At 40.2% G+C, this 117,565-nt stretch overlaps 2 protein-coding genes and 1 long non-coding RNA gene across 15 annotated transcripts; 1 reads left to right on the forward strand and 2 right to left on the reverse strand.

Annotated features, from left to right (window-relative positions):
• Positions 1-38,829: 38,829 nt before the first annotated feature.
• LOC113020371 (uncharacterized) lies at positions 38,830-85,219 on the reverse strand. The gene is made up of 4 exons (XR_003272190.1): positions 84,914-85,219; positions 80,366-80,472; positions 41,427-41,545; positions 38,830-40,579 (listed from the first exon to the last, which is right to left on the reverse strand). It is a non-coding gene; the product is annotated as an uncharacterized LOC113020371 (long non-coding RNA).
• Positions 85,220-85,287: 68 nt separating this feature from the next.
• Positions 85,288-92,527, forward strand: tmem98 (transmembrane protein 98). Of its 2 annotated transcripts, none has more exons than XM_026164273.1 (8): positions 85,288-85,391; positions 86,307-86,400; positions 87,257-87,472; positions 89,042-89,173; positions 89,285-89,318; positions 89,591-89,706; positions 89,785-89,844; positions 90,078-92,527. In XM_026164273.1, the coding sequence occupies exons 3-8, from the start codon at positions 87,342-87,344 to the stop codon at positions 90,277-90,279; spliced, it is 675 nt and encodes a 224-aa protein (XP_026020058.1). In that variant the 5' UTR covers positions 85,288-85,391; positions 86,307-86,400; positions 87,257-87,341; the 3' UTR covers positions 90,280-92,527. The 2 variants fall into 2 exon arrangements, with proteins under 2 accessions (XP_026020058.1, XP_026020059.1); XM_026164274.1 differs by having other exon boundaries at positions 86,310-86,400.
• svilc (supervillin c) lies at positions 91,777-116,848 on the reverse strand. 12 transcript variants are annotated; one of them, XM_026164261.1, is made up of 34 exons: positions 116,758-116,847; positions 113,948-114,170; positions 113,313-113,800; positions 112,518-112,673; positions 112,203-112,382; positions 111,602-111,636; positions 110,808-110,869; positions 109,810-109,955; positions 108,444-108,672; positions 107,696-108,270; positions 107,314-107,440; positions 105,972-106,031; positions 105,789-105,851; positions 105,241-105,315; positions 105,060-105,153; positions 104,882-104,965; positions 104,513-104,711; positions 104,127-104,293; positions 103,915-104,034; positions 103,699-103,835; positions 102,392-102,539; positions 102,110-102,255; positions 101,778-101,953; positions 101,045-101,189; positions 100,360-100,678; positions 100,099-100,250; positions 95,420-95,522; positions 95,135-95,342; positions 94,893-95,026; positions 94,658-94,813; positions 94,284-94,424; positions 94,090-94,202; positions 92,985-93,140; positions 91,777-92,752 (listed from the first exon to the last, which is right to left on the reverse strand). In XM_026164261.1, the coding sequence occupies exons 3-34, from the start codon at positions 113,579-113,581 to the stop codon at positions 92,663-92,665; spliced, it is 4,965 nt and encodes a 1,654-aa protein (XP_026020046.1). In that variant the 5' UTR covers positions 113,582-113,800; positions 113,948-114,170; positions 116,758-116,847; the 3' UTR covers positions 91,777-92,662. The 12 variants fall into 12 exon arrangements, with proteins under 12 accessions (XP_026020046.1, XP_026020050.1, XP_026020049.1 ...); XM_026164265.1 differs by lacking the exon at positions 113,948-114,170 and having other exon boundaries at positions 112,203-112,379; XM_026164264.1 differs by lacking the exon at positions 113,948-114,170 and having other exon boundaries at positions 110,808-110,866.
• Between the last annotated feature and the right edge of the window lie 717 nt (positions 116,849-117,565).

Raw genomic sequence — 117,565 nt, forward strand, 5'->3', positions numbered from 1 at the left:
CCTTGCCCATTCTTCTTTGCAAAACAGCTCCAGCTCAGTCAGATTAGATGGACAGCGTTTGTGAACAGCAGTTTTCAGATCTTGCCACAGATTCTCGATTGGATTTAGATCTGGACTTTGACTGGGCCATTCTAACACATGGATATGTTTTGTTTTAAACCATTCCATTGTTGCCCTGGCTTTATGTTTAGGGTCGTTGTCCTGCTGGAAGGTGAACCTCCGCCCCAGTCTCAAGTCTTTTGCAGACTCCAAGAGGTTTTCTTCCAAGATTGCCCTGTATTTGGCTCCATCCATCTTCCCATCAACTCTACCAGCTTCCCTGTCCCTGCTGAAGAGAAGCACCCCCAGAGCATGATGCTGCCACCACCACATTTGACAGTGGGGATGGTGTGTTCAGAGTGATGTGCAGTGTTAGTTTTCCGCCACACATAGCGTTTTGCATTTTAGCCAAAAAGTTCCATTTTGGTCTCATCTGACCAGAGCACCTTCTTCCACATATATGCTGTGTCCCCCACATGGCTTGTGGCAAACTGCAAACGGGACTTCTTATGGTTTTCTGTTAACAATGGCTTTCTTCTTGCCACTCTTCCATAAAGGCCAACTTTGTGCAGTGCACGACTGATAGTTGTCCTATGGACAGATTCCCCCACCTGAGCTGTAGATCTCTGCAGCTCGTCCAGAGTCACCATGGGCCTCTTGGCTGCATTTCTGATCAGCGCTCTCCTTGTTCGGCCTGTGAGTTTAGGTGGACAGCCTTGTCTTGGTAGGTTTACAGTTGTGCCACACTCCTTCCATTTCTGAATGATCGCTTGAACAGTGCTCGGTGGGATGTTCAAGGTTTGGGAAATCTTTTTGTAGCCTAAGCCTGCTTTAAATTTCTCAAGAACTTTATCCCTGACCTGTCTGGTGTGTTCTTTGGACTTCATGGTGTTGTTGCTCCCAATATTCTGTTAGACAACCTCTGAGGCCGTCACAGAGCAGCTGTATTTGTACTGACATTAGATCACACACAGGTGCACTCTATTTAGTCATTAGCACTCATCAGGCAATGTCTATGGGCAACTGACTGCACTCAGACCAAAGGGGGCTGAATAATTACGCACACCCCACTTTGCAGTTATTTATTTGTAAAAAATGTTTGGAATCATGTATGATTTTCGTTCCACTTCTCACGTGCACGCCACTTTGTATTGGCCTTTCACGTGGAATTCCAAAAAAAATTTATTCATGTTTGTGGCTGTAATGTGACAAAATGTGGAAAAGTTCAAGGGGGCCGAATACTTTTGCAAGCCACTGTAGCAAGGAGACTGATTTTAGATTTGACTTCTTCAGTTGCTTCAGGAGGGGAAGCAGTTAAAGCTCACTAACCCAAGCAAAAACATTAATATTTTTGATAAAATTTGATTAATAAGTAACTTGAACTGAAATTAAATGTGTGACTTGAGGCATTGTGATAAGTCTGGCTTCATTTCACCATCTCACTGTGTGCACCACTTGATATCTGTCAGAGTTTCAGTAACACGCACATTCTCAGTTTGAATTTGCTTTCATAAATCCAAACTTTTATATGGGAAGTGAAATAAGCCTTATTAAGGCCCCGTGTTATATTTATGTGGTTACAAATGAACCCTCTAGTGCATTAGTTTGAATCAAATCCTTTGTGAGAAGGTGTGTTTTTTCTATCTGTATTTGACTTACCCTTTCTCTACTTTTTGTAACAGCATCCAGACTGAGTGAATTGGTCCTTTTCAAGCACAGCTCACAGATTATTCCCAAAGAAAACAATCTCAAAGGATGCTGGGGCCTCTAGTGAGAGATGGACAACTTTCTAATTCACAGTTCCCAATGATTTGAAGAAAAGTACCTAAGTATGTTGTCCCCAGAGATCCGTCGTGTGTACACCAATGTGCACACAATATGTGTTTGAACACAAAACCTTTGTGAGCACTTTTCCACTAATCTCAGCATTCAAGGACGTGTTGGATCGCTGTTATTGGTGCACTTAAAGTTCCTCCCAGACAGCAGCACATCTAGCACTCAGCAGGGTGTCAGTACTTCACACATTTGTGAAGAAGCAAACACTGTGTGAAGGAGGTGACAGTGAGGCAGATGAACTAATGTAACGTGCAGAACATCAGCCTCTCTTCACAGACACAGCACAGCCTACTTTGCCACATGTGGCCACACGAAACACCCTTTAACTATAACCAAAAGGTCAGCTTCGCACATATTAGCCTGTCAACATTCCCCCAGGTGACTGCTGGACATGATATTACGAGCAGGCCAACTTGCCCTGAGGTGTGCATTTGAGCCAATTTCCCCTCAGGCTCAATGAGTCTAAAAGGGCTTCCTCAGAGGGATGGCATAGCTGACATTCAAAACCAATCCTCTGACCATCTGAACTTGAGACAGAACAGCTGAGTGATGATGAAGTGTAGCTGTAAAGCATATTAAGTGTGAGTGAGGTCTGGAAATGCAATTTCTCTATGGAGCAGTTAAACAAACATAGCAAATATAGAATATCCATTTGGATAGGTATTTAGATCACAGAGGGAAATCCAATTCCAACTTTTCTGAGGCCTCTGGCTCTGATGAAGATTCCTGCCAATTCTTTTCTTTTATTCATTAAACTGCTAAACCTAATATGACAGAAATTTTTGTAATATGGTGCTCAGTGTGATCCAGGAAATAGTAAACTTTTTAACACCTGAAACTTATTTTCATAAAAACACATTCAACTTTGACCAGTCAGAGGCCACAGATTGCTCAAACCACAGCCATAAAACATGGTGAAATGAGATCCGGGAATGGTCTCAATTCAGAGTGCCAAATTTCCTTATCATATCTTTTAACCACACAGTTCAAGAGATAGCGACAGACTTCTGTGACAGACATTAGAGAAAAAAAGGTGTTGGGATGCCAATGAGATGTGGTTTTCTACCCACTATGCTCACTCAAACCCCCTTCCACACAGAGAGATAAAGAAGCGGAGGGAACTATATTGCATCCTGGCTCACCCTGACATGACACAGTGCCGTGCCATCCACACGCAAGCCAGGAGCTGTGGGAAAGGATGTAGGGCACAAAATCAATTTCCTTTGTATCCTCACCAGGACCGGCTGCTCCCCTGGACCAAATAAAATTTAATCCTGCCACGACTCTTCAATTAAAGAAGTCTCTAAAATAGTATATTAACTCTCTGTGACTTCTCCCTGTCCCTTTCAAAAAGAGATTTACCACGGAAATGACTTCTTGACAATAAAAGAAATCATTTGGGGGGAAAAAGAGCCCATTTCAGTCTTTCTTCTACTTTCTTCTGCTGCCAGTAGGTGAGCTTTTTGACAGAGACAGGCAGACTTTGTAAGAAGAAATTCATTACTCATTATTATTGTTATTATTATTATCAATTTGTGTGTTGTTACAGACTTAATCTGATTTTAAAAAATGTCTTTAAGGATGTTTTTTGCCGGTCAGGTGGATTTTAAAACACTAGTCTGCAACTGAACAAGCGCAGAAAAAGGCATAATTAAATAGCCACAGGCAAAGTGTGTAAAATAAGAGAGTCTGGCACTTCAATAAACTGTATGAGGGGGAAATGAGACCAATTTATCTTCTAAACTGTCTCCTTCTGAGAAGCAAAACATATATTGTCGAGGGGAAGCAAATGCATGCTGTTAGCCTGGGAATGACAGCAGTGATGGAAAATGAAGCTGAGTGAGGAGAGGGGGAAGAGGTGGAAATGAAAACTTGTCAGCTGTGCATAAGCCCCTTTCGAAACCTCCTGAAGCTATAGATGACTTCTCCCAACCCCTGACCTATCTACAGAGACCCAACATGTGGCTGAGCTCTACGGGATGATGAGAGGAGGATGGCAGCTCGCGGGTGCCTTTTGCTGTCACACAACTTTTTGACAAGCTGGGATGGCAAATGTCCAGAAATGAGAAAAGATTATGAGAGGTTGATGACTTGCAATATACCTGAAACACATAAGGAGAAAAGGCAGGGATATTTTATGCACTAAAATAAGATGGGTGTATGCAATCAGAAAAGAAAATAGCCAATATGTAACATGATGACTGGTGTGATTCCATATTCATAGAAAAAGTGCCGCTTTAAATAAAGGTGATGTCCTCACACCTGACAAACGATATATTTTGTACCTTAGGCTGCTGTGGAGCTTCACTCTCACACTCTTTTCACTTTCTGTTTTTACACCACTACTGTATTTACCGTATTTCCCGGACTACAAAGCGCACCTAAATATTAGCCGCACAAGCTAAAATCAGGGGAAAATCCTGTTTTGTACATACATTAGCCGCACCTGACTAAAAGCCGCAGGTGTTTCAATGTTGACTTATCATATGTAAGAGAATATGCACAAAGGGAATTGTCAGGAAAGAGATGGCTGTTTGGAGACATCACTTTTATTAATATTTTGAAAAACAAGTTATGGGTACATATTTGCACATGTAGTACATAACAGTAACCTACAGCACACCAGAAAAATAGATTCGGACTACCTTTTAGGCTCAGGTGTAGTGACACGGCTTTAACAAGAAGAAAAGTCAGTCATTCACCATCTTTCTCTTCTTCCTGCGCACTAAAACCACCAAAGTCCTCTTCTCCAATGTCGGAAACGAACAGGATCAGGGTGGCTTCGTCATCCACTCTCCGCTTCTCTCCTTCGTTGTCACTTTCAAAACCAAAGAAATCCTCGTTGTCAGTGTCAGAGTCGAACACCCTCAGAAGGGCCGTGGCGGTGTCCTCTCCATCATGCAGCAGTCCAGCCCTTCGAAATCCGTTGGTGATCGTGGATGTTTTCACACTTTTCCACGCTGTCAGAATCCACCGGTGGAGTTGAGCATAACTTGCTTTTCGCAAGTTTATCGCCGCTCATCATCCACGCCTCCCGCTGAATGCGTAGCGCTACTTTGAAGTTTGTTTTTCGCGCTACTTCGTACGGCACTACGTTGCCTGGCAGACGGACATGTGACTAACATACCACTCTTGAACCCCGATCCTTCCGCCAGGCAACGTAGTGCCGTACAACAGCGGAACAAACAAAACAAATCGTCTTACGATATCACAAAAATCATGGACAATCCATAGAAAAGCCGCACCTGACTAAAAGCCGCAGGGTTCAAAGCTTGTGCAAAAAGTAGCGGCTTATAGCCCGACAATTACGGTAATCATTAGCAATAATTAAACTTATGCCTCATCTCTTTTCCTCATCCTTAAGTGGTCATTGGAGCTGGACGCTCCTCTGTTAGTCTGGTTCTTCTGGAGGTTTCTTCATGTTGAAAGGGAGTTTTTCCTTCTCACCAAGTGATTTGTCATATGGGATTGTTGGGGTTTCTTTCTAATACTCCAGGGTATTTACCTTGATGAAATGAATTGAAAGAAACAAGGCAGAAATTTAGAAAAAGGATATCCACTCTTGACTGGAGCTGGATTCACAGTCCCACATTTGCGTATCTATGTAGAAAGACGGGTAAACAGTCAACACAAAGTACAGAGACAGATTTGTATGCAGTCCTCCAAAAAGCCAACAGCCTGAGGCAATGACACTATGCAGTTGAGTACTGATTGCCTTCGAAATTCAGAGGATTCACAACGGCATTCACCACAAAGGAAAAAGCACAAAAACAAAACAAAAACAACCTAGAGAAGATTGAAAATCAATATGTTGATTGTATAGAGAAGTGCATCTTGAATATAGAACGTGTCAGAGAATCGTTACACATGCATTAACTATGTGGTCCAATATGTGTGAAATTAATCTACCTATTGCTGTACATGTACAGCAGGCTCATGTTACATATTAAAAGTGTAAATGTCAGAAGTTCTAACAACCTCAGCATTTCACGCGCTGCCTGCTGCTGTCAGGTATGATATTGTGTATTTTCACTGTTCACACATGTGAACCTCTGAGGCCCAGAGTGAATGCGTAATCTTCTTCTTGACCTTACAAACACCCACAACTGTTTGAACAGCCCCACCTCTCAGCCCCTGGTAAATGTTGGCATTAGCATTTTGGCATTTCAACTGTGTGCGCTTTTTGCATGTGTGATTTGAGCCTTGCTTCAGCTCAAGTGTGCAGCCAAACTCTGCATTACTGTAGAACCATGGGACATTTTTCGCAGTTTTATCTCTTCACACCCACCGTCATGAATTCAGAAGAGCTGTGTCCTTAACAGGAAGAGGGAAGCAAGAGGGCAGAAATCTTAGATGTCAAGAACATCCTTAGTAGGTATTCTCTACATGCTCCCTACCCTTTTCAGGGGGTCAAAAGCTCACTTTTCACTGATCTCATTACAGTCAGTGGCATTTCATTAGCCAGGATCTATCATAAAGCACCATTATCTCGCCATCTGATGGAGTCTGCTCTTCATAGCCTCCCAGGCCTGCTATAAATGATAGTTAATCTAATCCTGGAGCTCAGTGACTCCAAAGTGAGAAGAGGGGAGGTAAAAGGGAAAGATAGAAGAATTGAAAATAAAACGAGAATTTTTAAACTGCAAAAATGAAAGATGAAACCAGGCTTATATGTCATCTTTATTCTAGTCTTAACTGCTATATGGTGCCTGCAGATATCAAACTTCGAATAACTTACAGGCATCTACTGATTCAAAATAGATTTTGTTATGTTGAATCAACATATTAAGCACAAGCTGTGTGTTATTTATTGCACAGTGTACTCTTTATGATAAATGTGAGACTTGCTGGTGTATTCTCACTCCAGCCTCAGCAGCCCTCGCCAGGCATACCTGTGTTTGACCTATGAATCCTGCTCTCTATAGGGGAGGCATGTGAACAGTCAGGTTACCAGCTGTAATTGCCTCAATTCAGCTGAGCCATAGCATGATGCTACATATATGTGGTGACCCAAGGTTCTTCATTTATGGGTCCTTGAAATAATGAAGGCTTGATGTGTCATTATCATCACAGCTGTATGCGGTCAGCATGCTGGCATTGCTTCATGCTTTCAAATTATAGGTTGAAAAAAACTTTAAAGAAAAAAACAAAACAGGAAATACAAGGATCTCTCTCATTTTTTGCAAATACGTACAGGGAGTACAGAATTATTAGGCAAGTTGTATTTTTGAGGAATAATTTTATTATTGAACAACAACCATGTTCTCAATGAACCCAAAAAACTCATTAATATCAAAGCTGAATGTTTTTGGAAGTAGTTTTTAGTTTGTTTTTAGTTTTAGCTATTTTAGGGGGATATCTGTGTGTGCAGGTGACTATTACTGTGCATAATTATTAGGCAACTTAACAAAAAACAAATATATACCCATTTCAATTATTTATTTTTACCAGTGAAACCAATATAACATCTCCACATTCACAAATATACATTTCTGACATTCAAAAACAAAACAAAAACAAATCAGCGACCAATATAGCCACCTTTCTTTGCAAGGACACTCAAAAGCCTGCCATCCATGGATTCTGTCAGTGTTTTGATCTGTTCACCATCAACATTGCGTGCAGCAGCAACCACAGCCTCCCAGACACTGTTCAGAGAGGTGTACTGTTTTCCCTCCTTGTAAATCTCACATTTGATGATGGACCACAGGTTCTCAATGGGGTTCAGATCAGGTGAACAAGGTGGCCATGTCATTAGTTTTTCTTCTTTTATACCCTTTCTTACCAGCCACGCTGTGGAGTACTTGGACGCGTTTGATGGAGCATTGTCCTGCATGAAAATCATGTTTTTCTTGAAGGATGCAGACTTCTTCATGTACCACTGCTTGAAGAAGGTGTCTTCCAGAAACTGGCAGTAGGACTGGGAGTTGAGCTTGATTCCATCCTCAACCCGAAAAGGCCCCACAAGCTCATCTTTGATGATACCAGCCCAAACCAGTACTCCACCTTGCTGGCGTCTGAGTCGGACTGGAGCTCTCTGCCCTTTACCAATCCAGCCACGGGCCCATCCATCTGGCCCATCAAGACTCACTCTCATTTCATCAGTCCATAAAACCTTAGAAAAATCAGTCTTGAGATATTTCTTGGCCCAGTCTTGACGTTTCAGCTTGTGTGTCTTGTTCAGTGGTGGTCGTCTTTCAGCCTTTCTTACGTTGGCCATGTCTCTGAGTATTGCACACCTTGTGCTTTTGGGCACTCCAGTGATGTTGCAGCTCTGAAATATGGCCAAACTGGTGGCAAGTGGCATCTTGGCAGCTGCACGCTTGACTTTTCTCAGTTCATGGGCAGTTATTTTGCAACTTGGTTTTTCCACACGCTTCTTGCGACCCTGTTGACTATTTTGAATGAAACGCTTGATTATTCGATGATCACGCTTCAGAAGCTTTGCAATTTTGAGACTGCTGCATCCCTCTGCAAGATACAGTGGGGCAAAAAAGTATTTAGTCAGCCACCGATTGTGCAAGTTCCCCCACCTAAAATGATGACAGAGGTCAGTAATTTGCACCAGAGGTACACTTCAACTGTGAGAGACAGAATGTGAAAGAAAAATCCATGAATCCACATGGTAGGATTTGTAAAGAATTTATTCGTAAATCAGGGTGGAAAATAAGTATTTGGTCAATAACAAAAATACAACTCAATACTTTGTAACATAACCTTTGTTGGCAATAACAGAGGTCAAACGTTTACTATAGGTCTTTACCAGGTTTGCACACACAGTAGCTGGTATTTTGGCCCATTCCTCCATGCAGATCTTCTCGAGAGCAGTGATGTTTTGGGGCTGTCGCCAAGCAACATGGACTTTCAACTCCCGCCACAGATTTTCTATGGGGTTGAGGTCTGGAGACTGGCTAGGCCACTCCAGGACTTTCAAATGCTTCTTACGGAGCCACTCCTTTGTTGCCCGGGCGGTGTGTTTTGGATCATTGTCATGTTGGAAGACCCAGCCTCGTTTCATCTTCAAAGTTCTCACTGATGGAAGGAGGTTTTGGCTCAAAATCTCACGATACATGGCCCCATTCATTCTGTCCTTAACACGGATCAGTCGTCCTGTCCCCTTGGCAGAAAAACAGCCCCATAGCATGATGTTTCCACCCCCATGCTTCACAGTAGGTATGGTGTTCTTGGGATGCAACTCGGTATTCTTCTTCCTCCAAACACGACGAGTTGAGTTTATACCAAAAAGTTCTACTTTGGTTTCATCTGACCACATGACATTCTCCCAATCCTCTGCTGTATCATCCATGTGCTCTCTGGCAAACTTCAGACGGGCCTGGACATGCACTGGCTTCAGCAGCGGAACACGTCTGGCACTGCGGGATTTGATTCCCTGCCGTTGTAGTGTGTTACTGATGGTGACCTTTGTTACTTTGGTCCCAGCTCTCTGCAGGTCATTCACCAGGTCCCCCCGTGTGGTTCTGGGATCTTTGCTCACCGTTCTCATGATCATTTTGACCCCACGGGATGAGATCTTGCGTGGAGCCCCAGATCGAGGGAGATTATCAGTGGTCTTGTATGTCTTCCATTTTCTGATGATTGCTCCCACAGCTGATTTTTTTCACACCAAGCTGCTTGCCTATTGTAGATTCACTCTTCCCAGTCTGGTGCAGGTCTACAATACTTTTCCTGGTGTCCTTCGAAAGCTCTTTGGTCTTGGCCATGGCGGAGTTTGGAGTCTGACTGTTTGAGGCTGTGGACAGGTGTCTTTTATACAGATGATGAGTTCAAACAGGTGCCATTCATACAGGTAACAAGTGGGGGACAGAAAAGCTTCTTACAGAAGACGTTACAGGTCTGTGAGAACCAGAGATTTTCCTCGTTTGAGGTGACCAAATACTTATTTTCCACCCTAATTTACGAATAAATTCTTTACAAATCCTACCATGTGGATTCATGGATTTTTTTTTCACATTCTGTCTCTCACAGTTGAAGTGTACCTCTGGTGCAAATTACTGACCTCTGTCATCATTTTAAGTGGGGGAACTTGCACAATCGGTGGCTGACTAAATACTTTTTTGCCCCACTGTATCTCACTATTTTTGACTTTTCTGAGCCTGTCAAGTCCTTCTTTTGACCCATTTTGCCAAAGGAAAGGACGTTGCCTAATAATTATGCACACATGATATAGGGTGTTGATGTCATTAGACCACACCCCTTCTCATTACAGAGATGCACATCACCTAATATGCTTAATTGGTAGTAGGCTTTCGAGCCTATACAGCTTGGAGTAAGACAACATGCATGAAGAGGATGATGTGGACAAAATACTCATTTGCCTAATAATTCTGCACTCCCTGTATTCATGAGCCACTCATATAAAATCCTGTCAAACATGGCATTGCTGGTTGTCGTATATTCTCTCACAGGCGGGCAAAAGTGGCTCTCAGCTGCTGGCTGTCAGACCAGTGACAGCCAATCTGTGGAAGCTTTTGAAGTGCAAAGCACCAGAGCTCCATTATGTGAAATCCTGTCGAAAATTTGCTGTTGATATGAGCACCGCCTCGCATTAACAGTTAAACACTGGCTAAATTAGAGCAGGAAAAAAAATCATGAGGACTTTACAGTAAATGAATTGATAAACAAGGAGTTCTTTAATGAAAACTATACAGAGCCTCCAATAAAATCCAATTATAAACCCACAATCGCTGTCTTAAAATTTGAACCTGAAAACCTTTGCTTCAATTCAGTCAATTCAAAGCAAAAAGGCCAGTTTATTCCATGGCATCATATAACTTTAACATCAGCTTTACTATGTATATTTTTTCCCCCATATTTGGACATCATCGGCTAACTTGGTTGTCATTTTGACAGTATTTTCATTCGACAAATCAGTTAGTAAGACAACCAAAGCACAGTGCTGATCAGGCCCAGGTCACACAGCCGTGGGACAAGTGAGAAACCCCCTGGCAAACATCAGTAGCTAGGGATGATTGATTGAAATCAGCTGTCAAAAGGATGCTTTAAAAAACAAAAAAAACAACCTGTGATTGCTTTGGTCGCTAGCACCTGCCACAGTTGGCTGTATAAACTATGTCAACGTGTCTGCAAACACTAACTAGCCTCTGAGCTTTAATGAAACTTTTAAAAAGTGAAATTCACTTTTGCTCCAAATTTAAGCTTAAATTTCAAAACTTACATTTAACTACTGATTTTATCTACTGTTCTGATTTTATCTGTTTTGATTTTATATACTGTTGTTTGTTTGTTTGTTAATTAGTTAGTTAGTTTATTTGCTTGTTTTATTCAATTTTAAATCATGCTTTTTATTTGTTCTTGTTTCTAATGTCTCTGTAAAGCACTTTGAATCACCTTGTTGTTGAATTGTGCTATACAAATAAACTTGCCTTGCCTTGCCTTGCCTTTTCCAGTGAGACACACAAAGTTGCAAAACTTCCGGTGGCAAAAAAGTTAATAGCTAAAAAGATTAGCTTTTAAAATGACATAAAACCACACAGAGATAATCAAACATGGGTGGGATTGAATGAGAATCTCTGTGTTCATATTAGAGTAACAGGAGAAGCAGAAGGGAAAAGCTCTTTGCGCATCTCTGTGTTTAATACAATAGATAATGAGCACTTAATAGGATTTTACAAGCAGTACGTGGATACCCATAATTCCCAAGATCCTTCTGCCCAATCAGAGTAAATACAGTTAACCATCAGCAAGTCAGTTGTTTCACGATCTCCTTCCACCCACTCACCAGCACAATTTCTGGTTTAATAGGAGACCCTGATATTAATCCCTCAGCAAAATTAGCTTCATCTAGAGTATCAAGAAAAGAACACAATGTGATTTACAGAGCCAACTTGGCTTGTATGAAAAAGCCCTGTTGAATTCCTTTTTACTTATTTTTCTAATCTCATTTGCCTCCATGAAAATATCTTTTGATTTTTTTTATTAATTGTTTCCTAGTTGTGTACGTACACATTGCTTTTTGTATCGTAATACCAACCTGTGACAAGAACATTTTTAGGAAACTGATTGGTTAAACTGGCAATGAGAGGAATCAGAAACACACACAATGTACTCTTGGTTTTCCAGTTTGCTTTTATTTTAACAAAACGATTTAAGAGAGCATTAATTAAATAGATGTGACTTTCTCTAGACAGAGTCCTGATTAGTTTGTTTATTTAATCTCCAACTTCCTATTGGCTGATACCAATCAGAAACTGTATAATGTTTTTCTTTGAATAATTATCATTATTTCTCTACTTTTCTTATATAGATCTGATTTCAGTATTTGCAACAAATCCCAACTACAGGGTAAGAAGCACTTTGTTTTGACCCAAAGTTTGATATGTCTATTCCTCTGTGCCACAGAGCTCCACTGCTGTTTAAACACATCAGTGAGCTGCACCGTTGCACTCTCGGCCGATGTGTTCCTTCATTATAACGAACAAACGCACCGTACATTATTGTGCTGGACTAAGAAAGTATTAGTCAGGAGTAGTCAGGAGTATTAGTCAGAAAACAGTCCCAAGCTAAACACTTCCAATTTTATTTAAAGAATAGATCCTATAGCTGAACCTACAGCTTTAGCAAAATAGTAAAACAAGCATCACTACGCACTTTACTATAGAATGCCATTTAATTATCTGTGAATGAAAGAATTAATCAATGTAATTATTAAACTAAAGAAGTATGCTATGGAAAGCATGCTAGATAAATAAATAAATTAATAAATGTAATTATGAACAGCTATTCTAATGGCCCAAAATCTTTTATTTGTTTCCATACATATATTTGTCTGGTTACAAATTTCCCTTGGGAGCATTTTTTTAAGGAAATGCTGGGTGCCACTCTTATTTTACAAAACATATAAAAAAAAATATTATCAAGTACACCAACTGAAATTATCCACTCAGCACTTTTTGCTCTTGACTGAACCAACAAGTCAAAAAAGAAATGAAATAAAGCACAGATTTAACAGATGACAGCCACCCGACTCAGAGGGAGCAGTCTTCATGTTACAATGCTGCTGTGTTCCTAGATTTTATATATACATTTAATAGGAATACTAAAAAAAAACAAAAAACAAAACAAAAAAAACAAACACCTAGACTGTCAAACTCAAACACACACACACACACATTCAAAGCTTCTTTCTTTGGGAACTGTCACTATAACTCAATGATGCAACTCCCACACACATATATACAGAGAATATTTTATGTTTGCAAAAACTGCATCCTACTTCAAGTAGTCCAGAGTCTGCCACACCATTTAAAAACAAAAAAAATCAAATTTAGCGTGATGGCTCAAGGAGAGGAAACCTAACTGCTCAGAGTCTCAGTCAACAGTGTTCTTCAAAGGGACACAACCCGGTCTGACATAGAGAATAAAAACTCCTCTCTGAGACCTCATTCTCCTCAGCTACCTCTTGATTCCTGCACTTGTGAGTCAGCTTCCACTCTGTTTTGTACCTTCTCTCTGGTCTTGCATTCAGCAAACCCACACCACAGCGCTCTAGTTATCCCTGATTGGCAATTAGGGACTCCCGATACCTTCTCGCCTCAAGCAAGACCAGAGAGAAGATGACAGACTTGATTTGGTGATTAGGTCTCATCCTTCAACCTGCACTTACAGATACAGCCAGGGCTGTTGTGTAACTAACCTCATCACTTCCATATTAGCATTCGCAGATGAGGAGAACCACAGGTGAACCTAATGATGGAAAAGACTCTTCCCTAGAAGAACATGATTAGTTGAGGACTTGGGCGGAACTGTTACTTATCAGGAACATGATGAATAAAACATAAACCGTCAACCAATCGTAATGAGACACTGGAATATAGTTAACAAAAAACACATACATACACACAAACAAGAAGTGGAGCAAAAATTGGGAGAAAACCAGCAGGAGAGGCTCAGATTTTAATAAATGCGTGAGCAACAGACATGCTTGCTTGCTCGGTAAATATGCTTAAGCACCTATTGAGATGTAATTAAGCAAACAAAACCTATTTAAACAGAAATTTTGATGTTGCAATTACATAAATATAAGACAACTTGATTTTTTTCAGTGAAGTATTTTCACTGAAATGTCTCCGGCTGTAATGTAGAGTACTTGAGGGCATGGGATCAATCAAATAAATTAGTCAATTCTAATTCAAGGCGTCACTGAGACAATGTTGTATTTTTCCAAATAAAGGGAATTGAAATACTTAACAGAAAAGTAAAAAGTTAACATTCTGGTGGCTTTTCTAATAAAATATCTGACAATTTCCTACATCACAGAAGTTCACGTGATGCAGTAAATCGTTTTTTAGTTCCCTGCACGAGATGAAATGCAAGTCGTTCAACAAAAGTCTGCAAATGAATGATCAGGACCCTACAATGTCTTGATAACATCAGTATTAGACAACAGAGAACACTGCAGAGCGCTTGCTATCTTGTGGTTCCTAGAAGTTTGAAGAGTGCATCATGACTTTTCAATTAAGCTGCTGCTGGATCAAGCTGCAGGGGGACCTCCCATGATGGTGTGTACATCACCGTCATCTCCTCCACTCCCTGTGAATTTATATACCACTACTGCAGGTCATTAACTTTATGTATTTATGCTCTTCTACTTTGTGCTTTGTCCTCTCAATCTGTACCTTTCTGCAGGTATGTCTAGGTCATGGTGCTGCATATTCCTGATCTGCAGCTATTGATGTCACCTGCCAAGTGTTGTTATATTTTTGCTGTTTTGTCTATCTTTACTATAGAATGCCACTCCTCAAGCAGTAGCAGCAGACAGCGACCCTCCCTCAACCTGATTTAACTCTAGATTTCTTTGCATTAAATGTCTGTTATTTCTCCCACACTGTCACCAAGCGCTTTTTCATATGGGACCATTGGATTCTTTGGGTTTTTTCTTATTATACAGAACTGTCATAAATCATTAGTGCTAAATCTATATGCAGCATTGCCAAGATATAATGAAGGAACAGCTATAATTTCTATAAGAGGAAAAATCTTTGACATGTGACCAAAGAAAAACAGTTTGTTTCTAGATTTTCAACTACAACATGTATTCTCCTTCTGCTATATACCTATAATAGCAGATTTCATACACTTCTTTCACCGCTAGCACAAACTCTATTGAGTGCCATACTAGCGTACAGCAGCAGTTATTCGTGGGCAGTGTAATTTATCACCGGATGTGTTGGTGGGCAGAATGGAAGAGACCCCGCTGATAAATAAAGGTGAAAGGAAACAACACAATGAAGATAAAAAGGGAACGCCACTGTGTCCTTGACCAGGAGGGAAGACTAATCTGTACTGCACCCAACTCATCTTCTCGGAAATTCATGGGAAATGTGGCCTGACGCTACATTGTGTGTTTTGTTTTTTCGTGAAATGCACAGTTTTGATCTCTGTAGTTTTGCCAGTCAAATTGTTTGGTTTCTTTTGTATTGTGTGTCTGGCCACTCAATAACACACACAATTCAAATATGTAATAAAGCTCATTCTGTTTTGCTACAGTGCCACATGGAGCTTGGCACTGCATATATAGCAGAATAGTGAAGATCCCTGAGGACAGAACAGCACAACTATCAAGCCAATGAGCCTAAAGTGCAATGTTTTCCAACCACTTCACTAAGTCTCACCATTGTTATCATGTCCAATTGTCCATAGACTTTGGTTTTATTTTTCTTCCAAGCTCAGCATCCGTAGCAATTCATTGCAAGGGTTTCATAGTATCCATCCACTAGCTCATATAAACGTATGCAGTTTTGCACAAAACATACAGATACAAACATACATAGAGACTCAGTTGGATTGTACAGTTAAACCATTTAAACAAGAAAGTATCAAAACCAATAATTACAATAATTTATTTCAAAGAAAAAACATTTCCCATTTACTCAGCTGGGATTTCTAAGGTGCAGTTTAGCAATTACAAATATAAAGCCTGAATAAAATGAGGCTGTTTTTGACTCAATCTCATCAGTCCTATAGGATTTACACTAACTGGTGGTCACCAAAATCTGACTGGCGGAGAACAGATATTCCAAAAAAATTTTAAAAAAAAGAACAAGGATTTATACAACTTAAAGTCACATTCACCGATCTCTATATATTCTATTCTATGAAATCAGCACTTGTTTTAGGGATGGGTATTGATAAGATTTTCACGATTCAGATTCCATTTTCGATTCTGTTTTACGATTCGATTCTTTATCGATTCTCTTATCGATTCTTTTTAAAAAAGGAGAACACTAAGGTCGATTAGCTTAGAACTTTGTTTTATATCTTCTCTTTGAACAAGATATAAATTTAGGAGTAGCATGGCCTTACAAACCCAACAGTGAGATCTTAAGAGATCCAGCCTATGGCTCTCCACAGGGTCCCCGGGGAAAAAAATTGTAAATGTAAAATAATAAAATAAATATTCTTCTGTAGCAATAACAAAGTTTAACATAAATTATTCCGTAGCAATTACACAAGAATATCCAGTAATGACCCTGCCTACGATTAAACACATTCACTTACCGAAAATCGGGGGCATCTACTGTGGCAAATGGGTGCAAGCCTTTTACCACAAACTTAGTCACTGCTTGGTGACATTCGTCTATCCTGGCCTGAAAGGAGACGCTACTGGTAGACTGCAGCAAGAACTGCCAGCATCTGAGCCAGACGCTGTCTCTCTCATCATGGTCACCTAAATGCACAGTAATGGCAGGTTTTGTAATAAGGCAGATCGCGCTAACATAATATGCACTGTTAGTTGATTATTTACCTGCCGCATTAACGGGAGAGGACGTACAAACGTTACCGCTGCTGCTGGGTTGAGATTCACGAGTCCGGAGCGGAATTAAAAACACGACATTCATTTAAGGCCATCGTGTGTTTTGTGAGCAAATGCTTTTGCATATTCGTAGTGTTTCCTCCCTTAAATGAAATATCTACTTTGCAAGTATTGCAAGTTGCCCTGTTGTCATCCGTTCTCGTAAAGTATAACCAAACTTTTTAGCGTTTGAGTCGCCATGTTTCCTGCCAGGTAAATGACGCTCCGCAACGTGGTGATGTCATTTGGGGCGACTGGAATCGATAAGGGAATCGTTTGCAAAAATGGTAAACAATTCCAAGGAATTGAAACAGTGGGAACCGGTTCTCAATAAGAACCGGTTTTCGATACCCATCCCTAACTTATTTTTGTTAAAAGTGCTCAGATTCCAGTTGACAAATTGTGAGCAATTTAGGATTCAGTATCTTACCCAAGAACACTTAAGGAAATGCACACTAGGAAAGCTGGAGATACAACTACTGACCTTCTAATTAGTAGATCATCCACTGTGCCTCCTGAGCCACAGCTACGTAATATTCTGGATGAGCAACAGAGCTGCAGAGCTTGACATTGTAAAAACAATTAATTAATAAAATGCCTAATATTGATGAGAACAGGCATGAACACGAACTGATCATTTGGCGTGTCAAGCAATTCTGAAAGCTGTCCTGCAGGCAGCACTGTTTATATTTATCCTACCATGTCATTACTCTTTCACCTTCAGTCTTGAAATGAACAGCAAAGTCCTGTTATGTATTCCCAAAAAAGATAACAGAGGCCTTGGGCCCTCCACAGATACAAATATGAGATGCCTGTGTGGAGGTTCCAGTGTGAGCTGCATGGGTGGATCATAACAAACCTGAAGAGGCCCCATTGTGTTCTTCAGACCTTAGAAAACAAAAGGATCTACGCTAAACAGAAAAAAAAGAAATGTGTTTTTTGAGGATTTCATGTCATATCACAAGTTGATTCTTATATCTGTAAGTGTGGTTATCAGAGAAGGTCACATGAATGCATCTGGGAGTGGAGTGTCCTCAATAATGTTTTATAGTTGCATATTAATTCTGACAGCTATAAAAACTGTTCATCGCATTTCTTTCTTCGGGATTGAAGAATCAATTTCACCAGTATAACATAATAAAGCCCAATACAAACAAAATGAGAAACTATAAACCAAAATCCAGTTATAATAAACCGGAATTATGCTTGATTGTGAGTCTGTGCAGTCACACTGTCTCGATCACAGCAGCACTGAGTCGAATGATCAGCCTGTCACAGACAGGGAGAGAGAAGACAGAGCAAGAGAGGTGAGTAATAAGAAGTTGCATCGAAACGCAGCCAATGTGTAGCAGAGATGAAAAATGATGTCGAGATTGAAATTGAAATAGGTGGGAGTGTGTGAAAGACATGGATACAGACAGAAGGTGAGAATGAATCGGAGCCAGGCGGAGGGCACCAAGAGATAAGATCCCTCGAATAGACAGGCGGATGTGTGAACAGGCACTGGACAGATGATTAGCAGATGTCACCATGTGGACTCCGCCAGGCGGTGACATCCTATCTGAAAGCATCAATTCAAACACCTGTCAAGAAGGCTATAGGGAGGAGGTCATCTGTGCAGTCCTGCTAAGATTTTTAATTTTTAGAAAACACACATTGGTGGTGTTTTCTAAAAATTTGCAAGGGATTTTTGCAGGGTGTTTCTCACTCAGTAAGCCCCATCTAAACTCTTCATATAGGCCTAGTTTGAAGTAGTTGTTCATTTCCTTGCGAGTTACAACATTCAGACATCCGACATCAACCTATTGGTGGTGCTGTTTGTGTTTTGGTTAATGTTGAATGAGTTATTTTGTTTGTAAGTAAAGACTTGTGTGGACTTCCCCTTTGTCACCTACTTTAAGCCAGTTCCTGACAGGAGGTACTGAATAGAAGCCAGGGATGGCAGAATGTAACTCTTGGCACCATTTGCTATAAATATAATGCACTGTGACTGAAAAGCTCACCTGTTTAGGAAATTCAATGCCAGGTTGACCACTTGTCTGTATTTGGTCAGCCTTTCATCGGCTGCACTGAATGCTTCTTCAACCTGGTTGATGAATTTAGATTCTTGCTCCTATGACAACAGAAACTGAGTGCGCAGCACAAACATCTTCACACAGGTCTTTGTTTGATGCTAAGTTTATTTGCAAATCCTCAAGCTAATCAACTTTTGTTATTACAGGACATCTGGGGGGGGGGGGTTGCAACATCACTTTGCATTTGTCATCAATAATTTGTGTCAATTAGACCTGTGCTTTTCCACTGACTGAAATACTATGACCACACAGCAAAAAGACATAATTAAAAACACAACTTTTTAATTTTTTTTTGTCCTTTTTTGGAACTTCAAATATAATTATGGCACTGAAAGAAACATTACTAGTCAATCACAAAATGTTATATGTTTCCCCAAAGTGAATTATCTGTAATATAATTAGTGTTTTGATGTTTTTTTCTAATTATGGTTTATTTTTTATGCATTTCTGCCTGAAAAAAAACTGCCTGTAGAAAGAGAAGTGTCTTGAGTTGTAGATGGCTGCAGAGAACCAGGAATTCCAATGATTGGCACAGGGCGCCATGGCCAAGCCAATCTGGCTTCTTTTTCACACCACTCCCATGAAAAACACCCGACTAAAATATATAATGAATGCGTTAAGTTCAGTAAAGGATACGTAGAATGCACTCCCAATCGAGTTCATGATGTGCGTCATGCAGGTTATGTGAAATAATTGCATAAACAAGGATGGCAGGTTGTTTTTCCTGATATGTTTTCAGCAGGTAGGATTTGTCTGGATCAAAGAATGACATCTCTGGTAATGTCATACTCTTGAAGTGTTTTGACAACTGACATAAGACTGTGCATAAATTCAAGAAAATGGTGTCAGCAAGATATGCTAGAGTTATTTCATTCTCCTTGAGGTGCAATTAAGATGTTGAATACATACCTGCCCTCAGTGTTTGGTGTCTCGTTAAAGATAAAAGCATCTGATTTACCAAATATCTTTTTCTTTAGTTGTAAGTGTTCTATTAAGTAAAGTATTTTTCTTGAAGCTGGTTAGACTTAGGAAGACAGGAACTATCTGACCACAGGATGGTCAGATATATGAAAGGTGGCTATTGATTGCAGTGCACAAGCAGACCTAGTTTCCACAAGCCTGCAAAGATATTAAGATATACCTTGTGAACCACATGGTCAAGTCAGTGAAAATATCTTCCAACACAGGATTAACGTTACATCAGATCTGCACATGCTGGATCTCCAAACACAAAAACTATATCATTACATGACCACACATATTCCCAAAGATGTTACTGCAGCTTTGAGTTTGCACACCCTGCAGTATGACAGGGTGTGCAAATAAAATGCTGTTTCTCCTCTTTTCCACCATGAATCTGAATTTTATCTGGGAAGATCACACAGTTTTACATGGCCTTCACCATTTCTTCTCATCCGCACACAATACTATATATTGTGATGATGTGGGTGCAAATATCAATAGGAGTTGTAAGGAGAAAAGCCAATAAGGGTCATGAGGAGGGCAATGTAGCCACACACTGAAACCCTATAAAAGATGTCAGCATGAATCAAGAGCGTGACCAGAATGCATAATGTCTGCATAAACTCAAACAGGCCATTTGCTAAATCCACACAAGCTCAAGGATGTTTTAATAACCCTTTATGGATGAAAGCTGCTTCCAAATGTGCAGGACACAGTAATTATTATATCAGCACTGCAAGGCGGGGAAATATAAAGGGACAGAGGTTGGAACATTACCCAGAAGTTATTTACATCTTGACTGAGAGTGCTATTAACGAGCCTCTGCAAGAACACACAAACAAACATAAATAACACTTATGCAAATTTACATGCAAGACGAAACTTCGTGTTTCAAAATTTCCATTTCAGGTGCGTCATTTTTCATTTACCTGGCATAACGAGAATGAAAGATTACTCTTTTTGAAATAGTGATTGACTATTGATATTTAAATCACTATTACTCCGTGGTGCATGGCTGGTCTGCTTTCATGTACAGTTGACTGGTTAGCATGGGAATATGGCTTGACTAATGCAATTATTGTGTTGTGTACTGCAACAGATTGTAATCTAGTAAGTGGTTAAACACAAGGCCAGGCCTGATATGTGATTGCTGGAGAGCAATTACAAACCGATGAACTGGACAGCCTCGCTGACGCAGACAATAGAAAATAGCGTTGATAAAGAATAGCGTTGCTCCTTTACTTGTCTGAGAGCTCCTTGTTCAAATCAGCAATTTAAATGTCCTAATCATACATCAAGGGGTTATTGAAGCCCTTGATAATCAAGCAGAGACGTCTTTAAAATAAAATTTAAAAAAACAAAGTGTTTATATTTTACTTTGAGCCACTTCAGTGGAAGATGCTTTGCATAAACGGTTTTTAAGACATAAAATCTCAATATCCAAGACCCAAGAAGTCCGGCTAAGGGGTAACGCTTAATTTCGTTGTTTTCATTCAAATTCTGTTGTTTTCATTCAAATTCCATTGTTTTCATTCAAATTCCGTTCTGTTTATTCTAATTCCGTTCTTTTCATTGAAATTCCGTTGTTTGTTTTCAAATTCCGTTATTTTCAACCGAATTCCGTTGTTTTCGTTCAAATTCTGTTCTTTTAATTCAAATTCTTTTGTTTTCATTCAAATTCTGTTGTTTTCATTCAAATTCTATTGTTTGTTTTAGAATTCTGTTGCTTTCATTCAAACTCTGTTCTGTCCATTCTAATTCCGTTGTTTTCATTCAAATTCCATTGTTTGTTCTCAAATTCCGTCATTTTCATTTTAATTCCGTCATTTTCATTTTAATTCCGTTGTTTTCATTCAAATTCCGTCGTTTTCATTCTAATTCCATTGTTTTGATTCAAATTCCGGTCTGTTCGTTCTAATTCCGTTGTTTTCATTCAAATTCTATTCATTTCATTCTTATTCCGTTCTTTTTCATTGAAATTCCGTTGTTTTCATTCAAACTCTGTTCTGTACATTCTAATTCCGTTGTTTTCATTCAAATTCCGTTGTTTGTTTTCAAATTCCGTTGTTTTCATTCAAATTCTATTGTTTGTTTTAGAATTCTGTTGCTTTCATTCAAACTCTGTTCTGTACATTCTAATTCCGTTGTTTTCATTCAAATTCCGTTGTTTTCTTTCAAATTCCATTGTTTTGATTCAAATTCTGTTCTGTTCATTCTATTTCCATTGTTTTGATTCGAATTCTGTTCTGTTCATTCTAATTCCTATCTTTTCATTGAAATTCCATTGTTTTCATTCTAATTCCGTTGTTTTCTTTCAAATTCCGTTGTTTGTTTTCAAATTCCGTTGTTTTCATTCTAATTCCCTTGTTTTCATTCTAGTTCTGTTGTTTGTTTTAAACAGGCATTTGCATATTTTAATGTAATCGTGTATTCATAAGTACAGGATGTGTAGATAAACGAATGTGAACTGTGTAAGTGAGATGTATAAATATTCAGATCCTGTACTTGAGCAGCCTTACTGACACCACACAAACAGCCTCACATAGACAGGATTTAAACAGTGTTTTTCATTTTATAGAAGTAGAAATTCTCAGTTGTCTCCTCTTTTTAATATTCTGTTTATGTTTGCTGTATGATACAAACTCACCATGCCTTCTGTGTCCATCTAGTTTTTTTTTTTTAATAAATTCAGAATTAAAGGAACTGTACATAGTATATTTGGGATGTGTTGGAACAGGATATTCCCCATTACAGATGTGCTGCAGAAAAGCCTGCTGAAACTGTGTGATTCCATCATCATACTCCTTTATACATGTAAGGCTATTCATTCTCTCTCCCCACCATACTTTTCTGATTTGGTACAGATCTCCATTCCATCCCGGTGCCTCGGATTCTCCTCTTCTCTTCTTCTTTCTGTTCCTTCCTTTCGTCTTATTACCATGGGGGGCAGGGTTTTAGTCGCTCGGCCCCTCAACTTTGGAATTCCCTACCCCCTGACCTCAGAAACATCACTTGAATCTGTACCATGAAGAATTGAGACATTTCTGAAGGCAAATAGGAGAGAAGGTGTACCTTATGAAGTGGCCATTGAGTGTGTCATCTGTCAATAGGGCAATATTATTATGATAAGTAAACGATTTTGTTATGTGCAATGCCTCTTTTAAAGTCTGCTACTTTTATATTAACATACTAGAATATCAATACAAGTGCACTGAAAAGTGTTTTAATGAGTCTACTGAGGTGGAACTCATTTCACACAGTTGATATTGCTGAATAAGGTTTGTGCTTTCTATAATTAGTTAATAAATTACTTATCTTACAACTACAAGGAGTTATATTTATATGAATAAATAAATGACTACTTATCTTTAATGTACTTATAAAAGGCATAAAAAGGTTTAGTTTCAGCCACCATTGGTTCTTTATTCTGCTGGCTTCACTTTGTCCCCAACTGCAAGATAACAAGTAAGTTAGCACAGCTGGAGTGTCTGCAGCTACCCTTTGTCTCAAAGTCACAATATGTTCAGAAAAAAAGGTTTTTTTTCCCCCCAAAGCTTGCAAGAGCATTCTTGTAAGAAATAAAGGATATTTCATGTGGGAAATTGCTAAAAAACTGAAATGTTAGGGTAAGACAAATTAAAGTCTGAGGAATATGGATCAAAGAGAATAACATGCAGCCCTCGGGAGGAGGAAATGTGATGGTTGGGATTGCTTCTGTGGTGGTAAGGTTGGGGATTTTTGCAGTATAAAAAGAGAACTGACCAACAAATCGACAGCGAGAATACCAAAGTTCTAAAAGGCTGCCATTGCTACAAACAGGTAATTATTTAACAAAAGCAAAGTCTGAGGAACAATATTATATTCAATATTGATTAAGAAAATAAATAAATAATAACTCCACATTATTGCTAACCTTATCACTTTCTCAAGTGTAGGAGTTGCAATAACACATTTTTATGCCTCGGCCTATTTAAATTTATAACTAATAAAATATATAATTAAAAAAAAATCAAAATCATAACTGATTTGAATTCAGGCCTCCACCATGCTCTTCTGTATCTCCTTCAGTGTACTAACACAATGACACAATGTTGTCTTTGTCATTATTAGTAAAAGTTACCCATGAAAATCCTGAACTATTAAATAATTGCCAGAGAATTTCTGTTTGTTAAATTTTCTGAAAAAATGCTAAAACAAAGGAAACTAAATATAAATTTCTATATGAGTTTAATGAGCTTAAACAAATGAAACTAATAACAGGGTTAAAGTTATTTTACAAAAAAATCACAATGCTGATATAGAGGTCTCAAAAACACATGTATTAGGTATGATACACTTGGCATTGCAGGGATAATTTATTTTAAAAGTGCTTTTAATGGACTAGGCACGGGCAAAATGCATGTTTAGGTGTTTTTCCCTCTGATGCCACAGAACGTTACGGTGGAATCTGCCACCAACAGTTTGAGCCAGGGGAATTCACAAATTGATTCATGTCAAAGAAGAGCATGCTTCTAGTCATGTTCCAGACCTGATGCAGTACCTTTGGGCATACACTTTGGATTTTTTCACTTAACACTGCTCTTGCTGGATTTCTTGGTTGTAGTCAGAGGCCAGGCTATCATCAGTAATGATGATCGCAGACACAAAAGTTAGGTAAGTCGTACACAGAAAATTATTTTTGCATCTTGTGTGTAAATCCATGGTAAAAAAAAAAAAAAAGATGAGGCTTCCAGGGAGAAAATATACTGGAATAATCCAGAGGGGCACGAGGATATGACCTTGAAGGGAAGATCGACCAGGTTTTTAATAAGTATGGTTTCAGATGTTTATGGACAAATAGTGCACATTTATGCTTACAGATCAGACAGAGAAAGAAAGAGACAGACAAACCTCTTTTAAAGTGTTTTTATGGGAAGTGGGAAAAATGCTGTAGTTTTCTCTGAATTCTTTTCAATTTTCTCAGGAAAGTGGGAGAATATCCGGCTGCACTAGATGGATTTCATTCAATCTTGGGCTCCCTGCTGCTGATCCGGGAGACACCACAACTGGAACATCATTACTCTGCTTTTATCACCTGTTTTCACTCACTCTCGCCTTAACATTCCCTGAAAACAGCTCCTGCTATCTATCCATCTATCTATGGTTAGATTTAAAATTGCCTGTGCTATCTGCCTTAGGCCAGGGTGTAAATAGCATTCACCGTTCAGCTCCAGTGAGATATAGTAAAATGGGCCTCACCTGCCTATTGCAAAATCTCCGACATTAACAAAACACCGGCTGTGTTCACCACACTGATGAGAGGAATGGGACCATTCAGTGCTGAGCATAAGTGGACGTGCCTCCATGAAACCTGTATTTTTGCTGAGGCCTTTTGAATGCAAACATCAAAACACATCCTTTGTCCTCCTGGATCTGCATATGAAATGTGAGATGCATTTGTTGAGTGGTGGTGTTCCTGGCAATGGAGGGCTCCATATGTTCTGCATTTGTTTACCCAGTCATTACAGACCTATCTACCCCGTGTGAGTACACTGTTGTCTTAGCGGGAGCAGCACTGGCACACAGACACACACACCACAGCAGCCACAGGGGAGAACCGGTCCACAGGAAATTAGGAGTGTGACAAGATAAGAGCCAGCATTCATCTGATACCGTTCCTTGGCAACAACAAAGAGCAGTGCAGAATCATAAAAAAGAGAACAACGTGTAGGAGAAGATACGTGCTGATGTGAACGTAATGGGCTCTGTGCCACATCAGCTTGGTCCCATTACCTTCACCTATAGACTGTGATAGCTCCAAGACAAACCAAGCACCCAGCACTTACTTTCCTATTACTCATATACAAGTAATATTATCTATCTATTTGCCTTCAGAGTAGACTGGTGAGTCAATGTATGACTATAATTCTTGAAACTGCTGCCAGGAAGATGTGCAGCTGAAGTCCAATCTTACTTGCTGCTTTATGGGTTTCTACATCAGTGCTGATAAAGTGTTATTAAAGCAGCTGTCCCAGCTAGGAGTCACAACCAAACTCATAAAAAGTTACACATCCCCTCAACTGTAACCACGTAAGAGATAATGAAAAAGTGTCAAATATGTAACAATGAAGCTAAAAAAAGAATCAAGTTCAGACACAGACTGAGAGCTAAAGTTAAGTTAAAGTTAAGCTAAAGGAGCCCTGATCAGATATGGTCTTTTTTTTTCTTACTGTTTTTTTTTATGGTTATTCTACAGAAACTACCAGAAATGTTTCAGTGTAGTAAGCCACAGCATTAAACACAATAATTACTCTATTATTACATTAGTAATAAATTCAAACAAAGAATAAATTTGTAGGGTAGAAGGTAGGATTCATTCCACCATTATAATATGGGGTATCCTAACATGTAAAAGCATCAAACTATATTGCCTTTTTATTATGAACTCATTACCACATTGGTGACACTATATTAAAAGGTTTGCATTAGAATATATAAAATTGCCATTTCTTTACTAGTAAGTTATATAATTGTTACCAAAATATGGCTATGCATCAGAGACGTTGTTACAATTTCCTTCACGTTATTACCACCAGTTATTAGCACACTACTAAAAATTTTAGTCTAGTATTGCTCAGCTGAAAACCACACCTGATACCAAGTAGGTACAAAAGTATTGTGTTGCTTATTTCCACATTATTATCTTACTATTATCATGTTATTCAACAGCAGAAACACTACATACATATAAAATGCTTCTATAAGTCAATTTTTGGGCTCCCTGCGTCACTTAGCATACAACTGAAAACATAAATTGTGGACGGGCTGTAAATTAACTTTGAAGTATTTTTCTCCCAATACTTTATTTTGTCATGAATGTTTCTCTTTTCAAAGTCAAAGTCTGAGAAATACAATACGTATTTAGTTCAGGGGTTCAAATTATAATCTGAGTGAAAGAGAAAAAAGAATGATAGATAATAAAATGAAACATGTTCTTTTCAATCTTATTATATAAAATATAGTTTTATTATAGTTTTTAGATCACTGTTTAGGAGTGACGCACACACACACAGAAACACAATAAACGCTGTCTGTGGTTCTGAAGCTACAACTAAAGAAAGGAGTGAAAGTATAAACAACATTAGTTTGGCCCCAAATTTTGTTGTTTTTTTGTTTTATTTTTTTCTGCCTCCTAAAATAGTGGGAAGAAATACACAGTACCTACAATCATGTTGGCTGATGGATTTAGAAGCTTCTTCAAAATAAATTCGTGTTTGCACACTGTCAACTGTCATATACAGTTTTCACAAAAATGCTTTGTTCTCTGTGTTGGTGGTGAAATAGTGTAGACTGAGGTTTTATGTGATGTGTTGTTCTTATAAAAATATTTCCTATTGACATATATATTGTAAATATCATTAATTCAGTTACATAACTGGATTATGTGTAATTTAATTCATGATATTTGACAGTTTTTAAAAGCAACCCATCCAAGATTAATGATTCTAATGGCTTTATAGGGGCTCGCATATAATATATTTAATCGCCTGACACAATAATTGGATTACTGTTTTTGTGAAAGTTTATAATAGCTATAATGTAAGCATAAGCTGTATACAAAAAAAATGGACATGGCCTTGATACCACCTAGTGATTTACTTTCTACGTCTGCTGATTTTGGACAAAACAAACAAGGTAGAGAGGTCCAGTTCAGTTACACAAATTAAGGTCCAGCAGCTTTTAGCTTTAGTTGCCTGTATCAGCAAATCTATAGATTAAAAAAAGAAATCCAAACTGGGGAGAGGTACAAGAGGTATATTAAAAAAAATGCACTGCATGTGCAGTTGTTATGGAAGTGTTAGTTAGCATTTGAAACCACACATCCATTTTCTGCAGTTCAAATAGAGATGCCCAGACATCCCTCTCCTTACCCGTCTCTTCCAGCTCTTTTGGAGGGCAGTAAGGTGCTTTCAAAGCCAGTTTAGAAAAATAATCCCTCTGAAGTATCTTCTTTCTACTTGGACATGCTTGAACAGCTCAACTAACACGCATCCAGGAAACATGATGTCCGATGTCACGCTATCTCCAAGAGAGAAGCCAGACACCCTTCGCTTGTATCTGCAAATCTCACCCTTGGTCACTACCCACAGCTTGTGTCCATAGGTGGGAGTGGGAACAAGGACTATCTACAACAACCTCGCTTTCATGCTCAGCTCCTGCTTTGCCACAAAAGACCAGTGCAACAGCAACCTTACAGCAAATGCGGCACTCATCTGTCAGTCTCTGCTCTTATGAAAACAAAAGCTAACAACAGTTCATTTTATCTTTGAAGTTGGACATTTTAATGCAAGTGTGAGCCAAGGTACCCTTTCTGACTGCATGAAGAGCAGCAAAAAAGTGTTTGGCCAGCCAAGAAAATAGCAAAGATTTATCTTACATTACTAAAAAATAGCATTTGCGCACGAGGCGGCCTCTTTGGTTCTGAAACCGATCTCTGGTCTGGTCTAAAACTTGGTATTGGGCTGGAGATGGGCAGAGGTCTGAGGTCTGTCTGCTGCTATTCTCCTCTTGCTATCATCCATTCACCTCTTTGTTCCACCGACAGATGCCAAAATGTTCTCCAAATCTACCCAGACTCTACCAACCATAATGTGTCCCATACATCTACTCCACTCATGTCACTATACTTTAATCATTGTGAATAGCTTCCACAATAGCCTCCCCTGCCTGCACGATCCCTCACAAACCCTACCATGGCCTCTTTGCCATTGCTCCAATTAAAGTTTGTTACTACATGCTGCAGCTTTCTCAGCTGTGACACCCTCTGCCAACGCTCCTGTTCCAGACCCCCTGTACAGGTACAAGTCTTTCTTTAAATTGCCATGTACAGGTACAAGTCTTTCTTTTTCTCTTTTTTTTTTTTTTTTTTTAAATTAGGGTGATGCAGATAGGGAGCTGTAAACTTTCAAAATAAAAGCATGAACACATAACCATACAATATAATAAAAACAAACGAAAGCAACACTATAAAACTATGGCGGAGTATTAGGGCCACATTAAGAAATAAAAAATTCTTGATCTTTTTGAGAATAATGTTGAAATTTCTAAAAAAAATAAAATAAAATAAAAAACTGTGAAAAGTGGATATTACAGTTACAACCTGCCACGGATGCTAAACCCTCTACAAAATGCCTTGTGTACATGAGTTACTGAGATCATACTTCAGAATCAGTTTTAGTTACAAGGAGATTACTTCTCTTTGTTACATATGGTCAGAAGGGAAACGTGGAAGAGTTGGTTGGATTTGTACAAAATGAAATGGCTGATAACGGACAGATGCAAGGATATTGATGATTACAGCCTCGTGCAGTAAAGAGTATGTATATTGTATTACAAGATATGACAAGATGGCTAATCAATTTGTCTCACTATCTCATCGATACAAAGGATTTTGTAGAGGGTACAGTAGTTTTGGCTTGAAACAACTGTAGTATCTCAACATTTCAACTTTTTTCTCAAAATGATCAATAATATTTTTTTTCTTAAAGCGGCCCCAAAGTTTCTGTGTATAGTTGAGAACTTTTTAAACTAGTTTCATTAAATTACAAATTCAATTAGTGTCACAGATTTTTACTTTTATCTTTTTCAATTACTTGGAAATATAATTTAATTCAGTTTTATTTATACGATCAAATCACAACAACAGGTGCCTCAAGGTGCTCTATACTGTAAGGCAAAGACCCAACAACAATACAGAGAAAACTCCACAAAATCAAACATGCTATGAGCAAACACTCGGCGACAGTGGGAAGGAAAAACTCTCTTTTAACAGAAAGACAAGTACAGGAGAACCCAAAGTGGATTGTAGATGGCAGACAGTTGGTGTTGTAAGCCACCGCCTCTGTTCTATATCCACTGTGAACGACCATCTTTGAACAGAGGCGGTGGCTTACAACACCAACTGTCTGCCATCTACAATCCAGTTTTGAGGTCCCTTCCCAGACGCCTTAACACCCACTCACATCCATTTTCCCACCTTGGCTCATGCGATTAGGTAGAGGACCCTCTTGGGGGACACTCCCATAGGACTTAAAATCTGGGACTCTCCACCAGTTGCTCTTAGAACTGAATAAGCTTTTCGGATGAGAGGTGAAACATCTTCAAGAAACTCGAAGAAGTCCAGATGCTTTTCTTTCCAAGCTCCTCAGACTACGATGATTTGAATGACTGAGAACTTTAACAGATATTTGAAATATAATGTTTTGCTCTGTTAGAATGGATGATAAGCAAAAGCTAAACTGTTAAGCACTTCTCATTGATACAGCCTGAGGTTGATCATTTTGACCTTACAGTTTTGTAGCTTTTAGTGAATACATTTCTGCATTTTTCCTCCTACATCAATATTTCAATCAGTAGCCTAGGGTCTAAAGGGTTAAAGGTTGCGTAACCTGGGACCCCTGAGGAGCTCTTTGGTCAAGCAGCAGCTGGACCATCAAGTTTGCTGCTCCTTAATGGTCAAATAGGGCTGCTTGCTTCTAACACACAATGTTTTTCATTCTAAACATGTGAATCACCTTTGATAATACATAATAAGTTAAAATAACTACTTTTTTGACTGAACAATATGTAAAGAATAATTGTTTTATCGTTTTCAGATAACTTGTTCGTCACTGCAAAGGTAATTTGGAAGCAAATTCTGTGTCAGCCAACCTATCTCATTCAATCTAGATTGTTCTGATGTGATGACTGATTCAACCATCTCTACAGAGAAAAGTAAACATAATTTCACCCTGAATGTTCACCAACAATTTGGCTGCTCACGTAACCTTCTGTCTTTGTTCACAGCGCACCACAGCGCGGCTCAGAAAAACATGATCAAAAAGACCATCCAAGCCCATGCAGTGCGCACGCAACCCCCGACTCTCCGGGCACTGTTGACAGCATGAATAGATCCTCAGTTACACACAAGAAAATCTGATGTGTGTTCAAGGACTGCAACAGTCAGTTGATGCTCAGAAAGAAAATAGATCAAATTTTGTTCCATATGACCGGAAAGTAAGTGAATAAAATTAAACGTTAAACGGACTTATTATCGATGTGTAAATATATATAGGTGCATAAAACTTTAAATTTTAGTAAAGCATTTTGTTTACCAGTCAATTTAGATCTATATATGTAAATCCCAGCTACAGCTCTGCATACCAACTGTGATATTATTCTGTTATCATATGTTACCTTATATATGTAATCAAAGTAGTTGAATTAGAATACTGCTGTAGATCATATTATACCCTTTAATATAGAGTGTGTGAGCTGTATGTAGTTTAGTTCTCATTATACTTTTGAGTTAACAGAACATATTCACATATTAGTTCATTAGATAAATGTGCATCACTCTGTATCCTTGATCTGCTGGGAATGTGTTACACTGTTTTCTTGACATGTTCTATTGTTGAATCATGAAGAGAAGGAGACTCTGTGTCTAAGACAGGGGAGATAGACAGACCACATTCCATACCCCCACCTTACAGAAATCAGAGAAACAACTGCCGAGGTCATAACTTAGGCGCTGTAACAGAGAAAGAATGTGATGTTTTGGCTTTTACGACTAGATGGGGGCCACTAGAGACTATAAAAAGCTGAGCAACCGGTCACCATTTTGAGACTTGCTGTGACCCTCTTCAGGCATGTCTCCCCATCATGATGGTCCTTATGCTCTTAAGTGTTGAATTGTATGGAAATAAATGATTGTTGATTGAGCATAAATACACCGAGTATTGTCCTTCCTTCAGCCCAAAGATTCAAAGAATTGGGAGATTTCAACACAACCAAACACGTATGAAGAAAATGTGATTGGTGATGTTAACAGTGTCATATGGCCAAACTTTGGAAACAGACTCCATCACATACTATCAAGTAGGGTTAAACAACATGCTAAAATTTTATAGGCAATGAGGGACTGTGTACTTCAAAATGCAATTAAGAGAAACAGCATTATCTTGTGGCATAATTCAACAATTTGGTACCAGAGTTTGCTCATTAAAATTAATTAAAGTGTATACCTCGTCAGGGAGCACATAAGTATACAGTAGGGGTGGAGCAAGTTCTGATAATGGTGCTGTTTGGCTATGTATCATAATGCTACAACAACACAAGAAAGAGCAACTGCTTCTATTACATCAAAGTACAATACCAAACATCAGATGGAGAGGTGAAAAACATACCACCACTGGACTCTGAAGTCATGGAAATCTGTTCTGTGGTGCGACAAAATGCTGTCTGATAGACAAGTGAGTTTAGCAAATATATGACTGCACTGTGATGACTATAAAATTTGGTGGCATGGGAAATGTTATGGAGTCGGCCTCTTTGTTCCACTTAAGATTCATATTGCAAGATCTTTGTGACAATTAAATACTTTCAAATTTGTGGAAACAGTTTGTGGAAGGCCCTTTTCTATCCCTGCATGACTACGCTCCAGTTTTGTATTTTGTGCTATGAGGTGCCTTTTAGCAAGCAAGTAGAACTATTAAATAAAAGTGGAGTTTAACAACCTGATGTGCAAAATAATTACTTTTGGTTACAATCAATGCATTGGGAACAGAAAATAAGCATAAAAGATGAAGGTTTTTAAACAGTACGCAGCCTTGTTGAGCAGCATGTGAAAACTATGTCCTCCCACACGTCTCCTATGTCTGAATTTGGAAAGGGTTAAAGCCCACAATTACTACAGCTTTTTAAAAAGGCCAGCCAAAATTTACACCCACTTTACACAGCCTCTGGCTGTCTTTTTTCTAGTCTATACATAGCCATTGTTGGGGTTTTGTGTGTGAATGAGTTCCAGGAGAGACCGTCAAAAGCCACACACCGTTAAGACGACGCACCACAGGCAATTTTATTTTCCATGCACTGAGAGTTTGTAATATTTTGCTTCCACAGCAAATCTTCATTAAGCTACCGGAAAGAAATTTTACTTAAATCTGAATTATGCTTATTTGGTAATTCAACTCTACTTCGGCTATTAGATATTTAACAAATTAATGCAAATGTAATCAAACAGTGACATACTGATCTGTTTAAACATAAAATTCCTGAAAACTAGCAAAACACAAAATAATTGGTAATGTCAAGATTCCTTTTACATTGCATATATTTAAAAGATATTTTTAAAGACAAGCTGAATTGGTTTATGTAGGTATGAGGAAGGAATTTTGATGCCGACTTTATGCAGCACTGAAATTTTGTTACACACCCAATGCCTCATTAGCATATTTAATATTTTAAGCAAGACAAGAAGAACAAAAAAGAAACACATGATCTCTTTTCTTCCATCTTACCTTCAAGAGGAGATTTTCAAAGAATTTAGAAAACAGAAAAAGCAAAATGTTTCTCAAAAAAGGAGCTCAAGTAAAACTGCATGATGATGGGTTTAATAAAATGCCCACACTGGAACAATAACCCAGGTTTGCAGTTTTTTGGTATTACACTGGGTTCTTTATGCGTGGACTACACCAGCAATTGTGTCTGGGTCACCAAGCCCCATCACATACCCCTGAACCATGAATCTGCTCTCCAAAACAGCTTCAGAAACAGTGCGAAGTTGATCGCCTAAACTATTACTGTGGAGGTCACATCTCATCTCGCAGCCCTACCAACATCATCAGACATAATGCTCTCTAATACATCATCCATTGATTAACTGCTTCTCCTTTGGAATATGAAGAGCAAACAGAACAGAGGAACATTTTCTGTTATATGAAACAATTTACAGGCAATCCCAGTCATGTGACACATGTCAGAAACAACTAACTCTTCTTATAGAAGCTGCTGTGTGTGGTTTTTTTTTTTTTAATAAAGTTAGTATGGCTTACAGGATTTACACTCAAGCAGGTCCTGTAAGCACTAAAAGCAACCTAGAAGCCAAAGCAAATTACAAATCATCAGGCTGAGCATTTAACATGTGTCTGTATTTCGCAGAAGTAGCTGACAAGCACAAAAACCAGATACCAGCACATGGAAAAATCTGTGACAGCTGTCATTTCTAATTACCACACGATAACAGCGAGCCATCGGCCTGAAAGGCAGCACCATGAATTGCTCTGACAGGTGATTTTTCTAGTCAGTGGCCATGCAGGAGAAACTGAGCATCTGTTGACATACATGGGCTGCCATAAGAGTCTACTGTTAGAAAGCACGACTTTACATGTACAGGTAGGACAAAGTAAAACATAATGATGACAGAAAATGTAAACAACTTAATTTTTGTAGTTAATGTATCTATTCGATTAAATAAAAGAGGATAAGCATATTTGGATTTCAATTTTTCCACATCCTGACCTTTTCATATAAGACTGTTTTGGTAATTAAATTGATCAGCGGTGAACTCACAGCGGGGGACCCTCTTAGTGAAGAAGGAGAGACAGACACTGGATGTGCACTTAGGAAAAAATGGAATTACTGAAAATAGATCACAAAAGCACTCAGACTAAAAAAAAAGCACTGACCTTCGGCGTTCCCCTCAGACGACTGGGCCTCATAGTTAAAACCACGTGACAAACGATCTGCCAGATTTGCCGTTTCAGAGAAAATTTCATTTTAAATAACACTTCCTGCCATCGTCACAGTGACAGCTGGAGCATTTAAAAAAGCGGCTGTCAATTTTTGATGCCATTCCAACTTTTACTGCTTAGATTGAAACTAATGCTAGCTATTATCCTTAATATTCTCAGCCAAACAAAACAAAAATTGATTTCTGTCTTCAAATCAAGAATAAGGTAAATCTACTGTGCAGTGGGGGGCATCAAACATTGAGTGTAATTCAGTACTAATTATTAGCAATTAATTTATTAGTTATTAGCTTCTTGCAATGCACTGTTTTTTCTTCATTCATCCCTTTTCACTTTGTGTTCAGACACCACTTTACATCTAATCATTAGTTAGTATTAAACTCTGGCTCTCTTCTTTTTTTCGTCTCACCCCCCAACCTGTCATGGCAAATGGCTGGTCCTCCCTGAGCCCAGTTCTGTGAGCAGTTTCAATCTGTTTTCCTTCCGACTGTCGCCAAATGCTTCATCATAAAGGGTTGTATCATAGTTGGGGTTTTGGCGTTATAAATAAAACTGAATAGAAAACTACCAATTGTGCATTGCTTAAAAACCACACCCTGCCTGAGCAATGTTGCTGACCTTTATATCCACCGTTTGCTCAGCTTGTGATGGCTGCTTCCATTTCACAAAGCTGAAATCATCTCAAACATGACAGGGAGTGCACTGTAATCAAATAGCCTCCACAGTCACTAGACCTCAAGCCAACGGATCACCTTTGGGATGCGATGGAATCCGAGATTTGCCTCATAGATGTGGAGCCAACAATTCGATAGCAACTGCGTGATGCCATTGTGTCAGTATAATCAAAAATGTCTGAGTAGTGTTTCAGAACCTTGTTAAATTTAACGCACCACATAATTAAAGCAGTTTTGAACTCAGAATTAAAAGTGGCAACTGAGGATATGTTGAATATTTTTAAAAAGCAAGCAGTCATATAAAAAGGTCTAAACTTATAATCTCTACTTAATCTGAGAAGCAAGCCCTTTTGGTATAGATATCCATACTTTCAACATTAAAATTAGATAGTGAATTAAGTTATTACACCATTTTAAACTGTCGATGGGATTATATCAGGGAGTGGTTCTCAGTCCCTTTTTGTTTGTAATGGCGATGGAGTGGTTGACAGGGAAGGTTAGCCAGAGCCGGAAGTGACCGTGGACAATGATGTTTGCAGATGACAGTGTAAGCTGTAGCTAGAGAAGGGAGCAGGTAGAAGAGAACCTGGAGAGGTGGAGGTATGCTCTGGAGAGAAACCTAATGAAAGTCAGTAAATGGGTGTTACAATGAAGGGGCAAGGAGTTGAGGTAGTGAAGGTAGATGGCTTTAAATACCTGGGGTCAACAGCAAACCAGTGGACAGTGTACAAAAGAGGTGAAGGAGAGAGTGAAGGCAGAGTGACGTGGCTCGAGATTGTCAGAGGTAATTTGTGGCAGAAAAAGAAGCAAGTGAGACCTGCTTCAATGTATAGTTTAGAGATGGTAGCATTAACAAAAAGTCTGAAAACTGAGCTGGGGGTGGAAGAACTGAAGATGCTAAGAGCTTCACTGCTAGCAACCAAGATAGACATAATTAGAAATGAGTATTTCAGATAGAGAACTCAAGTCAAGAATTTTTATGGTTGTTTTGACATGTATATAGGATAGTCAATATAAGGACAAAGGATGTTGAATATAAAGCCGCTAGGTCAGAGGGAAAGCAGAAGACTTCAGAAATCATTCATGGATGAGGGCATGAAGAGGACTGGTGGGACAGAAAAGGAGATAAGGATAAGGTGAGAAGGCAGCAGATGATCTGAGAGCCCCAGAGGACAAAAGATCTGCATCACAACCATGACAGGGCTCGACTTTGGCAATGTTTACACATATTTTGAAAAGAATACCTCACCTTATACTGCAAGCAGGATGAAAGTGTACAAAAGCTCAGACAGCTGAATATATTTTTGATGACCATGGTTTAGAAGGGCAAGAAATTCTTCACTGTCAAAGTAAAAGCAAGTGGTGGCATTGAGCCATTGCTGGTCATTTTCAGGATCACTGAGATCAGTGTTCTCGAGCAATAGTGACAAACAGCAATAGTTCTTATAGGTTAGACGTAATAAATCTTACTCAAACTTATATGAAATGTCAATGAGAAGAACAGATTGCTGCGATTAAGGCAAGATTACCAAAACAAAAATAAATAAATAAAAAATAAATGTGTTTGCAGGTGTAAACGGAGTGGCTAAACATTTGTTCAACACAACTATCAGGCATTTTGACTATAGAAATCGGATTTTAAAAAATACATTGGCTGGAAATAATTATTTGATCCGCTGCTAAACTTGCTCAAAAAAAAAAGGAAGGAATAGCCAGATTTTCATTTTAATAGAGAAATATAAAACATCATGGAGTGGCCTAGACTGTCTCTGGACCTCAGTATTACAGAACATCAGCTGAGAGACCTGAAGCTTTAAGTTGCCAAGCAGCAGCCTAGAAACCTAAAGAATTTAGATATTTGGAAACCTTAGAGAAACCCTTGTTGGCAGCACAGCACTAAGTACCAAGTCATGTTTTACTTGGGGATCAAATACTCATTTCACTTAGCGACATGCAAACCAATTGATAAATTTCACGCAATGCGTTTTTGATTTATATTCTGTCTCCCTTCATTAAAGTTCAACTACCATAAAATTAGAGACTGTTCATTTCTTTGTAAGTGAGCCAACATACAATTTCAGCAGGAGTTTAAATAATTATTTTCCCCACTGTAGCTGTCAGGCTGAAGAAAAAAGGTCTTCTTTCGCCTTCCGCATCTGTAAAATAATGTGACATAATGTAAACTATAATAATAAAAAAAACAAAACCCTGCATGCTCTTGAAAAATTCATCCAGGGAAGGAATAGAAAACTCATTCTATATTTGCCCCTCAACAATTTAATATAAAACTACGGAATTTGAATAAACTTAACTACATTTTTTGGTTTGGTTGAATACCATGATGTGCAACACATCTGTAGTATATAAGAAAAAAAGATGGGCAGCATTTGACATGATAGCATTTGATGGCCTTCAAAAAAAAAACAAAAAAAAACATGTTTTAAAACAAGATAACAAAAGAAGATAAGCGTTTAGTACTTTTGGCCCAGATGATGATAATGATGATGATGTTGGTGACAGGCCCTGTTCATCTCCCTCTCTCAGCCCAGTTTCAGTTTCTTAAACCAAACGTCTCATGTTCAGCAGGGTGTCAGGCTCACCGCTGGGTGCTGCCACTACAGCACTGCGACATAAAAGCAACGTGTCACTCCACATCACGTATTAGATTTTCTTCTCCGCATGACGCCTCTCTGCCCGTCTGCACATGCGTTTTCTCTTCTACCATTCCTTCGGTGTTCGAGCATGCACATTCAACTTGTTCATTTAGCAAATCATTTTCTGATACACCTGAGTGCTGAAACTGAAGCTGCTCTTTCAGATTGCACAAGGACGTACGGAAGAAAGGGAAGAAAAAGTGCACAGCATAGGAGCTCTTGATGGCATCCTATAATTGCCTACCATCATTGCTCAAAACATTTTGCTTAAAAAGGTTTTCTATGAATGTGAAGCTTCACCTCATCCATAGAGTTTAATTAAGGGTGAAGGTTTCATATGATGAATAAAGAGATTTGGAGCTCTACAAGGATAAAAACAAAAACAAGGTTTTATTCAAAACAGGAAAAAAAAATCTACAAATTTCAATTTAAAGAACACAAACAGGTCTTTAGAAAAAGTAAAGAACATTATTTTTCTCTTTCTTTAAACATGTCTAAAGAGTCTGGATTCGAACAATCACTTGGTACCGAGGGGCCCAAAGTGTCGTGAGGAAATATCACACACCATTACACCAGCTTGAACCATTGATACAAGGCAGGATATATCCATGCTTTCTTGTTGTTTATACCAGACTCTGACCCATTCGAAGTTTGTGTCAACTGTAGCCTCATCTTCCTGTTAATAGCAGTACTCTGTAATAGTGGCACTCTGTGTGGTCTCCTGCTGTTGTTTAACATTTTGTCCATTTAGAGATGCTCTTCTGCATATCTTAGTTGTAATGAGTGGTTATTCAAGTGTTGCCTTCCTCTTATATTAAGTTGTCAACGGGACCAACAGGATATTTTCTCCCAGAAACCTATCAGGCTAAAGAAATGGTAAATGGTAAATGGTCTGTATTTGTATAGCGCTTTTCTAGTCCCTAAGGACCCCAAAGCGCTTTACACAACCTGTCATCCACCCATTCACACACACATTCACACACTGGTGATGGCAAGCTACAATGTAGCCACAGCCACCCTGGGGCGCACTGACAGAGGCGAGGCTGCCGGACACTGGCGCCACCGGGCCCTCTGACCACCACCAGTAGGCAACGGGTGAAGTGTCTTGCCCAAGGACACAACGACCGAGACTGTCCAAGCCGGGGCTCGAACCGGCAACCTTCCGATTACAAGGCGAACTCCCAACTCTTGAGCCACGATCGCGCTTTTTTTTGCCTTCCAAGTAAAGATGTGACATACTGTAACCTATGAATAACTACATGCTCCTCATCCAGGGAATGAATATAAACATAGAAAGCTGTTGCTCACAGGATATTTTCTCCTTTTCTCTTTAAACCCTAGAGATGGCTGTGTGGGAAAATCCCAGCAGACCAGCAGTTTCTGAAATAATGAGACGAGCTTGTCTGGGACTAACAATGAAGCCACACTTAAAATCACTGACATCACCTCGCTTCTCCATTCTGATGCATGGTTCGAATTTTATCAGGTCTTTGTAATTATGTCTACATGGTTTGCATTGAGTTGCTGACATATGATTGGCTGATGAGACAGTACTTGATGAAGTGGCTAGTGAGGCTTAAACATTGCATGAAGAAGTCAGAGGGCTGTTCAACAATGTTTTGCAAACATATCAGAGACCAAATTAGAAATTTCTGGTTAAAATGAGAAGTGTTCTGTTTGGAAAAAGAAAACGCTGCATTCCAGCATCAGAGCCTTATTCCATCTGTGAAACCTGGCTATGGGAGAGTCGTGGGCCGGCCCCGTTCCACTGCATCTGGCCAAGGAAGATTTGTCACTCTACTGATGGAGCAATGGGGGTTTAAATGAAATTCTGAAGGAAAATGTCATACATACTTCTGTTATCTGCCTCTAAAAAGAACATGGGTCATGCAGAAACACAACTTCCCCCACTAAACCATTAAAAATAGTTACAGAAGAAAAAAATGATGCTTTGAAACAAACCAAACAAACAAAATCCTGGAACTAAAGATGTTCTGAACACTGATATACGTAATAATTTTTCCAAGCCAGTGTGCAGTACTAATCACTATTAAATGAAAATGTTTGACTGCCATTATGACTGCTGCAAGTGGGTTACACAAGATATATAAAGCAAAGGTTTACATACTTTCTGACCTCATAAATAGACAACATTGGACCTTTTCTTCAATAAATGGATAACAGTGTTAAATTATTGTTTAATTGGGTTTTCCTATATTACTTTTTTGAATTTGTGTAAAAATCATATGATGATTTCAGTCATACTGATGCAGAAATAGAGAAAATCGCAAGAGGTAAACAAATTTTCTCCAGAACAGTCTGTATATACTGAATGTAGATTAACGACATACACATGCATGCTAGCACATCCTTTCTCTTTCTAATAGTCACGTGTTGCAGCACTCATGATCCCTGACCTCTGCATTAGTATGTAAAAGTCAGGACATTTAGTACGTCCACATGCAGGCAGTCAGACAGGCTGTCTGCTTCCATCAGCTGATGTTCATCTGTGATTCAGTAGTTAGATGCAGAACCGGAGGGAGGTAAGAAGAGAGGGAGATGGAGGAAAACAAGCCGGATGTTGGATAACATGCTGGGGCTGGCCCACTGTCAGCCCCACTCATCACGAGCCCTGTCTGGGCATCCCACTAGCCTTGGAGTCACACAGAATGGCAGCGAAGGAGACTGGAAGTCACAGCCAAGCGGGTTAATGGGGGCCCAGATTTAGAAGGAGAGCTCTGTCACCTCCCCGTCGGAGTCTGTTGACTTTTACAAATCACAAAGTCACTCATTTGTAGCCTTCTTCTGCATCATAACACCTTTTGAGGCTACAGTGAAGTGTGTATCTGTGTGTAGTGTATATGCTCAAGGCTCTGTGATTAAAGCCTCTATTTGTGTTTCCTCTTTGCATGACAAGATTTTGCCCCAACATCTGAAGTCCTGTGAGTCATACCAGAGTCTGCAAAATTGACAGCAAAATGACATGAATAAATCATGTGACTCAGAGGATCTACTGCAGATTTTATGTTCTAGCAAGCTTTCTGTGTGAGAAATTCACAGAAGGCATTGATGGCAAGCCCATTTCATTTTCAGTTTAGGAAATTTCTGGTTGTCAGCTTTTCACTTATCCTAGCTCTGCTGACCAGGTACAAACAGTCAACAGAGATGGCAGTTTCATAAATCCACCAAAGCTCTGAATTAGAATTTTAGTTTGAGCTAAATAACTGCCGGCTATGGTAAATGTCCTCCTTTATGCTTCTCTGTCTGCAGATGATACTTTGGAAATTTAGGGTTAAATTTATTATCTACAGCTTTCTTTTCCATTTTCAAGTGGATAATGTGTTAATATACATGTGATCTGTACCAAAAAACTTCAAAAGTATTCAGCCTTAGCAGTCAAAGTAGCCCTGTATTGTGCTTCTTTGGATTTATCGTAAGCGACTGAAATCTTAAACTGGGATAGTTTTCTCAACATAAAGCTTTTCTAAATAATATCTGTTGTCTGATTAAAAAGCCCCTTTTTGCCAAGATAAAATGGGATCATATACACACACTCTCAGATGGACTGAATAACAATTTGAAATAAAATGATTAGAAAACACAAACTTTAAGTTATTTTACACAGTTTCTTTCTGCCGAATATCAATTAAAGCAGCATATAAAACAGTAACACAAGCATTACAGTACAGGTAGCAGATTACAACAGTTCATCTCTACACATGACTAAGCACTCTGTTACAACCTGTGACAAATTCCAATTTACGGTTCTTGTACCTGTGCAGTACCACAGGTACAGTCACACTCACGTAAATATGACCATCCATTCATCCATCCTTTTCTGCTTATCCGGGGCCAGGTCGAGGGGGCAGCAACCTAAGCCAAAAAGCCCAGACTTTTCTTTCCCCGGCCAACTCCTCAGCCTTTCCTGGCCAACAAAGAGATAATCTCTTCAGCATGTCTTGGGTCTGCCCCAGGGCTATTATGATGGTCAAAATATGACTAGTCACACACAACTTTGTAAAAATGGCTTTATCAGTCTCTCACAATACTGTGGAGGAATTTCGACTCACTCGTCTGTACGATGTTACTTCAGTTCAATGAGGTTTGCAGGCATTTGTTTATGCTCAGATCTCTCAGCACTTCAATCGGGCTGATTGGGTCATCGCAGCACCTTGATTCTTTTCCCATTACAGAGGAATTTTGACCCCTCTTTTTACAACGTTGCTCTGTTCATTGAGATTTGAGAGTATTTGTTTATGCTTGGCTCTTTGAGGTTCTGCAATAGCATTTTAATTAATGTGAGTTCTGGACTTTGACTGGGCAATTGTAGCACCTTGTGCTGATATGCTTTCTTTGGGTTTTCCATACACGTTACTAAGCATTATAACCAAGCACCTCAACTTTGGTCTCCTCTGGTCCAGAAGTCTTGCGATTTGTTAAAATGCAACACTGCAAGGAGAGCGTGTTCTTGATAGTGGCAGTATATAAAGAGTGTGAGACAACTGATCTGTGGGATACTCTTGTTTGTGTTGTTATTGGTTCATCAGAAAGCTGCGGATGAGAGTGGAGTTATAACATGCAAAGAGCTCCAGTGAAACAGAATGAAGTGTCCACTGAAGCCACTCTGTACTTTTCATGTGGTATTTTTCAAATCCTGGTAAATTCTGCTGCTACTCCCTTCTCTGTTCCCGCTCACTTGTCAAGCATTCAGCTGACACGCGGCATTATCCGCATCCAGCAACGTGCAGTTGGGATTTTCTAGGACTGCACAGGAGCATATTTGTGTTGAATGAAAACCTCTCTCTGCATGAAATCCACCAGGAAATAGACAAGCAAACAGACATAATCACAGAACCATAAATTATGCATGACCCAGGCTACCATATTCCTGGTAAACCTTCCAAACATCTATAAATGTGTTCAATTTTTTCTGTCTTGAACATTTACGACAGTGGCATTGTGTTAACATACCTCAGTGATGCAGACCGGAATAATGCCCAAACATTTGCTTTCATAGCAGTGGTCACACTTGCTGATAATCAATTAATCAAATTAATCTGATTAGCATTACCTGGCTGCATATAAGCCATATTCAAAAACAAAGTTCAGGTGCAGTTTATATTTAAAGGATAGCTTCAACCACATGCTATTTACTCTTTATTCTCTGTGAAGTTAAAGGTCTGGCAAACTTCAGGATAAATGGGAAGAATTTACTTTTACTGACAGCCATGCCAAGTGGGATGAAGAGAAATACAGAGGGAAAACCTTGAAATATATACTATGCCTTTATATAATGCCTCAGAAACCTTGAATCATTCATGCAAAGCCAGACAGACAGACAGATAGAGATATCCATCTATATACATCACCTTTCACTGCTGTAATGTTACCATTTTAGTTCACACCTACAGAGCTTTCATTTACTTGTTTTTGTCTGCAATGGTGGTTTTTAAACCAGAAAAGCTCAGAAATCTGAGTATGTGTCTGCATATGTGTGTGTATTTAGCATTGTGGGCTAATAACCAATTTTTCAAGGTCTGTGGCATAGACAGTGAAAACATCCAGACAAAAAACTTCCTGTTTCCACTGCCAGCAACTGATGCAGGTAAATATTAAAAAACAAAACAAAATCCATCAGACAATAGCTGAATTTTTCAAAATTGGCTTCAGGACTTTTCATGCATGCAACCAAAATCTGCTCAAATCCAATCTCTCAGTGCTACTCGAACTGTAAATGGAAAGCAGACAGAAATCAAGATCCTGACATTTGAGTAGCTGCCAGCTCCAAAAACAAAGCTAAAATAAATAAATAAGTGTGTATATATTGACCACTTGCAAACAAGATGATGCCAGAGGTCAGAGGAGAATAGTCCGACTACTTCGAGCCAATAGCAAGGCAACAGTATCTCAAATCATCACTCGTTAAAGCCAAAACATGCACAACCCATCGAAGCAGAAGCCTGAGGCTAAAACAAAGGCAAAAGAGGGCTCAACCCTTTTAAAGCATGGCGTACCGAGTAAAGTGGTATAGTTGATTGGCTGGACAGAAACTCGAGTGATCTATTATTTTTTTTTACAATTCAAACAAATGCCTCTATTTACTCATTAGTTCACAATAACTACACAGAGTTTTCCTGCAGACAAACAGCAATGCTACATTCACTGATTCGCACCCTGTTTATCCTTAAGGTCTAACAAACATTTTAAGGTATTTTTCTTCTCTCAAAACATTGATGAAGCTATTTTAATATACATATTTTTCCCAGAATTGTGTACCCTTACAGGGTGCCTGTATAAGGTGAAGCTCATCAGTGAGTATTTTCAGCTTGCAGGATACTATCATCTTAGAATCACCTTATTCTACAGTGATGGCAGCAGTAAATGCAGATTCTATATCAGCGTGTACACATACTGATTTATCTTTTTACTGAAATAATATGTTTTCACCATGAATTATTCATGTGATGGCACCATTTCATCAAACTCAAATATTCTACATTGTTATGTTTACAATAATAATGCAGAGATTTCACATTCTCGGTCTGTTTGGAAACACAGAATGATTCTTTAATTCAAATATAACCTCCAATAACCTGATCACAAACAGGTGCACACATTACATGTACTCAACTGAAGTGTTTCTTAGAAATTACACGTAAAACTACACAATAACAAGATGCCTTTTGCACAGCACTAAGTAACGTGAAGCCATAAATGTTGTCAATAAGCTCCTGACTGCTGTGGTCAGCCAGTCTGACAACAGAGGGGATGCTTCTGTTGCCACATAGGAAACACTGATCCTCTTTCACTCCCCCCTGCTGGTTTAATTATTGCAACCCTGGGGATTATTTGTGCAGCAGTAGTGGAAAATTTACACCCAGCATGGAGTTTAAACAACATAAAAGCCTCACAGAGAATTCCCGAAATCTATCTGACGCAGAAGTGTCTGCCTCTCTGTGTCTTCGTTCCTGGTTGAACCTTTTTTTGATCACTTTTCACAGTGTGAGTCACCACCTAAAGCACAAAGGGGATGATTTGTCCCATCTTTTTGTTTAAAAAAAAAAAAAAAAAAAAAAAAAAAGCAGCCACGTGGAAGGGTTTTAATGTAGACTTCAAGATTTAGAAAGTGTCAAGTACAGTTGCAGCTCATCCTGTATTAGCATAAACATTACCAAAGGCAGACATGTTTCATCTGCGGATTTCAATGAAACAATATTCGGCCCATCAAAGAAAACTCGAGCTTTTGTGGATGCTCATAAACTAAGACAGTGCCTACAGTAAAGGTGAAATAGGAAATGTTGGAAATTTCTGTAAGATGCTCACAAAGAGTTTTTACTCTCTGATGATGTAACAAAGTAAAGGAACATTTTGAGACACATTTCAAAGCTATGAAGATGGTATGTGGTAAATGTGAAGCTCAGGCCAGCGGGCCTAAAGTACATTAGCTACCCTAAGCCTCTTCTTAAAATAACAAAATCCAGCTTACAGTACCACTTCAAGTACAGTACCACTTTTTCGCTTCACTTCAAGTTAAGTAAAAGGTCGCTAGTTCGAGTTCATCCAGCTAACCACAGTACAGCTTATTACTAACATCAAAAACTGTTTTGCAGCCTTCATATATTAAGACAATTTCATATAGATTCATCACATTTGGAAATAAATATTTCAAATAAATGTTGCAATGAAGACTGAAGTAAAAGGCTTTCACTTTTCAAGTTCGAGCACACACTTTTCATCCATCCTGTGTCTGTGTGTGGCAGAGGTGCACTTCTACTTTCCAGGTAACAGACAGGAACTAAAAGGCATTTAAACCCTCAGTGTAGCCTTCAAGTAATACACACATTTGTGGTCTCTGAGCTGAGAATATGATACAGTGATTTATGTTTTTACCGCAAAACATAGCATGTGTCCCGTCTGCATCTCAAGTTGATTCATCACTGACATGAGGAGGCGATACACGCACAATATCATCTGGTTACTTCCCTAAAGAAATTATACAAAAGCAGGCTGATATCGGACACCACAAACACATTACCTTTTCACCCTTGCGTCTATAAAAATAATCCTGTCTATATGTGTGTTGACTCAGTAAGGATAATATTAAATGAGAAAAGAAACCAATAAATCTTTAAAACTGATGCAGTCAGTACACCACCTGACTCAGTAGCTTGTCGAACCACATTTAGCAACAATACATTGATCTGTGTGACATTATCAGGCCCTTACTTTATTACAGAGAAATTTTGACCCCCTCTTTACAACGTTGTTCTGCTCATTGAGATTTGAAAGCATTTGTTTATGCTCAGCTCTCGAGGTTCTGCAATAGTGTTTTAATTAGTTTGAGTTAAAACACAACAGTTCTCCAAACCAGTAAAATGACAAAAACTTCTGTTAGAAGTGGTCAGTCTTATTCATTATTAGGTTAAGTTGTATCTGACTTAACCTCTTAAACCCTGTGGAAGCAGTCTGCGAGTTGGTAATTTTTCATATGACTGTATAGGTGTAGTCTCACTGATTTTAGTGGTTTTTACAGATAAAGACTTTTCCTTGAACTAATGAAAAAGAAAAAAGTTGTAGATTCCAGCAATCAAATATATTCTAAACAATTTAACTGTACTATAATGACATGAATGTTATGAAATTGCAATAAGTTTAATTTTTACATCAAACACTGCAAAGAGGAATTTGTATAAGAGCAGACACCTATGAATTCATTCTGTTTAGATGGTTGTAAAGAAGCCTGAGATTTTATTTTTTGTTGTTGTGCCAAGCTTGAAAGAATGTGTAATGATTCCTTGAGGAAGCTGGGTGTCTACTCCACAAGTGATGGCAGAAAAGAAAATATATGGTGTAGTAGAAGAATTGAGCAAATGGGGTGAAAGGGACGAAAGTGAAACCATTTAAATTGCAGCAGGTACAAAAACACCATCAGTACGACATGAGGAGATACAAAGCAGGATGTAAATATAGGTCTGCCAGAGTGAAACACGTTAACATTTCTCAATAAAATGCAGAAACTTGTATCACACTAAAGAAAAAAGACAGGTAAACATATGCAGGAGTCTGCACAAGAAAGTGAAAGATATGGGAAAAGAAAAAATGAAAAAAGAAACGTGAAAAAAATGAAAGTGTTTTAATTTCTATACAAACAAAGCAAAACAAATTGTTATGAAAATGGCAGAATGATGGCTCGATTATGTAAGCTGTAGGCTTTTTTTTTTTTTTAAAGTTCAGATTATATAAAGTTGTGGTAGCAACTTAAAACAGCATGGCATAGTTGCTCAGGAGACAACAATATCATATATTACATCATATTAAATTACATTGTCCACAGAAAATTAGAAACGTTCTTTATCTTTTTGTTTTGGCAAGTTATTTGCTGAAAATATCACAGGAGCAAAGTGGGGAGACACCACAAAAACAAAAATGCTTGAAGAAATTTAAAGAGAATTAGTTTGTACATTAGGTTTGATGTCATTAGCAAACTATACAAACCAGCGAGCATCAACTCATCAATCTACTAAGTCAGCAACACTGTTTCACTTCAAACAGAAGAACATTAAACAGTTTGTAAAGCTCTAGTTTGGTTCCACAAAAAAAGGAGATATTTTGCATTGTGAATGAAAGTTTAGTCTGTAATGAAAAGGACCAGCACAAAGGTAAAACTGCTAATTGTAACCATTTGTATTCTTTTCCATTTTTCCCCCTTTTAGAGCCAATGTTTGTTTGGTCCATTCTGGACTTCACTGGAAACCGTCAACTGTATATACAGGATTTAGCTACTGTGACATAACTAATAGTCTGTTACTCAAAAACACAAAGTAACAGACTAATAAATTGCTGCAATACCAAAAACTGGAACACATATCTCCCACGACTGTTATCATAGATAACTGCAGTAAAACTTCTACAAAAGGCACCAACTGCACGTAGGTCAGTAACTTTAAGCCAAATCCAAAGGGAAGAATTAAACATTGGTGTAATGAGAGGGTAAGCAAGCTACAGACTATAACCATTTTTTGAACCGGGATGCAAACATGTTACTGTAGTTTCATCGTTTAAGTTTTGCACTTTAACATGTGAGCCTATGGGGATTAACTTGCTTCTAGAGGCAGCCTGACGTGGCTATTGGAGGAGTAGACACTTTTGCATTGGCTTCATTTTTAGTCCCGATGGTTTGCCACTTGGCAGTAAACACAATGGTGTACCACTAGTGTAATGTGGATTACATTTAAAGAGTTTTAAAAGTTTCTTATGTACATCTTTTGTCAACACAGAGGGAACTCTGTAAAAATAACCTTTTTTTCAGGATTATTAGTGCTGCAATTTAGCTCAGTCTGCACTTTTTAAAGGTCAGTATTCTGAAATAGGATCACTATGTCTTTTTAATTTACTTTTTCTGAGAGCAAACTAACACAAACAATTATGCTTTATAAGTTTATTATGTTACTGTTAGTAAAGAAAACCAACAACCAACAGTTCTGGAACCTTAGCCTCCTCGTCTGACCCATGCACACTGACAACAGCCTGCCTACAGATTATCCATGCACAGCATGATGGAACTCGAAAAGGTCAGCAACCATGATTAGTTTTCGCACACTCCTTTGCCAAAGCACCCGCCGCTGATGAGCCTGGACATATTAGCGGGTAAACACAGGCATACACAGTAAGCGATTTCGTGCAGTTTTCTTCTGCTGGTATATCTTTCAAAAAGAGAAAATTTGTCATGCATGTTACAAATACATTGAAGATCAAATCTGAAGTAAGTGAATGGTTCGAGTATATCACGGACTTGGGTGTATTTCAATAAGTTAGGTAAAAGTTTCTATTTAAATATGCATGTAAGAAATCTTGGCACAAGACACTGCAATTAGCTCTTTAATTTTTATGCAAACTTCCTTTGAACCACCATCCTCTCCAGAATGCTTCTCTCTCTCTCTGTCTCATAGAGCTCGTCTTTGGTGAGTCAGCCAGCACAAAAAGCCAGACATCAATACTTGATCGGAGTCCAAGGCAGCCTGCAGCTACCCAGCTCCACCAGCTGGTCAGGGCAGCTTCACCATAAAGCGGGAGAAGAGACGGCAGGGTGGAAAAGGCTGGAACAGGCACTGCTCACAGGCTCTTCCAGTCTAACAGTAATCCAGAGAGCCAGCAGAAAGCAATCTGTGGTGTGCAGTCAGCCTCAGGGGGCACCAGGAGGGCACGACGGGGATCCGTCTTAAAATATACCAAACACAAAAAATAAAAACAAAACTGCTTCCTATCGAACAGCTGAGGGATGCGCCTGTGTTTTTATAGAGAGGCCATTATTTTTTTTGTTGAGCCCCATGGGGTACTAAATGTGTTAAGTCCCATGTGAGACAATATGAGACAGCCCAGCATCTGCCACAGAAACTTGCTTCCTCCATTTCTCTTGGTCCTGTCAGAGCAAAGCCACGGTTCAGCTCTGAGGAGTCAGTCAGACCCATCACACTGTGATAGTCCCTGTGAGAGTTTTGTCTTAAGGCAGCAGCCTGCTCTCACACCAATAATCATGAAGAAAATATGAATAGCATTTAAATACTATGTCGCAAACAGATTTCCTCATCATCCATCAACAAAAAGATAACAATTCAACATTCAGAGCAAACAGATAATATTTTTGCTGAGCATGCTTTCTGCACAGTTTTTGCAAAGATTTGCTTTAATTTGAAAAGCTGCGGTAAAGTCGAAAATGTTTATTGGGATCAGCGGAGGATGACACAAAGCTCAGAAACATGTTATAAATATAAGAATGTCAAAATTCTAGCTTTAGTAAGACTATACTGTTTAAGCAATGGTGCCACATTGTGCCTAAAAGTACACAAAAATTGAAACTGTTGTATTACAGTAATATAATACTGAATATCGACAAATAAGTATTACCAGTGCATTAACATCCAAATCCTCACAGTGCAACACCCAAGCAAGACAAGGAAACTATGCAGGGTGCCCGTACCATACAATTCAATGATCAACAGTTCATGTCACATTAAGATGAGATTAGAGGACCATTTCTCATCATTTTAACTCTTTGTTCTTTTCTAGCTATAACAGCTGATCAGCTCTTTATAATAAATAAATCAATAAATAAAGAAGAAATGTTATGATAGCAACAACAAACAATAAACCAGCAAACACATCATCATTATCAACATGAAAATAAGAGTCTGGCATTATATAATTATTAATAACAATAAATAGCAAAAATCTGTTCTTTCTATATTGTTAATAAAAGTTATAAAACATTTATAACTTATTATTACTATCATCACGATAAAAACATGTCAAAAGTATTTTAATTCTATACATTATTTAAAATTATTTTTAAAAAGTTAATAAAATGTTCAAAAATATGATTTTATTATGAAATAATATTAATTACAATTCAATTTAAATGGACTGGAATCTTGACTTCTGTCTCAAATTAGATCTTTCAATTACATCGATCACTCTTCAGTTAAGCAGGTTTACCTATGTTTAGGTTCTAAGGAAAGAAGTTGAAAATGGACATGGAAGCAGGTGTAACAGTGAGGTAGTGAAGGTGGGAGAGTTAAAATAGCTAGGGTCAGTTATCTAAAAGTAACAGACATTGCACAAGAGAGGTGGGAAAAGAGTGGAGATGAGTGTCAGGAGGTATCTGTGAATGAAGGACAGCACTAAGAGTGAAAGGAGAGATTTATAAGATGGTAATGAGACCTGCTATGATGTCTGGTTTGGAGACAGTGGCACTGACAAAAAGGAGGTGAAGATGGAGGTGGCAGAATTGAAGTTAAGCTAATTTTCATAGGAAGTGACCAGAATGGAGAAGATTAGAAAGCAGTGTATCACAGGGACAGCTCAGGTCGAGCAGTATGGAGACAAAGTTAGAGAGGCACTCTGGTCTTCCACTCCTGTCCTCTCTTCATTACCATTTTTCTCTCCCTGGGAAATACAGCAACGATACATTTAGCTCACAGACAGTTTCGGTGTTTGGTTGTTGAGCTGAAATTGAACGCTTTGAAATTACCTGGCACTTCATATTTTAACACCAAAAAACACATCACAAGATGAGAAGGAGAAAAGATGAGCTGAATCCGTTAGCAGCTGTGGGACATCTTTATTTTCTTATTACTGAGCAAATATATCTATGCCCTCACTGGAAGCAATGACAAGCTGCAGCGCACGTTCACTTAGTCACACCCACACTCACCCACACACAAAATTAACTAATTTAAGAGTAACCTGTATCAACCTATCACATTTAATTACTTATTAACTGAAGGCTATTCCAGATCATTCTGACCCAGTTTAACCCCAGCAAATGATGTTGAATATGGCGCTGCCAGGCAGGAGAAAAAGACAAAGACCACAGAGACGATTCATGCACTTAGTGAAGGAGGATATGCAGAGGGTTAGGTGCGGAGGCATGTGATCCCATTTGGTGACTTCTAAAGCCACCGACCGAAAGAAGATTATGACAAAGTAAATCTAATGTTTCAGATATTAGACCTGCTGTCTAAAGAGTAGTAGTTATAGTGATGTAGTCTAAGAGAAAATTACAGTAGCCCTGAGAGGCCAAACGGACTGCAACTTAAGAAAACACCAACAATAAGAAAAACGCTGCAAAAGCACACAAAACACAACGGAAATAGGAAAAACAGAAACGGAAATAGGAAAAAACAGATTTCCAAAAGCACAAAGGAAGTGTTTCTGGGGAAACAATAACCCGACGGACCAGTTGCAGGAACCAAAATATGCTAGGTAAGTGTGTTTTAATCTCATGATTCATATGGTAAATGGTAAATGGCCTGTATTTATATAGCGCTTTACTAGTCCCTAAGGACCCCAAAGCGCTTTACACATCCAGTCATCCACCCATTCACACACACATTCACACACTGGTGATAGCAGCTACATTGTAGCCACAGCCACCCTGGGGCGCACTGACAGAGGCGAGGCCGCAGGAAATTGACTAAAATAATTAACATGAATTAGAAACCAAACTTTACTTGCCACTGAACGTATTCGAAATTGTTTATAAGTAAATAACTGAAATAAATTGGTTGGCTCTTTGCATTGAATTTAAAAATGTTAATGCAGAACAGACTAGGATTTACAGAGGGAAAAAGTTATTTGATGAGCAGAAGCAAACCTGAGGAATGGCTGATAAATTTCCACTATTATGTTATTTCATGCTTTTGAGTGATTTTCTTTTGGGGGTTTTTTTTTGTTTTTTTTTTAAGGATTAGAAATATGAACATTTGAAAGGTCTGTACTGTTTGTGCTATAAATCTCCATGAACTGGACATCAGAGAAATGCACAGAAACGTCAGTGATATACAATTTATATATTACTACAAATGTGTCTACTTTATACTTGATACTGAGCTGTTTGTCAACGTGCGTACAGGATTGTAGTGCCTGCCTGTGAAGATTCAGAGTTGTATAAACCTGGCTCAGATGCTTGGAAGAAAATCAGATAATTGCTTTGAAAATCCAAACAGCAAGCTGATGCTTGTTTGGGCTGCCAACTCCGTTAATGTCCTGTGTCTGAGCGGGTTTTTTTCTTTCCCCATATAATATTTGTAAATCTTGTCTTGATCAACCACAGTAGCACAGAGATGTCACAGAGTTTTTCTTTTTACAGTACAGTTGGAGAGGATCAATCTTTAATCTTTCCTAGCTTGGGGGGGTCATGACAGCAAATAGCAGTACCAGTTATTGGTAAAGATTCAGCACATTGTAATATTTATAAATCCCCATCCTCAAGTCCAATTATTGCGGTAAATTTCTCTCTCTCATAAACAGCACTGCAGCTTAAACAGAATGACAGGCTTGGCAGAGCAGAGCAATGTTTGTGCAGCGGACATCCAAACGCAAGATCATCAAAGGATTTATGTGGCGCACAGATCTGAGCATGCGACTTGGAACTAAGCTTTAAACCACAATAAACAGACTATAGGGAATGCAGAGATGACTCGCAGCGAATGAGCAACAAAGGCGAGGATGGGCCAAAAGTGCCATGATAACCTTTGAGCACCTGCACAGCCAGACACAGCAGGGTAAATGGCTTAACACGCATCCCAAAACACTAGGCTGCATTTCAGCCAGTGTTATTAGAGATCTGGTAAAAAATTGATGGAAATATGAATGAAGTAATGTCAGATTCTGATCCATCATGCTAAAAAGCATCAGATTGGCAATGGCTTCATTTTCCAACATAACAATGATCCCAAATACATCGCCAGTACATTAAAAGAATACCCAGATAACACCACACTCAGTGGAACACTATCAGTCCTGCATTGGCCTTACCAGGGCCCTAACCCTAGAACACTAGCATGCCGATTTGTAACACTATCATCAGGTATATTTCACACAGATATAATATAACACAAACAAACTATTGTTTAAAGCTTGCCTAAGTGAGTCCTGGCATTGTAGAAGAATAAAGGTAGTCATTCTCAATATCCGGTCTTTAAGTCTGATGTCATTAGCCATGTCTGGGCCCAAACTCCACTGCAGGTCCCCAAGTCAAACAAACACTGCGGCATCACTGAGAGCTAGAGAAACTGTCTAATTTATTTCATCTGCAATAAAATGATCAGTGTGGCTGCTCTACCAGGTTTAACAATTAAGTTTAACATCCAGGCATCCGTGAAAACAGAATTTATGAAATTTAACGGAGTTAGAAGTTAGCTCGCTAGTTTCCATCTAAAGATAATATATCATGTTCTGACTGAGAGATTTCTGAAAAAATTTAAACGTGCAGCTCTGCTATAACTTCTGACATAAATGAAAACAGGAAAGGAAACACCAGTGACATTTGTATGGTTACTGAAGTTGGACTAGCTGGTATATAATGATGTGCCATGTGATCGCTAGCGACACAGCTATGTTAGCATAACATAAACACAGAGAAGCTGGAGGACGAACGCTAACTTTTTTCCACTCGATAAACGTTAACATGAGGGTTCCCGATGGTCAGGGACCAAACTTCAGTCAGGAGAACAACTGCAATACAAGGTCATTAATATACTGCTGCATGGGCTGGGCTGTAGTTACATCGTAAGGTTTTAAAAACAGCTTTAAAATGAACAGTGGTAATAAAAACCGAGGGAGCCCGACAGTGATCACTGACTGTTTTTAGGGGGTGTTGAGATTAAATAGAACAAGATACAAAGCATTAAAACATGTTAAAAAAGGTTTAATAAATGAAGAGTCGGTTGAGCCTGGAAGAAGGGTACATCCGAATTGAATTTCAAGCTTGTTAGAACTGTACAAACTCTGTTTGAAATACATATACTGTATTTCCATTCATATTTGTGCACGTTTCAATATAGCATTGCATCCATTTCCAATTTTCCCAGCTAAGCAAAGAATTGAGGTGTGGTTCAAGACTTTGCGGTGCAAACTTTTACCATTGTTCATTTATAAATGCCTTTAGTTAAATTTAACAGAGATAAATGCTCTAACTCAAATTATTCCCTAAAATCTTCCACTTTGGGATTATTGGGTTTATTGAAAGAGGTAATAATTTCAGTTTTGTTCCTTTATCTCTATTGCACTGGAGGGGAAGTAGAAACCAATATCCCCAAATTTTGGACACCACCCAAAATCTCTGCTACAATTTCTCTGTAATATGGCTCTCAGCTGTTTTTCCCCTTGATTCTGCTTTCTGCAGATATACCACAAAGCCTGATTCAATCATAACCTCTTTCTTTAGAAACTATCCTAAACACTACTTTATGTTATGAAGCCTGGGGAGACTTTAAAAACAGTCTCTCTCTGTCCCATGGGTTCTTGGGCTCAGCTTGCAAGAGCAACCCACTGTCAGAGTCGGAATCCCCTGAGAAATAACCTCCTCACTGGGACAGTTCACTCACAAGTGAAGCTGGCAGCTGAAGTGCACATGTAAAAGCTTTTATGCAGACACCACAACAAAAAGCACACTCCTGACTGACAGCATGTGGTGCAGGTGCTGTGGTTTACAACCTTTTAAGTTGCACAGCCCTGCAGAAAACAATACAGTTTCCAAAGTACGACTAAAAACTACACTCATAACTACACATCCAGGGCAACACACAGTCAGAAACAGTACATTCATGTCAAAGTGACACACAGGCAGAGCTCCTCTCTGCTTCACTGAGCACTGAGCACCTGAGTCTCTGGCCTCTTGCCTGGATGCTCCGGTTTAGAGACGGATCTTCCAGGAAAAACTGCAGCAAAATCAGATTGCTTATCCCTCTGAGGGGGGGAGAAGTGGGTTGGATCTACCTTTTATTACCTCTCTAACACTGCCCACCTATGGACAACAACACACAAGACACTGTGAGCCTGTCATGTGGGCTTTCATCCAAAACTCAAACAGGAACTCAATGCTTTCCTACAGGCTTCCTTTCAACCGTGCACTAAAAATCAGATCAGCAACCAACAGGCTGTCGTTGATGCAGACCAACCGGGAGACATCACTGATAATCCGAGAAGATCAAAAGGACAGAGCAGAGATGCGGTTTGAAGGAGCGGCTTATGCTTAAACCATTTCCCCAGTCCTGACATTTGATATGACTGCTAGCCTGTATCTTCAGGTGTGTGTCACAAACGCTCAGCTGCCATCAACAAAAGCATTAAAGTGGAGGGCTGAAATATCACTGCTGAAATATCCGTGGAACAGGCAATGAGAGGATGAGCCAGAGGACGGCTGAAAGGCCTGCATGCTTTTCTCATCCTTTTTATGAGGTGTCTCACTCATTACTGTGGCGAGCATGAGTCACCATGAATAGCTGAAATCACTGTGGGAATAAGTGCTACATTATGTATTTGTCTATTAAGCATGTGTGGATGTATTTTGTAAAGACAAATTGCAATGATATGAAAGGAGGAAGGCTGCTGGTGTATATTGATTTTTTTGTAGCTCAATCAAAGCAGAAGAATGAAGCAGAAAAGTCATTAAGAATGAAATCATTCTGCATGCATCAATATGCATTTGCTTTTCCAAGGCAGCCAGCCACTGCTTACACCTGGAGGAAATATGTATTGCACAGAAAATCGGTGTGATGGGTAAACTGGTTTTATTACCCAGACTGTGCAGCCAGTCATCAGTCAGCGGGACGCCATGATTTCATCTACAGTGTAAATGAAGCCTGGATGAGTATCATGTGGACAATGAACATATCACCAGTCCTGCAGGTGCCGATTTCCCTTTAAAGAAAAAAGAAAAAAACCCCACAAAAATCACAAACCCACAGTGAGATGAAGGGATGAAAGATTATTAAACTATTGTTTTAACAATATGTGTATCCATATTAGCCAAAAATGTTTGTCTTAAGTAGGTGTCACTCCAGGATGCACACATTTAATTCTTCATAGAAAATGAACATTCATTTTACTTTCTTACCAAATCCAGAAGATACCTTTAATAAGATGCCATAAGAATAATAAAGCACACTGAAACTGATATAAAACAAAAACATAATTAGAAAATACAAATCTTTAATCATTCTAGTTTGCATTACTGTTTGTCTGTACTCCTCCTACCGTCTCGTCTTTCTCCTCAGAGGGAGGGTAGACATAAACCACAGTCGACATGTGACAGCGCTGTTAGAGGTCTGATAATTGACATGCGAACGTGTGAACATGCAAATGACATCAAGCTGCACAGAGGTAAATGCCAGGGTTAGTGACCTCCCTCAGAGGAAACCCTGCAGTCTGACAAATGTTCTTCCCTGCCTTTCTGTCACTAACTGTTACCTTTACTGTCTGCCTTTAACTCACTCCAAAATATCCTCATCCTTGTCTTTGCTTTTATTTCTCTTATTTCCCCAAAGGTGATATGCACTTAAACGAGCAGGCGTCCACATTTTAACAGAGATGGGCAGTAACGCGTTACTTGTAACGCGTTACTGTAATCCGATTACTTTTTTCAAGTAACTAGTAAAGTAAGGGATTACTATTGCAAAAACGGTAATTAGATTACCGTTACTTTCCCGTAGGAACGCTGCGTTACTGCGTTACTAAAACCGTGATTTTTTTTGCGAGAATGTCTCATGACAGTGACGTACGCGAGTGGCTACGGTTGTGACAACAGCTGTGTGCAGATCAACAATGGATCATATATCGAGTGCGGGAGAGAGTATGAGCGTGCAGCGTTTAAAGCGTGGAAGTACTGACCTTACTTTGAGTTTGATTCCATAAAAAGTGACAAAAACATTAGTGTCCATTAGCATTGTGCATGGGAAGAAAACATCTTTTTACAGCGAAAAAAACCCCTAAACTTCCAAGCAAGCTCCGAGTGCGCAACGACGTAATGGGAAACTCACAGAGAAACTGCCGTATCCTTCCACTGACCGCTGCGGCACACCTGCACCAGGGTAAACCTCCGCCTACCCAACTCCTGCTGTACAGGTGAAAATAGAGCAACAGGACCGCTAGTCTTTGATTTTATTTATTTTCTGCTGTGTTTTACTTGCATCTATTTGAAAGAGTGAGTGTAAACACAAAAAAAAAATTATTTTATGTGCTGGAATGTGCAGAAAATAGGTTTAAATATTAAACAAATTTCTTCCAGTCAGAGAATGTTGCATATAATTAAATTTTTGCTTGATGCATAAAGTTAAAAGATTAAAATTAATAAAACTATAAAAGTTTTAAAAAGAGACTTTTCCATTTGATTACATTTTGTATGATGGATTATGCAGAAAAAGTAGAATTGGGCTGAAAGATCTATCACTTTATCACCTACTCAGGTTGTAAATCGTGTTTTTAAAAAGTAACTAAGTAACTAAGTAATTAATTACTTTTGAAAATAAGTAATCAGTAAAGTAACGGGATTACTTTTTGGGGAAGTAATCAGTAATTAGTTACTGATTACTTTTTTCAAGTAACTTGACCAACACTGCATTTTAATTTCAGCAAACAGATTTACTGTCAATAACCATATAGCTACTTAATTCAGTCGGTTGTTTATGGAAGCTCATGGGAATAAGCATGACTCTAACATGTTAAATAATATTCATAGCTACATGCTCAGATTTGCTCTCGTATCTGCTTTTCCAGTTAGCATGAATATATGAATTCTCATTTGGAAACAAAACCAGTTGAGGCCCCAGTTGTAGAAAACAGGCAGAGTCAGGATGAAGACAAGAAAAAATGTCCATAAGATGTAGTGCACACTTTCCAGTCAGCTTATTCCTAAAATGTTCTCAATCCATTACAAATAATCATTATTTATGAAATCTCCTGTGTATCATATTAAACCAGAGTTGACTATCATAAGAGAAGAAAAAAAATCTCCCATTAGTTTAATGATATAAATGAACTGTATTCCAAATAAGAGGACGTTTTATGGTTACATTAATTCTCTGTGTGCCAAAAAGACCGCGTAAGAAAAAAAAATGTGCAGATTGAGGAGACCGTATTTATGCAACTCCAACAGACAGATAATATGTTCGAGTGGAAACCATAATTGATGCTTTTCCTTTCCTTTGAGATACTTGAACAACTTTACATATCTGAAAAGTTGTTCAAGCTAAGGCTTAAAAATATATACTGTGAAGTAAATATTATATTGGAAATTACTTTTTAAATAATAAAGAGGCAAACTTTAATATAACTTCTTGTTAAACCTTTTGGTGGAATGTTCCTGCTAGTCATATTTTTCAGTCACGAGTCTTCGCTTCATGATTACAAATCCTGAAGCTACTAACTTGCTTTTGTGAGGTGAAATTACTCCCCTTCAGCAGAAGAGGCTGGTGATAATAAGGATAATAATAATTAAATTTTAATTAAAGTTAATTTCAGTGTCTGAAGCAGGATTTTTGAGTGTTCCCGCCCTCGATGTCTCGATGTTAGGTAACGCAGAGAAGTTGTTCTTTGAGTTGTGTAGGAAACAGCGAGCACTCTGGGGGTGGGACACGAGGGGAGGGAGTCTTTTAATTATCACAGCTGAGCGCGCAGCAAAAACAGCACCACTGCACAGTCACTATGAAGAATACAATGCTATCTTATAGTGAACCTTACTGCTGCTTCTACAGCTGTATATCCTTTATAGAAAGCATTTAGGTGGGAGCTTCAAATTCCTGGAACACTTTTTTTGCATATTTGATTAAAAAAAGAAAAAGAAAAACAAGACTGCAGTCACCATATTTTGCATGTTTGTTGGCTTTCTTTTGCCAGATAGTTCATGCTGATATTGCAGAGATCCAACTGTGTTTGTTATTTAAATAACTGTTCAAGCTGAAATTCAAATAATATCAATATAATACAATACAAACAGTCCAGGTTTTTGTCGGCAGCCTTATTAGAAATTCAATCCATGCAGGAACCATTACAGAGTTCAGGCACATTTAACTCACGTGAGTCTGCAAAAGCCTCAGGCACAGTGCCCCCTCTTACTTTAAAATAGCTCTTCATATTTCAAAAAGATTATTTCTTTTAAATTATCTCTTATAGTGACAAGTGTTCGCCTCACAATTAATGTGACACCACAGGCAGGTATTTCTGCTAATTTAGCCTTTCTGGTCCAAGGAGCTGTGCAGTACAATAATTAAGCCAGAGTTTAACACCGGATTCTGCCACGTCCACTAAAAGGAATCGAGTGGTACGGTCACCCCAAGACAACCTGACTGAGCCCTTGGTCGGATCTTCAGATTGATATTAAATGGTTTCCCTGTGGTGCCACGAGCCAGCATTAATAAACAGGTCAGACTCTAAGAGAAGGTGTTGTGTTGCTGCTATGGATAAGTATAACATGAACCACATAAAGTTCACAGCGTGTCTATTGGAGTGGTAGATTTTATGTTAAAATGCTGAAAGTAAACTTCACACCAAGCCACACACATCGAGTTATCCTGAGCCACTTTTTTACCCTCATGATGCTCGATATTAGACGTTATGTAACGCTCCCTGATGCTCCATCTGTTCACCTCAGCTACTACTCTGGAAAAAGAGATGAATTTACTCATGCATGCACCTTAAAAGTACTTACAGTGGCTTCCTGTTTGCAAAGACACAAAAGAACACATGCCCAAGGGAATGAAGATGAAGTGGAGGAGGAGGAGTCAAAAGTTTGAATTTGAACCCCCCCACTCCTGATCAGCTGTTCTCCCCTCAACACTCAGTCACGCTTCAGTTCAGGCAGCCTCACATCTCCAGAACAGATGTGATTTATCAGGGCACGTCTCTCCAGCAGTCCACCAACCTCTGTACCCTCCTAGATTCACCTCTGTCAGAGCCACAACTCTGGGGTTGATATTCACAACCAGTGAAATTCAGAGGATATGCAATAACTGAAGTTCAGTGAGAGAAAAAAAAAAGCACTCTAAGGATATGAAGGGAAACACGTAGAGCACAAATATTCAATAATTTGTACAGTCCAAAGTGCAAATGTGTGAACTCTACCTGTATAACTTTGGTAAAGCTACTGTTACTATTACAATATAAGTTGAATTTTCTGTTGAAAATTCAGCATTAAGCTCCAGACTGTGGGCAGCTGATAGTTAGTTTATATTTCTTCTATTTCTAAATAATTGCAGCATAATGAGTTGATATCAGGAGTATTTGTAATAGATCAATAGTAACCTTTGAGCACATCTGTAGGAGCAAGAATTCTGGCTGGGTTGTGGAAGGTCAAATACTTATATTGCTCAATCACTTACTAATCAATTTATAACTTTTATTCATGTTTTTTCTGGATTTTTGGCTGATATTTCATCTCTATTGCTTAAAATAAAATACCATTAAAAGACTGTTTCAATGTAAGTGAGCAAACTTAATTCAGCAGGGAATCAACTAATTATTTCCCTTAAGGTTGGTTTAATAAGAGGGGACATCCCATTACCAAAACTACTACTTTCTGTAGATAATGTCTAATGTCTGCAATCTAATGTCTGCATTGATTTTGCCCTCTATGCTCTCATTCCTCTATAAAAAAAATAAAATAAATAAAAAAAATAAAATCTTAAAGAATTTTTTTATGTGCATTTGCTTCATTTAGAAAACGGGTAAAAACATACTAGCTCTACCAGATATTGAGTGGAAGGAGTTTGTAATGTAGATAAAAGATTGAAAAATAAATAGGAAATCTTGAGGAGGCTACAGAGAGCGATGAAAGTCATTTTCCTTCACTCTTTGGAACAAAGACCTCAAAGGTGCTGTGATGCTGTGAGTTAATCACCCATGTGCAGCAACCTTCATTAGTATCTCTGAGAGTCGATGAACAAAAGCTCAAGCAAAATGAACCCTTCACTCCTTTCCAAGTATCTGATTTATTTTTATGAGTCACGAAACTACTTAAACTATTGAGTGATTCAAAAGTGGGACGTGAGAGATCAAAAACAAAAATGCTTCAAAAATTAGTTAGTAAATCATTTTTTAGAATTATTTAGTCAATATTTTTGATTATAAAATAATACAATTCATTTTTGATTAATACTTTGATTGGTACACTTTTCAGTGTAAACATAAAACTGTATTAAACTTTGGTTTACACTTTATAGCATTAATAATAAAAAAAATTAATAATAATAATAATAATAATAATAATACACTAATAAACAACAGCGTTCAAACACCTGAGAATACTACAGACTAACAAATGTGATTTAAGCTGAATCCATGGAAACAAACTGCCTCAAAACCTCACAAACCTCGTTGTCGAAGCAAGCCTGGAATGCTCAATGTTCTCAGTGTATTATGGCTCACAATTTGGCAGTGGAACTGAGGTAAGCTGAATAAGGAGGGTTCTCAGGGCTCAGGGCCAATCACAGCTCTTTTATGCAGCTAGCGAGCACAAGGAAAGAAAGCACAAATGCACAATTAATTCATTCACAGTTTATGTCACATGTTCAAAACCAGTGGAGAATTTGGTCCCAGCTTTTCCAATTTAGACATAACTGTATACTAAAACCTCCTGACATTCACACATACAGATAGTATCAATAAGTGCAACAGTTACCTCACCTGGTGTGTACAAACTATAAACAAAATTTCTACAAAACAAACAAAAACAAACAGCATTACAGATACATATATATCATGAACACTAATAATAAGGGTTTGATGAGTATATTTTTCTGCACAGTCCTCAGTTATTTGGTGGCTACCTAAAGTCATACTCCATTAGATAAGTGCTGCATACTAACAACAGCTGGGCACTAAAGCAATAAAGATAATTGTCACTAAATAACTTTTTCCTCAATAGGAACCTGAAATACAAACAATATCATGTCTGTAGAACTTATTCTGTCCATTTTTGACAGACATGTCTTGTATTCAGGTTTACTTCCGCAATTCTCTGACATGCATTTAGACTTATCCTGCTGGAGTATAAAACATTCTCCATAACCACACTACCAAAAAGGTGGAGCATGACTACAGAAAAAAGAGGTAGTTCAATTCCAGAGTATGCACCCACACACCGGTAAAACACAGTGTTTACTGTGAGTCTAATACATTTCTGTTAATGCCATGATCCTCAAACTGGGACTCATCAGTAATAAGTCTTTTTTTCCCGTCATCTGCTGTGAAATACTGGTGTTCCTTAGCCCATCACAACATTTGACCTCATTTCCTTCTTTTGTGGTTTAGAGGTTGTATCTGATCATCTCAGAAAACTAGGCATGCTTTACTTAATCCTTGTGCAGATATAAAGCTTTCTATATGTATTTAACAAATGCTTTACATGCAGTGAAGTTGCTGGTCTCTCTTTTCCAAAGCTTTATGTATCGATTTCATGATGATGTAGTCATTTTTTATCTGACTAATCATGCTTTGGATGCAACTGATCCAGTTTTTGTAAAGTGCTTTATAGTGCAACGCACTGCATGTTTCACTCTAGTCATGATTTGATGCCTCTCTTGGCTCAAAACAACACTTTATCTTCTGACACTTTCCCTTACATTCAATGTCACATTTCTCACTATCACAGTGCTAAGAAATCTTTTGCAGAAAACTTGAGAGAAATAACAGATGAACAACAGCTGTAGGTTGAATTAGTTATCTGGGTGTCTTCTGAAGTCATGCATTAGTGGAAAGAAAGCTTAAGGAAATGTGGCAGCTTCTATAAAAGAGTTCATGTGAGTGTCAATGGTGCTTAATTGCTTGAGTAGTGCAAATATAGATTTATTTATTTTATTTACATCAAGTCATGACAGAATCTCAATGTGGCCTCAGATTCTACAGTTTTAAAAAGGACACATTTACTTTTAGGGCTTTGTTGTATATACTTTAGTTGCAACCTTACAAGTCTTCATACTTGCCTTTCTTGGGTTGTTACTTTTTTTTTTTTTTTCTTTGCACATCGCTGCCACCAACTGCCAATTACTGGAAGAGAATAAAAGCTTTTTTGCTAATATTTGGGCTTTTAAAAAACAGAAGCCTCCGGGTCAGCATCTCCCTTGGCAGCAATATTAGATAGCAGGCATTGCTACTGTAATAGATGAACTAAAGCTTTGCAGTGCAGTGATAATTAGAGCATGTCATAGTTCTTATTAGCCTACAGACACATGACACACCATCATGTTTGTGACAAGCCAACATATTTTTATTACAGTGATAGATTCAATTAAGACCCCTGTTGAGTTCTAAACGGTGCCTGTCAGAAAGTAAAAAAAAACAAAAAAAACAACAACAACAAACTTGAATTTCTGATTTTTGTATCGATAGTTTTGAACAATGCTATAAGTGTAGAGGTGAAACAAACACAAAAATGTACTGTACATAATAGTTTTAGTTCAGGGTTCAAAGATCCAAGTGCATCTTTTTAAAATGTGTATTTTAATTTTTAAAATCTTTCAAACCGGCATAACTGTTTCAAGACAAGAAAGGAGATGGTTGTAAATATTGGTCCGAGTCTGCAGATGCTCATGTCAGAAAAATAAATCAGCATACTAGCAACATGTTGGATTATTGTCAAGACTTGAGCCGTTTTCAGATCTCATTTTTCCAACCTGGTCCTCTGTGAGATGATACTGTCCCTTCTGCAAGCAACTAATCAGTGTTTAGACATGTACACCATACAGATTTATTTCCCCTGAGCACACCTGCATTACCTATGAGAGTATGATATGCACAGTCCTATTTGCAGAAAAGATAAGTCATTACCATCCTATGTTCTCACACAAGTCTCTTGTGTAACAAGTTGAAGCCTGAGGTGTCATTTTGTTCAACTGAGTCATGAGGATGAAAACGGCACTCTAATGTTCGCCAGAGGCAGCTTCTCAAATGCATGCACATGCAGTCATGTTCGTCCCTTAATCCCATGTATTACAATGGCATGTCAGCAAAGCAACATGCAAATAAATAACTGCGCATTCTTCATTGTGTAATTCTCTATTCAAACTGACTACATCCACACAAAACTGAAGAACAAAGTGTGGGCTGCGGTCTGCACTGACAAAGCCCGAGTGAAACGGTGTGTCTGAACTCTTCCCCACTCCACCGTGGGAGTGGGTGAAGAGCAGGGGTGATGCAAGCTCAGGCAGTGGCAAATTCTCATTTCCCTGCTTCAAAAAGCCAGCAGCTCTGTAGTGTTTTGTGCCCTGCCAGTCGAGGCTTTCCCTCTGCTCCACTGGTGAATACAACCTGACCCAGAATCCACTGCGGGGGAGCTGCAAGCGCAGACTGCAGGGCTCGCCTTCTGTTCAGTCTCTGCTTTCATGTGGAAGTGAGAGTGGGCACTTGTCTATGGTAGTAGCTGGGTGGGTGTAGGGTTTCAATGTGATACTCGCTACAAGTATAATTAAAGCAGTAGGATAATTAGGCCTGCAAAAGTCTGTCATTCCCATTTTTACTTCTCTTTGACTATTTCACTCACAGATAGGGATGGGTACCGGTATCCGGAGCCATTATGGCACATTTTGGTGCTTTTTTTTCCTGAGATGTCATACACTTTGGATTCTAGCCAATCATTTTACCTTTCCAAGGATAGTAGGCGGGCCCAGGTATGTATGTTCTTTTAAAGCAGAGCGACAGATTAAAAATGCCCAAGGTGAAGCGGTCAAAAGTCTGGCTGTACTTCACAGCAAAAGATGCAAACTCAGCAGCCTGCAACAAGTGCTTTAAGGTGATACTGTGCAAAGGAGGTAACACCTCGAATCTGATGAAACACCTGGCGACGTATAGCGTTTTTTTTAAATTAATGCATGTAAGGTGAACTAGCAAAGACCGTCGTAGTTACATGCGGCTGTCTTCTTGTTTGATGGCAGATACTCCCTTCACCCTGGCCAAAAAGGCTAAAGCTAAACATGAGAGGTTTTTGGACAAAGTTTGTGTTTTCTATTCTTTAAGCACCGGTTCGAGCACCGGTTCGAGCACCGGTTCGAGCGCCGTTTAAGCACCGGCACCGTTTCAAAAGTACTGGTTTGGCACCGGTATCGGATAAAACCTAAATGATACCCATTCCTACTCACAGATACGGTCTACATCACCACCCTCCGTCCTTTCACTTGTCTTACTTCCGGTGCTCTGTCATACTCACTCACTATTCACCACTAAGTGCAAACTGGACCCGTTACCAATCAGTAATATTTGAATAACACAACTATAATGAAGAAAAATGCTTCATTTGCACGTCTTAATGTTCCTGTTTATCAAGTCTGACTATTTTGCACAGCATGTGTTGTTCTTTAGGTGATTAACTCAGTCTCACTGCCAGCCCTCAGTGGTTTCACCAGACACAGAAAAATATGATGCTTTTGGTGATTCCCCCTTTTATTGCAGAAAACACGCTGAGAACTGACACCCACAAAAAAAACCCAAAAAAAACAAACACATTTTTGACTAATAATTAATTGTCTTTATGAAATTGCTTGTAAGAGAGATCTTACAAGCAATTAGCAATTAGCCTCAATAAAAGGATTTAGTAATAATAAAGTGCTAATTCACAACAACAACGATCTCAGAAGAGTTTTATATTGTAAAGGCTCTATAATATTAACTCATTCACTGCCAGCCATTGGCAGTGAATGAGTTAAACCCATTGACTCATTCACTGCAATTGACGGCTATAGACGTCAATGGCAGTGAATGAGTTAAGAAGAAAATCCCAAAAATAAGGACATCGGGGACAAGACTATAGACCAGCACCAGATGAGAACGAACTACAAGACAATTAGGAACAACTTTGGTGAGATCTGTGTTAGCAACAGAGTTATGTCATTTTATGGGGGGATCAGCCACAAGTGCAGTTTTATTTCTAAGATTAGAGAGATCTCATCATCTAATAAATGCATGTAAAATATTCACACAGCCCAAAACAGAACTAAAAATGTAAGCTTTGAGTGCAGTAAACTTTAGTCTTTTTAAATTTTCTCTCTTCATGCTCGGGATTATTCAATTTGATCCTTTGACGTGCATGCAGGAAAAACACTTGACATGTTGCATTCATACCTAACGTGTATGTAACCTGCATGGAAAACTTGAGTTGTAAGTAACAGATTAACAAATACTTAGTAGAAATTTTTCATTTGCACTGCTAAGCTTTAGCTGCTGATAAGCAAGTAGTTTATATACAGAAAATCTTTCCAAAAAAACTTTTCATTTAGGTTACTTTTACATTTGCTAATATATTCCAATTCACTTGCACCTTTCGTGCATCACTGTCTATGAACGTTGCTTTGTTGACTACAAAAACATTTGGAACGAAGGAGAGCTTCAACTCAGCCTTTGAGAGTTTTCATAACATCCCAGGGCCAATTAGGAAAGTTCTGCAGCAACAAAGCTGAGATGAAACCTTCTTCCATCATATGTATGCTTAGCATTACTAATGAGTACCACTCTAAAAATGTTAGTGAAAAGCTCCAAAACACATGAACAGCATTCCACAGAACCCCCTACAGCTGATTTATGATGTGAGACTCAGAGATAACTGAACAACAAAAGTCTCCAAATGACTTTTTTCCTTTACATTAATATTTTAATGTTAATATTTTGACTGCAGTTTAAGAACAGCTGCATGCACAGAGGGAGCCTGCAATAACTGCACAGGAAAACCATGAGACACAAAGCAATCAAAAAGATCCTTTTATAAATATGCAGGTGCATACTAAATGAGCATGGCACGAGTTTCTTGTGGGACTGTGTGTTTTAATGTGTGCTGGTAAACAGTGACTGTGACTCATTTGGCCCTGGGTGGCCCTGTCAGGCCTCTTTTCTTGCCACTGACTGAATGCTGCTGGTTCTGTAAACATAGACAAATGTATCCTACAGGAGTGCCGCCCTGCAGCTCCCCCATGCCTCAAACTAATGAATTTTTAAAGACAGCATCAATCAAACTGCAGGCCAGATCAATAGACCATAGAGTGTGTCACGGGGTCCCCTTCCAGACCTCTCCCGGACAAACACAGGCGTAGTCGGTAAGGTATTAGTGTGGATACTTTATTTGAAGCGGCCTCCCCAGTGCATAAAAAGATGGTTGCAAAGACATAAAACTGAGAGCCACGCTACACAGCCTGTATGTTACAACACACTCCCCCCTTCATATCCGGCGTCGTCTCTTATATCCCGTAACCCCTCCCCCTTGGCGTCACCACCAATTCTTTATTCTAACTTTAATCCCCGTCTCCCTCCCCCAGAATTTCTTTTTCATTATACACTCACAAAACATATACCTTGATACAGGCTCTCAACTATTTCCCAGAAGTCTACCCGACTTCATATACACATTAACGGCCCACGTAATGAGGCCATTCTCATGACGGTCCAGACACACGTGAACTCATTATTTAAACCCCACACCCCCATACCATCGGCTTGCGTCACCCTGCACGATTGGCGATCCCCCCGCACGTCTCCCCGACCGACGCCCTTAACAAGTAAGTGGGAACCAAAATCTAGCCACCCCCGATGCGGCTGACAACTTGCTCCTCACCCCTTTTATTCCTCTACTCGGTCGTCAGAAAGATACGCCGCCCCGGGTGCCAAATCGAACTAATGGTGGTGATCTAATGGTGGCGGTGCCATACTCAGCGGACTCTGCCTTGAGACGGGTCACTCCGTCACATCATCCCCTTCCCCCCGGAGGTTGGCGATGTGCGGCAACCTAGAGAGGTAATCCGCCACCACATTGAGCGTACCTGGTCTGTGCCGGATGGTGAACCTGAAAGGTTGCAGTGAGAGGTACCAGCGTGTAAGTCGGCTATTATGATCCTTCATGGACTGGATCCAGGTAAGCGCCCGATGATCAGTCTCCAACACAAACTCTCTTCCCAGTAAGTAATACCGGAGTTTCTCCAGCGCCCACTTAATCGCCAGAGCCTCCTTCTCCACCGTCGAGTAATTGGTCTCCCGCGGCAGCAGCTTGCGGCTCAGATATAGGATCGGGTGCTCCTCGCCCGGGTCCCCTTGAACCAACACGGCTCCCAGGCCGCTCTTGGAGGCATCCACCTGGACCAAAAACTGCTTCTTAAAGTCCGGACTCCAGAGCACGGGGGTCGAACACAGGCAAGTTTTCAGTCCCTGGAACGCCTGTTCACATGCTGCGGTCCATATGACCGGATTTCGTTGGTTCTTCCCCAGTAATGTCGTCAGCGGCGCCGCCATTGTTGCAAACTGGGGCACAAACCTTCGGTACCAACCAACCAGTCCCAGGAAAGCCCGCACCTCCTTCTTGGTGCGAGGCCGAGGACAATTCTGGATAGCTTCCACCTTATCCAGCTGCGGTCGCACCTCTCCTCGTCCCACCTGGTAGCCCAAGTAGCGAGTCTCCTGCCGCGCCCATTCACACTTCGAGGGGTTCAGAGTCAGCCCGGCCTTATGAATTCTTCCCAAGACCTCCGACAGATGCTGCATATGCTCCTCCCACGTGTGGCTGAAGATGACGACATCATCCAGGTAGGCGGCGCTATAACCGTCACAGCCCTGTAACAACTTGTCCATCAGCCTTTGGAAGGTAGCCGGTGCCCCATGTAGGCCAAAGGGCATCACGGTAAACTGGAAGAGCCCGGCAGGGGTCCTGAAAGCAGTGTACGGCCTCGACGTCTCCTCCAGTGGCACCTGCCAGTAGCCTTTGCACAAGTCCAAAGTGGTGATATACTGGGCAGCCCCAATCTTCTCCAGTAAATCCTCAATTCGCGGCATGGGGTACGCATCAAACTCGGAGATGGCATTTAGCTTTCGAAAGTCGATGCAGATGCGTAAAGAGCCATCCTTTTTGAAGATAATGACCACCGGGCTGCACCATTCGGAGCAGGACGGCTCGATCACTCCAAGCTCCAGCATCTTCTCCACCTCCTGTCGCAGCTTCTCCACCAAGTGTTGCGGAACCCGATAGGGCCGTTGCCGGATGGGCTGTCCCTCTTTTAGCCGGATCACGTGTTCAACCAAGGTAGTCCGACCTGGGTTAACGGAACACAGCGAAGGCGTCTCCTGCAGAATTTTCAGTAGCTCCGCAGCCTGCGGTGAGGTCAGATGAGTCAATACCGGAGACCTTGGATTCGTAGCCTGCTCAAGTTCACTCTGTCCTCCTCCTTGCACCACCCTGGCCATCAGTGCCTCCCTCGGAGCCGGACGGGGCTGCTCCACCCATTCCTTCAGGAGGTTCACATGGTAGGTTTGTTTCGGTTTCTTTTTTCCCGGATGATGGATCTCATACGTCACTGGTCCCATTCGGCGAAGCACGATATAGGGCCCTTGCCATTTCGCCAGCAGTTTACTGTTGGAAGAAGGGAGAAGTAACAGCACCTTTTGTCCGGGCTGAAACTCACGTTGCCGGGCCTGTTGGTCATACCAGATCTTCTGGCTTCGTTGAGCATCCCGCAGATTGGCTTCGGCCTCGGCCTGGTACCGCTCCAACCGCTCTCTCATCTCCAGCACAAACTGCACCACCCCTTTCTCATTTGGAGCCACGGTCGAAGACTCCCACCCCTTTCGAACGAGATCAAGCGGCCCCTGTACCTCCCACCCATAGAGTAACTCAAAGGGGGAGAACCCCGTGGACGCCTGTGGAACCTCTCTATACGCGAACAAAAGAAAGGGTAACCACTGGTCCCAATCTTTTCCCGTGTCTGACACAAACTTCTGTAACATCCGTTTGAGAGTCTGATTAAACCTCTCCACCAACCCATCTGTCTGTGGATGGTACGGTGACGTCTTGATGGCCGAAACGCCTAACTGAGTGTGGAAGAGCTGCATTAACTTCGACGTAAAGTTAGTCCCTTGGTCGGTCAAAATCTCATCAGGTATCCCCACCCGAGAAAACAACTGTATCAGTGCGCGCAGAACATTAGGGGCTGTGATCGCTCGCAACGGAAACGCCTCTGGGAAACGGGTCGCGTAATCACACACCACCAATATGTACTGATAACCCCGACCACTTTTTACTAACGGACCCACAATGTCCATAGCTACCCTACGGAAGGGGATAGAGATGACCGGCAAGGGTTGTAGCAGAGCCCGATCCGATTTGCGCGCTGGGCAAGTTTTCTGACACACAGGGCATGCACGACAGTACTTCTGTACATCCGTATACATTGACGGCCAAAAGAAACGCGTACTAACCCGTAAATAGGTTTTTTGGCGACCCAAATGGCCTGCCCAGGGGAGGGTATGAGCTAAATGCAGAATGAGAGGTCTACAACTAGCAGGGATCACAAGCCGCTGGTGGTCCCCATCAACTGCATACAACACATTTTTCTCAACCACAAACTTCTCTTTTCCTCCCCATTTCCCTGTTCCCCCTTCAGGCACATTAGCAAACAACACTTCCAACGTCTCATCCTCCCTTTGCAACACAGAAATATTTTCAGGTACATCCCATTTCATGTTCTTATTGCCCGGTCCCTGGGACCATAGCTGCTTCTCAAAGCGGCGTTGGCGACGAGATTTTCTCGGCCCTTTCGTGCCACCCTCGCACAGACTACTGTCCAAGTCTGGCAGGGGTTGGCATCCCGCCTTCGCCTGGGCCCTAGTGACCACTGGGCCTAACACCTTCATTTGAACATTCCCCGTTTCCCTCCCTTTTGTCTCTGTGTCCCGCTCTTCTTTTTCTTGCAACAAATCCATAAGCACAGGCACATCCATCCCCAGAATAACCTCTACCGGCAAATTCTGTACCACCCCAACAGACAATAAATATGGCTGGTCATTAATAGTCACTGTTATTTCCACCTTTGGGTAGGGATGTTTGTCACCATGCACACATAACACTTCTTCTTGTCGACTATAGTCCACACAGTTCACTGGTACCAAGCTTTGCTTAATTAATGACATAAAACTACCAGTGTCCAGCAAAGCAGTAACCTGCTGCCCATTTACCCTTACAGTTTTATAGCGTTGCCCCTCAGCTGGCTGGACCTTTGTTGGTTCCGCCTCCAGCCGAGGTGCATAGCAGGCCCCAGTGACTTTGGCCTTCCGGATGGGGCACACCGAGGCTTTATGGCCGGGCTGCTGGCAGTAATAACAAAGAAAGTCCTTACCCGCTCCTCGTAGAGTGGATACCTTGGGGGCCCCGGATGGCTCGGGGTTACTCTCCCGCTTCGGCAGACCCGCGGATTGCGGGGACGATCGCTGTGGCGTCCCAGCTGAGCGGACCGGGGCCGCTCCTCTCCGCGCATTGAAATACTGCGTCACCAACTTGGCTGCGGCCAGTCCGTCCGCGGGCTCATGCTCCCTCACCCAGGTCCTCACCTCCCCTGGAAGAACTCGAATTAGCTGCTCCAAAATAATCGCTTCTCCCATCTCGTCCTTCGTATGCTGCTCTGGTCGAAGCCAGCGCCGGTACAGTCCTTTCAGCCGGTAGTACGTCTCGGTGGGGCTCTCCCCAGGTGGAATAATATTAGAGCGAAACCGCTGCCGATATGTCTCCGGGGAAATGTCAAATTTAACTAACAAGGCAGCTTTTAAATCCTCATAACAGTGGGCTCTTTCTTCATCCATTGCGGTATAGGCCTCCAACGCCTTCCCCGCTAGCAACGGAACTAGCCGACAGGCCCATTCATTCTCCGGCCATCTCCAGGTTCTGGCCACTCGCTCAAAGCGCAACAAATAGTTCTCAATATCTTCCCCCATCTGGTACGGTGGAATCTTTGGCCCCTCCGATCGCCTCCACTCTCCGCCCGTCTGGTCGAAGCTGCTTGTCGTTGCCAGGGACTGGCGAGCCGGTTCCTCCAGCAACGACGGCCGGTATTCTCGCTGCCGGGCCGGGGTAGGCAGCACCATCCTGGGGCTACTCGCTGTTACCGTGCTCGGTGTAGCCGTAGCGGCCGTAGTGCTAGCTCCCGCTAACACTTGCCCTGAGCTCTGCTGACTAGCTGAATCCGCCGGCAACAGCGCATTAGGAGAGGGAACGGTCCTCAGCCCCCTGAGTTCTGCCAATAACACCGTCTCTCTCCTTTGCTGTCCCGCCAGGAAGTCCCTCATCATCGCAATCAGTTCTCCATCACGTGCTGCGGTCGAGGTTGTAGGCAACTCCGGACCAATCCTGCCGGAAATCTCCTCCTCCTCTGCTGAAGAAGATGACGCCGGCACTGTGTCCCACGCCAGCTCCTCTGCTGTCTTCTCCCCCGGAAGCTCATGCTGCTGGGACCGCAGCCCTGTGCGCTTCGCTGGGAGGCGCGTTTTCCTCTTCCGACTAGCCATCCCACTTCTGACACCATATGTCACGGGGTCCCCTTCCAGACCTTGATGTGACGGAGTGACCCGTCTCAAGGCAGAGTCCGCTGAGTATGGCACCGCCACCATTAGATCACCACCATTAGTTCGATTTGGCACCCGGGGCGGCGTATCTTTCTGACGACCGAGTAGAGGAATAAAAGGGGTGAGGAGCAAGTTGTCAGCCGCATCGGGGGTGGCTAGATTTTGGTTCCCACTTACTTGTTAAGGGCGTCGGTCGGGGAGACGTGCGGGGGGATCGCCAATCGTGCAGGGTGACGCAAGCCGATGGTATGGGGGTGTGGGGTTTAAATAATGAGTTCACGTGTGTCTGGACCGTCATGAGAATGGCCTCATTACGTGGGCCGTTAATGTGTATATGAAGTCGGGTAGACTTCTGGGAAATAGTTGAGAGCCTGTATCAAGGTATATGTTTTGTGAGTGTATAATGAAAAAGAAATTCTGGGGGAGGGAGACGGGGATTAAAGTTAGAATAAAGAATTGGTGGTGACGCCAAGGGGGAGGGGTTACGGGATATAAGAGACGACGCCGGATATGAAGGGGGGAGTGTGTTGTAACATACAGGCTGTGTAGCGTGGCTCTCAGTTTTATGTCTTTGCAACCATCTTTTTATGCACTGGGGAGGCCGCTTCAAATAAAGTATCCACACTAATACCTTACCGACTACGCCTGTGTTTGTCCGGGAGAGGTCTGGAAGGGGACCCCGTGACAGAGTGGATTTCGTCAGCACTGCAGAGAAAGGTTTTTGGTATAAACATTGTTTCCACTGTCAAGCGACAAGCACCCTTTCACTTCAGCCAAGCTCCACAGTTACCAAGGCAGTCAACCAAGAGTATAGCAACAGGACTAAGGCTGCTCTGTCCAGTAATAGAATCTTATTAAAGAGCTTAAGTGCTTATGATGGCAGGGTGTCTTCTACACAGTACTGTTTGTCTGGCAACATGGTTAATTAGGACATCTGATATCCACTCAGTCAGACCTTCACCACAGTAGCTATTGACCATCATCCATTTCATTTAATTAGAATTACAGCTGAGCCTGGGCCTGTCCAGCAGTGTCATTAACTAGCAGCGTACCAGCAGCGATTTACCAAGAAATCAATACACATTTATTTGGATGATTTGAGTATTTGGTACAAACTGAGCTACCACACACAGAACATTGCCAGTGTTTTTATTTTCTTTTAAGTCACAGATGGCAAACTGTACTTGTGGCTACAGATGCAATAAATGGGTGGAAAAATATGAGACAAAGATATAAAACTTCCAACATACACAAGTGGAAAAGGCATGTAAACCTTCAGTGATAAATGTGAAGGTAAAATTAGGATTAAGCGTTTTCAGTGGAATGTCAGTGACGTGTGAGTGGGTGCCCTGCTTTTAAGTAGATAACACCGATCCATAAAAAAAAAAAAAAAAAAAAAAGTCCAATCTTCACAACACATATCTAATGATGTGGCATGTCACTTCAGAAAGTGGCTTATTTTTGTTAGGCTGGAAAAGGTTATACAACCATAACAAAAGAGTCTCGACCAATTTGCAATCAGACTGTGCACAAATGAAAGAAGTTAAAGTCCTTTGTTAACCTCCACAGAAGTGGTCGGCGAACTAATATGACTTCAAGAGCAGGGCTTGCAGCAGTCTGGGAGATCACAAAGGAACCCAGGACAGCTTCAAAGCAACTAAAAGCCTCTCTAACATTGTATAATTCCAGGAGACTGCTGTCCATCTGCAGATTTCTAAAGATTTCCCTTTTAAGAGCCAGATTGTTTGAGAAATATTTTATTTTAAATTGAGGCTAAAACACAACTTTTTAGGTTTAAATGAGAAGCAGTGAAAGGAAAACACTGCAGTCTAGTAGCGTTTTCCTTCTTTGAAACCATTCCGTAAGTGGCTTTCTTATGATTTGTTTATGTGCTGATGCATGCATGCATGCATGAGCCAGCACTACCTGCCATCACTCAATTTTGAATTAAACCAGCAAATTATAAGGAAAAATGAACAACTTAAAGGTAATGCAAGTTGTGCTATAACAACACAAATCACACAAGCTATTCCACTAAAAAATGGTTACAGCAGAATAAAGTTGATGTTTTGGAAAGGTTACAAATGCTGTAAGAAAGTCTGAAACAAGCAGCTCAAATCCCTCCTATCTGATGTGCAGGAATAATAGACAGTTACAGGAAATGCTGAGCAGCAATTTTGGTATAACAACTCAGTTCTGCCATATAGTGAATGCAAAGGTTCACATACAGAGTTATAATACTGTATCATACTTCTCCTTAAGGAATTAAAAGTCTCCAAAGTTGGTTTTTCCCCCCATTTATTAAACTGGGTTCTATTTTTCAGGATAAATTCCAGTTACATATTTTACTTATTAAAGCATATGATGTCCACAAATGTCAGCAGTTCCTATATCCAACCTACTTTCATGAATACTAAACAGATGGTAATGCTATTAAGTTGGTAAAGAAATCTCACGCAGGCCTAGCTGCCAACTTTTAAATGTTGACTGGCAATACAAGTGATTTTGAATTTTCCAATATTTTTTTCATCTTCTTACTCCTTATATTTCACAAAGCTTTAATGTATTCATACTGGATAATTATGGTTATTACTAGTCTAGTCTAAGCAATCTAGGTTAAAAGCATGGTACCAATTTCGGGTTAACTCTGCATTATGTTAATTTATCCATCCGTGCAGGTCCATCCACTCTAACTTCCTATATGAATAGTAAAGTAGTGGATCTATCAATTTAAAGTCTTGGCTTTCTCATCTTCTCACTCTCCCTTCGGGTTTTGGGAAGCAAGAAATTGCTTAAAGATTAAGGACAGAATCTAAGCAGGAAGCAATTTCTCAGCTCTCTGGTGCAGTGATAAGAAATCGAGACGGGAGTAATCCCTTATATCAAATTTGATTCAATTTAATACAATTAGATGTAAATGTTGGGAGGAATACAAAAGAGGCAATATCATTAAAAAAGATAAATGGACAGAGACGTGCAGTTAGAAAATGAAGTGAAATGAGAAAGAAAGTAAGTAGAAATATTCATTTGTTAGTTGTATTACTTTTCAGTCATAGTGTCTATTAAAAAGCAAAAGTAAACTGCTGAGGAATTGGAAATATGGAAAATGTACACAGAGCTCACAGAAATAACGGGCTAATTGGGGAACACAGTAGACAGATGTCTTAATAAAAACAAACAGTTCTGCCTGCAAGCTGGAAATCCCATGTGAAGTCAGGAGGAACAAAGGACAGGGTCAAAGCACGTGGACAGTTCAAAAAGCTGGAGGCTCTATACGACGCTGAACAAAGAACAATTTCCAGGACGCCCTTGTCCTATAATTTCCCTGCCTTTAATAAAAAACATATTTGAGATATTCCAAGTCTGCAGTGACTTGATCTCGACTCAGATTTCAAAATTACATTTCAGCCTTTTGCCTCTGGCTCACAGAAACTGCATTCCCCATGATAATGTTTATTAAGAAAAAAGAAACTCACAAAGACCACAGTCGGGTGAAGATCTAAAGAAACCTCCTCTGATAAATGACTTACGTTGTATGTAAGCTTTACAAATGTGAAGTGAATTTTCTGCTGGTTACGTCGAATTACAGCAGGCTTCGCCTCAGATGAGTGAACAGAGCGTAAAAACTGAATGTCTGCAGAGGCAGGACCGCATTAACCATCTGAAATGAGTAGTTCTACTACTGTAACGTGGATTTAAACACGGCACCAGAGTTTCTCTATGCATCTTTTAAAACTTATATACAGTGTGCATTTAAAGGAGACACGTGACTGATGACATCAATCATTAAATTGTCCTCAAAAGGATTTTCGGGTCAATTTTCATAACTAAAATGTAACATTAATTCAATATACATGTTTCATGTAGTGCTATCCATCTATTATAATGCTGATTGTGTGGTGGCACAGGCCCATGTTAATTAGTGGACTTGCCTTTTCTTTCCTCTTTTATTTCTTCATACAAGTCTTTCAAGTTGTTTTTATGTTTGAAATGGGTAAATGCAGAAAACAAATAGATAACTAAAGTAAACATTTTTCTAAAAATATAATATAAAATAAAATACTAATGCCAAAATGCCAATCACTAATCATTTTGGTCCTCAGACAAAGCAAGGGGTCAATTTAGGTCTGGTGGGTCACCGGTTTGTAATACACGAGCAGAAAACCTGCAGAGTGCACAAAATCAGAACCTCCACTAAACACAAAATGATCATAATTAATACACCTGTGCTTTCCTTCTGTGAGACAATAAATTGTCTATTATTGTATTCTCTCACATTAAATGTGACTCAGTGCCTTTAATATTATTGCACAAATATACAATAAAAAACTGAATTCTCCTTTTTAAAGTAGATTTTAGCTCAGCCTAAAGAGAAACAAAGAGACAGTAGGCTCAGAGAGCAGCAGCGCAATAAAGAAAATAGCTGGTTTCACTCTAAAATGATCATCTACACACATATCACACTGGCATCAAACTATTAAGATAGATGTCATTTATGATGGCAACAAGCATTTACAATTTACTTTATTAGGTGCACCTGTTTAACTAGTAGGAAAGATGAGAAGGCAGAAAAGCCATGATCACTGGTGTCAGACGGACTGGTTTGAGCATTTTAGAAACTATTGATCTGCTGGGATTTTCCTGCACAAACATCTCTGGCGTTTACAGATAATGGTCAAAAAATCCACTGAATGCACAATAAAAACCCTGAAGATGGGTTATGCAAGCAGAAGCCCATGTGAGGTGTCACTTTTATCAGCTAAGCATTGTTTAAATGCCACAGTTAACCCGAGTATTGTTCCTGACCATGTCCACCAGTTTGATAACTGGACTGCTTCTTATATAGCACTTTTCTACTCTCCCGGAATACTCAAAGCCACAGTGACCCAGTCACACAAGCACTGTCTTCCAAGTTTCTTAGTGATTCCTAACTACCATTCATACACATTGGACACGTCAGAGAGCAATTTGGGGTTAGTATCTTGTCCAAGGATACTTGGCATGCAGACTGGAGGACCCAGGGATCGAACCAATAACCTTCCAATCAGTAGATGACCTGCTCTGCCTCCTGAGCTACATCTTCTGATAGCTTCTTCCAACAGGACAAAACATGTCACAAGGCTCAAATCATCTAAAACTGGTTTCCTGGACATGACAGTGAGTTCACTGCACGCCACTGTACACAGTCACCAGATCACAATCCGGTAGAGCACCTTTTTGATGTGGGGGAATGGCATTTACATCATGGATATGCAGCCAACAAATATGCAGCAACTATGTAATGCTATCATGTCAATATGGACCAAAATGTCTGAAGAATCGTCCCGTCAGCTTGCTGGCTCTATCCCGTTTAAAAAATTAAAAAAAAATACAAAATAAAACAACTATCATTTACACAGTGCAGAAGACAGAGTTAAGAGTTAAATAGTGCCATGGTGCATTACAACAGATTTTTTTTGCATTATGCATTAGATATGTAAACAGTTTTCTACTATAAGTGCCACCTCTCACACTCCTGGCTTTCCTGTGCCTTGCTAAAATTTAGGATGCTTCAAACCCATTTTCCCCCTTTTAAATGTAGGGAAGACACCATGCTTATATTAACTGCCCTGTGCACAGATTCAGTAGCTGACACACACACACACACACACACACACACACACACACACACACACACACACACACACACACACACACACACCAATCCAATCATTTCTACTGTGAGGATATTTTCATTTTCACGTTTGTAAAAGTACACCCAATGTAGAATCTGGTCTCTCTAATCAATAAAGACTAAATATGACAAAAGGCAACCTGGTAACATTGAAGGCACATTTTATTGAACCAAAATTTGCTTGAGGGACTTATTGCACAATTACTGTGGTGTTGTTAGACAAATCATCATTACACATGGACAGAATTTTCAATGTTTGTGAAACCTTATATCAATAGAAGCCTTTATAGAAATGACCCTCTCTCAAATATGCCAGGCCTCGTTTATTCCTGAGCCAGTTTGTTCAAATGAATCTCCTAAAAAAAGAACCTTTATTCTGGTGGTATTTACAAGATGGCAATTCACATTTTTAGTATTTAAGGTCAGGTCACATGATGGTATTTCAAATACATGTAATCTACAAATACTAGAATCATGCAGTACCCTAAAATCACCCTTTAATCTGCAGCAAAAGCAACAAAACACTTGCCTTTTTTCTCTGTTTGCCTACCAAAAAAGGGATTTCTGCACTACTGAGGAGACTAGGATGAGCACAATAAAGAAGCAGAGCCGTTTGGCTAAAAGCCTGCTCCATTCTGTGATTCTCAAGGACAATTCTATGTCCTATCCTCCACCGATTCCTGCACCCTTTATCTACGCCCACCCTACCAAGCTCCATTGTGTTGTTCTCAGTTGCAGAGAACTTCCTGCAATTCCAGCTGCTTATAAATCAGAAAGCCATGTAAGCCTTTGGAGCAGCAGGGGCTGTAGATCCCTGGAGTAAAGCTGGGAACATTCAAGAAAAAAAGTTTTTCTTTGGGTCTCTCTCTTTTTAAGTTCCTCGTCACAGAAAATTGTCTTTTTAAACATTTGAAAAGCTAAAAGAATTTTATAAGCAGCACAGGTCTTACAAAATAGGGTCATTAAAGGCAAAGTATATCATATGGTAGCTCTGTGTGGAAATACTCGATATATCGATTCCAGTGATTCAGTCACGCCCAGCCATAGTTTACATGATGAGCTGAAACATTCTGTTCAGTTCAGGAAGAAAACACAGCAAATAAAGATAAACCTTTATTCTATTCTTGTTGTCCATATAACAAAGCCTTCCACCATTAATAACAGATATAGTGCCCTGGCACCAGGGACCTCAAGATCAAACTTATTCTTTATAATAAATTGTTATGACGAGGTAACTAAAGCTTGCTTTCTATTCAAGTTGAGCACTTTCTACTACAAATCTCATTTACCCAGAGCTTTTATCTATATTTTTCTAATGTGCACATACAAATGCATCAAAATGTAAAGTTGCATTCAGGGGGAGACTACGGGTTCAGTACTTCAACATGCAGACTGGAGACTTCACTATACAGACTGGAAGAGCTGGGGGATTGATCAACTGACCTTCCAATTGATAGATTACCCACTCTACCATCTGAGTCACAGCTGGAATTGAGGAACATAGAGGCCTGAACTACCTGCAACAGCAACTTCTGTATGAATGACACCAAATGTACCTTCTCTAAAGGAAAACATTGAGTCTGGCTTTGGTTCGAAAGTAGCTTAGGAGAACAAACTGTTCTGGTAACACCTGTTCAAGTCCCTGGGGAATTAGATACCATCCAAGCCTTTATATTTTTACAGTTTTTATTTTCAACACCAATGATGACTCTGATGTAATGTAACAGTCTGTCAGCACTGATAATCTTCTCGCAGTGGTCCTTAATTTCCTTGTAATCCTGTTTCAGTCTCTGCTTCACTGTATAGTGCATGAAGCAAAGATTTCTCCATTGTATATAAGCTCATTAAAGACTGGACTGACTTGCTTGTTTTTGTTGGAATGCATTTCACTGTTTGGGCTGTTTTTGCTTCTTTTTAAATGGCATTTATATGTTCAGAAAATTAATGTACACATATGTCTAGACCAATCACAGTACAGCTACATTATTCAACGACCCCGTTTGGCTGAACAAGCACAAACTCCACCGGAGTGTTCAGTGTGTGCTCCCAACTTGCTTTCACTGCCCCCAAGTGGCTGAAAAAAGTGCCCTGACACAAGCCCCTTCAAGGTGTACAGGCTCCACATTTTTCCCATGCAAGTAATTCACTAAATTGTTATAGGCACTACACAGAATTTGTGACTACTGGCTGAAATCAATAGACCATCTCATTCAACTGAAAGATCCACAAATCTTGTAACTTAAAATAAAAACTGCAAGCTGCAAATACATTCAATCCTCTTTGTATTGATGATAGAAGTGGAGTTGTTATGGACTTCTTTTTTTTTTGGCCAACATGTCTAATGTGTAATGATTCTTAAAATACATAAACTCATCTCATGTAACGAGCATTCTCAAACCACTTCAGGTCACTGGGACATTTGGGTTTGCACTTTACTCTTACCTTTTGCACAACATGTTTTGAAGTAAAGCCTCTCTTGTTGTATTTCTGCTTCCCCTGCATTTCTGATACAGATGGTGCTGCCATGCTTTCCTCCCAGCTTCAGAGTGCTGATAAAACAGAGAAAACAAAACTTTTTTTCCTTAAATCTGGGAAGCAATACCACCCCCGCTAAACACACAAGACAGGCATAGAGAATACAATAGGGGGTAGACTGGACAATAACATTTTCCATTATATTGCTGGAGGTGCTTGTAACATTTTTTTTCATCTTTATTTCCAAGCAAACACATTCTCATTTTCTGGCCCGAGCATGTTTGAAAGCAACGGCTCAATTCATGTGGGAAAACATAAGGAAAAGTATTAGGTTTGAAAACGTATAGAGAGAGCATTTGATTAAATCTAAAGGATGAAAACAAATTTTATATACCCGTTTATGAAAGCACTGAATTTAATTTGAATAAAATAATATAAAATAACCCTGCAAAAAATTGACAAAATAGATTTTCTGCTTAAACAACCACACCTGCAAGGGAGGCTGATGGAAACATATTTGTATAGCCGCTCTTTCAGCAGCAGGCATCAAACACAAAGACTGTTGTCAACCACTGATGGTGAAAAATGTTTCCCACCGTTTCCGATTAGGAGACAGCGAGGAATAAATAAAAATCACCAGAGCGCTGCTCTAGATCCACAGATTCGCTAAGACCATCCTCAACCATCCATTACAGAAGACAGACGCCCTCCTCTCCACATGTGAACCCTTAATGACCCTCCATCCCCTGCCCGCAGAGCTGCACAGGGCCACAGGAGTCATGAAAGGGCACAGGGGCTGCAAAAGAAAGCACCTCCTCCTTCCATATCAATCAGCTGAAGGTGGATAATCGCCAGCTACTACCCTTCCTTTACATTTATGTTAAGGGTTCAAGGACAATACCAGAAAGACTAACACGGTGTTTCATTATCGTCAGGAATCGGCTCATGTTCTAAGGTGATAGTGAGGAGAAAAAAACAAAAGAGTAGCAAGAGAACTGTGCATTTTTTACAACCTCCTGCCGGCAGCAGGACTCTACAGCTGGTGCACCAGTTTGTTACAAGTTCAGGAAAAAAACATAGCAGATGGAGATTTCTGTTACGATACAGTCCATTGGTTCTGATTATGAACAGCAGGCAAACCTTCCCACATTTTGATAGCACAGTAATTGCTGTTTAAGATTCGAGATTTGAGAGGTAGCTTTAGAAAAATCAGTGAATGTCTTACTAGACAGAACCTTAGCCTCACAATATGTCCACAAGAGAGAGAAAAACGCTTAAATGCAGCTAAATGTAACCTTACACATGGTGCCACTTCAAAGCTGGCTGATAATGATCATAAAGTATTGCAAAGGTAAGAGTAAAGTTTGCTTTAACAGACATAAGTTGGAGTACTCTACTTCCATGAGAGAAAAGATAAGCAGCTGCCCTCAGGCAAGGTAGATGAATGAGCAGCACATACCGAACGACTTTTTGTGGTTGTGGCTTTGAGATGAAAAATATTTTAGTGAAACTAAGAAAATCGATACTGCGGCTCAGAGTCCAAAAATAAAAAGACTTATTTTAGCCAAAAGCTGGCCTAGTTCTCTCTTGCCAGTCAGTGAATTCACTACTGTGCAGGGATAAACTTCAAAGATGCAGCTATACCAGGATGCAGCACAAACACCTAATGATGCACGGCAGTGACTGACAGGATTGCTCAAACATAAAGCAGCTTTTACTGGCTCTATGCTGAGGTACTCTGCTTTTAATGTTAATTTCCAAATTCAGAATAATCATCTCTGCCAGTGGTATGGATCAGCTCCGATAAAGTAGAACACACAGTGGATGTAAGACATTAATATATGAGAAACACCACCAGACTGCAGTACCAGTGTTGGATTGAATGACAAAAAACACATGTTACAACTTTGCACAGGGGCCATGCCTCTTAAGGTTGTACTCTATTAATTATTCTCCAAGTCTGGGATGAGAAATGGCCCTCTACAACTTTAGTATGGACTGAAAGAGCTGCAAAAGTTGCAGGTAGATCATATCATCAGGGGATTTGTCATTTATCAGGGTATTGTGGATTCTTGAAAACTTTAAAGACTTAAGATCCACGTTGTCTTAAAAGTTATAAAAGCCATTCTTTAAAAACAGCCTTCCGGCTAAAATTGAGATCGTGCTGTTTCACGGGTCACTAATAAAGGAAATGTATTTATTCAACTCAATAAGGAGAAAGCACACCAATGACTCAATATTCAAAACTAGTTGTAATTAGATATTTAAAAAGAAAGATAATCCTTACATTTTATGATGATTTTAATAGGGAAATGTGTAACTGACCAAAAGTCAGACAAAACAGAACAAAGCAAAACGGACAGCACTTTGACACGTAACGGCAAAAAGCTTTCACAAAACTCCTGTGGTTACATTAATTATGGCTTTAGTCTGCTGTTTGTTAAACAGAGCCACACTATGGCACATGTTTGCTTTTCCAGACGACTGACTGGAATGAAGCCGCTGCTAATTAATGCTATTAGTTCCACCTATGCTTCTCTGGCCATGAAAAACACAGCAAGGGTCTAAAATGCAGATACAGTGGTGAGCGAAGCTAGAGACTTATTTACAGAGCACATTTAAAACCAAAAACGGAAGCGCTGATCCTTCTTAACCCAAATAAAAGCCCACTGTGTAGAAGTGTTTAGTGTAAAAATATAAAGACTTGAAGCACGGCAACAGTTTAAACACTTTAATTATGGAGAATAGTCCATTTTACAAAGTGTAGGCTGTTATATAGGCAGACTGTGAGGTATGATCCTTGGCCTTTTTTAATTTTAAATACATTACTGTCTCTGATAAGTATTTGTATTGATCTGCACTATAAAGATATGAATATATTCATTCATGTAGCCCAAAGATGCATCACCAGTTTCATGTGGCTATTTAAATATGGGGACAATTGAATTATTGCTGCTTTCAAGTCTTATCTCATCTTTACTTTTATTTTATTTCCTCAGTTTGTTTTCTATATTTCTAATAAATTTAGATTTTATACCATACTGTTCATACGTCTTGAGCAACACTGCATTTCTTTATATTTTGCTTTCAGCAATTTACTGAAACGTCAAAAAATACATGGAAATACAGTGTATAAAACAACAGCACTTTGATTTGATATGACCAATTTTGTTCTTCAAACCAGCCTGAACTCTCTTGGCAGATTTTCTTGCCATTTCTTCAAGCAGTCTTCAGGAATAGTTCTCCAGGCTTTTTGAAGTACATTCAAAGGTGTTCTTTGGATGTTGACTGCTTTTTGTTCCATTCTCTGTCAAGATGATCCTACAGTGCTTCAATAATGTTGAGGTCTGGGCTCTGAGGAGACCAATCCACAGTCTTCCATTTTATGTTTCTTTTTTTAAATCCAGGTATGAGTCTGTTGGTTTACAGTCATTACTGCTGAAGAATGGAGCTGTGGCCAATCAGATGCTTTCCAGATAGTATTGCATGATGGATCGAAAACTGACTGTAGTTTCCTGCATTCATAATTCTATAATTTTTGACAGGATCTCAAAGAGCACTGACAGCGCCTCCACTGTCTTTACAGACACTCATTTTTGTACCACTCTTCTGACTTCCAACTTATACAATGATAATGACATGAATAAAATTCAAAATTGGATTCAGCACTCTGTGAAACCTGCTGACACGGATTTTCATTCCAATTCATTCCAGTGAATTCTGCATAACTCATGCTTGTCTCCCCGTTTCCTTTCCTTTAGAATAGCTTCCTGATGGCCACTCTTCCACTGAGACCATTTCTGATGGGTTTTTGGGAAAGTATTAAACTGAAGCAATTTGTGAACTTAGAAAACTAACTAAGCTAAAATTTAAAAAGAAAAAGAAAAAATATCCTTAGTTTTAGTATCCATTACTTTGGTAAATAATTGTGTTACCACTTGTCTGACGAGGAATTGACGGATATTTTTAGAGACTGTCTACAAGCCTGAGGTAATGGTTTTCAAATCATTTTTGTTTTATTGTAATACTTGTACTGATTTTCCCAAATCTTGTTACTAATATGTGCCCTTCATACAATAATAATTAAAAACTAATTTTAAAAAAACCTAAACATTTGGAAACAATAAAACAACTAAACTGAAACAAGAAAATAAATTCTGTAAACTAATTAAAAATGAACTAAATGAAAAAATGAAATCAAATAAAAAACGATTAGAAAATATGCTGACACATGTTTTCAACTAATAGCACTTTGGTATTAAAGAGTATTAGGACCACATAGAGGGGAAAAAATATAGTGATCCTTTTTGAGAATAAAGTCGAAATTTCAAGAAAAAAGTCGAAATGTGCAGATAACAGTTGTTTCGAGACAAAATGCCGCAGCTGCGTGATATCAACATTGTAACTGAATATACTAAATGCGATGAAGTACAAATATTTTCCTGCCTATGAGTATGCAGATACATATATAAAGAAAAACGCGCAACAAGTTCTTACATAAATGTAATTAATTACCTTTACAGGTGTATTGGTAACAGCATCACTAGTAGCCCTAGTTTGCTAATTAGCTTCAGATACTGCAGTAACTTCAGCACGGGACCTGACGGGTGTGCCGAGTCACCTTCGCACAGGTGTTAGATGAGCAGTGAGGGTACGCCACCCAGTGTTAGCTGAACAGCCGTGTGTGTCTCACTCGCTGTAGATATATTTCCAAAAGCAGCTTAACAGCCAAGCAAGAGCGCGCCGCACGCACACACGGTTCAAGCCTTCCGCATGCGCGCGAGACTAAACGCTACGCTGTCCGGCGCGCGCTGGGAAAAGTTTGATCATCAGTCACTCACCGACAGCTTCAGCGCTGCGCCTAATGAGCTGCTTTCCTGCGCGTTCACGTGCCAGGTCTGGAGATGTCGGTGCCGTCTCCGCGCTCCCGGCGGCGGAGCGTAAACTGTTTTGTCTCCTCACAGGAAACGACTAAAAGGACAAAAATGTCCAGGTAAGTCACCGGGAAATGCATAATTTGCGATCTTCTTTTAGATCAAAAAGTGGCCTGGGTATTAAAGCGTAACCTTAGAAGTATTTACTAAGTTTTAGCCTTATTTAAAAAGTTAGAAAGTCGATGTTTCTAATTGTGAAACACCGAGAGTAGAAAAGTTTTATTGGGATTTGATTATTAACTGAGAATCAGAGTAGAGGTGTGTCTTCATTGATCTCTTGTTCAAGAAAAGACGATAAGAGCATGAATATGAAAAGGGAACCCAAACTCACATTTGCAGTGGTGATGTTTAATTGCGTTGCTCTTCTCGGCTGTTCTAATGAAGGCCTTGTAGTGTGTGTGTGTGTGTGTGTGTGTGTGTGTGTGTCAGTTTAGATTTATGTTTAGATGGACTATATGTAGTATTCATAATATTATCACCAGTTCCAGTAACTTTTTAACTTAGGTGTTTAAGTTTTGTTGCTCTTCTTTTTTCCTCTTCGGAAGCCCCGAACAGTTTCCCTTAAAGAGTTACAGCTTGTGCAGTTTTAAAGTACTGACTGAGACATGATTATTCCTCATTACCGAAATGCTGTATTACCCGTGGAAGCTCTTTACTCACACTCTAAACTGGCTCTGTACTTACAATTTTACTTAAGAGGGGGAAAAAATGGCATGGTATTTTTTATTGACTTTTTATAGAGGGCTACTTTGAGTACAGTTTTTGCTTTTAAGCATATTTACGGTTTTTGCCTGACTTTTGAGATCTAATTAGTTACTGTAGCTGTCAGAAATTTTCACTGAAGTGTAATGAAAAGCTGTGCTGCTGCTCCTATTAACACAGACTGCACTAAGGAATGTGGGAGCGACTCTGTAGAGATTTTCCATGCCCCAAAATACCTCAAATCAATCTGTTTACCTCTGTTTCTCTTTTAGCAGAAGGCTTTACTGATTTTTCAGAAACCACTGGCCTGCGAAAAGACAAAGAGTCAGAAAAGCTCTCAGGCAGGAGAAAGCCCTGTATGATACGGTGAGTGTAACACAAATTAATCTGATTAGAGAATTACAGCATTCCATGGCACACACTCACAATCATCCAGGCAAATATGCAGGTTTACAATGTTGTAATGTTGAAAGTTCAGCTGCCCTGCCTAATAAGCTGTGCTTGTAACCATTTACAAAACCAAATCATTGCTTTTTAAGCCACCTCACAAATAACAAATCAGTTGTGCCGCACCTAGAGACCTGCATTATTATCCAGTGACAGCTGCGCTACAGAGAGTTTGCACACATAATAGTTACCAGGTATGGCAGGGGAAGTTAATGAGTGACTAGACTGGGCAGAGGGTGTATACTTTACAATCTGATAGGCTAAATGCCATCTATATTAAACTGTGGATGATCCAAAAATACGTCGGTAAGTAGAGGTCAGGAGATTTTCACTTTTGTTTAGACTGTGAGCTTAGCGACATGTCTGCATGTATATTAGTTACACTATTAATCAAAATGAGTCTTAACAGGCTTTTTCCACGAAGGAACTTTTAAGCTGTTGACTTTGTGATTTGCTACTGAAGATGTTTACCCAGTCTTGGAATAAGACTATGTAAATTGAACAGTCTGTTCCCATTACAAATACTGTTTGAAGTGCAAAACAAAGGGGCAAGTGCACTTAGTATGCTTAGATAAGGTTCTCTTTTATGTGTGTATTATAGGTGTACCTAGTTTAGAAAGAGACAAAACATTTATTGTATTCTCCTCTCTGGCATGCCTAAATTGTACTGCAACAAAAATTTGTGAGAGAAATATCCAGAAGTGTTGTGATAATGTCTCTCCTCTGTGTTTTCATTCAATCAAACTAAACCTACCAATTATTCTTTCCACAACAGATGAGCGCCCATCTGTAATTGAGCTTTGGCACTTTTCCCCCTCGACGAGTTGCCATCTACAGGAGCTGTGGGAGCCAGAGTCGCCATGGAGACAGTGGTGATTGTGGCAATCGGGGTACTGGCCACCATATTCCTGGCGTCCTTCGTTGCCCTGGTGGTGGTGTGCAGACACCGCTACTGCCACCCGCACGACTTGCTACACCACTTCGACTCAAAGTCAGTGAATCAGCACAAAGCCTCTAAATCTATGAGACATGAGTTTCTTCCAGTTGAATTCAGGGTCACAAAACTTTTACCACAATTTTTTGAAGCAAGAGAAATATCCGTACTGTAATTTTCCACAGACTTGATCTGGCATTTTTGTTATATACATAGAACAGTAATAAAATAAAAAAACATCCGGTTTTATTAATTTAGAAGTGCACCCTATTTTTTCACTTTGTCTTGGGACTTACCAACATTTGGCAAGGCTTGGAAATACTGGGTTGGACCCCATTTACTTTTACAACTACCTGAATTTTTTGTGTTACTTTTTTCCAACTAGTTGCTGGAAACATTACTAAGAGATCTTTCTCCATACTGACATCATAGCATTGCACATTTCCTGCAGATTTGTCAGCTGCACATAGATGATGCAAATCTCCCATTCCCTTAGTGTTATTCTGCTGGAAGTAATCAGTAGATGGGTACACTGTGGTCATAAAGGGAGGGAGATGGTCTGGAAGACTGTGCGGTTTAAATAACTCTCAGTTCATACCAAGTGGCCCAAAATGTGCCTAAATAAATACCCAACACTCCCTTACATCACTAACCAGAAATGTTTATACAAAGCAGAATAGATCCATGCTTTCTTGGTTTACTCCAAATTTTGACCCTACCATCTGAATGGCACAATGGAAATTGAGACAGACAGTTTTGGTGAGCTTGTGACAATCATAGCCTCAGTTTCCTGTTCTTTGTTGATAGAATGGTACCCAATGTGGTCTTCTGCTGCTGTAGCCCATATGTTGAGTGCATACCACGATTGTAACAAGTAGTTAACTGGGTTACTGTTGCCTTCTTGTCAGCTTAAAACAGTCTGGCTAGTCTCCTCTGACTTCTGGTAGCAACAATGTATTTTCTTCCAGAGAATACTTGCATATTTTCCCTTTTTTTTAAAAAAAAATTTGAACTGTTCTTAGTAAACCCTAAAGATGGTAGTGTGAGAAAGTGCCGGTAGAACAGTGGTTTCTAAAGTACTTGGACCAGCCAGCCTGGAATCAACAACTATTCCATGTTCATTATCACTCAAAGCACCTTTCTTCCCCATTCTGGTCTTCGGTTTGAACTTCATCAGGTCGTCTTGATCATGTTTAAATGCAGTGACGGGTGCAATGCAATCATGTGATTGGCTGATTAGATATCTGGATTAACAAGCAGTTGAAGATGTTTATCTAATAAAGTGTGTGGTAAGTGTAAATCAGGCCTTTCATCATAATAATCTAGGCATATAGGAATATAATTTGGCCTTAACAAATGAATTTAATATGATTTAAATTAATAACAGTCCATCACCATTTAATCAGATTAAATCTGATTTACAGAGTAGAATACCTCCTTTTAAGGGACATGGTTTGTGTCTGTTCAGCATTTAGTCATTTGGTTTTTAAAAAGTTCTTATTTCTTAAAAAGTGTTTTGATATATTGCAACACATATATGTAAATACTAAATAATCCCCAATCTGCAGTTACTCTCTGCTGTAATGAGTCTTTATTCAGCTTCCTCTTACTTCTGTTGTTTCACAGACCCACAGTGGATCTGATTGGAGCCATGGAGACTCAGAGCGAACCTTCTGAGCTGGAGCTGGATGATGTAGTCATCACTAACCCTCACATTGAAGCAATCTTAGAGAATGAGGACTGGATAGAGGATGCCTCGTATGTCTTACACGTGTCATTGTAGAACTATAGAAGTTTACAGCTTTTATGCATGTACTGTTTTCTGTCAGGGATTGCAAATAATTTCTTGAGTTTTCTTTTCTCCAACAGTGGTTTGGTGTCTCACTGTATCTCTATCCTGAAGGTAACAGAAATATTTAACTTACTGATTTAGCTCTAACTTTAATTTATATGTCTGTTTAGATTAAGTAGGCATATCAAAGTCTTGAAGGGTTTTCTGACTTTAGAATGTCTCGGTTGTCAGCTCCCGTTCGTTTAAGTCACAAAAGCAACTTGTCTACTAAGCATCAAAGTTAAAGTTAAATATTGAGATTTAATGACATTTATGTAATTTTCTAATTGCTAGATGTTATTAACTTGGCTAACTGCTGCTGTTACAATTACTTCCACATATAGATATGCCACACTTTGACTGAAAAGCTGGTTGCGATGACGATGGGCTCAGGGGCAAAAGTTAAAGCACCAGCCAGCCTGAGTGATATTATCACTGTGGCTAAGCGGATCAGCCCAAGGTAACGTGATACACTCCTTATAACTTTATCTTGTAACTAAGATGGACTGACCATCTTTTATCGTTGTCCGTCTCACAGGGTGGATGACGTAGTCAGATCTATGTACCCTCCTCTGGATCCAATCCTCTTGGATGCCAGGTAATTTGATCTGTTTTTCCAGAGAGGTGTGACTTCGATAGCCTAATGCAAAAGACTTTCAGCTTCAGTGATTAGTTAGGTGCCTGAAGAAGCCAGGAGGGAGCAACAACATGACTTGATTTATCTGTAATAATTTTGGAGATGGCCAAATGGATGATAGAGGTTGGGATAAAAATGCTTTTCTTCCTTCAGCAGCTCACTGATTTGAATATGATTGTTTTATTCATTCTCAGGGCCACCGCTCTCCTCCTTTCTGTCAGCCACCTGGTCCTGGTCACCCGCAACGCCTGTCACATGTCCGGCAGTTTAGACTGGATCGACCAGTCACTCCATGCGGCTGAAGATCACATGGTGGTTTTGCGAGAAGCAGCACTAGCTTCTGAACCAGAACGATGCATACCTGTAGCTGATGCTCAGAGAGAACAGGCCATCTAAAGCAAACCACCTGGTTCGTCTGAAGAGTCAAAAAGGCACACTACCCAGACTCATTATTCATTCCAGATAAAAGGTTGTGATCATAGATGCAAGGACCATGAAATATTTTTAAAGTAACTTTACTACACCTACACACCTACCCTACTACACCTGCATAGTGATATTTTCAAAGTAGATCTCTCAGGCTGACACACATACATTTTTATGTAACCCTACAGCAGATATTTTTACAGCAGAATGTCTTTTGAAATGTCTTTGAGTGTGCCATCACTGAGCGGTAGGCCTAAATCCAGCCTAACTAGGCCTGCATAGTCACATGATGGCTTAGTCAGCTAATCCATTTTGAGGAAAATAATACCCATTAGCCAGTGAACCCACACTGGGTGAATTGAAGACTAACCCGAGATGGTTCCAATTTTGTAGGTCAGCTAGTCGTGGACGTTTTTTTTTTTTTTTTTTTTAAATCCCTCAGATACTCTTATGCTGTTAAAAATCACCCAACTGTGAATTTTCTAAGATCAGCAGCAAAGGATTTAGATATTATTACCACAGAAAAAGATTCTTCTAGTTGTGTTTCTTCCTCTTGAAAGTTTCTAGCCACACTGGCAAATATTAATATTAATTCAGATATTGCAATGCTGGTCTTACAATTAAGCTCTCAGTAGTTTGTTTGGCAAAAAAGAAACGTGTACAGACAGATTGTAGAAGACCCCAAACAATGTTTTAATTCTTTGACTTATTCTTGAGAGATTCCTCAACAACTTACCATGAAAGTTGGTATAAGATGATTATCAAACACAGGCCAAGAATGGCTGATTTAAAGCCAGCCCACTATTGCGGACTGCTCGTCTATTATACATATATTAGCAAATCTTGCATAGGACATGATGTTTAAGGTTGTTGTTACAGTTGCTGCACATGTGCACATCACTTTGCATTGTTCAGTGTCTTACTCAATCTTGTCGGTAGTCATTTAGGAACCTTATTTTCTGTGACAGTTGTTCTCCAGACGTAGAGCCATATTGTAAAATATAAATTACTCTAGATGGGAAAACTTAGCCTAATTAACAAAGATTAGCATGCTATTATTAGCATGCTACCATTTTCTCTCCAGTGACTCTGGACTTCGTGATTGCTAGACAGTAAGTCAAGAAATCCTGACAACAAAATGAAAAAAGTGTTTCGAACGCAGCCACATTATGCTAAATATTAGCATGCTAGCATTGTCAATGTGATCATGTTAACAAAATACTAGGGGTTCTTTTTGTTTGCTACTCTTGTTTCTGTTTTGTTTTAGGGTCTTTTTGGGGGGGGGGGTATGTCAGAGATGGACAATGAACCAACCTGAGAGTGATATCTTAAAAACAAATAACAAAAAATTGCTGTAGAATCCAGCTGTAGCATCCCTTTCTATGTGTATACTACAAAAAAAGAGAAAAAACCCACAAACATTAAAGTAGACTGACACATTCACATCAAAATTTGTTAAGCAATACATGTGTTACATAGATTGTTTTTCCTTTAATAAATAATGGGCTTCCATGCATCATTGAGAGATACAGTATGTCTTTGTGTACTGCTGTGTTATGAGGGTGTTTGGAACAGTGTGTTGATTGAGGTGAAACTGAATTAGCGTGTTGCTTTGAGCTAAAGGGACGTTATTGGAGCATGTCTACCTGTGCCTTCATGCATAGCTAATAGTGAATCCCCAAGGAGCCTTAATAAGGCATCGCTCCCAGCCACAATGAGCACATTGGCCACAGCTACAATACACATGGCACAAAGCTTTGTGCACACAAGGCTTCCAGACAAATGAACACATCAGTGTGACACGATTGTAAAGTACACGTCACAGATTACAATGCCATGTACTCTTATTTTAAGGTTCTTGCGGCAATCGTTAAGCAGGGAAGAAGAATCAAAATTGAGGAGAAACTGCAGCTCAGAACATTTTGGTGGAAAGATATTGATCAAGGAGGAAACATTTAGGAAGTGGTTAGCCTTTTTTTGTCTGTTTACATTGTTTATTAGCATTAATCTTTTTGTAAGCACTCCTATGTTTTCTTTCCAATGTTTGTTACTGATGTCTTTATTTTACTCCCATATAACCTTTTTTATTATCTTTCACTGATTTGCACAGACAGTAAAAAAGTTTGTTTATTTTCTCTCAACCATTTGGTAGCTTTAAAGAATGTCCAATAAAAAGTCCACACACTAATTTGACATAAATAAAAGTGATCTCTTTGTAGTTGTATTATGCTGTGAGCAATTCTTTGTGTGGAAACATGGTTCTTATGTCCCCCCCCATGCCATTTTCCTTTCGCAGCAGACAAGGAAGTCTCTGCTGTCACAGCATCAGTCAGCCTCCAGTTTATTTCATTGTCTAACAAAACAGCCCTTTGCTCTTCTTCAGATCAATTTGCTTCCAGCTTGGGAGGGAGGCATATTCATCTCTCTTCATTTCCAAAATAGTCTGAAACATAATTGAAGTAATTTATTTATGGAGGAGACAAAGTAGAAATCAATTTTTAAATCCAATACAAATGTAAACATTAAAGTTGCGGCAAAACTTCCGCTCTATATTTATCATTAGCTTATAAACATGAGAGCATCTTCAGCATTTTCATTTGGAAAATCTGGTGAAGGCTGAAGCCTGCTGGTCAGGGGACATCACTGCAAGATGGTGACATCATCCATCAGTTTACCTGAAAGTCCTCATTGGACAGGTAGACCTCCAGGCGCTGGGGGTCCACTCCTTCAGGAAGGGGGCTCCGCAGCAGCTCCTCCAGAGGATACTGGGTCTTCATGAGCTGGGCCAGGGTGTCCTGCACCAAGGTCAGCTTCGCTCGCCCTGTATCACCCTGAGTCACACCCAAGGAGAGAGACATGGCAAAAAAATAGACATTAAATGTGTATTCTGTAAAGTTCCACAATGCTTGAAGATGTATTTAAGCCATTTGTTACCTCAGTTACTGACAAATAATTTTTTGCCAAATACCAGTGGGTTTTTTTTTTTGTGTTGCCACATTTGACCTGTGACTGACACGTGGTGCCCTTTCTTAACTAATGACCACACTGAGGGGACTCATGATGGTGGGGCTGACCACTTTCAGATATGAGAGGTTCTCCACAGGTGAGGTTTAAAGTTTTGAACCATGTGCAAAAAAATGTAAAAAAAAATATTAGTCACCGAGATCCCCTTAAAAAAATTGTTTCCTTTTTAAAATTCACAGAGAAACAACAACAAAAAATTAACCTTGATTCTTGTGTGTGGCCTTAAAGTTTTAAAACCACAGATATCACTTCTGCAACTTTAATCTTAATTTTTCTTATATAAATGAGGTTTAAGGAACAATTAGACCCTCACTTCCTTAGTGTTATAGTCATTTTGAGACCTGTGATGTAAGGACAAGGCAATAAAATAAGAGTGAAAGAAGGAAAGCTTTGCAGGTTATTCAGCAATGAATCTTTTTTATCCCCAGGCATCAACATGAATTATGAATTTATCCAACCTCTGTATCATTTGTGATGAGCATAATTAAATCTAAAGTACCAAACACACATAGTGTTGTGATCTTGGTTGGAAAAGGTGCTGCTCATTGGCTAACTTATCTTAGATGCTACAAGGTCGCCTTCTTCTATGACACAGTTAAAGTTTGCACATGAGCCCTAAAAAGGAATGCTTTTTAATGTAATGTTAATGTTTAATGTTAAAGTGGGAAGAAATATTGATTAGACGAGATTCAGAGGTTGTTAAAATTAAACCAAATTATAACATTTGAGCTCATTTCTGGATAAACATGTTCATACCTGTGCATGAGGTTCAAGGCTTTTCTCCCAGCGCGGGAAGACATTAGTGAAGGTGAGAGGCTCAGCCCCCTCGAGGATGAGATACGCATGTGGCGGCCTTCTCTGGTTTATTTCTGGGATACAGAATAAACAATACATTTTAAAACTTATCAAGTTCTGTATGAAACCAACTCCTCTCCCTCAGTTCTTACTACCTTTGCAGTACTGCAGCGCTGTCTGCATGGCACACTTCCTCTCATGATGCCAGAGTTTCCAGGCTGAGGAGCTCTCAGTCTGCTCAGGCTGACCTCTCTGCCACAAGTAGACCTCCAGACGGTTGTCAAGAAGGAACAAAGCTGGCACGCAGACAACAAAGAGGGAAATTGGGCAATAAAGTGGAATTACATTAGACTGATGTTTTTGGCAGGGGGGAGGATAGATGAAGTTAAACAATAGATGAGTGTATAGGGAAGCAATTTTCTGTTACTTTTTAAATGTGTTTATTTTGCAGATAAAATGACAGAGGTGAGAAACTGAAAAGCAGAGTTGAATATAAGATGAATTTAGTTTGTTTTGTGTCTGTTTTCACCTGGTTGTGGTACACTGTATAGGCTCTCCTGGACAAAAGGCATTGCCATCACAAGCCCCGGCATCTGCATCGGACTCTGCAGCTCCTCGGCCTGGAAACTCCCAGAAGAGGCACTCAGGTGGAAGAGGCGAGGCGTGAAGTTATACTTTCCTGGATCTGCCATTACAAAAGAGTTGTTTCTTATGATTTGAAGGCTTACAGTCCACAGCAAAGCACAGTGTGTGTTGCGTTGCACCTTGCAGCATGCAGTCATAGGCCTTCCTGTCCTTTTGTCCCAGTGCTGTCCAGAAGTCTTCTGGCTCTGAACCTTCCTGTACTATCTGCACCTTTACAGGGCTGCTTTTGCTTAAACCCACCTCTGATGGACAGCTAAAACACACAAACAAACAAAAAATAAAAGTACATTCAAGCTAAAAAAAAAAAAAAAAAATTGATACTGAGAACTTTTAAAAAGCGCAATAAGAACATGTGACTCACATTTTAGTGAGGACCTCCACCACCCTCTTGCCGACTTCCTTTGTGCTGCTGTGAGCCTTACAACCAATCCAGAGATAGAGCACTCCCTGCTGGCCATTTAGCAGGACAACACAGCCTCTCGACCTCAGACCCGCACAGCAGCAGTCCACCTCTAACAGAAAACCCTCTTCTGGGAGCTCCCCTCGCACACAAAACAGACGCCAGCTTTCTGTGTTTTGATAATCACAACATTCAAACAAAGAAGAGAAGGAAAATGGACTGAAAACCAAGCTGATTTTACTCCACCTGTGTTGATGGAAGCTTCCTCTTGCTTTCCTTTGTGAATGACCAAGCCTCCCTTGAAAAGCTGCAGGAAACAGGGGGGCTCTTTTCCCTGAGGCACAACCACCTTACAAAACACACCACACAAAAGATGGTAAACAGCTGCATGCACTTATGTCTGCTGGAAATATCATCAATAGTACTGGCTTCTCAAACTCTGTCCTGTGTTCCTCTTACTCTTGTAATATTATTTTTTTAAGAAGGATTTGTTGGTGTTGTGAAGAAGAAAAAGATGCAAGAATGTGTTCTAATTGCATTTCATATGTCCTTTGTGAGCTTTTGCAGCTTTTTCATACTTCAGTTGTTTTACGGGATCTGGATTTTTGTGCTTTTAAGGTTTCGATGCCTTTCAGGGCCAACGGCACTACAACAGACTGGCACTATAATACTGCTCGTCCCAGAGTTCGAACACTAGTGGCTATTAAAGGAACCTCATAATAAATTCACCACCGATGTATCATAAGATAAGATCATAAGATGGCGCCGGTGAGGTCAGCTGCCGTCACGACTGCTCCGACCACTTTTTCTTTGTCTTTGCTTTTTAAGTTAGTTTTCAGCGTTTCTAAATCGGCAAAATCATCACCATTGGGTACATTAGGTATGACAGTGACACTCTTGTTTCTATTGGTATACAATGTACTCACAATTCGAAGTTTTTAACTCTGGATCCGAGCTGGCCGAGTGAGATCTCGAGGGAGAACAAAGGGAAGCGGCGGCGGCCTAAAGGGGAGCGAGCCGGCGTCAGGAACAGGCTGAGAGCTCGTGCACACCGCACACCTCTGCCTAGCATCCTGCTCGCCAACGTCCAGTCACTGGAGAACAAGCTTGACGACCTCAGGGCCAGGATAAAGTTCCAGAGAGACATTCGGGACTGCAATCTCCTCTGCTTCACCGAGACATGGCTGAACCCAGCGGTGCCGGACCACGCCATCCAGCCGGCCGAGTTCTTCTCGGTTCACCGCATGGACAGGACACGGGACTCGGGGAAGTCAAGGGGAGGCGGCGTGTGTTTAATGGTGAACAACAACTGGTGCAACAGTGCGAACGTTGTTCCTCTCACACGCTCCTGCACACCAAATCTGGAACTACTGTCCATCATGTGTCGTCCTTTTTATCTACCTCGGGAATTTACATCGGTCATTGTAAGTGCCGTTTATATTCCACCACAAGCGGACACGGTCACCGCCTTATGCGAGCTGCATGAGGCACTCACACAGCACCAGACACAACACCGGGACGCTGCGCTTATTGTGACGGGGGACTTTAATAGCGCCAACCTCAAACGCGCAGCGCCGAACTTTTATCAACACATCACCTGCCCCACCAGGGGTGAAAGGACACTGGACCACTGCTACACTACGGTCAAGGACGGCTACAAGGCACAATCCCGCCCCCCGTTTGGCAAATCTGATCACGCCGCCATCTTCCTCATGCCAAAATACAAACAAAGGCTAAAACAGGAAGTTCCGGTTCAGAGGAAGGTCGCGCGCTGGACGGATCAATCGGTGGCCACGTTACAGGACGCACTCGATGACGCAGACTGGGGCATGTTCAGAAACAGCTCCGACGATGACGTCAACGTGTTTACGGAAGCGGTTGTGGGATTCATCGGGAAACTAGCGGATTATACCGTGGAGACAAAGACTATCACAACGTTTCCCAACCAGAAGCCGTGGGTGGATAAAACCATCCGCAACGCTCTGAGATCCCGCACCGCTGCCTACAACACGGGACTCATGACGGGGGACATGGACCCGTACAAAGCCGCGTCATATAACGTGCGGAGGGCGGTGAAAGAGGCGAAGCAGCGCTACGGGAGGAAACTAGAGTCACAACTCCAACAGAGTGACTCTAGGAGCCTGTGGCGGGGACTAAGGACAATAACGGACTATAAAGCACCAACAACCGGTATGACGAACGCGGCCGTGACTCTGGCAGACGAGCTGAACACTTTCTATGCTCGCTTCGAGGCTGCAGCTAAGGTCTCCAACAATGCTAGTGTTAGCGGCGCTAACGGCTGCAGACAGGAAGATACTGCCAGCACCGGAAACGTGCTCGTCATCTCCGAGCATGAAGTAAGGAGAGCCTTCAAGAGAGTGAACACCAGGAAAGCAGCAGGACCAGACGGCATCCCAGGTCGTATCCTAAGAGACTGCGCATACCAGCTAGCTCCTGTGTTCACTGAGATATTCAACATCTCTTTATCTCAGTCGGTGATCCCCACATGCTTCAAAGAGTCCATCATTGTTCCTGTCCCGAAGAAACCCCACCCTGCTTCTCTCAATGACTATCGCCCTGTAGCCCTCACCTCAGTAGTGATGAAGTGCTTTGAACGCCTGGTCAGAGACTTCATCATTTCTTCACTACCAGACACACTGGACCCACTACAGTTCGCTTACCGTCCAAATCGTTCCACAGACGATGCCATCTCTCATCTCCTCCACACATCACTCACTCACTTGGACACTAGAAGGGGGAATTATGTTAAAATGCTCTTCATAGACTACAGCTCTGCATTTAACACCATAATTCCCTCCACACTCACCACCAAGCTGGAGCATCTGGGACTCAGCTCATCTATGTGTCAGTGGATCTCCAACTTCCTAACTGGCAGACCACAGGCAGTAAGGATGGGCGGACATGTCTCAGCCTCCACCACTCTCAGCACTGGAGCCCCCCAGGGGTGTGTTCTGAGCCCCCTGCTGTACTCTTTGTACACATATGACTGTGTGGCCACTACCAGCTCCACCACCATCATCAAGTTTGCTGACGACACCGTCGTGGTGGGCCTGATCTCTGATAACAACGAGACTGCCTACCTGAAGGAGATTAGGAATCTGGAGAACTGGTGCCAGAGGAACAACCTCCTTCTAAACGTCAGTAAGACAAAGGAGCTGATAGTGGACTTCAGCACTAAGCAGGAGAGGAACTACCAGACCCCTGTCATCAACGAGTGCCCAGTGGAGAGAGTGGACAGCTTCAAATACCTCGGAGTTCACATCACGCAGGACCTGTCATGGTCCTGTCACATCAACACCGTGGTGAAAAAGGCCCGACAGCGTCTCTACCACCTCAGACGCTTGAGAGACTTCCAACTGCCCTCCAAGGTGCTCAGGAACTTTTACTCGTGCACCATAGAGAGCATCCTGGCGGGAAACATCTTAACCTGGTTCGGGAACAGCACCATGCAGGACAGACGAGCTCTACAGAGGGTTGTGCGGTCAGCTGAGCGCACCATCCGCTCCGAGCTCCCTGACCTGCACTCAATCTACAGCAGGCAGTGCTGGACCAAGGCCAGGAAGATCGTGAAGGACCTCAGCCATCCCAACAACAGACTGTTCTCTCTGTTGAGGTCAGGAAAGCGATTCCGCTCCCTGAAGACCAACACAGAGAGACTGAGGAGGAGCTTCTTCCCGCAGGCGATACGGTCTCTCAATCACACCACCACACAGTACTGACCCACACATATGGTTCTTACACACACACTGGACTTTCTGGACTTTGGTTTTGCACAACACTGGTCACTATATTCTTCATTTCCGGTTAATACTTGTACAGCTGCTGTTATTGTGTATATATTTATTTATATTTAGATTTCTTCATACATTCTTATATAGTTCTATATTGTGTATTGTGTATTTTGTTGTACAGTTATTTTATTTTCAACTTTAATTTATATATTTATCTTTATCTTATTCTTCCCAGTTAAATTTACCCTTCATTCTAATTTGTGTTGTACAATTATTTCATTTTTAACCTTAATTTATATTTTATTCCTTCCTAGTTAAATTTACCCTTTTTAATTTTTCATATTTATTTCCTTTCTTATTCATAGCCTTTTCCTTTTTTGTTTTCTTTAGGTCACGAGCAGTTGTCCAAGCATTTCACTACATATCGTACTGTGTATGACTGTGTACGTGACAAATAAAAATTTGAATTTGAAATTTGAAATTTGAATTTGATGTGCACATGCCAGCAGAAATAATCTCAACTTCTGTGGCTAACATTGTGTAATAATCTGTTCTCAAAAGGGTCAATGTGTGGGCAGGTAGGCAGAACTAGTAACTATCTAACTAGTAACAAACTAACAAAAAGTGGTAGTGTGGTTTACAAAGTAAAATGTCATCACCTTTGTCTGTTTTTTTCATTCTTAACACTTTAAATACTCCATGGACTTTAAAACAAGCCACTTTTCTCTAAACTACATTCAACTTTTACTGCAGTTGTAAACCAACCATATGCCTCTGTGTATTGAAATATACTCTAATAAACATTAAAATGTTTCAGAAGCTTTTGCTGGGTGTTTGTTGTTGTTGGTGCCATTTTTATTGTCTGTTAAATTATTTATGTATTTCTTTCACTTCTACACAGCCATTTAGGCTTATTTTCTCCTCCTACACTGCCTCTTTGCATTGCAATAAAAAAAATACTTTTAATAAAATAAAGTAAAAGACTTTTGCTTGTGCTCTTTGTTTCTCATAATTTGTTTGGGTATACTCGCATAATGCAATGTTTCTACTAAGTGAAGTGCGTGCATTCTTTGTGAGGATAAAACTAAGCTTTTCACTGCTGTGAAAGTTAACAGTTACCAGGGTTCTACTTTAATATAAGAAGGGGATCTAATCTGACTGCTATGAGCTTACCTGCGACTCTTCGTGGTTCCTCATCCCGATGGAAAGGAAAGCAGCTGTGTCCCGTCCACTGACACTGGAGTGACGGCCTCGCCACAGGAAGAAGGCCGTCTTTTCCTTTGGTGCTGGATCCGTCCCACACTCATCTGAGCTGTCTGTGCTGTCTGTAACGAAGAGAGAGTGTTAACCATTATTAAAATGTCTCGGTCAAAATATTGCCATAGCATTAAAAGTACAATCTATTAGAAAAAAACCCCAAAAAAGGTTACTGACCAGCTGTACTGATGCTGTACTTCCAGCGGATTACATAAGAGTCTCCTTCATAAAGCTGTCCGTTGCTCTCCACTGGGATTTCACTGTCGTCAAACTCCTGGACGTGCCAGGTGTCCACCGCTACTGTGTTAAGCTCCATCTGACGTTCCTCCGTCAGCATGATGACACCATGACCTCTCTGGACATCGACCCCAGCCAGCACAGTACGGACCAAACCGTCACCTTCTAAGCACTGACCCGATACTAGAGCTTTGGCATCGCAGGGACTCAAGAGGTCTGAAGGAGGGGAGAGCGGCTGGGATGACTGGACTGGGATGGACTATGGAGAGGAAGCGCAGACACTGAATTTCAGTGGTTTAAAAAAAATCACTTTTAAAAAGCAAAAGTCAAAATTGAAATTTAGATATCTGCACATGAGTTTCAGTAGAAATAAAAGGTAGCTAGTTATAAATAGGTTTTAGATATTCCAGTCAATATTTCCAGTAATAAAAATTTGTTGTTTTTTTAGTAAAATTTTTTAATAGAGACTAATTTTCTATCAAGCTGGAAACTTAATAAAACTAATTGATCTAAATATATTCTTCACATCTATAATTTTACACAAACAGTGCAATAACTGAAACACACTAGTTTGAGTGTCTGAAAACTGCATGTGCCGCATCATATCTCTGAATGTGATATGAACCTGCGTCTGATCCGTCCCTGAAGCCGCTTCCTCTCTGCCTCCAACCCTGCACATCCAGTCCAGGAACTTCTCCCTGAACAGAGCTGTCTCGTTGCTCTCAGTGAGGACGCCGAACAGAGCCCAGCTGGGACGGCCTTCTCCTCGTCTGTGGACAAAGTTATGCCATGAAACCGATAAAAGAACTAACACAAGCATTAAACAAAATAGAAAAGAGAGTCTGTCTTAGTCCAGACTCAAGCTTTACAGACATCCATTCCCAAGAGACATAATTACACACACACTATATATATATATATATATATATATATATATATATATATATATATATATATATATATATATATATATACTTTAAAAGCTTAAATCTCATTAAACTGCAACAAAAAAAAAACCCTCTTGAAATAAATGAAGAAAGGAAGCCCTTTAAAGACCTTGTTTAATATACACAAGTTGTAATATATTTTCTGACTGTGGAATATGGTACACTGAGAGAAGACCTTTACTCTCTGCAAGTATTTTGTAGTTCATGTCCACTTGCTTGCTTTAAAATATGTCTTTTAAATGTCAAAATATAGTCTGGACTTTAAACATCAAGCAGGGTTTTTAGAGCATGTCACATGGGCACACTTAACCAAGAATTACTTTCTACAGAGTGCATATTATGAATGCACAGCAAACTTAATGTTGTATACAGACAGGCTCCTTTTTTATGTGTAATATATTAGTGACTTACAGCTGAATTGCAGGGTTACACTGAGTGGGATCCAGTGGGTTTACTTGACAGTTGCTGTAGTCATAAGCTCCAACCCACACCTGGTGAGTCAACTGGAGAGCAACATTTCTCCTCCTGAGGGAAACGTCCTGTCCGAGCCACAGATAGACCTCACTGCCGAAATCAAACACCAGGGCCTGGGCATACATGACAAAGAGATATGAACAGAGTCAGAGATTAACTTCTCTTCCATTATTTTTCTACAATCAAGCATTTAATGAACAAAAAAACAAACCCAAAACCAAAACAACTACAATATAAGTAATTAGGGAGCCGAGAATTGAAGCTCAGACCTCAGAGGAGGCCAACAGGGTGATGCTGGGGATGGAGGCCCAAGCCTGTTCATGAGGCACCAGTTTGTTTTCCACCAGCCTGTACACACAGTTGGACTCCACCACACCGCGCTCATAGAGCTCATCCTCCTCTGGAGCACAAGCTCCTGTGAGTAAAAGAAAAGAAAAAACATTTTCTAATGTTTTGGATGAAAAACAACAGGTGAATTATAAAAGGAGAAAAATTGCAATTCAAAATGTGTTTCTCTGATATATTTGAAAAGTACATGTTTTACTTCCAACCTCTGTACTGTGTTCTTCCTCCCAGGAGACTCCAGAAGTCTGCAGCCACACTGCTGTCAGAGTTCATGCCCTCCTGCAGGTGGACAACGTGGGAAGCCAAACAACCAAGGTCCCTTTGGTTCTGGATGAACAAAGCTAGCTCAGAGGCCTGACAAAAAATAAATAAATAATATGATAATCAGCAGTAACAGAATATAGTTCACCCATTTTCTGCCACTTATCCCATTCAGGGTCACAGGGAGGCCAGTGTACCCAGAGAGTCCCACAGAGACACAGGGAGAACATGCAATCTCCACGCAGAAAGGCCTTGAGCAGATGGTGGATTAGAACCTAGGACCTTTTTGCTATGCTAACCCAAACAGAACATAGTCTATAGTAAAAGCATATTGTAATTTCTTTTTATTTTACTACTGCAGTCTTTGCTGGCCTATATTAGAAATCTTGCAGGAAACTTGCCTCACCAAACCAAAATATTTCCAATAACAAGAACATGGCTGAGTGCTACACATGAAAAGAAATAAATTCATAAGTGTCACAACCCGTTCATGTGTGAAATCAGCTATAGTTTTAGACAAACAGATATTTGAACCTTTGTTATAATAATAGAAACGTACAAATAACTATTAAAAAGAGTCTATGACAGTGTGCACCGTCCTCTCAATAATATTACCTTTTTATGGAAGCTTGTAAGGAAATATTTTGGGTTATTATCTCAAAATGTTGACTTAATTACTCATTCAGTGCTTTGTCTCCACACTTTGTCCCCATATTTAGTACACTGTTCCATAATAAAATATAAATACATTTAAAACGCAACCAAAGTTAATGTTTAAAAGTAAAGGTACATACTGTGATACTTAGATAATCAATAACTGAACTCTGTGATGTATGACGTTCTTGATTCATATCGTCACTGTCCTTTATTATGCATTTAACACACAAACTGTAGCCAACCTTTATGAGTCCATTAAGGTTTAATGCTTACAATTTACTGCAAGAACTGCAAACACTGCATTTTATGCACAGAATGCTCTTTGGGTCTTGAAGGGTAATATTTTATGCATTTATTTGTTGTGCATAAATGTAAACTAATTTGGTATATGTATGAAGTTATTAAAACATCCTTTCCCATGTAAATTTCTAAGAGGAGTAAGTTTAAGGGATGGTCAGATATTTCCTGGCAATGGGAAATAATTTTAATCCTACTTTCTTATTTTGTATTGTATTATCCACCTCTTTACCCTTTCCCTGTAATTTTATGTATCATACATGCTGCTACTACACCATAACATTGTCCTGGGTGGTACCTTTGCTTTTTCTTGTCCGTTGGCAAACTCTCCACTCCACAGGATGCAGTGCTCTGGAGTGACCAGCAGGAAGCAGTCTCCACTGTTCAGTGACCGCACTGAGGGCTCAACCAGGCGGACCTGAACATGCCGCCTACCTGTCATCACAGGTGTTGGTTAACCTTAACACCTGACCACAAGCAGATCATCACACAGATGAACCAAACCTTTCCTGACCTTTGATGTGAATTAGCATCAGGCTGCTGAAGGGCGGGTAAGACTTAGCTGTCTCGGCATCTAAGGAGGATTCTTCAGATCTTAAGGAAGGTGAGTCTGCTATAGACGAGTTCTTAGACTCTATAGTGAGAAAAAAACCTGCAATATCAGGTAGCTGAGCAACATAAAAGAAGGAAAGTAACAAGAGAAGGGAACAACATAAATTAGCATACTTTTTTCTGCTTGGATCCTCTCTTGAGCTGATGAATTGACTCTTTCTCCCATGAAGTCCTGCCTGATGTCCTCTCTGGCTGCGAGAGCCCTCAGAGGGTTTCTGGAGCCTTGAGTCCGACGGGATGGACGTACCGACCGCCTGTGCTCTGCTACTGCTGAGGTCAATCTGCAAACAAACACACACAGACAATACAGAGTTACTGAAGATATCAGCTACTGTGTGTGTGAATATAAATTTGCAGGAAAAATTTTTTTTACTCTAATCTTTTCCTTTTAGCTTTAGCATAAAAACTACATTAGATACACAAATATATTTTGCATTTACTATTTAGAAATTGCAAGGACTCAATCTAATCTCACATTTGCAGGAAAAAACTATGCTTACATGTGTGTGTTGGTCTGGCAGAAGACTCCCAGGTCCTGCTCACCCTCTGAGGCAGCAATTCCACCACAAGGTGGGGGGCAGGCTGAAGAAGGTGACTGATCACAGTAGAAACTGCCATCAAACATGTTTGGTTCATCAACAGGCGTCTCTTCCTTTACCTCCTGAGTAGTGACTGTTGGTGAAGAACTCTGTGGAGTCACTGAGGAGGAAAGAAATGAAAACGCTAAAATACTTGGATCCTCAATGAGCTTTTACATTGTGGGAACCAGCGTTGTCCATATGATGATGAATAAAACAAGCACTGAGTCTCAACACAGACTTGTTTGTTTATTTGTTTGCTTGTTTTTCGTGGTGTAAAACTGCTCTGACCTTCATTTTTGCATGATGGAGCATCAGTGGAGTGTCTCCTGCTGTGAGCGATACCATTTCTCTGTGATTCACCAGATGCAAGGCCTAGATGTTGCAAACACAGGAGAGAAAAACCTCATAAACAAGGCCAAAATATGCTCAGCAGAACTGTATGAGAACTGGAGAATAAGTGAGTTACTTGTCTTAGCCGTGCTTCCAGCCTCCTGCTCTTTGCTTTCCTGCTGTGTTTTCAATTCTCCAAATTCAGTCATCTGAATCTCAGTTCCTTTATCCTACAGAGCCCGAGAAATGCATCCGTTACAATGCAGCTTTTCCGCAGATACACGCACAAATATGAAAAAAATGCAGGTGTGCGTCACCTTATGTCTCCACTGAGGCTGACTCTGATTGTTCGTAGGAGAGGAGACTTCTTGTGCCTCAAAGGAGAGGTTAGTCTGGAGGTGAAAGCAAAACACAGAAATGGTGACTTTTGCATTCTAGGACAGTGAGAGTGGATTGCACAGAAGATACAAAATATAAAGATTTTACATAGAGCTAAACTTTCTATGTGTAACATTTCATTCAGTCTGTTCCTTTCTGCCTAATCCTGCCCTGCATTAGATATTATAAGGAGTTTTTGTACAATGCACATTTACTTTTGTCCATTAGAACTAGGTCAGAAACATGCACAAAGAAACGTGGGAGTAAGATATAACTTTCATGACCAAAATGAACATCTGGTAAGCACACACCTAAATGGAAAGTGTGAACTGAGAGCTGTGATGTGACGCATTGTAATTTTGAGACAAGGTGACAGGGTTGTCACATCACATCCGCCTGAATCTGTGAGATGACAAAAGCCTTTCACAGCATACAAAACACTCCAAATCAAACAGCAGCAATGCCATGCACCGGCTCACACAATTACCTGATTAAAACACATGATATATTGGGGCGTATTGATAGAATAGACAGAGGCAAAGACGGGCTCCTGGGAGAGAAGAGAGAGGGGCAGGCTGCAGATGTTCAAAGCTATTCAAAATCTAAAGGGCTGTGGTTTCAAAATCAAGATGAGGGAGGATGGGTTTTGAATCATTAGATTGAGGCTTACCCAGCACTGAAGGTTGTCATTCTCAAGATGAGGGTTTTTTGACTGTTCCTGCACATGATACTATGGAAAACAGGGAGATGCATTTAAAAGAATTCAAACAAACATAAATGTTGCCAGAAGTATAAAAATGACAGACATAAAAAGGAAGTAGGACAATGATTAATATACAAATCCCACACATAGTGTCGGCATGGTGAAGCTGAGATCATTTAATTGCCAAATAATCAGTGTGTTTACATTCCACGTCGTGTAATAGGACAGCCAATCCCATCCTGGTACATAAACACTCACTGGACTCAATATATTCCGCGGTAACTCGAGTCTGATCTCAGGACATTCAGCACATACCACATTCAGAGTGCTGCAGATAAGAGATGCTATATCTGGTTTCAGTGGTATGACAAATACCCAAATGTAACCACAAATGTAACCTCTGCCTCAATTTAAACCAGGCAAGAAGCGTGAACTCTGTAACCTCTGTGATGCAAACAAAGATTTTCTCACTGAATTCTTTCAGAGAAAAAAATGCTGCAAAACTTCTGTAATGCTTTTATAGAATTGTCTAATATCATTCATCCATCCATCCATTCGCTTCCGCTTATCCTTTTTTCAGGGTCGCGGGGGGCGCTGGAGCCTATCCCAGCTGTCATAGGGCGAGAGGCGGGGTACACCCTGGACAGGTCGCCAGTCTGTCGCAGGGCCTAATATCATTCAGTTAAATTATAATATAGAGTCCCTATATACAAGTATCATTTCTTAAATGTTGCCAATACAAACAAAGAAAGCAGAATTTAAGCAAAGTTTTAAAGATCAAAGACATTTTATGAATATTTGACCTTATCTGACCTTGGAGAAGAGGTCAGATCTCAAAAGTAACACACTGTTTACAACCATATATCATTCCCTTTATTCCTATATGTCGTCGCTACAAACAGTGGCAGCAAGAAACAATATTTTAAATAGTGGTATATAATTATTATATACTTTGACCTTCAGATTATCTATTGACCTTGAAGGAGAGGTCAAAGGTTAAATGTGACATGATATTTTATCCTCTGCTGTACTTTCAGTATGCTGACACACAACTCTTGTAAGAATCATAGTTCCTGAGTTTCACCGATTTTTGTCAATAACTATCAATAATTCATAAAGTTGACCTTGAAGAAACTGGTGGATGTAAGCTAAATTTTAATGGATTTATAACATGACCGTACTCTACACCAATACAAAGTTTTATTAGAATTCGTTCAGTGTTATCAGACAGAATGACATGCAAGTAAACGCTGACAAAACCTCTTTTTTTAAATGGTCTATGTCTTACGTGGTTAACCTTGCTGCTCACCTCACTTCTGCTGCCGTTGGTTGTCTCCTGCATTTTAGGCGCACACTCTTCTGAGGTGACCCGGACAGCTTTAATATCTGTGGTGTTGTCATGGATCTTGTTCATGGCCTTTTGGTCTTCCTCCTGCCTTTAAGACACATTACACACAGTATGAAGTATATAACATATCAAAGAACAACATACAAGCTGCTGAAAACTTAATATTTCTGGTGAAAACTGTAAAGAATCATTTTTATTATCTAACTCACAGATGTCACAATAATATACGTTTCAAAGTCTTTAGCAAACCTTTCCAATATGCAGCAATATCAACAGTTTGACTCTATAGAAGAAAAACATTTACAGTTCTTATCAGATCATGTCATTTATTTACATGACTTACTTGGCTCTTCCATTGATGTCTACGCTGTTTTTCTCAGAGGAAAAGCTCAGTTCATATTTGGACTGGCAGGATTGCTGTGGAGCATCCTGCTCTGACAAGGCTCTTATTGGTGTGCAGGCAATGGTTTCCCTCCTGTTTCTAGCCCTCTGCCTCCAGGGAGCAGCAGACTGCGAACCTTCCTCCATACCAGAGGTCTCTCGTCTGTCTCTCTGTGGTGCTGCAGAAGTTCCCTCCCTCTCACCTCCCGCTTTGCTCCCGTGTATCGCCGCTTCTCTACAGCCTCCACCATTCTGTTCATGGCTGTATGATGCATCTACCTGACTGGCTTCTGTCCCGCTCCACTCCGAGCCTGCAGAGCGACTCTTCTTCAGGATTCCTTTTAAGCCTGGCTCAGAGTCGTAGCACTGTGGTCCCTGTTGAGTCGGACCAGATTTTCCGAGTCCAGTGCCAGCATCTGATGTGGACTGTGAAAGACGTACCTCACTGGGTTTCAGGTTGACAGACGAGGCCTGCTGTCTGTCGGACAGATGAGGGGACAAACAGAGGGCAGGAAGCTGAACAGGGCCTTTCTGGAGCTAAAAAGGGGCAAAGAAGATCAATAATAGATTTACTTAGAGGACAGCAGGCAAGAAGTGAAGAAAGACAACAAATTAACCTTGCTATTAATAACCACTCCTGCCCCTTTTCTGGTCTATGAAGTTCTAAATACATTTGTTTCCCATTTATTGTTCTGTTGCTTTCTACCCACCAGACTGACCTCCTCCACTGTGATGGGCTGCGTGCGGTACCGAGCCCCCTTTTGCCTTCGTCTCTCTGGGGGCCCGTCAGCAGGGCCGGCTCCCTCCCTCCCAGGCAGGGACAGTTTGTTGAAGAGGGCCAGCTTCTCGCTCATGCTCAGCTTGCAGCTCTCGTCGCCATCCTCCTCTGACTCAGCCTGCACAGACTGGACCTCCACTGGTGGTGCTGGTTTGGGAGTGCTGATGCGTAACATGACACCATAAAGTCAGAGAAGAATTTATGTTTAGTCAAAATCTCCTATGCCTTGGACACATTTGATCTACACTGCTGTGCAAAAGCAGTGGAGAAAACGGTGGGTGTTTTTTCATTACCATGAACACACACAGGTTATTTTTAGTCAATCTGACAGACATCGTCCTGCTGCTGCTACTCCCTACAACAGCAAATGTGTAACTGAAAATAGCCCCTAAGAAATTCATATAATTCTGGTTGAACAAACTAGATCCAATCCCAATTTTGGTTTGGTTTCCAACAATCTCATTCCTTTAAAAAAAAGCATATATTTGTGACCCATTGCCAGGAGTTACAGCCAAACGAAACCAGGCACCGAAAAACTCCTGAACAGAAACACATGGGAGAAATCTATAAGAGCAAATATGGTGACACTGAGCCAATCAGGGGCTCTTTATTGGCCAGGAATGTGTCAGAACAAATTCCTTGCAACTTGTTTCACCAAACAGAAAGGCTGGGAAACGTATGAGCCAACCATGTTTTTGCATGGTGCATGGGTTTATGACAGTTTAAACTGTTTCTTGTTTCTTGGTCTACTCGTTTTTGTAGGAAAGAAGCATAACATAACATGAAAAAACTCAGTGATCTGGTGAGACTAGCTTTAATGTAGCTGCAATATTAAGTTTAATTTGTAGGGGAAAAGGCTATTTTGAAGAGATATGTCACCAAAGCTTTGAAGAAAATGTTGTCACATTTAACTACTGATTCTAAAAATGCAGGGGGTTTTTTACCCCCTAACCACTGAACAACTCTCTTTACTCATTTACATAGGAGCCTAAAAATAACTGCTTAAATAAGACACGCTTCTAGAAGTTCTTACTTTTAAATAAGACATACAGTAAGTACTTAATTCCACTGAAGCAAGGTCTCTTGTTTTCACAGATTTGACTTTAATAAGTTGAAGTTTTTAAACATTTTAAGTTTTTAAATCATCAAGCATGTATTTATTTATTCCCACAAAACTAAAACGTAAAAACTACACATGCATAATCTTAAATAAAACTAGATGACTTTTTTAGTGATTGTCAATCAAGTCAAATAGCTAATTATGTGATGTGGTTTTGGTAACACTACAGCTCTCCCACCTGATCGCCACCATTTCTCCACAGGTGATTGGCTGTGTCAGAAAGCGATGGTCGTTGCCACGCCGGCTCCTGCGTTCATGAGAGACGCAGCCTGAGCGAGGCTTGAGGAATGCCGAGGCCTCAGAGGCTGAAGACTTCTCCAGCTCCTACAGAGAAGGATGTGGGGAGGACATTAATGTGAAAAAAATCAGTTTGAACCCAGTCTGTGATGCAGATGGACGACAACATTCAGGTCAAATAGGAGCCTCAATCTACAGCCTCCACCTGTTGCATAAATAATGAGGGAGACCACAAAAATGGCAGTAAAAAGTCCCCTCGAGATGTCCTCTGTTCTATTTGTATAAACAGATGGAGGGAGGTAAAGCAGGTCAGATAGCCGGTGAATAAAGCAGCGAGCTCTAAGGTGCAGCATCTTGGCCACTTGCTGCATGCTGCAGGTCACAATGTAACAAGAGACCTGCTGGCTTCAGTTACCTCCCCTGCTGCCTCTACAGAGCAGCAGGCTAATTATACCACAGCTGCTGTGGTTGTTAATGTTAATACAGTGTCTGGCACATTTTCACCTGATGCCTTATTGCTAAAAGTGTGCCTCAGCTGAAATGTTGGAATAATAGAAAAATCCACAGTGCATTTCATCATCTGTGTGAGACTAAAGAGCTTAAAGAGCTTCAAGATAAGGCTCTGTATCTATCATATTACAGACTTGGTCTTTCCTTTAATAAGTACTAAAGCATCAAACCAAAGTGTGGATCCAAGGAGAGCACCTGTTTTGACCATTCATATTCTTTCAACAGGACCAGGTAGTGTTCTGCGTGCTCAGCGCTCAGACCGTAAGTTGAGCAGCTGAGGTGACAGGAGATGATAAAGGATTGAATACATTTCTTTAATTTTAACACCGTAGAGTGATTGCATTTACTGTGTGTGTTTAGGCGAGTTTATGTGGGATCTCACATTCTAACAACAACAAAAAAAAAAAGCAGGTAACAATTCAAACTCACTTTAAACAGAGACATCTTGGCTGCCACACTCATTTTGGCTCTGTCATCTGTTTTTACATCTGCTGTGGAAAAATACACACCATCATTTGAAAATTAAAAAAAATTAAAAAACAGCCATTAAGAGATTTTGGTTCATCAAACTTTTAAACAGTTAACAGCAGGAAGAGACACAGGTGCAGACAGAGCAAACACGGGTGCAATTTCTTAGTGAACTGTGCTTAAATACACTGCATCTAAGTCTAGGAATTGGGGGTATCTCTGTATTGATGATAGCTGTGAGTAAAAAGTTGTGAAGAACAATTTTAATGATATACAGTGTGACCTGAAAACAACAGTCTAAACATCCATACAGCAATAAAGGCCACTCGTGTCTGCGGTCTTATTATCTGTGGTGTAAACTCTCAGTGAGTCAATCTCTGTAAAGACTTGCTTGTCATCTTTTTATGACGGGGTCAAGAGTTAGATGTACATAACACCGCTCCACTGCCCAAATGGTTTGGTCTGTCGTTACAGAAGAGATTGAGCATTGTGATCCTCTAAATATAACCCAGTTTATTTCCTGAGCCATTAAATGAATTTATGGAGGCAACTGTGCAAGTTGGAAGCCCTCTGCAAGAATTAAATATTGTACACAGTATTTTTCAATTTGTTTATGTTTCTTTCATACCTCACGTAATATATTACATGTAAGTTTTCCCTGTTGTCATTTTTACTTCCTTCTCAACCAGACAGTGTACCAGCAAAGCACACGGAAATAACAGATGATGACAAACACATAGGGGAGAAAGCTTTACCTTTGCTGTTTTCCTCGTTCTCTGGATCCAAGCACCTAGAAGAATCGGAGGAAAATAGCAAAAGGATGAGGTCATCAGGTGAACAGGTTGGTGACATATGCTTGACTCTTTAGATAATGTTGTTATGGAGATCTGGATCCAGCTTGGTGTTTACAGTATGTGTCTTTTTGCTTCAATTTGCAGCTCAGACAGTCAACACACTGTGCTGTTTTGCATGCTGGGTAAAGCAACACTGTGGAGGCTATTAAGGAAGATAAACTCATGCAAAATACACCGCCCATTGGTTTTTTATGTAAAGCTGCTCCACATGCCACACCTCAGCTGAAGGGTTAGTGCATTCTTATCACGGGGAACAAATATTAAGCATCATTCAAGGGTAAATAAGTGTTTCCTATAAGACAAAAGTTGTGGTACTGTATCATCAGGTAAGGCTGATATTTTGTTCCTAATGAGTTTTCCCATGAAATGTTAGCCGTACACTATTTTAAATATATGAAAACACAGCAAACAATATGTTCTTTAGTCCTAGCCATGCCAGGCATCTCATCTTCCCATTTATTTATTTGTTTTTTTTATCATGCCCACAAGAAACAGTCCCTACCCACTGCTCTCCTCCATCTCATTGGCTGTGATTGGCTGTGTCCTGAAGCGTTCGCTAGTTTTTCTGTTACCGCCTGACGAGCTAGGGAGGTAACGCCGAGTGCGTCGCCGACCCCCCTCAGAGCCCGGGTTTACAGCCAGATCCAGAGAGGATGTGGCTTGCCCAGCATCAGGGAAGCTACTATCCACACACAAAGTAGGATAAGAAGAAAGTAAGAAGGGGAGAAGATGCTGAGATGAAGAGAAATATTATCACACAGTGGAACACAGTCTGTTAGTGACAGGCCGGATCACACGCGCATGCAGGCGACCCTACGCTTTCTCAGGCTGTGCTCCGCTCTCCGTCTGCTGTAGAAGAGCACTTCTCAACTGGCCCACGGACACCCGAGTGTGGAGTTGTGGGCCGTCGAGTCCATGAGGGACATGAGGCTCTTCCCCACTCTGCATGCTAGCAGAGTTCTGGGAACCCTGCCTAGAGGGGAGGGTATGAGTGAGGGAAGGAGGTGAGATTGCAGATATGGGGGACATGACATGAGGAGCACAAAACATAATCTTTTGTCACAGTTCATATTAATAATGCAGAAGTCTCAAAAACTCACAAAAATATGTGAGTTTTTTTCATGGTTTCACAGAAGAGAAGAAGCCACCTGCAAATCTAAACCATCTGCACTACATGCACGCTCGCTGTCATCTGACTGACTATTAATATGATGCCACACACTGTTCTTAGCAGTTACCATGATACAAACTATTGAAGGTATCAACAACTTGTCAAGTTCTGAAAGCTGTGAACAGGTGACAAGTGTCATGGTCATGTTGCCAGAATTAGGGTTTTATTGTTTTTTGAGCAAATTAGGCTCGCAGCACCTGCTACCCTGTGCAGCCACAGCAGGAAGACAGTGCTGTATCTAAGGTCATCAAAGAGGCTTATCATGTTTCTTGTGTGTGTCCTGAAGTGCTAATTGTATCGTTTTTGCACACTAAGAAGTTGTTGCAAGACTTCAGCCAAATTCCTGTAATTCTAAAATAAAACAATGACAATGAGCTATGATTGAAATTTAAGTCTTCAAGGCATTCAATGAAGTCATCTTTCACCCTTGACATGGCTCACCTTCTCAGGCAGTCGGGCTCAGCAGGAGTCTCTAATCCATTTGTAACATCCTGTGTTCTGCTGTTCACTTTTTCACTCAGATCATGGGAGCTTAACATTCCTCCATGCGCTTGGCTCGCTGGCTCATGAACCTTTTTCTCATCCCTTCTCACCCACTTAGAAGGAAGCTCGTCAATGCTGCCAAAGCGTTTGGCCAGTTCTCGCCTCCTCTCAGCCTTGTAGCGGGCAATCCGCTCCGATCTGGGCTCCAGGACGGCGTTCTCCATCATAGAAGGACTCAGATGGTTGTTTGCTCCTCAAAAAGCATATAGGAACAAAAAACAGATGAGCTGTTCTTCTTCCACTTTTCAGCTGGGGCAGAACATGAGAGCCAAACTTTCTTCCAGTACAATTCTGTTTCCATGAGCTTCTTGTTTTGGTTTTCCTCACAGATTACATTAATCCAAGGTTAAAATCCAGCCTGTCCCACAGTGAATGAGGTATTTCTCCTGAAAGATAGATTAGGACATAGATTAGTTAAATAAGAAACATTTCACTATACATTACATTAGTGCCCTTCAGGCTTCCTAGAAAAGTCAGAGACAACACCAGTGAGCTTCATTACATATTAACCATTTCTTCTAAAAGTGGCGTACATCAAAGTCTTATCAAAGTCCTTTTCTTATATTCATGTCTGTGTAAGATGACCCGTTCCAGCCTGTCATGCAGGAATCTCCCCTTGCACTGAAACTCAACACCACAGCTCAACTCCTCTCCAGGTCCAGGTCTCGATGGCAGTTTGCAGGCGTGCTGGTCTCTTCCGCTAAGCTGAACAAGTCCTGTTTCTTTTTCAAATTCCATCAGGTATTTTACCATGACCTGTCAACATGAAGCATGTTTTGCATCAAAAACACAAACAAAATCTTATCAGCTATGGCTCCAATTTTATTTATTTTTTTAACATTTGGTATAGCAACCTGTTTGAATTATAATATTCCAAATACGTACAAGGAAGAGAAAGTCCCTGATGGCATCATTGTGACAAACAACATTAACAAAACTGAATATTCTAATATAGCATTTAAAATTTAAAAAGAACAACGAACTGTCTGCTAGTTTCCCAAAACGAGTGCTCACAAATATACGCACACATAAATGTGTGTTTGCACATGTATCTGTGTGTTTTCCAAAACTGTGGATGTCAGCATTCCTGGTGCAGGAAGCACAATAGAGCGAGAACAAAGCGGCATGAGCCACAGACTTAGTCCGCCAGATGGATCTGCCACAGGGCTCAATGCTGCTGGCAGCAGCAGAGTTCACAAAGTATAAGATGCAACTTTTATTATTAATTTGTTTGTTTCACTGCTCCTATACTTGTAGATTAAAAATTAAAAACACTGAGGCACTGATAAAACGGATATAGATTCAACAAATTACTCTATTAGAGAAAAGTCTCCATAAATCCATAACCAGCTTTCATTGATTAAAAAAAAAAACCCACTCAGAATATCCAGATATCACATTTGATAGACTAAACTGAAGGCGACATTGTCAGCAGTGTTTGCAGATCCCAAATTTCCATGCCACAGAGAGCTTTAATAAGCTCTATTTAGATGCCGTGATCCCTGCATGAGACAACCAGCTGAAGGATTTGTGTTGTCACTTCGAAACACGTGCACATATCCTTTAAACAAAGAAGTCAACACAGAAGACTCACCTACCTGTCCAGACCCAGGAAGAGCAACACTCCAGCATCCCCACTCACACTGATGCCACTCTCATGTACGCATTTGTGAAGAAAACATGAGTAAAGGTGTAAAGAGCGATGTGTCATGTGACAAGCTGGAGGATTGTCGATTGGAAGGGAGAGCACCACTGAGGCTCAGCGAGGATCATGGGGTTCTAATCCAGTGACACTAGCTGATACTGGCTTTGGATATGCACACAGCCCCAGGGATCTGAACTCATAAGCTATAATATTCAAATGAATAGGCAATGAAGGTTAAACAAACAGCCTCTAATTGTTGAATTGAGACAGTAAAGTGTTATCTTTCAGCCATGACTTTCTCTGTAGCAATTAAACCCCAAAATTCTGGACCCACACTCGGTATATGCTTAAGTTAACTGCTAGTTTTCTGACAGACTGGAAAAAAAAAATCAAAAGCAAAACATGTATGCATTTTAAAAAAAATAGGCCTTGGGTGCTGAGCAGCAGGAAAGTAAACCAGATTAAAAGCTGGCCAAGATAAAGCCCTCAGCCACTTACACCTGCCCTGTTCATCTACCTGCACCAACCTCGTCTAATGAATCTCCATAATTCAAGGGCAAATTATCAGAGGAGCATTTCAAAAACAGTCTATGATTATAAATCATGATGGGGATGTTTTATATTAACACCAGCAGCAAAAGAACGTGTTAAGCTTTTGAATATATTAAAGGGAGAGAGAACGAAGAGGAAGAGCAGCTTTCTCACATCGTGCACCTACTGTAAGCCTCATCAGCTCCTCGTGAGATTTAACACACGACGCGTCTGTTTTTATATGTAGATATAAACTCACATTGTGGCAAAGTCCTCACGCTGGGGAGAACATTTTTTTTATATCAAAACTCATTTGTTGTCTAAACAACTCAGCATAGGGTAACAGCCTACATATGTAGCTACCAAAGAGCTGAACAATGAGTCATTTAACTTATTTACAGGACGCAAATATTAAGTTTTACATGAATCCAGTGTTGTGCCAAAAAGTGATTCCCCAGTGTTTCCGTGTTTTTTATGCATAATGTCTTTGCTTATATTGGTAAATAGACTGTAATCAGCAGAAGGGGTTTTATATGAAATCAAGAAATTACTTGTTTTGCATTTATATTTATGACTCTACGGCACAGGTGTCGAACTCCAGGCCTCGAGGGCCGGTGTCCTGCAGGGTTTAGATGTGTCCTTGATCCAACACAGCTGATTTAAGTATTTCATACAACTATTATCTTAGATTTTGGCGCTTATGGCCAGTTGTAATGTCAATGAAACTTTTTAGCTAGATAAATAAAGGTCAGTACTTTGTGACTTGATATCATTCATGAAAGATAAGTTTGACGGATGTTTGACGGATTATACGACAAGAAGTAATTTCCAGCACTTTGAATACGGACACTCGATCTTTTTTGGTACATTTCTGAAGTAACTTTCTGGCACAGACATTAGATTAATGCGTAAACTGTGCGTAACAGCAATATTTACTCTTCCACATGAAACTTTTTTACCCACGGGGTATTTAAAGTGAATGAACACCCAGACTATAACCATTCTCCCTAATGTGCAATGCACAACCCGTGTCTCCCCAAGTCAGACTGAACAGGTGACTCAGGCAACAAGTGACCTACTTTGAAATATTCTCCAAGCTGACTCCTGCTAGGATTTTGTACTTTTGAAGATGAGAATGGCAGAATTAAGTATTTCATTTGTACTTACATGTACTGCTCGCCTCGAGAGCCCTCCTCAGCCCCGGCGGTCCCTCCCCAACGATCTGTCACTCCAAAAGTAGTCGCACTGGCAGCTGTGGATGGCGCACCGTATTAAGGGGGGAGAATATAAATAGATGGACACACCGGGGGACGCCCCTTGCTCTGTGCGAGAGACGTTTCTAACAACCGCTGCAGCCTCTAAATGACCTCTGAAGCCTTTGACTCACTTTATGTCTGCTTTATTATTATTTCACTTTTGAAGTAATAACCTCAGGAATGTACACCAGTTAAAACCTGCTTTGAAGATGTTAATTATGTCTTATATTGCGCCTGCGTGGTACAAATTCCCCATATTAATTACTACAAACCAGCTGAACGCAGTGAACTGAAACTGCTGTGTAATGTAGAAACCCTGTGCACTTCAATCCTTAAATTAATTGAATCAAAGTGGAAAATAATTAGTTATATACATAAATGGAAAAAAAAGTTAATTCTTAATTGTATGTATTCATAATGACTCATATGGATGCATTTTTAGTATCTTTTAGTATCTGTACCTGCTCCTCTCTTAGGGATCTTCAAAACTTCACCACCTACACCTAAAAAGATCATCCAAGAGAGGCGAGAGGCTGATTTAGATCTCACCGACCGGCACACAGGTGACTAAGCAGATAAAACAACATCAAGGGTTTTAATAAGGTTCTGAGCCAGCACTGGCTCCCTGGAGGACATTGCCCTCTTGGAAGGAATTTTCCCATCATGATGTAAATGTTCCAAAGGATAAGTGTGATCATTCAGGATAATATTAGTTTGCA

Source organism: Astatotilapia calliptera, chromosome 4 (assembly GCF_900246225.1).
Source record: "Astatotilapia calliptera chromosome 4, fAstCal1.2, whole genome shotgun sequence".
Lineage (NCBI taxonomy): Eukaryota > Metazoa > Chordata > Actinopteri > Cichliformes > Cichlidae > Astatotilapia > Astatotilapia calliptera.

What these genes read in the sequence shown, in the direction of transcription:
- svilc (XM_026164259.1), bottom strand. Translation starts at nt 113,581, where the DNA reads ATGATGGAGAACGCCGTCCTGGAGCCCAGATCGGAGCGGATTGCCCGC. An exon ending in GAGCCCGACTGCCTGAGAAG is followed by an intron (nt 112,674 to 113,312) that starts GTGAGCCATGTC and finishes CCTCCCCTCTAG; the next exon opens with GCAGGGTTCCCAGAACTCTG. An exon ending in CCAACGGCAGCAGAAGTGAG is followed by an intron (nt 106,032 to 107,313) that starts GTGAGCAGCAAG and finishes TGTTTTCCATAG; the next exon opens with TATCATGTGCAGGAACAGTC.
- tmem98 (XM_026164273.1), top strand. Translation starts at nt 87,342, where the DNA reads ATGGAGACAGTGGTGATTGTGGCAATCGGGGTACTGGCCACCATATTC. An exon ending in GCTAAGCGGATCAGCCCAAG is followed by an intron (nt 89,707 to 89,784) that starts GTAACGTGATAC and finishes TCCGTCTCACAG; the next exon opens with GGTGGATGACGTAGTCAGAT. An exon ending in CCAATCCTCTTGGATGCCAG is followed by an intron (nt 89,845 to 90,077) that starts GTAATTTGATCT and finishes ATTCATTCTCAG; the next exon opens with GGCCACCGCTCTCCTCCTTT.